A 144,179-nucleotide genomic window follows, 5' to 3' on the forward strand; every position below is an offset into this window, starting at 1 on the left:
GACCACAGTGCTGTCTGCTGACAACACTGTCTGTCTCAGGAACTGTCAAGAGTAGGATAAGTTAGCTATGGGGATTTGCTCCTGCTCTTGACAGTTAATGAGACAGACACAGGTGTCAGTAGAGAGCACTGTGGTCAGACAGAAAATAAATTTAAAATAACTTCCTGTGGAGCATACAGCAGCTGATAAGTACTAGAACGGTTAAACATTTTAAATAGAAGTAATTTACAAATCTGTTTAACGTTCTGGCACCAGTTGATTTAAAAAAATGTTTTTCACAGGAGTACCCCTTTAACCCCTTAAGGACCAAGCCTATATTGACCTTAACCCCTTAAGGACCAGGCCATTTTATACCTTAAGGATCGGAGCGTTTTTTGCAATTCTGACCACTGTCACTTTAAACATTAATAACTCTGGAATGCTTTTAGTTATCATTCTGATTCCGAGATTGTTTTTTCGTGACATATTCTACTTTAACTTAGTGGTAAAATTTTATGGTAACTTGCATCCTTTCTTGGTGAAAAATCCCAAAATTTGATGAAAAAAATAAAAATTTTGCATTTTTCTAACTTTGAAGCTCTCTGCTTGTAAGGAAAATGGATATTCAAAATATATTTTTTTTGGGTTCACATATACAATATGTCTACTTTATGTTTGCATCATAAAATGTATGAGTTTTTACTTTTGGAAGACACCATAGGGCTTCAAAGTTCAGCAGCAATTTTGAAATTTTTCACAAAATTTTCAAACTCACTATTTTTCAGGGACCAGTTCAGTTTTGAAGTGGATTTGAAGGGTCTTCATATTAGAAATACCCCATAAAAGACCCCATTATAAAAACTACACCCCCTAAAGTATTCAAAAAAACATTCAGTAAGTGTATTAACCCTTTAGGTGTTTCACAGGAATAGTAGCAAAGTGAAGGAGAAAATTCAAAATCTTCATTTTTTACACTCGCATGTTCTTGTAGACCCAATTTTTGAATTTTTGCAAGGGATAAAAAGGAGAAAATGTTTACTTGTATTTGAAACCCAATTTCTCTCGAGTAAGCACATACCTCATATGTCTATGTTAATTGTTCGGCGGGCGCAGTAGAGGGCTCAGAAGGGAAGGAGCGACAAATGGTTTTTGGGGGGCATGCCGCATTTAGGAAGCCCCTATGGTGCCAGGACAGCAGAAAAAAACACATGGCATACCATTTTGGAAACTAGACCCCTCAAGGAACGTAAAAAGGGGTAAAGTGAACCTTAATACCCTACAGGTGATTCACGACTTTTGCATATGTAAAAAAAATATATATTTTTTTTACCTAAAATGCTTGGTTTCCCAAAAATTTAACATTTTTAAAAAGGGTAATAGCAGAAAATACCCCCCAAAATTTGAAGCCCAATTTCTCCCGATACAGAAAACACCTCGCATGGGGGTGAAAAGTGCTCTGCTGGTGCACTACAGGTCTCAGAAGAGAAGGAGTCACATTTGGCTTTTTGAAAGCAAATTTTGCTCTGGGGGCATGCCGCATTTAGGAAGCCCCTATGGTGCCAGAACAGCAAAAAAGAAAAACACATGGCATACCATTTTGGAAACTAGACCCCTCGGGGAACGTAACAAGGGGTAACGTGAACCTTAATGCCCTACAGGTGTTTCACGACTTTTGCATATGTAAAAAAAAATAAAAAATTTTTGCCTAAAATGCTTGTTTTCCCAAAATGTTTACATTTTTAAAAAGGGTAATAGCGGAAAATACCTCCCAAAATTAGAAGCCCAATTTCTCCCGATTCAGAAAACACCCCATATGGGGGTGAAAAGTGCTCTGCTGGCGCACTACAGGTCTCAGAAGAGAAGAAGTAACATTTGGCTTTTTGAAAGCAAATTTTGCTCTGGGGGCATGCCGCATTTAGGAAGCCCCTATGGTGCCAGAACAGCAAAAAAAAAAACACATGGCATACCATTTTGGAAACTAGACCCCTCGGGGAACGTAACAAGGGGTAATGTGAACCTTAACACCCTACAGGTGTTTCACGACTTTTGCATATGTAAAAAAATATATATTTTTTTTTACCTAAAATGCTTGGTTTCCCAAAATTTTTACAATTTTAAAAAGGGTAATAGCAAAAAATACCCCCCAAAATTTGAAGCCCAATTTCTCCCGATTCAGAAAACACCCCATATGGGTGTGAAAAGTGCTCTGCTGGCTCACTACAGGTCTCAGAAGAGAAGGAGTCGCATTTGGCTTTTTGAAAGCGAATTTTACTCTGGGGGCATGCCGCATTTAGGAAGCCCCTATGGTGCCAGGACAGCAAAAAAAAAACACATGGCATACCATTTTGGAAACTAGACCCCTCGGGTAACGTAACAAGGGGTAATTTGAATCTTAATACCCTACAGGTGTTTCACGACTTTTGCATATGTAAAAAAATATATATTTTTTTTACCTAAAATGCTTGTTTTCCCAAAAATTTTACATTTTTTAAAAGGGTAATAGCAGAAAATACCCCACAAAATTTTAAGCCCAATTTCTCCCGAGTACGGCGATACCCCATATGTGGCCCTAAACTATTGCCTTGAAATACGACAGGGCTCCAAAGTGAGAGCGCCATGCGCATTTGAGGCCTAAATTAGGGGCTTGCATAGGGGTGGACATAGGGGTATTCTACGCCAGTGATTCCCAAACAGGGTGTCTCCAGCTGTTGTAAAACTCCCAGCATGCCTGGATAGTCAACGGCTATCTGGCAATACTGGGAGTAGTTGTTTTGCAACAGCTGGAGGCTCTGTTTTGGAAACAGTGGCGTACCAGACGTTTTTCATTTTTATTGGGGAGGGGGGTTGTATAGGGGTATGTGTATATGTAGTGTTTTTTACTTTTTATTTTATTTTGTGTTAGTGTAGTGTAGTGTTTTTAGGGTACAGTCGCACGGGCGGGGGTTCACAGTAGTTTCTCGCTGGCAGTTTGAGCTACGGCAGAAAATTTGACGCAGCTCAAACTTGCAGCCGGATACTTACTGTAATCCTCCGCCCATGTGAGTGTACCCTGTACGTTCACATTGGGGGGGGGGGGGGGGGGGGAATCCAGCAAACTTTTGCAAACTTTTTAACCAAATTAGTATGTTTAAAATCCTCCTATTTTGACGACCTATAACTTTTTCATTTTTCCATATAAGCGGTGGTATGAGGGCTAATTTTTTTGTGCTATGATCTGTACTTTTTATTGATACCACATTTGTTTATATAAAACTTTTATAATTTTTTTTTATATATCTTTTTTTAAATAAAATGTGACAACTAAGCAGCAATATTGCACCTTTCTTTTTTTAACGTTCACGCCGTTCACCGTACAGGATCAATAACATTATATTTTAATAGTTTAGACATTAACGCACGTGGCGATACCAAATATGTGTATTCATTTTTTGGGGGGGGAGGGGTTTTTTTTCACATTATTTTTACACTTTTATTTTTACACTTGAATAGTCCCCATAGGGGACTATTTATAGCAATCCTTTGATTGCTAATACTGTTCAGTGCTATGCATAGGGCATATCACTGATCAGTGTTATAAGTCATCTTCTGCTCTGGTCCGCTCAATCTCAGACCAGAGCAGAAGACTCGAGGAAGGCAGCGGAGGCAGGTGAGGGGACCTCCGTGCACTGTTCTGGATGATTGGATCGCTGCGGACGATCCGATCGTCCATATTTCTGACCGCACTCCTGCAGATGCCGTGATCTGTATTGATTACAGCATCTGAGGGGTTAATGGTGGACATCCGCGCGATCGCGAATGTCAGCCATTACCAGCGGGTCCCTGGATGCGATCATCAGCTGGGACCAGCCACGCATGATCCAAGCATCGCTCCGATGCTCGCGGTAATGTACAGGACGTAAATATACGTCCTGGTGAGCTAAGTACTGCAGCACCAGGACGCAAATTTACGTCCTTGGTCATTAAGGGGTTAAGGCAGCTGTGAGCCCGTATGAGCCAGTATAAAACTGGTTTGACCCTGTCCATATATCCGTCCTGTGCCGGCTCCCGCGATATGAAGCGGGATCGCGCCGCGATCCCGCATCATATCGCGTTGGTCCCGGCGCTCATCAACGGCCGGGACCCGCAGCTAATAGCACACATCGCCGATCATGGCGATGTGCGGTATTAACCCCTTAGAAGCGGCGGTCAAAGCTGACCACCGCTTCTAAAGTGAAAGTGAAAGTGACCCGGCTGCTCAGTCGGGCTGTTCGGGACCACCGCGATGAAATCGCGGTGTCCCGAACAGCTTGCAGGACAGCTGGAGGGCCCCTACCTGCCTCCTCGGTGTCCGATCGGCGAATGACTGCTCCATGCCTGAGATCCAGGCAGGAGCAGTCAAGCGCCGATAACACTGATCACAGGCGTGTTAATACACGCCTGTGATCAGGATGAGAGATCAGTGTGTGCAGTGTTATAGGTCCCTATGGGACCTATAACACTGCAAAAAAAAGTTTAAAAAAAGTGTTAATAAAGGTCATTTAACCCCTTCCCTAATAAAAGTTTGAATCACCCCCCTTTTCCCATAAAAAAAAATAAAACAGTGTAAAAAAAAAAATAAACATATGTGGTATTGCTGCATGCGTAAATGTCCGAACTATAAAAATATATCATTAATTAAACCGCACGGTCAATGGCGTACGCGCAAAAAAATTCCAAAGTCAAAAAAAGCGCATTTTTGGTCACTTTTCATACCATTAAAAAATGAATAAAAAGTGATCAAAAAGTTTGATCAAAACAAAAATCATACCGATAAAAACTTCAGATCACGGTGCAAAAAAATGAGTCCTCATACCGCCCTGTACGTGCAAAAATAAAAAAGTTATAGGGGTCAGAAGATGAAATTTTTAAACGTATAAATTTTCCTGCATGTAGTTATGATTTTTTCCAGAAGTGCGACAAAATCAAACCTATATAAGTAGGGTATAATTTTAACCGTATGGACCTACAGAATAATGATAAGGTGTAATTTTTACCGAAATATGCACTGCGTAGAAACGGAAGCCCCCAAAAGTTACAAAATGGTGTTTTTTCTTCGATTTTGTCGCACAATGATTTTTTTTCCCGTTTTGCCGTGCATTTTTGGGTAAAATGACTAATGTCACTGCAAAGTAGAATTGGCAACGCAAAAAATAAGATATAATATGGATTTTTAGGTGGAAAATTGAAAGGGTTATGATTTTTAAGGGGTAAGGAGGAAAAAACGAAAGTGCAAAAACTGAAAAACCCTGAGTCCTTAAGGGGTTAAGAGGTTAAATAGTCTGGGGCAAAAAGTTGTTGGTTAAGAAAGAAAAAATTCTGTACGCCTTTGCCAGGAGCAGGGCCGTTTGAAGGAATTTGGGGGCGCCAAGCAAAATGGACATGGAACTCCCCCCCCTTTGATGTTGACGCACGTCACGCTCTAGGGCCGGCGTCAGGACATAGTAACGCCGGCCCTTGAATTCTGGGAGAGCAACGTGAGCGAACGTCAATACGACGCACATTAGGTGCAGCAGTATTCCCCCCACATTAGGTGCAGCAGAGTTCCCCCACATTAGGTAGGCAGTGTTCCCCCCACATTAGGTAGGCAGTGTTCCCCACCCATACCCCCTGTCCAGACACCCCCCCAGGGCCATTTTTTTTGGTGGGGGTTTGACTGCTGAGACCCCCACCAAAAAAATGTGGTTCTCCAGCTGTTGGAAAGCTAAAACTCCCATCATTCTGGAGAGCCTCTTGCAATGAGAGTTGTAGTTTTGTAACAGCTGAAGAGACACAGATTGGACACAGTTTTACCCATCATCACTGCAGAACTTACAAGTGACTACAGTTCTGATGGGACAGTCAGGAGAATACACAATGATATCAGTGACCTGAGTGACGTCTTCTGACTTGAGTCCAGAGACCAGGTCTTCCTCCAGCTCCATCTTCTGCCACACACTGTACCCTGAATATAATGCTGCCACACACTGTACCCTGAATATAATGCTGCCTCACACTGTACCCTGAATATAATACTGCCACACACTGTACCCTGACTATAATGCTGCCACACACTGTACCCTGACTATAATGCTGCCACACACTGTACCCTGAATATAATACTGCCACACACTGTACCCTGAATATAATACTGCCACACACTGTACCTTGAATATAATGCTGCCACACAATGTACCCTGAATATAATGCTGCTTCACACTATATCCACTGAATACAATACTGCCACACATGCATACACATCATATATACATATACACCCCCTCTTATCCTCTGTGTCCTCATCATCCCCATAACCCCCCGCCAAACCTCTCCTCATCATTACTATAACTCCCCCCCACACCTCTCCTCATCACTATTATAACCGGGGGGGGGGGGGGGTTATGAGGAGAGGTGCAGGGGGGGGGGGGGGCACCTCTCATGTCCCCCATAACACCCCTCCTGCATCTCTCATGACCCCCATAACACCCCTCCTGCATCTCTCATGACCCCATAACACCCCCCTGCATCTCTCATGACCCCCATAACACCCCCTGCATCTCTCATGACCCCCATAACACCCCCCTGCATCTCTCATGACCCCCATAACACCCCCTGCATCTCTCATGACCCCAATAACACCCCCCTGCATCTCTTATGACCCCCATAACACCCCCCCTGCATCTCTCATGACCCCCATAACACCCCCCTGCATCTCTCATGACCCCCATAACACCCCCCCTACATCTCTCATGACCCCCATAACACCCCCCTGCATCTCTCATGACCCCCATAACACCCCCCCTGCATCTCTCATGACCCCCATAACACCCCCCCACACACACAGACCACACACATAGACCACACACACACACCTCTCATCACCATTGCAGTCCCCTGACAACCATACAATTCCCCCCCCCCCGGCCCCCCGCACCAGTTTACTTACCCTGCCGGGGATCGTTGCAGAGGCGGGAGTCTGCTGTTGCTCCGGTCACTGCACGTAGGATGCTGGAGGTTCCCGCGGGGATGCAAGCAGGGACAGGTCAGGTGATTGGCGTAGACATGCGTGCCTGCATGGGGTACGTGACGTCTCTACTCCAATCATCCCCTGACCTATCCAGTGCCGGCCCTGCTTTGTTTCTTAAGGGGTCCGCGCCCCCCCAAAAAATGTAATTTTGGTGAAATGTGCGGGCCCCCCGAAGTGCCCCGTCGCTACAGGACGGGCAAGCACCGGCTCTGCTCGGGGCCCCCCAGCCAGCTCGGGGCCCCAAGCAATTGCTTGGTTTGCCGGTCCGGTAGCGACGGGCCTGGCCAGGATACAGCGCAAGCACCTTCTATAGAGCAGAAGGGAGGGAGAAGATGGTGACAAGCAGGATGCCAGACAAGAGGGTCCAGAGCAGAAGGTCATCAAGGTCATCTTTGGGTGCCTTGTAGTGGCTCAGTACAACTGGAAGGCTGTACAGAACCATAATATGAATGTGTGAGTCCAAATCCTTATTATAGACATAAAACATACAGACATAAGACTTTTTATCATTCTTCATTCATACCTTTTTCTAGAATGTTTGTGTAATATCCAGTCTGACATGTAGACAATACTACTTCAAACATCTTCACTCAGACATAACACTGATTAATATCAGTTTGGTAGAAATCTAGGGAGCTGTAAGCAGTCTGGTGTCTTGTTAATATCTGCAATTATCTTTGAGGTTAAACAAATCAGAAGGTCAGATTGTCTATGTGTTTTTTTGAAATGCTAGACTTATGTGATACACTTAGTTGCCATAGTAACATGTCTTGGTGTTTCAAAATGAGACTGCTGTGCAAATTTTTTAAAGCTTTTTCTTTTAATAAAAGTTACCAATTCCAATAACTATTAGCTTCAAATAGAGAGTATGGCCAGCTGTTATTGATAGGTTCTGATCAAATTCAAGTGATAAAATGATTGCTTAAACAAGGAAACATGTATCCTTGCTTGCTTCTTAAAGGGGTTATCCAGGAATAGACAAGCAGTGTACAATTGTGTCATATTTTTAACAGTAACTGCTGTTTTAAAAATCTGGCACCACTGATGTGGTATAGTTAACACCTTAAGGCCCATTTTCATCTTAAAGGGGTACTCCGGTGAAAAACATTTATTTTATTATTATTATTTTTATTTTATTTTTTTCAAATCAACTGGTGCCAGAAAGTTAAACAGATTTGTAAATTACTTCTACTAAAATCTATCTTAATCCTTCCAGTGCTTTTTAGCAGCTGTATACTACAGAGGAAGTTCTTTTCTTTTTGGATTTATTTTCTGTCTGTACAAAGTGCTCTCTGCCGACACCTCTGGCAATGTCAGGAACTGTCCTGAGCAGGAGAAAATCCCTGTAGCAAACCTATGCTGCTTTGGACAGTTCCTGACACAGACAGAGGTGACAAAAAAGAAATAAAAAAATAATTTCCTTTGTACTATACAGCTGCTAATAAGTACTGGAAGGATTACGATTTTTTAATCAGATTTAAAAATCTGGCAACAGTTCATTAAACTTTCTGGCACCAGTTCATAAAAAAAAAAAAGTGAATTCAACTAGAGAAAAAAACAGACACGGCCGCACATCCACAACATGCACCTTTATCTAATGCTTCTCAGCAACATTTATTAAACTAACAGGTCATTAGTGTACTTTATGATCATGAAGTGCAAGCCTGATAGCCACGTCACAGCCACCTGTAAGTAACAGATCCCTAACATCCCTAGCATAAAATGGTGCAGCCGTAAGTGGCAATCACCACCGCCCCAGCACCAGTGCCCATAGGGGGAACGACCCACTGGCAGAGCAGCCTCAATGCCACTCAAACCAGTCCCTGGGCCACGCCTCCCCACAGACACCACACCAGAGTAAACAGATGTAAAAAGCTTACTCACCATGTGCTCCTAATGCAGCTTCCTGTTAGTTTATATAGGCCTGGGCTAAGTGGGAGGGGCAGAGTGACGACCAAGTGAAAACAAAAAAAGAGGGGGTTAGAAAACATAATGTGAATTCAACTACAGAAAAAAAAGACATGGCCGCACATCCACAACATGCACCTTAATCTAAGGCTTCTCAGCAACATTTATTAAACTAACAGGTCATTAGTGTACTTTATGATCATGAAGTGCAAGCCCGCTAGCCACGTCTCGGCCACCTATAAGTAGCTGGTCCCAACATCTGTAACATAAAATGGTGCAGAACTGAGTGGCGACCACCACCGTCCCAATACCAGTGCCCATAGGGGGAACAACCCACTGGCAGGGCAGCCCCAATGCCACTCAAACCAGTCCCTGGGCCACACCTCCCCACAGAAACAGTGCTGGGGCAGCAATGGACGCCACACAGCACCACATTAATTTTTTCTTCCTCTCCTATTAAAAATCATAAGGCTTTCAATTGAGTACCTACAGACCAGTATAAAGGCTTGTTTTTTGCATCACCAATTGTACTTTGCAATTACATCACTTATTTTCTAACATAATCTGCAGCGAAACAAAAAAACTATCTATGGAGTGAAATTTAAAAAAATTCCATTTTGTAACTTTTAAGGGCTTCCGTTTCTGTAAAAATGACACCTTATTCCTATGGTTATAAGGATACCTAATTTATGTAGGTTTTGTTTTATATTACTACTTTAACCTGTTAAGGACCAAGGGCGTAAACTTACTCCCCTAGTCCCGCTCCCGTGATATAACGCGGGGTAACCCCGCATCATATCATGGCGGGCCCGGTGTCATAGTGAAGCCGGGACCTGCCGCTAATAGCGTGCGGCACTGATCGCGGTGCCGCGTGCTATTAACCCTTTAGCCGTGCACTCAAAGCTGAGCCGCGCGACTAAAAGTGAAAGTAAAAGTGCCCGGCTAGCTCAGGGAGCTGTTCGGGATCGCCGCGGTATAATTGCGGCATCCCGAACAGCTGTAGCACAGGAGGAAGGCCTCTTACCTTCCTTCCTGCAGTCCGATCGCCAAATGTATGCTTCAAGCCTGAGATCCAGGCTTGAGCATTCAATCGCCGAAAACACTGATTGATGCATTCCTATGGAGATGCATCAATCACTGGTAAATATCAGTACATGCTCTTACTTTGTGCTCCCATGTTGCATATGTGATGCAGAGGATTCTGTCCTGTCTACTGCTGAGTTGAGTGACAGATTTACAGCCAAAGGCTGAATATGCTGAAGACTGTAGCAGACGTAACAATGTACTAATTTTATACACCTACAGCTGTTCAAACATACAAAGAAAACCTCCAGACATAGTAATATATAGAATGAATCAGTACATCTTTATTCATGTGCAAAAAAATATCAAAAACACATATAAGGGATCGCACAAAGTGGAAAAATACATATTTCCACAAGGATAATGGGATGGAAGTCCTGATAAGGTAGTAAAATGGATGTCTGTGAGATAATAATGATACAGAAGGAAAAAAGTTAATGGTCAAGTAGACAAGGTATATATATATATATATATATATATATATATATATATATATACATATATATATATATATATATATATATATATATACATATATATATATATATATATATATATATATATATATATATATATAGTGTTGAGCGGCATAGGCCATATTCGAATCCGCGATATTTCGCGAATATATGGACGAATATTCGTCATATATTCGCTAAATTCGCATATTCGTAATATTCACGTTTTATTTTCGCATATGCAAAAATTTGCATACACGATAATTTGCATTTGCGAAAATTAGCATATGCAAAAATTTGCATAAGCAAGAATTCGCACATGCAAAAATTAGCATATGCGAAAGACAGTAGTATTAGAGTCTTCTTTACACCACACAAGCTGGAAACAGAGAGGGATGATCACTGTGATGTGTACTGTGAAAAAAAAAAGAAAAAAAATATGAATATTTGTAATTGCGAATATATAGTGCTATATTCGCGAATATTAGCAAATTCGCGAATATGCGACATTCGCAAATAAAATTTGCGAGCAGCACTATATCTATCTATCTATCTATCTATCTATCTATCTATATATATATATATATATATATATATATATATATATATATATATATAAAACTCAACGTGTGTGTGTGTGTATGTATGTATGTGTGTATGTTCCAGCATCACGTCCAAACGGCTAAAGATATTAACATGAAACTTGGCACACATGTTACTTATATGTCTACAACAAACATAGGATAGGTGATTTAACCCTTACTCACCCCCATTTGCCAGGGGCGGGGTTTATGTTTAATGTCCCATACAAGTCAATGGGAAATAAATGTTACTGCATAACTTCCAAACGGCTGGAGATATTTCGATAATACTTGGTCATATGTTACTTACATGTCCACTTAAAATATAGGATAGTTAAATTAACCCTTAACTACCCCCATTTGTGAGGGTCGGGGTTTTTGTTTAAAGTCCCATGCAAATCAATGGGAAATGTATGTTCCCACATAACTTCCATACGGCTGAAGATATTTCAATAACTGGTACACATATTACGGGTCGGGATAGGAGGTCGACATAGGAGGTTGGGATAGGAGGTTGGGATAGGAGGACGGGATAGGAGGACCGGGATAGGAGGACCGGGATAGGAGGACCGGGATAGGAGGACTGGGATAGGAGGTCGGGATAGGAGGTCGGGATAGATGGATGAGATAGGAGGACAGGATAGGAGGACGGGAAAGGAGGACTGGAAAGGAGGACGGGAAAAGAGGATGGGATAGGAGGACGGGATAGGAGGACGGGATAGGAGGACGGGATAGGAGGTCGGGATAGGAGGTCGGGATATGATGACGGGATAGTAGGTCGGGATATGACAACAATATATGAGGATATGACAACAAAAGCTTCCTCCTTTGTTTATTTCCCCCCCCCCCCCCCAACAAGGATTAGGAAGGAAAAACGCCGGGTACTCAGGTAGTATATATATATATATATATATATATATATATATATAGAAAAAAGAAAAATAGCAGCACACAGGTACTTTGGTGAAAAAAAATTGTGGTCTTTATTCACCCATCATCAGAGGCGACGTTTCGGCTGCCTCTCGCAGCCATTGTCAAGCAGCAAATGATTGAAAGTGCTCAGTATAAATAGTGTGTGTCATGTGAACATTTACAGTACATTAATTGGACAATAAATAAAATAAAATACAGTCAACAAAAATAAACATCAACAACATTAGGGAGCCGGCATCATGCAAATATACAAAAGTGTAAAAAATCACATAACTTACAGTGAGTGCACTTAGATATAAAATGATTAGTCCTGTGTACTTCCGCACTCGAGAGGAGGCGGTTACGATGTTTGTGTCACCAGACTACCTCCGTGGAACGCTCAGTCAGGCATCTATTCCGGATCGGGCCAAGTTTCCGGTCTGTTACAGGAACTGGCGTGTTGCGTTGCTGTGGCAACCCGCGGCGTCTGTAAGCGCATGCGTACCGTGGGTGTCCAGTGGTTCTGTGCCATCTTGCTTGATGGTAAGTTTCCCTTGCTGTAGACATTTTAGGCATAGTGAAATATCAGGTAGATCTGAGTATCCCAGTGCAGCGTGGAAAGTGCGGACACTCACCCAGGATGAGCAGACCTTCCCGCGATGTGCCGGGGCAGAAGCAGTTACCGTCCCTGCATACCAGGAGACCTGGCTTGGCGTGACCCCGCCCCTACCTGACGGGGAACGCCTTCCTAGTGTGCTCGTCTCCATGGTGATGTCCATGCATCCTCTGTTCCACCTAAAGCGTTCATGTAGGTATATGCTGCAGCAGGGTTTTAATAGTGAGGGAGGTTCTTAAAAATGTATAATGGCCGTCTCGGATGTCAATGCCCGGTCGAGTCGCTCCAACAGAGTGTCATCTGGCTTCACACACCCCAATAATCCACCATCCTCTGAAAGACAGAAGAGACAGGTGTGAAGAAAATGACTAAATAAAAGTTAAACATTAAAATATATAAACCAACTTCCACATCAGTCTTGGATACAGAGTACAATCCTGAGCATTTTAACACAGACATTCACAAGTTACAGATCTTGTGATTGATTTTAAACTCCACATTCATTCCTTTAGGTTTTAGAGCTTGAAGGGTGTTAATCCAATTTATCTCCCTCCTCTTCAGGTGACTCACCCTGTCCCCTCCTTTTTTGAGGGGGGGACATGGTCAAGCAGCATGAAGCGGAGGTCCTTTTCCGTATGTCCCAGGTCGCTAAAATGTTTAGCCACAGGGAGATCTTGTTTTTTCTTCCTAATGGTGTAACGGTGGTGGTATATATATATATATATATATATATATATATATATATATATATATATATATATTTATTTATTTATAGGAAAGTTCTATAGTGCCAGTATATATATATATATATATATATATATATATATATATATATATATATATACATAAACAGCTAAACAGCTCCCCAATTGGGGTAACAGACAAACCAACAAGGCTCAGATTGAAATGAAGTGCAGTAGTGCAACCAGGTAATGGGTTTGCTAGTTTGCAAACAGCACCTGGAGAGAAGAAGTAAAATGAAATGTAGCAGCAGACTCATGCAGTGATCAGCACTCATCACAGCTCCACACCAAACCTCTGACGTGTTTCGCTGGGAGAGGCTTTATCCAGGAGTGGTGTGGGACTGGGGGAGCACAGCTAATATAATCAAGATTTCTCCCTTTGCATTCACTTCCAGGCAGTGGAAGAGAGAGGTGGTTTGTGATAAATATAAAAGCAAGTACACTAAGCGATTGTTTGAGCTAGCGATTGTGTGTCTGTATACAAGAGTGTGAAGTATACAAGTGAGTGGAAGTATAAAAGTGAGAGGGACTTATAAGTAAGGGTATTTAAATTCAGGGAGTTTGAAATGAAATATTTTATTGTTTTTTTACTGTTAATTTTTGCAATCCCCAAATCTAGTATGGCCTCCATGTTGGAAAATGCAGTCTAGTGTTCATCTTGCACAATGTATGCAATCCTTGAACAGCAGTTTGAGGGTGCATATTGTTGTGCAAGATGTGTGCGAGTTGTTCATTTGGAAGCCCAGATCCCAGACGCATTGACAACTTGGAGAGGAGTCTCCTGCTCACTGACCAAGTACTCTCTGGGGTAGAGGTGGGGTAGGATGGAAGGATGGAGGTGCATGACAGTCAGGCAGTTAGCTGGGTTACAGTTAGAAAATGGGGTAGAGGGAAAAGTGTCCGGAGGGCTAGTCCTGAACTGGCACACCCCAACAAGTTTGCCCGGTTGGCAGATGAGGGGGATGCCATTTCAGTACTGCAGCAGGACTCTGCCTCTGACCGCCAAGGGGGTGTCTGCTATAGTAAGAAGGGATGGAGGAGTGCAGGGTAGGCCAGACAGGTACTAGTAGTGGGGGACTGAATTATTAGGAGGACAGAAAGGGCGATCTGTCACAAAGAACGGGATTGCCAAACAGTGTATTGTTTTCCTGGTGCTCGAGTTCGGCACATCACGCATCGGGTTGACAGGTTGCTGGGTGGGGCTGGAGAGGACCCAGCAGTCATGGTACATATTGGCACCAATGACAAAGTAAGTGGTAGGTGGAGTGTCCTTAAAAATTATTTCAGGGACTAAGGCCGCAAGCTTAAAGTGTACCCGACAGATCCAACAAAAAAAAAAAAAAAAACATTTTTTAATAGATCACTCAGTACCTAATCCTGACCATGTACATCTAATTATGTTTCTAGCACCTTTATTTTTTTTTTATTACACTTTTAATTTAGATCACTAGTCTGAATTCCTCTCAAAGGGAGGAGGTGTGGCCTTACTGTGCAGGTCTCCGCCCCCTCCCTCAGTATGCTGTCTGCTCACATCTCCCCTAGCATTAGCAAAACTAGAACTCCCAGCTTGTCCTCACTGACAGTAGCGGGACGCAAGCTGACAGTGGGAGGATTTTTCCTCCAGCTGTGAGCCCTGCGCTCACAGCCGTCAATCAAGGAAGTGTGTCCATGACATAGTTGATGACGCATGGACACAGTAGGACTAGTATGTGTCCAAGCAGGCCAGGGGGCAGCTGTTTGACTGGCTTTTTCAGTATGAAATACTGAAATTTTTTTAATGAAAGAAATTGCAATACCCAATGGTTTTTCCTGCTTTACAACATATCAAACGTTTTTGTATCTGACAGTGCCCATTTAAGGCAAGGACCACCAAGGTAATATTTTCTGAAATATTACCTGTACCACGAGCCACACCAGAGAGGCAGCGGGAGATTAGGGATGTAAACAAGTAACTCAGAAGCTGGTGTAGGAAGGAGGGGTTTGGGTTCATGGAGAACTAGACCGACTTCGCTGTCGGATACCGGCTCTACCATAGGGATGGGCTGCACCTCAATGGGGAGGGTGCAGCTGTGCTTGGGGAGAAGATGGCTAGAAGGTTGGAGGAGTGTTTAAACTAGGGACTGGGAAGGGAGAGGTTAGAATAGTTAATAGGGATAGGCGTCATAGGAAGAAAAAAAAACATACGCCATTGAATTGCATGTTGACTAAGGCCAGAAGTATGACCAATAAAACTGATGAACTGGAGTTGAAAACGTGGAAATGAGGAGGATTATGACATAGTGGGTATAACAGAGACTTGGTTGGAGGATAGCTGTGACTGGGCAGTCAACATACAGGGTTATAGTCTATTCAGGAAGGATCGGACAAAACTGAAAGGGGGAAGAGTTTGTCTTTATGTTAAATGAAGTCTGAAGGCCGCACTACAGGAGGATATACGGGAGGGTAATGATAATGTGGAGTCATTATGGGTAGAAATATATGGAGATAAGGATAAAAAAATTCTGATAGGGGTTTGCTATAAGCCACCAAACATAATGGAAGAGACAGAAGATCAATTACTGAGGCAAATAAACAAGGCAGCAAATCAGATAATAATGGCACCAGTTCATTAACCCCTTAACGACGCAGGACGTATATTTACGTCCTGCGCCGGCTCCCGCGATATGAAGCGGGATCGCGCCGCGATCCCGCATCATATCGCGTCGGTCCCGGCGCTAATCAACGGCCGGGACCCGCGGCTAATACCACACATCGCCGATCGCGGCGATGTGCGGTATTAACCCTTTAGAAGCGGCGGTCAAAGCTGACCGCCGCTTCTAAAGTGAAAGTGAAAGTGACCCGGCTGCTCAGTCGGGCTGTTCGGGACCGCCGCGGTGAAATCGCGGCATCCCGAACAGCTGATCGGACACCGGGAGGGCTCTTACCTGCCTCCCCGGTGTCCGATCGACGAATGACTGCTCCGTGCCTGAGATCCAGGCAGGAGCAGTCAAGCGCCGATAATGCTGATCACAGGCGTGTTAATGCATGCCAGTGATCAGCATAGGAGATCAGTGTGTGCAGTGTTATAGGTCCCTATGGGACCTATAACACTGCAAAAAAAATGTAAAAAAAAAAGTGTTAATAAAGGTCATTTAACCCCTTCCCTAATAAAAGTTTGAATCACCCCCCTTTTCCCATAAAAAAAATAAAACAGTGTAAAAAAAATAAAAATAAACATATGTGGTATCGCCGCGTGCGTAAATGTCCGAACTATAAAAATATATCATTAATTAAGCCGTACGGTCAATGGCGTACGCGCAAAAAAATTCCAAAGTCCAAAAAAGCGTATTTTGGTCACTTTTTATACCATTAAAAAATGAATAAAAAGTGATCAAAAAGTCCGATCAAAACAAAAATCATACCGATAAAAACTTCAGATCACGGCGCAATAAATGAGTCCTCATACCACCCCATACGTGGAAAAATAAAAAAGTTATAGGGGTCAGAAGATGACATTTTTAAACGTATAAATTTTCCTGCATGTAGTTATGATTTTTTCCAGAAGTGCGACAAAATCAAACCTATATAAGTAGGGTATCATTTTAACCATATGGACCTACAGAATAATGATAAGGTGTAATTTTTACCGAAATTTGCCCTGCGTAGAAACAAAAGCCCCCAAAAGTTACAAAATGGCGTTTTTTTTTCGATTTTGTCGCACAATGATTTTTTTTCCCGTTTCGCCGTGCATTTTTGGGTAAAATGACTAATGTCACTGCAAAGTAGAATTGGCGACGCAAAAAATAAGCCATAATATGGATTTTTAGGTGGAAAATTGAAAGGATTATGATTTTTAAAAGGTAAGGAGGAAAAAACGAAAGTGCAAAAACGGAAAAACCCTGAGTCCTTAAGGGGTTAAAAAAAAAAAAAAAAGTTTTCCACCGGAGTACCTTTTTAACAATATAAAATGGGATAATGTCCTCAAAAACAAGAATACTGACACTAAATGGGAGACTTTTAAAAATATCTTAAATTCACTGTAAGATGTATATACCTTATGGGAATAAAAGGGTAAGAAATAAATGAAAACCAATATGGATGAATAAGAACGTTAAGGGGGCAATAAATGACAAAAATAAAGCATTTAAACTACTAAAACAGGACGGCAGTGAAGAAGCATTAAAAAGCTATAGAGAGAAATTTAAAATACATAAAAAAAGATAAAAGCCACAAAAATGTTCTTTAACTTTATAAATAGCAAAAAGGTTAAAAATGAAAGTGTAGGCCCTTTAAAAAATGATGAGGAAGGAATTGTAAATTGGGATCAGGAAAAAGCAAATATATTAAAAAAAATCATCTCCACTGTATTCACTGAGGAAAATGAAATGTCCGGTGAAATACAGCAAGATAAGGTAAATTCCACGGTTCAGGTCACCTGTCTAACCCAGGAAGAAGTGCAGGTCACCTGTCTAACCCAGGAAGAAGTACAGTGCCGCCTACAAAAAATCAAAATAGACAAATCACCAGGTCCAGATTGCATTCACCCCAGTGTTCTAAAGGAATTAAGTAGTGTAATAGACAGACTCTTATTTGTAATATTCATGGACTCTATAGTGACAGGGACTGTTCCCCAGGACTGGCACACGGCAAATGTGGTGCAAATATATTTAACCCCATAACGACCATGGACGTCTGTACTCGTCCAATGGCCGTTAACTTGGTATGACGCGGGCTCCCGACTCTAGCCCGCATTATACCGGCTGGCCCCCAGCTGATTCCTGTAGCTGGGCGCCGGCGTTAATAGCCGACATGTGACTGGCTATTAACCCTTTAGATCGCCGTTGTCAAAGTTGACAGCGGCATCTAAAGATGCCTGTTTCCAGTCCCTGGTGGTCAAGTGGGGTAGATCGCCCCCCCGCAGCGCGATCGTGGGGGGGCGATCCACTACGGAGGTAGCCTGAGGGCTTACCTCTCCTGCTGCGGTGGCTCCAGTTCTCAGAATGATAAAGCCTGGCAGGACCAGGCTTTGTCAGTCGAGCGGAGAGCACACAGATCAATGGGATTGTATGTAATCCCATTGATCTGTATGAGGTATCAAATGATTCCTCCTAAAAGTCCCCTGAGGGGACTAAAAGTGTAAAAAAAAAAAGTTAAAAAAAAGTTTTAAAACACACACATTAACCCCTTCCTTATTAAAAGTTTCAATCACCCCCCTTTTACCAAATTTGGCGTCCATCGCTGAGTCAGGGAAGGCACATGGAAGGAATGAGGGTGAGGAGGTAGACGTGGGCTCAGAGGTAAACACCAATGGTTTCATGCTAATTAGAACTCATCTGGCCTCTGTATTGCCTCCTGTGTAAATGTCCGAACTATAAAAACCGATCGTAAATTAAAACGCACGGTCAATCGCGTACACGCCCAAAAATTCCAAAGTCCAAAATAGTGTATTTTTGGTAATTTTTTATACCATAAAAAAAGGAATAAAATGGTACCGATTAAGACTTCACGGCACCAAAAATTAGCCCTCATGCCACCCCGTACACGAAAAAATTCAAAAGTTATAGGGGTCAGAAGAGGACAATTTTAAATGTATTAATTTTCGTGCATGTAGTTATGATTTTTTCTAAAAGTACGGCAAAATCAAACCTATATAAGTAGTGTATCATTTTAAACATATGGACCTACAGAATAAAGATAAAGTGTCATTTTTTACCAAAATTTACAAAATTGTGTTTTTTCTTCAATTTTGTCCCACAATGATTATTTTTTTTCCGTTTCGCCATAGATTTTTTGGTAAAATGACTAATGTCATTACAAAGTAGAAGTGGTGTCGCAAAAAAAATTATCCCTCATATGGATTTTTAGGTGCAAAATTTAAAGGGTTATGATTTTAAAAGGTAAGGAGGAAAAAACGAAAGTGCAAAAATAAAAAAATGCTTGGTCCTTAAGGGGTTAAAAAAGGGGTCAAATAGTGACCCCGGGAGTTATAGACCTGTTAGTTTAACCTCCATTGTATGCAAATTTTTTGAGGGTTTTCTAAGAGATGCTATTTAGGAGTATCTTGATAAAAATAAATGTATGACTCCATATCAGCATGGCTTTATGAGGGATTGGTCCTGTCAAACTAACCTGATCAGCTTTTATGAGAAGGTGAGCTCCAGAATGGACCAGGGGGAATCGCTGGATGTCATATATCTGGATTTTTCCAAAGTATTTGATATGGTGCCATATAAAACAGAGGGTGGTTATTAATGGTACTTATTCTCATTGGGTGACTGTTACTAATGGGGTACCACAGGGGTCCGTCTTGGGTCCTGTCCTATTTAATATATTCATTAACGACCTTGTAGAGGGGTTGAATAGTAAAGTAGCAATCTTTGCAGATGATACTAAACTCTGTAAATTGGTAAACGCAATAGAAGACAGTGCACTGTTACAAATGGATCTGGATAGGTTGGAGGTTTTGGCTGGGAAGTGGCAGATAACTGATAAATGTAAGGTTATGCACATGGAAAAGAAAAATCCAGGCTGGGATTATGTATTAAAGCCTCCAGCATTGCTTGAAGCCGTTGAGGTGGGTTCTGCAGCCGAGATCCTGGGGGTCCCTAGCAGCTGGACCCCCGCGATCTGACATCTTATCCCCTATCCTTTGGATAGGGGATAAGATGTCTAGGCGCGGAGTACCCCTTTTTGCATTTTCGCTTTTTCCTCATCACCTTCTAAAAATAACACTTTAAATTTTGCACCTAAAAGTCCATATGATGGCTTTTTTTTTTTTGCACCACCCATTCTACTTTGTAATGACATCAGGCATTTTACCCCAAAAGCTATGGCAAAACGTAAAAAGAAATCATTGTGCGACAAAATGGAAGAAAAAACGCCATTATGTAACTTTTGGGGGGGCCTTGGTTTCTACGCAGTACATTTTTCGGTAAAAATGACACATTATCTTTATTCTGTAGGTCCATACGGTTAAAATGATACCCTATTTATATAGGTTTGATTTTGTATTACTTCTGAAAAAAATCATAACTACATGCAGGAAAATGTATACGTTTAAATTGTCCTATTCAAACCCCTATAACTTTTTTATTTTTCCATGTACGGGGCAAATTTTTTGCACCGTGTTCTGAAGTTTTTATTGCTACCGTTTTTGTTTTGATCAGACTTTTTGATCGCTTTTTATTCATTTTTTATGGTATGAAAAGGGACCAAAAATATGCTATTTTGGACTTTGGAATTTTTTTGCGTGTACGCCATTGACTGTGCGGTTTAATTAATGATCTATTTTTATAGTTCGGACATTTACGCATGCGGTGATACCACATATGTTTATTTTTATTTGCACAGTTTTTTTTTAATTGAGAAAAGGGGGGTGATTCAAACTTTTATTAGGGAAGGGGTTAAATGATCTTTATTAACTTTTTTTTCCACTTTTTTTTGCAATGTTATAGCCCCCATAGGGGACTATAACATGCAGTACATTGATTCAATACACTGATCACTGTCATTGCATTCAATGGCAGGGATCATTGTTATCGGTGGTTGATTGCTCAAGCCTGGATTTTAGGCTTGGAGCAATAAATCACCACTCGGATGTGCAGGAGGCAGGTAAGGCACCCTTCTGCTGCGGCCTAGCCGGGAAGCTTTTACTTTCACTTTAGATGCGGCGATCAACTTTGATCGCTGCATCTAAAGAGTTAATGCAGGACATCAGCCCCATCGGGGATGTCCAACATTAGCCACGGGTTCTCGTTGCTTATAGCAACCAGGACCCACCGGGTATGATGCACGCTCACCTGCTGAGCGCGCGTCATACCTCAGGAGACGCTTATGGACGTTCATAAACGTCCATATTGTTACGATTCGGCTAGCAGGATGTGGATCCACTGTGTCAGCGAGGGATTGGCGTGGACTGTGTCGGAGGACCGGTTCTAGGGTTGCTACTGGTTTTAACCAGAGCGTGATGGTCTTGCTGCGGCGGTAGCAACCAGGTTGTATCCACCGGCAACGGCTAAACCTCGCTGACTGCTGAGAAGGCGTGGGACAGAAGGACTAGGCAGAGGCAAGGTCAGACGTAGCAGAAGGTCGGGGCAGGCGGCAAGGTTCGTAGTCAAAGAGGATAGCAGGAGATCTGGAACACAGGATTTGGACAACACTAAACGCTTTCACTGGCACAAGGCAACAAGATCCGGCAAGGAAGTGCAAGGGAAGTGAGGTAATATACACAGGGAGCAGGTGGAAGCTAATTTAGGCTGATTGGGCCAGGCACCAATCATTGATGCACTGGCCCTTTAAATCTCAGAGAGCTGGCGAGCGCGCGCCATAGAGAGCGGAGCCGCGCACGCCAGAACATGACAGCCGGGGACCGGGACGGGTAAGTGACTTGGGATGCGATTCGCGAGCGGGCGCGTCCCGCTATGCAAATCGCATCCCCGCCGGCAATGTCAGTGCAGCACTCCCGGTCAGCGGGTCTGACCGGGGCGCTGCAGAGAGAGAGACGCCATAAGCGCTCCGGGGAGGAGCAGGGACCCGGAGCGCTTGGCGTAACAGTACCCCCCCTTAGGTCTCCCCCTTTCTTTGTCTCCTTGTCCCTTCAAAAGAGACTAGAACATAGGGGACGCCTCTTGAGTCTCCTTCTGAAAAAAGAAGTCCTGGGTAGCTATACCAGCGGCAGGTAGTTCAGAAGAAGTGGGAATGGGGAGGGGGGGCAGAGGGTGAAGCTTGTCACGGGGCAGAGTGTCACCAGGACGGGGGCTATGAGGAGGCACGGCACAGTCCTGATAGGCCTTGGGGAGACCAGGCACAGGAGGAGACACTGAGGCCCGACAGACGGGACTGGGAGAAGACGTGAGGCATTTCTTCCGGCAAGCAGAACCCCAATCCCCGGTGGTCCAGTCAAGGGTGGGAGAATGATGCTGGAGCCATGGCAGACCGAGGAGGACTTCAGAGGTGCAGTTGGGAAGGACGAAAAATTCTATCTTTTCGTGATGGGGTCCAATGCACATTAAGAGGGGTTCTGTGCGGTAACGCACAGTACAGTCCAACTTCACTCCGTTGACCGAAGAAATGTAGAGCGGCTTGACGAGACGGGTCACCGGGATGCAGAACTTATTCACCAAAGAGTCCAGAATAAAATTTCCAGAAGCACCAGAGTCCAAGCAGGCCACGGCTGGGAGGGAGGAGTTGGCAGAAGGAGAAATCCGCACGGGCACAGTGAGACGTGGAGAAGCAGACTTCGTACCAAGAGACGCCACACCCACGTGAGCTGGGTGCGTGCGTGCGTTTCCTAGACGTGGAGGACGAATAGGGCAATCCACCAAGAAATGTTCGGTACTAGCGCAGTACAGACAAAGATTTTTTTCCCTACGGCGAGTCCTCTCTTCATGGGTAGGCGAGACCGATCCACTTGCATAGCCTCCTCGGCGGGAGGCACAGGGGTAGATTGCATAGGATACTGTGAGAGAGGTGCCCAGAGATCAAGGTCTTTTTCCTGGCGGAGCTCCTGGTGTCTTTCAGAAAACCGCATGTCAATGCGGGTGGCCAAATGGATAAGTTCTTGCAGGTTGGCAGGAATCTCTCGTGCAGCCAGCACATCCTTGATGTTACTGGATAGGCCTTTTTTAAAGGTCGCGCAGAGGGCCTCGTTATTCCAAGATAATTCGGAGGCGAGAGTACGAAATTGGATGGCGTACTCGCCTACTGAAGAATTACCCTGGACCAGGTTCAGCAGGGCAGTCTCGGCAGAAGAAGCTCGGGCTGGTTCCTCGAAGACACTACGGACTTCAGCGAAGAAGGACTGGACTGTAGTTGTGGCAGGATCATTGTGGTCCCAGAACGGTGTGGCCCAAGACAAGGCCTTTCCAGATAGAAGACTCACTACGAACGCCACCTTAGACCATTCTGTAGGAAATTGGTCTGACAACATCTCCATATGTAGGGAACATTGAGACAGAAAGCCACGGCAGAGTCTAGAGTCCCCATCAAATTTGTTTAGCAGGGACAAGCGGAGGTTAGGAGCGGCCAGTCGCTGCGGAGGAGGTGCAGGAGCTGGCGGAGGAGATGGTTGCTGCTGTAGCAGAAGTTGCTGTAACGTGGCGGTCAACTGCAACAGCTGCTGTCCTTGTTGGGCAATTTGTTGCGATTGCTGAGCGACCACCGTGGATAGGTCAGCGAGACTTGGCAGCGGCACCTCAGCAGGATCCATGGCTGGATCTACTGTTACGATTCGGCTAGCAGGATGTGGATCCACTGTGTCAGCGAGGGATTGGCGTGGACCGTGTCGGTGGACCGGTTCTAGGGTTGCTACTGGTTTTCACCAGAGCCCGCCGCAAAGCGGGATGGTCTTGCTGCGGCAGTAGCAACCAGGTCGTATCCACCGGCAATGGCTCAACCTCGCTGACTGCTGAGAAGGCGTGGGACAGAAGGACTAGGCAGAGGCAAGGTCAGACGTAGCAGAAGGTCGGGGCAGGCGGCAAGGTTCGTAGTCAAAGAGGATAGCAGGAGATCTGGAACACAGGCTTTGGACAACACTAAACGCTTTCACTGGCACAAGGCAACAAGATCCGGCAAGGAAGTGCAGGGGAAGTGAGGTAATATACACAGGGAGCAGGTGGAAGCTAATTTAGGCTGATTGGGCCAGGCACCAATCATTGGTGCACTGGCCCTTTAAATCTCAGAGAGCTGGCACGCGCGCGCCCTAGAGAGCGGAGCCACGCGCGTCAGAACATGACAGCCGGGGACCGGGACGGGTAAGTGACTTGGGATGCGATTCGCAAGCGGGCGCGTCCCGCTATGCGAATCGCATCTCCCCCGGCAATGTCAGTGCAGCGCTCCCGGTCAGCGGGTCTGACCGGGGCGCTGCAGAGAGAGAGACGACGCGAGCGCTCCGAGGAGGAGCAGGGTCTCAGAGCGCTCGGCGTAACACATATGCATTAAGGGGTTAAAAAAGCAAAGCACTGACTGTATACCCCAGACTAGAAACTATCTGCTAAGCTAACCTACTGTATCTAACACTATAAATTCCCTAGATGAATTGCTTTGTTTTTAAAAAAGCTAAGCTCTAACTCTATACCCTACACTAGTACCTATATGCTAAGCTAACCTACTCTCACACCATCTAATTACTGGATAATTTTCTTTTAAAAAAGAGCTTGAAAGAACACGGACAGTATTCTAGCTCCTATCACAATATCCACCACAAGAAACTACAGGGAGCTGCTGCTGGGAGGAATCTTATGAAGTGTAGGAGTGGAATGCTTTCCTATTGGTTGCTAGGGATGTTGCTAATGTCGGACAACTCTATCTGCATCATTCTCATTGGCCCATGAGCTAAAAGAAGGGAGGGATCAATATTCACGAATATTCGCATATGCGTATATCCTCGAGCTCGCCAGTCTAACACAGTAACTAGTATTGGAGCCATCTTTAGACCACAAGCTGGAAGCAGGGAGGGATGATTACCGTGGTGTGTACTGTGATGTGTACTGTGAAATTTTTTTTTTTTATATTTGTAATTTCAAATATATAGCGCTATATTCGCAATATTCGCGAATTCGCAAAGTTGCGATATTCACGATAAATATTTGCATTGCAAATATTCGTGCCCAACACTTCTATTTCGTACCTGTTAATCTGTCAAGGGCCTACATACTGTGAAAGGACAGCCGAAAGTAATCACCGACTGGTGTTTTACTCAAATAATTTTTGAAGCGTACAGTAGCGCATTTTTTCTGTCCTCATAAGTGTATACCACCTACCAATCTCTAAGTGGTGTACTATTTTGTACCTGTTAATCTGTCAAAGGTCTACATACTGTGAAAGTCAAGGCAAAAGTACTCACCGGCTGGTGTTGTACTCAGATACTTTTTGAAGTGTACCGTAGTGCATTTTCTGCCCTCAAAAGTGCATACCACATACATACATCTAAGTAGTGTACTATTTTGTATGTGTTAATCTCAATATCAAGGGCCTAGATATTGTGAAAGGACAGTCATGAGTTTTAAGCGTAGTGAAGCGTATTGTACTCCCCTCATATATGCACTAAGTATGTCAGACAGAGAAGTGCCAGGACGTGCACAGTGTAGTAGGAGTCGCAGCGAGAGGCTTGAGCTCCCGGTATCAGCTAGAGGTCGTGTCTCGACCAGCAACCCATCTGCCTTCATCAATTGGTTAACACGGTCATCCACTTCATCACAAGTGATATCTGATACCCCCAGTCAACAGTCGGTGGGTTCCTCAGACACAACCCTCAGTTGGCATGGCCTGGGAGCAGTCCCTGTCCTCCCATTGCCTCTGTCCTATGCTGTTCCCTCCCCTAAAAAAGTATCTTATGTTGTGGGTTCAGCTCCACTATTCAATGAGGACAATCTAATAGAGGACAGTCAGCAGCTACTGCACAGCCGAGAAGTGGAGGAGACATCTGCCGCTTACCCCACTAGGTGGTCAAGTAGTGATGAGGAGAGTGACGTGGGATTCGGCGTTGCCAGCATTCAGGGTCCTGAAGCAGAGACTGTTAAGGACATTGTGGAGGACATAAGTGACGTGCAGACACTTGTTTATGATGATTAAGCAGAAGGCAATTGGGAGCCGGGTGCAGAAGGGGCTTGATCATCATCAGGAGAAGAGAGTAGCAGGTTGCCCGTGAGGCAGCGACTGAGCCAGCAAGGTGGTAGCATGGTTGGCAGTCAGCCTGGTGGCAGAAGTGGAAATTCTGGAGCCAAACATGCTCGGAGGAGACCACCTGCTTTGCGGCAGCCTACCTTCCCGGGAGGTAGTGGAACAGGGGTTCCTGGACATGGCGGTAGTAGCAGTCAATTAGTGCAGACTGTTGGTGGGCAAATCAGCTCCGATGCTCATAAAGAAATCGGAGCATGGCTTACTACAAGAAAACTGGAAATGGGAACCATGGTGACTGACAATGGGAAGAACATCTTGCATGCGCTGTGACTGGGAAGGCTGAGCCATGCGCCCTGCTGGGCACACATGTTCAATCTGGTTGTGAAGTGGCTCCTGAAGTGTTCCCCCGATTTGCAAGACATCCTAACAATGAGAAGGAAACTTTGCATGCACTTCAGCCACTCATACACCGCAAAGCACACCCTCCTTGAGCGGCAGCATCAGAACGGTATCCCCCAACTTTGTCTGATTTGTGACTTTGCCACCTGATGGAATTCCACCCTCCATATTTTGGACCGACTGTACGGACAGAGAAAAGCCATCACCGATTTCTTGATGATCCAAGCAGATAGGGGTACTCCCCTGTGTAACTTCAATGTGAACAAGTGACAGCTCATATGTGACACCTGCCGTTTGCACAGTCCCTTTGAGGAAGCCACATTATTGGTAAGTCGCCAGGATTACGGGATGAACAACGTCATTCCACTGTTTCATTTCTTACAAAATGTGTTGGAAACAATGGCTGGAAAGGGGAATGGATACGTGGCACCTACATTTCACGGCCACATGAGCCCTGTGAGGGCTGAATGGGAGGAGGAGGGGTAGGGGCACAGTGGAGTACAGTTTTGGCTTCGCAAAATGGGCAGTTTGTCTAGTAATCTGACAGGAACGGAGGAGCAGGAGCAGCTAGAGGAGTTAGAGGGTTATGAGAAAGTCGAGACAGAGGACCCAGATACACCGTGGCAGTATGCAATGGAGATGAAGGCAGGCAATCCTTCCGACTCACTTGCACAAATGGCACGATGCATGCTCACTTGCTTGCGTAGTGACAGACTAAGTGACCTACTACAGAGGCATCCTATGTAGTCAGTTGACTGATGCCTATCGGTGCCATCGTCCATCCTCTCGCTGGTCTGACTCAGGGGGCCCCCTGCGCTCACCTTCCATTACCATGGCTGCTGGGGAGGGGTTGGGTGGCAGAAGCAGTACCAGTTCCATCAGCGGCAGCCTGAGTCTACAGTTGCTGATGAGTACCTTTCTTCATCTGCATAGGGAAGCAACTCATCAGCAGCAGATAGACCGGGAGCAGGAGGTGGCATGACCAGCAGGTGGTGGCATACCTTGACATGCCCATGCCAACACACCTTGATGATCTGCTGGACTTCTGGGCAGTCAAAATTGATTTGTGGCCACAACTAGCAGAGTATGCCCGGGAAAAGATGTCCTGCCCGGCCAGTAGTGTGCAATCAGAGCAGGTGTTTAATGAACCGATGGCCATAGTCACCCCAAAGGAGAACTTGTCTGTCCACGAAATATGTAGAGAGACTGACCTTTGTGAAGATGAATCAGGCATGGATCAGCCAGGATTTCTACCCACCAATGGCTGATGCATCAGAGTAGATTGACCATGGTGCTACACTAACACTTAACAAATATGGATAGTGCTAAACAGATTTAATGCGCTGCTCCCCAGTTACAAACATTCCTCTGCACCAAACCTTTTTTCACCCACCTTTGCCACGAATACTAATATTGCGACCCACCACACCACTCTGTCACCGGTTCACTTTCAGGACTCCTGATACTGCTGCTGCCACCTCCAGGCTGTCTCATTCAGCCACTATATGGTATCCTCATGCCTCAGCCACCTCCAGGCTGTGACAGACACTATATGGCATCCATATGCTTCAGCCAACTCCAGGCTGTGCCATTTAGACACTATATGGTCTCTTCTCATGCCTCAGCCACCATCAGACTGTGCCATTCAGCCACTATTTGGTTTCCTCATGCTTCAGCCAACTCCAGGCTGTGCCATTCAAACACTATATGGTCTCCTCATGCTTCAGCCAACTCCAGGCTGTGCCATTCAGACACTGTATGGTCTCCCCATGCCACAAACTCCAGACAGTCATTCAGCCAATATGTGGTCTCCTCATACTGATGCCACCTCCAGGCTCTATCATTGTGCTGCCATGTGACAAGTGACTCCTTATTAGACTTGGTCCCTTGTACGCACACACCAGGGCCCGGGACACTAAAACTTGGGAGTTAAAATTTCAATTTCAAAATCCTCAATTTCAATTTCAAAATCTTAAATATAAATGTAAAAATCTAAAATTTCAATGGTCTCCTCATGCTTCTGCCAACTCCAGGCTGTGCCATTCAGACACTATATGGTCTCCTCATGCTTCAGCCACCTCCAGGCTGTGTCATTCAGCCACTATATGGTCTCCTCATGCTTCAGTCACCTCCAGGCTGTGCCATTCTTCTACTATATAGTCTCCTCATGCTTCAGCCACCTCTAGGCTAAGACATTAAGCCACTATAGGGTCTCCTCATGATTCAGCCACCTCCGTTCAGCTAATATATGGTGTACTGATGCTACTGGGCCTAGACCTGGGCCTAAAAATTTTTTATGATAGCACCATACATCTTCAATTTAAATTTCAAAATTCATCTTTTAATCTTAGGGATTGTGAAGCCCTAGTGTCTACTGATGCTGTTTCCCGCTCCAGGCTGTGTCATTCAGCAACTATGTGGTTTCCTCATGCTGCCAACACCTCCATGCTGTGTTATTCAGCAACTATATGGTCTCCTCATGCTTCAGACACCTCCAGTCTGTGTCATTTAGCCACTATATAGTCTCCTCATGCTGCCAACACCTCCACGCTGTGTCATTCAGCCACTATATTGTCTGCTCATGCTGCCAACACCTCCACGCTGTGACATTCAGCCACTATATGGTCTCCTCATGCTTCAGCCACATCCAAGCTGTGTCATTCAGCCATTATATGGTCTCCTCATGCTGCCAACACCTCCATGCTGTGTCATTCAGCCACTATATGGTCTCCTCATGCTGCACACCTCCACACTGTGACATTCAGCCACTATATGGTCTCCTCATACTGATGCCACCTCCAGGCTCTGTCATAGTGCTGCTCTGCGGAAGTGATTCTAATAGCGATGCCTGTAATCTGCATGTCATACTGAATAACAGTATTATTTCACTATCCCAGAACACTCCATATGCGTGTTAGAACAAAGCAAAGGGTTCTACACCTCTATTGAGGCTCTCTGTAGATCAAAAATAGCCATTTTTAACATAGATTCGCAGCAAATAAATTCGACCCAAAACAAATTTTTTCGGAAAATTCTGTGAATCGGCCGAATCAAATTTTTCAAAAGTTCACTCATCTTTAATCAAGATGGCCAATAGGGAGACAGCATAGTGAGGGTACGCACCTGGCGACTATTAGGAGATTATGTCCGTGAGCATAATGGCCGTGGGCGAAACCACAAAGTAAGGCGGAGGTCGCGTGACCGTAATGAGTAAGGACTGTGGCTGCGCGCAAAGGTGTGCACAGTGCTAAGGGGAGCAGGTGGCTCCACGATAATGGCTGAACGAGGGACCTTTCGGCTACAATGTAATGGCTGCAGATATATCATAGGTTACGGATTTAGCCAGTACACTTACAGGGGTACATTTTAAGTGACAGTGTTTATATAGAAGAATTAGAGTGAAAAAGTACATGATGGAGATTAGTAGATACATGATTAGAATGTAAATTCAAGGCATATATACCTAGTGTGAGTATAGATATATATTTATACAACTGAATAAAGTAATGATGATTATTGAGGACACATTTTAGGTGAAAAAAATATATATAAAGTAATGATAATGAACATAGTAGAGTAGTAGAATAGAATTAAAAATGTATATGTGTAAAGGAAAAAAAAATATATATATATATACATACAGGGTGGGCCATTTATATGGATACACCTTAATAAAATGGGAATGGTTGGTGATATTAACTTCCTGTTTGTGGCACATTAGTATATGTGAGGGAGGAAACTTTTCAAGATGGGTGGTGACCATGGCGGCCATTTTGAAGTTGGCCATTTTGAATCCAACTTTTGCTTTTCCAATAGGAAGAGGGTCATGTAAAACATCAAAAGTATTGGGAATTTCACAAGAAAAACAACGATGTGCTTGGTTTTAATGTAACTTTATTCTTTCATGAGTTATTTACAAGTTTCTGGCCACTTATAAAATGTGTTTAATGCGCTGCCCATTGTGTTGGATTGTCAATGCAACCCTCTTCTCCCACTCTTCACACACTGATAGCAACACCGCAGGAGAAATGCTAGCACATGCTTCCACTATCTGTAGTTTCAGGTGCTGCAGAATGGGCCAAACAAAAATTGGAACAGGACCCTCAGTTTACGCAGAAGATTTTATTCAGTGATGAGGCAAACTTTTATGTGAATGGCGAAGTTAACAACTTAAACCAGCGCTATTGGTCTGACACTAACCCACATTGGATAGATCCCTCCAAAACTGTTGGAACACAACAATTTATGGTATGGTGTGGTATATGGGGTACAAAGATAGTGGGGCCATTCTTCATCAATGGAAACCTCAAGGCCACTGGATATGCGAAATTGCTACATGATGATGTGTTTCCCTCTTTATGCACAGAAGCTGGCACGTTCCCTGAGTTTTTCCAGCAAGATGGTGCACCACCACATTATGGGTGTCAGGTCCAAGCATTCCTAGATGAACAGTTTTCTGGAAAGTGGATTGATCGCCCTGGGCCAGTTGAATGGCCCCCAAGGTCTCCCGGTCTGACCCCTTAGATTTTTATCTATGGGGTAATCTGAAGGGAATTGTCTATGCTGTAAAGATACGAGATGTGCAGCACCTTAAACTACGGATACTGGTAGCCTCTGCTAGCATTTCTCCTGCGGTGTTGCTATCAGTGTGTGAAGAGTGGGAGAAGAGGGTTGCATTGACAATCCAACACAATGGGCAGCGCATTAAACACATTTTATAAGGGGTCAGAAACTTGTAAATAACTCATGAAAGAATAAAGTTATGTTAAAACCAAGCACATCATTGTTTTTCTTGTGAAATTCCCAATAAGTTTGATGTGTCACATGACCCTCTTCCTATTGAAAAAACTAAAGTTGGATTCAAAATGGCCGCCATGGTCACCACCCATCTTGAAAAGTTTCCCCCTTCACAAATACTAATGTGCCACAAACAGGAAGTTAATATCACCAACCATTCCCTTTTTATTAAGGTGTATCCATATAAAGGGCTCACCCCGTATATATATATATATATATATATATATACAGGATATATATATATATATATATATATATATATATATATATATATATATATATATATATTGTGGCAGTGTGGCAAGGAAGGGGTGTATTTCCCTTGCTAACTCTGCTGAATGCTCCACCTGTGGCCTGATTAATGAGGTATCAGGAAGGAAAAGTGTGTTTAAAAGGAAAAGAAACAGAATAGTTGGGGTTCTCCCTGGGTAACAGCATGTTGCTGTAGGGAGAGACACACGGACCCTGTTGAGGAAACACACAGCGAACTGTGAGCGGTCCAAGAAGTGAAGAAGTGGTGTGAACTGTGAGTAACAGGTTGCAGGGGCACATGTTTTATGCTGGCTGAGGGTAGCTCACCAGATAGTAGTCAGGGCATGCTGATATGTGTAGTCAGTGACCAGACGGTCTAGGACTTTGGTTTGTTCCTGAGTTATGTTTTGTTTTACCTGCAACCTGTCTAAATAAAGCTGGCAAGGTGCCAGGCTGGCATGAACAACCGTTGTCTGCGGGTTTATTGAGTGGAAAGGTGTCCCGTGGCAGTGTCCAGGACGATCCCGGAGCTAATCCCCAAGGAGGAATCCTTACAATATATATATATATATATATATATATATATATATATATATATATATATATATATATATATGTACAACCTAGTAATGAGCATTGCCCTACTGGTGTAAGAATGGGGTGATATAGTGTGAAAAAGATGAACAGATGAATAAATAATAATCATAATTAATAATAATAATAATAAACTAATACATTCATACACAGAATATCAAAGCTTGGGATCATAAACATGTGAATATATATAATATAGATGGTGTAAAATGCATGGGTGTGAAGGTAAACAATAACACAATAGTGTAAAACACAATACAAGTGATTAAAGTGACACATGCTAAATATCAGGGGGCCCGCTGGTGAACAATTTGTGAATGCATGTAGTCATTACAATGCTTTATAGAGGTAGCATAACCAGAATTGAGATGTAAAAATAAGCCATTAGTGTGGACATGAATGTGTAAGTGTGACTTTAACAATTGGAAAAAAGAGGGGGAAAAGGGAGGGGAGAAAGGAATGGGGTGAACAGAGGGTGGAAGGGAGAGAAAAAGGGAATCAAGGAGGAAGGAGAGAACAAAATAAGCAATGAATGCCTCATTGCCTCAATACTCATACTCAGAAGAGATGGGGTTACAATTTTTGGGGGGCATTTTCTCCTATTACCCCTTGTAAAAAACTAGCTTTTTAGTGAAAAAAAATAATAATTTACACATCCAACTTTAACAAAAAGTCTTCAAACACCTGTGGGGTGTTAATGCTCACTGTACCCCTTGTTACGTTCCTTTAGGGGTGTAGTTTCCAAAATAGTAGGCCATTTTTTTTAGGGGCTTCTTAAATGTGACATACCCCCCAAAAACCCCTAACACTGTATTGATCAGTTTTATCTATGCTCCACTGCTCTTGCCTGTATCTCAGGCATGGAGCAATCAAATGACGATCGGATGCTGAGAAGGAAGGTAGGGACCCTCCTCACATGCGCACAGCTGGTCGGGACACTGTGGTTTCTTGGCGGTGGTCCTGATCAGCCTGACTGAGCTGCCGGGAATGCTTTTTTTTTTTTTACTATAGACGTGGCAATCAACTTTGATTGCTGCGTCTAAAGGGTTAATACCGGCATCACCGTGATCTGTGATGTCCAGTATCAGCGACAGGTCCCAGCTACCGTTAGCCGTCGGGACCAACCCGATATGATGCAAATTTGATTTGATTTCCAGAATTTGATTTAAGCTTTGGTTTACAGAAGTAAGAATACCAATCTGGATTGTATATATGAACTAAAACACATTATAACTGGTATTTAATTTTTATTCATTTTATTAAATGTGGTTGTAAATGTTTTAGAAATACTTAAGCACCATCTGCATTTCCACGCTATTTGTCTAAGTGGTTAAAAAGAAAAGATGTTAAATGTTGAACAGATTATATAACCAGGAAATTATTCTGCTGAGCACAAACCTTAGAGCCTCAATGCAGAGGACAAAAATATCTACAGCAAACGAAAGAGCTGATGTAGTGCATGATCTCAAAGGCATTTTTTTTCAAGACCTTGAATGTCATTAGTTTCAAAATTCAGTTTTAAATTTTAAAGGCTTATAAAAACCATATCGTTCATGGTATAGTGTCACAGTTTCATAAAAACTTTCAAATGTAGGATATATTTTAAAAGTATTTGAATGTTTTATTCAAAATCATTTATCTTTTTTTTTCTTATTTATGTGATTATAAGTTTTCAAAACATGATATCTTACATATTAATATGATGAACAAACTGTGTTGACTTTAAGTTGTAAAATTTATATATAGATGACCTATGACCACTCCTTTTCCATTTAAATTCAGGGCTGTGTTGGCACATTGCATATGAATAGTATTGTTAATCTTGCACTATTGCTACATCATACTTTACATACAGGACAGTGAGAAGCCTTTATTAGCTAGTTTATATATTCTTGTCTCCCAATAAACGACTGAATGACTTAGAACCAGAACAGAACCCTATAGTACTCTTTATTATACTACATATAATAAATAATCATGGGATACCAATCAATTGGCATAACAGCCAGGGTCCTACTCAAGGCCGCCGTGACTGTCATTTAAATAGCCACTGTCTTATTGGCCAAAATACTATCTACCCTCCATTGTCAAATTCTGTCTCTAGCAAGAGGAAGACAGGACAGAATGCAGCAAGGAGAGACAGATGAAATGTACTTGTGCGCTAGCCTTTCACTCACAAATTAGTGAGATAAGTGTTGCACTCTTTCCTAACTTTGCAGCAGAGAAGAGCAGTGATCAAAAGACCCCCATACAGTGAACCAGAACAAGTCACCGATCAGAAAGTTTTTCTGTCTGATCAATAATATAAATAGAGTTCTAGAAGCAGATTACACAGTATTATAGCTTAGCATCATGGGTTCAACCCCCCCAAAAAATTCTGGAATACCCCTTAATTAAAAACATTCTTACACCCTACTTAGTGGAAAATACAATTTTCATTGTACGATTTCAGAATGAAATGCTAGAGGACACCATAATTTCTAAGGTTGTGCTCACACAGTGTGTTTAATTACCAAAAATATCACGCATATTTTCAAAATTAACAGAGTAGTCTCATGGAATAAAACTTATCCCCTGGATAGGGGATACGTTTTAGAATGTGGGGGATTCGAGCGCTGGGGCCCCCCGCATTCTCTTGAATGGAGCCCCGGCTCTCCCCTGAAGCGGCGCGTCACGACCCCGCCCGATATATCTACATGGAAGAGCCAAAGATTGCCTAACAGCTTTCCCATAGAGATATGTAGAGGGAGCGTGGCAGCCCCTGCTTCGGTCAGGGGTCATGATGCACAGCTCCAGGCGAGAGCCAGTGCTCCATACAGGAAATTGTGGGGGGCCCCAGCACTCTGACCCCTGGTGACCTAAAACTTATTGCCCATTCGGAGGTATATAAGTTTTATTTAATGTGCTCTGTAAGTTTATGGAAAAGAGATTGCCATCTTTTTTTTTTCCATTCAAGTTAATAAGTGAGACACAATATCCAATTATCACCTTTTGGTTCCTTTATGTTCCACTAATTGAATTATTGTACATCTTAAAAACAAAACAAAAAAAAAACTGTAAATGAAATTTTGCAAAAATTGTATTTTATTGTTGTTCAAATTCTACATTGACTATAGCAATCTTTTTGCAAAATTATTTAATACAGTGGGGCAAAAAGTATTTAGTCAGCCACCAATTGTGCAAGTTCTCCCACTTAAAGATGAGAGGCCTGCAATTTTCATCATAGGTATACCTCAACTATGAGAGACATAAAAAAAAAAAAAAATACATAAAATCACATTGTCTGATTTTTAAAGAATTTATTTGCAAATTATAGTGGAAAATAAGTGGTCAATAACAAAAGTTTATCTCAATACTTTCTTATATACTCTTTGTTGGCAATGACAGAGGTCAAACGTTTTCTCTAAGTCTTCACAAGGTTTTCACACACTGTTGCTGGTATTTTGGCCCATTCCTCCATGCAGACCTAATCAAAAGCAGTGATGTTATGGGGCTGTTGCTCGGCAACACAGACTCTCAATTCCCTCCAAAGATTTTCTATGGGTTGAGATCTGGAGACTGGCTAGGCCACTCCAGGATCTTGAAATGCTTCTTACAAAGCCACTTCTTCATTTCCCGGGCGGTATGTTTGGGATCATTGTCATGCTAAAAAACCCAGCCATGTTTCATCTTCAATACCATTGCTGTTGGAAGGAGGTTTTCACTCAAAATCTCACAATACATGGCCCCATTCATTCTTTCCTTTACACGGATCAGTCGTCCTAGTCCCTTAGCAGAAAAACAGCCCCAAAGCATGATGTTTCCACCCCCATGCTTCAACATTCTTTTTCCTCCAAACACGATGAGTTGAGTTTTTACCAAAAAGTTCTACTTTGTTTTTTTCTGACCATATGATATGACATATGTCTCCCAATACTCTTCTGGATCATCCAAATGCTCTCTAGCAAACTTCAGATGGGCCCGGACATGTACTGGCTTAAGCAGGTGGACACATCTGGCACTGCATGATTTGAGTCCCTGGCGGCATAGTGTGTTATTGATGGTAGCCTTTGTTACTTTGGTCCCAGCTCTCTGCAGGTAATTCACAAGGTCACCCCATGTGGTTCTGGGATTTTTGCTCACTGTTTTTGTGATCATTTTGACACCACGTTGTGAGCTCCAGAACTAGTGAGATTATCAGTGGTCTCATATGTTTCTTCACACCAAGTTGCTTGCTTATTGCAGATTCAGTCTTCCCAGCCTGGTGCAGGTCTACAATTTTGTTTCTGGTGTCCTTCAACAGCTCTTTGGTCTTGGCCATAGTGGAGTTTGGAGTGTGACTGTTTGAGGTTGTGGACAGGTGTCATTCATACTGATAACAAGTTAAAACAGGTGCCATTAATACAGATAACAAGTGGAGCACAGAGAAGACTCTTAAAGAAGAAGTTACAGGTCTCTTAGAGCCAGAAATCTCGCTTGTTTGTAGATGACTAAATACTTATTTTCCACCACAATTTGCAAATTAATTCTTAAAAAATCAGACAATGTAATTTTATGGATTTTTTTTTTCTCATTATGTGTCTCATAGTTGAGGTATACCTATGATGAAAATGACAGGCCTCTCTCATCTTTTTAAGTGGGAGAACTTGCACAATTATTGGATGACTAAAAGCTTTTTTGCCCCAATGTATATATAAAAAAAATGGAAATTTATTAGTGTCAGTGTTGTTTCAGGTCAATTTTCTTAACATAGATTGAAGATGTATGCTATGCTCTCCAGCTACACACGCTGGCCGTGAGCACATGGTCCCCTTAACTTCTGCGGCCGATGGGGCTGGGACTTGCATTGCGGGACGTGCCCGCATGTGAGCCCCAGTCCGTCACACCAAGTGTTTCTCCTGCCTCTGCCTCTCTGCTCTGGCTGGCATGTCTCCGTCCCCTAGGGCGCGCGTGTGCCGGCGCTTTAAGATTTAAAGGGCCAGTACGCTCATTAGTGTAATCCACCTGTGGCTCATTTATAAATTCCTCCACCCTCCTCAGTTCCCTGCTGGATCTTTGTTGCCTTGTGCCTTTGAGAAAGCGTTCCTCTGTATTGCCTTGCTGTGCATCAGATCTCTTGTGACTTGACCTTGCTCCTCTGCCGCCTGCCTACTGAACTCCTGCTTCGCTTTGACTATGCTACTGTGCCGCCTGCCCTGACCTTCTGTTATCCTGACTACGAGCTGCCTTATCCCTCCTGTGCCTCGCATCTCCTCAGCCGCCTGTGTGGTCGAGCCGTGCCAGGGGTAGCGACCTGGGTGCCACAGCCGCAGCAAGTCCCTCCCGCTTTGCGGCGTGCTCTGGTGAAAACCAGCAGCACCTTAGACTCCGCTCCCTGGTACAGTCTGAGTCATCTGCCACACAGGTCCAGCGGATCCACATCCACCGGGGTTCCTGTCTTCATTGTGTTACAATGTACGTGTATCCACCTTTACCTTTTCTATGGTTAAGTAAAGGGTTTCAATTTCTACACAATATTACATGCAATAAGAACCCCCAAAATGCTTTATTGACATAACTATGACTTAATGTACAAACAAAGCAAATAGATATCACCAGAGTAAAAACCTGCTCCCACCATCAATCTTGGGAAATGTTGACTCTAGAAAAGGACATAGTAACATAGTTCATAAGGTTGAAAAAAGACCAGAGTCCACCAAGTTCAGCCTATATTCCTACCAGTCCCTACTGAGTTGATCCAGAGGAAGGTAAAAAACCTTCATGCAAGAGGTAAAAATTCCTTCCCGACTCCAAATATGGCAGTCAGAATAAATCCCTAGATCAATGTTCTGTCACTATAAATCTAGTATCCATCACCAGCAATGTTATTACTCTCCAAAAATGCATCCAGACCCGTTTTGAACTCTTTTACAGAGTTCACCATGACCACCTCCTCTGGAAGAGAGTTCCATAGTCTCACTGCTCTGTTATAGATGCAGTCCTTGTCAGGGACCGACCAGGGGAAAGGGAGAGTGAGCCCTAAACTGACCCTAAAACATTGATGCACCCCATGATTTTATTTGCCTTGGCAGCAGCATTCCAACACTGGTCACTACAGCTAAATTTACTGTTAACTAAGACTCCTAAATCCTTTTCCATAAGAAAAAGGAAGAGAAACACAAAGTGCTCCTGTGTGCAGAACTGATTAATAGGCAAATAATATTGTGATGGTGCTTTTTACGCTAACCTTCTTTGTTTGTGCAGGACAAGGCACACACTTGTGTACGCAGATCACAATAAAGTAGATTCCGGCTGCTGCAGACTTCCCACACTGGCTTGGCGTGCAAAATGGTAGAGGATATCACACAATGGGTCTTGGAATTAGACGTCTGCGCTGCCAATAGGATGAAGAGTCCAAAGAGCTTGACCAGGGAAGGTAAGATTAACTGTTTTATTAACACACAAAACGTGTTGTGTGTACCTTTCCTGGTCAAGCTCTTTGGAATCTTCATCCTATTGGCAGCGCGGATGTCTAATTCCAAGACCCATTGTGTGATATCCTCTAGCAAGTCCTTTTCCATGTCAGTTGTCCCAACTATGCTCCCATTTAATACATAATCCCAGCCCTGATTTTTCCTCCCCATGTGCATTACCTTACATTTATCAGTGTTGAACCTCATCTTCCACTTCCCAGCCCAAACCTCCAACCTATCCAGATCCCTTTGTAACAGTGCACTGTCCTCTATTGTGTTGACCACTTCATAGAGTTTAGTATCATCTGCAAAGATTGCTACTTTACTATTCAACCCCTCTACAAGGTCATTAATGAATATATTAAATAGAATGGGACCCAAGACTGACCCCTGTGGTCCCCCACTAGTAACAGTCAACCAATCAGAATAAGTACCATTAATAACCACCCTCTGTTTCCTATCACTGAGCCAGTTACTTACCCACTTGCACACAACGGGGGTGAATGCCATCTGGGCCTGGTGATTTGTTTATTTTGAGTTTTTGTACTTTTGTACTGTACTTCTTCCTGGGTTAGACAGGTGACCTGTACTGGGGAGTTTACCTTATCTCGCTGTATTTCACCAGGCATTTAATTTTCCTCGGTGAAGAATTTGTTTAATATATTTGCTTTTTCCTGAACCCCGTTTATAATTTGTTCCTCATTATTTTTTAAAGGGACTTTCATTTTTGACCTTTTTGCTCTTTCTATAGTTAAAGAGCATTTTGGAGTTAATTTTACCCCAGCTGATATGTTCTCTCCCGTAAACAGCAACTGTAATATTTATTTCTGTGTTTTTGCATTTTTCTATTTTAGGTCCTGTTCAGACTTTGTTTTTATGTATGAACAGTTTTTGTGCTAATTCTTCCTTGGGATGGAAGAGTTAATGCTCTCAGCCTATGACAGCTTGGGTGTGGTTTTAAAACCCGAGCTCTGCTGGAACTCTTGGCTGGTCATTAGTTCTTACTCTGACTATGTCTGTTTTATGATTCACCTTTGCTATGTCTGTCTGTCTTAGTTTTTACCATAGCTGTTTCCTGTTATGAAATAAATTTGAGCCTGCTTGGTCCCTGTTATCTTAGTCTGTGTTCACAATGTTAGTCTTGTGCTTGTACCCGTGCTTAGTACTTAATATTCCTGTCTAGAGTCCTAAGCCGTATTCCTCCATGTTATGAAGTTTTTTTTTTTTATATTCCTGTTCGTTATCTTGCTCCATATTCCTGATTGCTATCTTGTTCCATATTCCTCCATGTTTTGAAGTTTTTTTTTGTTTTCTCTGGAGTCTGTTCAGACTCATCTGGTTCTCAGTCCAGTGTTCTGTGTATTATATTCCTGTTTCCTTCTAGGCCAGTTTCCTGATCACACAGTGGAGTGTGCCCTCTGGCTAGGAGTCTATTTGACTTTAGTATTGATGTCCCTCCATGTTTGGAGTGCAGAGTCTAGTGTATTATTTGTTTGGTGTTCAGTGTGAACAGTGTTCTATGTTTCCTGACCTGTTTAGTGTTTGATATTCAGTTCATCTTTTCATCCCCTACATTTCCTGTTTTTTGCTGTATACTTATTCCATATCTAGTCTTGTTAATTTTTTCATATCTGCCGTTAACCTTGATTCCGATTTCTGAACTGTATGTTAGTACACTATATCCTGCCCTGTTTGTATAATTATGTCCTGCTTGGTTTATGTTTCTGACCTGTCCCCGACTATGTACTGTATTATTTCTATACCTTTATGCCCATTGCAGGAAGGGACCGGCTCCAAGTTGTCGATCCGCCGCTTAGGGCGGATGGGCAAGTAGGCAGGGAGAGTGTTTCTAGGGACAGCTTAGGGCTCACTACCAATCATGACAGCAACATAGCAAATAGGACATTATACCTAAATGGGCACTGTCAGATACAAAAACTTTTTTAATATATTGAAGATCCTGGCAAAATATTACCATTCTATGATACTTTATAAGAAAATGTTATTTCCTTTTTATAATAATCATGGCATGGAATTGGGCACTCGTTTTCCTAGGGGTCTCAATAGAAGACTGGATGTGGCTCTCCATTATTGACAAAATGTTAACCTCTGTTTTTTGATATGCATGATGTACCATTATTATTATCATAACATCTTCTCTTGTTACTGTTACGCCGAGCGCTCCGGGTCCCCGCTCCTCCCCGGAGCGCTCGCTTCACTCTCCCCGCGGCAGCGCTCCGGTCACGTCCTCTGACCCGGGGCGCTGCGATTCCGCTGCCAGCCGGGATGCGATTCGCGATGCGGGTAGCGCCCGCTCGCGATGCGCACCCCGGCTCCCCTACCTGACTCGCTCTCCGTCTGTTCTGTCCCGGCGCGCGCGGCCCCGCTCCCTAGGGCGCGCGCGCGCCGGGTCTCTGCGATTTAAAGGGCCACTGCGCCGCTGATTGGCGCAGTGGTTCCAATTAGTGTGTTCACCTGTGCACTTCCCTATATCACCTCACTTCCCCTGCACTCCCTTGCCGGATCTTGTTGCCTTAGTGCCAGTGAAAGCGTTCCTTGTGTGTTCCTTGCCTGTGTTTCCAGACCTTCTGCCGTTGCCCCTGACTACGATCCTTGCTGCCTGCCCCGACCTTCTGCTACGTCCGACCTTGCTTTTGCCTACTCCCTTGTACCGCGCCTATCTTCAGCAGCCAGAGAGGTGAGCCGTTGCTAGTGGATACGACCTGGTCACTACCGCCGCAGCAAGACCATCCCGCTTTGCGGCGGGCTCTGGTGAAAACCAGTAGTGGCTTAGAACCGGTCCACTAGCACGGTCCACGCCAATCCCTCTCTGGCACAGAGGATCCACTACCTGCCAGCCGGCACCGTGACAGTAGATCCGGCCATGGATCCCGCTGAAGTTCCTCTGCCAGTTGTCGCTGACCTCACCACGGTGGTCGCCCAGCAGTCACAACAGATAGCGCAACAAGGCCAACAGCTGTCTCAACTGACCGTTATGCTACAACAGTTACTACCACAGCTTCAGCAGTCATCTCCTTCGCCAGCTCCTGCACCTCCTCCGCAGCGAGTGGCCGCTCCTGGGATACGCTTATCCTTGCCGGATAAATTTGATGGGGACTCTAAGTTTTGCCGTGGCTTTCTTTCCCAATGTTCCCTGCATCTGGAGATGATGTCGGACCTGTTTCCCACTGAAAGGTCTAAGGTGGCTTTCGTAGTCAGCCTTCTGTCCGGAAAAGCCCTGTCATGGGCCACACCGCTCTGGGACCGCAATGACCCCGTCACTGCCTCTGTACACTCCTTCTTCTCGGAAATCCGAAGTGTCTTTGAGGAACCTGCCCGAGCCTCTTCTGCTGAGACTGCCCTGTTGAACCTGGTCCAGGGTAATTCTTCCGTTGGCGAGTATGCCGTACAATTCCGTACTCTTGCTTCAGAATTGTCCTGGAATAATGAGGCCCTCTGCGCGACCTTCAAAAAAGGCCTATCCAGCAACATTAAAGATGTTCTGGCCGCACGAGAAATTCCTGCTAATCTACATGAACTTATTCACCTAGCCACTCGCATTGACATGCGTTTTTCCGAAAGGCGTCAGGAACTCCGCCAAGATATGGACTCTGTTCGCACGAGGCGTTTCTTCTCCTCGGCTCCTCTCTCCTCTGGTCCCCTGCAATCTGTTCCTGTGCCTCCCGCCGTGGAGGCTATGCAGGTCGACCGGTCTCGCCTGACACCTCAAGAGAAGACACGACGCCGTATGGAGAACCTCTGCCTGTACTGTGCTAGTACCGAACACTTCCTGAGAGATTGTCCTATCCGTCCTCCCCGCCTGGAAAGACGTACGCTGACTCCGCACAAAAGTGAGACAGTCCTTGATGTCTACTCTGCTTCTCCACGTCTTACTGTGCCTGTGCGGATGTCTGCCTCTGCCTTCTCCTTCTCTACAGTGGCCTTCTTGGACTCTGGATCTGCAGGAAATTTTATTTTGGCCTCTCTCGTCAACAGGTTCAACATCCCGGTGACCAGTCTCGCCAGACCCCTCTACATCAATTGTGTAAATAATGGAAGATTGGACTGTACCATACGTTTCCGCACGGAGCCCCTTCTTATGAGCATCGGATCTCATCATGAGAGGATTGAACTTTTGGTCCTCCCCAATTGCACCTCGGAAATTCTCCTTGGACTTCCCTGGCTTCAACTTCATTCCCCTACCCTGGATTGGTCCACTGGGGAGATCAAGAGTTGGGGGTCCTCTTGTTCCAAGAACTGTCTAAAACCGGTTCCCAGTAACCCTTGCCGTAACTCTGTGGTTCCTCCAGTAACCGGTCTCCCTAAGGCCTATATGGACTTCGCGGATGTTTTCTGCAAAAAACAAGCTGAGACTCTACCTCCTCACAGGCCTTACGATTGCCCTATCGACCTCCTCCCGGGCACTACTCCACCCCGGGGCAGAATTTATCCTCTCTCTGCCCCAGAGACTCTTGCCATGTCCGAATACGTCCAGGAGAATCTAAAAAAGGGCTTTATCCGTAAATCCTCCTCTCCTGCCGGAGCCGGATTTTTCTTTGTGTCCAAAAAAGATGGCTCCCTACGTCCTTGCATTGACTACCGCGGTCTTAATAAAATCACGGTTAAGAACCGCTACCCCTTACCCCTCATCTCTGAACTCTTTGATCGCCTCCAAGGTGCCCACATCTTCACTAAATTGGACTTAAGAGGCGCCTATAACCTCATCCGCATCAGAGAGGGGGACGAGTGGAAAACGGCATTTAACACCAGAGATGGACACTTTGAGTATCTGGTCATGCCCTTTGGACTGTGCAACGCCCCTGCCGTCTTCCAAGACTTTGTCAATGAAATTTTTCGTGATCTGTTATACTCCTGTGTTGTTGTATATCTGGACGATATCCTAATTTTTTCTGCCAATCTAGAAGAACACCGCCAGCATGTCCGTATGGTTCTTCAGAGACTTCGTGACAACCAACTCTATGCCAAAATTGAGAAATGTCTGTTTGAATGCCAATCTCTTCCTTTTCTAGGATATTTGGTCTCTGGCCAGGGACTACAGATGGATCCAGACAAACTCTCTGCCGTCTTAGATTGGCCACGCCCCTCCGGACTCCGTGCTATCCAACGCTTTTTGGGGTTCGCCAATTATTACAGGCAATTTATTCCACATTTTTCTACCATTGTGGCTCCTATCGTGGCTTTAACCAAAAAAAATGCTGATCCCAAGTCCTGGCCTCCTCAAGCAGAAGACGCCTTTAAACGACTCAAGTCTGCCTTTTCTTCGGCTCCCGTCCTCTCCAGACCTGACCCTTCCAAACCCTTCCTATTGGAGGTTGATGCCTCCTCAGTGGGAGCTGGAGCTGTTCTTCTACAAAAAAATTCTTCCGGGCATGCTGTCACTTGTGGTTTTTTCTCTAGGACCTTCTCTCCAGCGGAGAGGAACTACTCCATCGGGGATCGAGAGCTTCTAGCCATTAAATTAGCACTTGAGGAATGGAGGCATCTGCTGGAGGGATCAAGTTCTCCTGTTATTATCTACACCGACCACAAGAACCTCTCCTACCTCCAGTCTGCCCAACGGCTGAATCCTCGCCAGGCCCGGTGGTCTCTGTTCTTTGCCCGATTTAATTTTGAGATTCACTTTCGTCCTGCCGATAAGAACATTAGGGCCGATGCTCTCTCTCGTTCCTCGGATGCCTCAGAAGTTGAACTCTCTCCGCAACACATCATTCCACCTGACTGCCTGATCTCCACTTCTCCTGCCTCCATCAGGCAGACTCCTCCAGGAAAGACCTTTGTTTCTCCTCGCCAACGCCTCGGAATCCTCAAATGGGGTCACTCCTCCCATCTCGCAGGTCATGCGGGTATCAAGAAATCTGTGCAACTCATCTCCCGCTTCTATTGGTGGCCGACTCTGGAGACGGATGTTGTGGACTTTGTGCGAGCCTGCACTATCTGTGCCCGGGATAAGACTCCTCGCCAGAAGCCCGCTGGTTTTCTTCATCCTCTGCCTGTCCCCGAACAGCCTTGGTCTCTGATTGGTATGGATTTTATTACTGATTTACCCCCTTCCCGTGGCAACACTGTTATTTGGGTGGTCGTTGATCGATTCTCCAAAATGGCACATTTCATCCCTCTTCCTGGTCTTCCTTCTGCGCCTCAGTTGGCTAAACAATTTTTTGTACACATTTTTCGTCTTCACGGGTTGCCTACGCAGATTGTCTCGGATAGAGGCGTCCAATTCGTGTCTAAATTCTGGAGGGCTCTCTGTAAACAACTCAAGATTAAATTAAATTTTTCTTCTGCATATCATCCCCAGTCCAATGGACAAGTAGAAAGGATTAACCAGATCTTGGGTGATTATTTGCGACATTTTGTTTCCTCCCGCCAGGATGACTGGGCAGATCTCCTCCCATGGGCCGAATTCTCGTATAACTTCAGGGTCTCTGAGTCTTCCTCCAAATCCCCATTTTTCGTGGTGTACGGCCGTCACCCTCTTCCCCCCCTCCCTACTCCCTTGCCCTCTGGTCTGCCCGCTGTGGATGAAATTTCTCGTGACCTTTCCATCATATGGAGAGAGACCCAAAATTCTCTCTTACAGGCTTCATCACGCATGAAGAAGTTCGCGGATAAGAAAAGAAGAGCTCCCCCCGTTTTTTCCCCTGGAGACAAGGTATGGCTCTCCGCTAAATATGTCCGCTTCCGTGTCCCTAGCTACAAGTTGGGACCACGCTATCTTGGTCCTTTCAAAATTTTGTGTCAAATTAATCCTGTCTCTTATAAACTTCTTCTTCCTCCCTCTCTTCGTATCCCTAATGCCTTTCACGTCTCTCTTCTCAAACCACTCATCCTCAACCGTTTTTCTCCCAAATCTGTTCCTCCCACTCCTGTTTCCGGCTCCTCGGACATCTTCTCGGTCAAAGAAATTTTAGCTGCCAAAAAGGTCAGAGGGAAAAATTTTTTTTTAGTGGACTGGGAGGGTTGTGGTCCTGAAGAGAGATCCTGGGAACCTGAGGACAACATCCTAGACAAAAGTCTGCTCCTCAGGTTCTCAGGCTCTAAGAAGAGGGGGAGACCCAAGGGGGGGGGTACTGTTACGCCGAGCGCTCCGGGTCCCCGCTCCTCCCCGGAGCGCTCGCTTCACTCTCCCCGCGGCAGCGCTCCGGTCACGTCCTCTGACCCGGGGCGCTGCGATTCCGCTGCCAGCCGGGATGCGATTCGCGATGCGGGTAGCGCCCGCTCGCGATGCGCACCCCGGCTCCCCTACCTGACTCGCTCTCCGTCTGTTCTGTCCCGGCGCGCGCGGCCCCGCTCCCTAGGGCGCGCGCGCGCCGGGTCTCTGCGATTTAAAGGGCCACTGCGCCGCTGATTGGCGCAGTGGTTCCAATTAGTGTGTTCACCTGTGCACTTCCCTATATCACCTCACTTCCCCTGCACTCCCTTGCCGGATCTTGTTGCCTTAGTGCCAGTGAAAGCGTTCCTTGTGTGTTCCTTGCCTGTGTTTCCAGACCTTCTGCCGTTGCCCCTGACTACGATCCTTGCTGCCTGCCCCGACCTTCTGCTACGTCCGACCTTGCTTTTGCCTACTCCCTTGTACCGCGCCTATCTTCAGCAGCCAGAGAGGTGAGCCGTTGCTAGTGGATACGACCTGGTCACTACCGCCGCAGCAAGACCATCCCGCTTTGCGGCGGGCTCTGGTGAAAACCAGTAGTGGCTTAGAACCGGTCCACTAGCACGGTCCACGCCAATCCCTCTCTGGCACAGAGGATCCACTACCTGCCAGCCGGCACCGTGACAGTTACACATTTCTATATTCTTATATTTATAGTTTTCCAGCTATAACACAAATACCTGATATTGAGCAAACTGTCATAATTTTATATCATTGATATCATTAATTATTTTGGTTATATTCTACTTTTTATATATACATCCTGCATGATTTGGCTCCTATTAGGCTCTTGTGTTGTCTATTGGTTTGATGTAGTTATTCCTGTACAAATGTGCTTGTGCTACATTTGGTAGGGCTCTGGCAGTGCTCCTCCTGTTCCTCCTTGCACAAAAGCAGAGGTAGCGGTCCTGCTGCTGGGTTGTTGCCCTCCTATGGCCTCCTCCACGTCTCCTGATGTTCTGGCCTGTGTACTGGCAGCGCCTCCATGCTCTGGACACTACGCTGACGGACACATGAAACCTTCTTGACACAGCTCGCATTGATGTGCCATCTTGGATGAACTGCACTACCTGAGCCACTTGTGTAGGTTGTAGGCTCCGTTTCATGCTACCACTAGAGTGAAAGCACCGCCAGTATTCAAAAGTGACCAAAACATCAACCTTGAAGCATGGGAACTGAGAAGTGGTCTGTGGTCACTACCTGCAGAACCACTCCTTTATTGGGGGTGTCTTGCTAATTGCCTATAATTTCCACCTTTGTCTGTTCCATTTGCACAACAGCATGTGAAATTGATTGTCAATCAGTGTTGCTTCCTGAGTGGACAGTGTGATTTCACAGAAGTGTGATTGACTTGGAGTTACATTGTGTTGTTTAAGTGTTCCCTTTATTTTTTTGAACAGTGTATTAAATATCACAATAATTCAGTCTGCAAAAAAAGTATTCATTTAATATCTCCAAAGTAGTTTTTGAATTACACACAATGTGCTAGTGTCAATAATAGAGGTTCGAGGATAGAGCATTGGTCTCATTATCTATTAAATCTGAAAAGGCATTTTGAGTTCATCTGATCAGTTTTTTCTGGGAATTGTTCCAAAAGATTTGCAGTAACCGGGTCCTCCAGATTTGCTATTTTAAACTATAACTTTTATGATCTGTTTGATAAAAAGTTATGGCGGTGAGAAGGGTAGTGTGGCAGACAAGAGGACAATTTTTTGGCACCTAATGTATTTATAGTGCATCTCTTTACCTTGTGTTGTGGCATCTGTTTTAGAACTCATGCACAGTGCACCATGGAATTTATTATCCGCTTGTGAGTTATTTTACTTTCCTCATAAATTTATTACCCATGTATAGATTACATAACACAGTGCCATCAAATAAACATGCAGATCAGCGGCAACATTTCAGGTCAAGAAGACACTTCCTCAGGCTGAAAACCAAATGGACACTGAAGTAACAGCTTTTTTCATTATTAATATATGTATATTCTCCTGGAGCCACTAAGCAAGACTGCTAAGCCTTTGGCTAGAAAGACTAGAAAGCAAATAGACACTGGGGTATGGCTAAAGGTAATGATGCCTAAAAGTCTGGCTCTGTGGCTCCAAGAAAATAGGCATATATATGGAAAAAGACAAAGGGCACAGCATCAGGCACAGTAATGTTATGACGTTAGTTTTTATCCATATATGCTTATATGCCTTTTCTCCTAGAGCATCTGAGCCAAACATTTAGGCATCCATTACTGTTGACAATACTCCAGTGTCTATTACTTTTCTAGCCTGAGGAAAGATCTTTTTGACCTGAAACTTGCTACTGATCTTCTAGTTTATTTCTTGGCAGAGTGTTATGTATCATACACATTATTAATGAACTTATGAGCACGTACAATAAATTGTTAGTAGTTAGACAACTAAAATTCCATTGTCTACTGTATTTGTTGTGGCCTAAAGACAAGTTACTTTAATCTGTCACCCCAAAAATATATACCAGAAGGATTTGTGCTGGCTAAAATCTACATTCATGCACACAGTGCTTTATTTTTGAGGCACCAATAGAGGAGAAGAGGTCTTCACCTCTATATGCCACTGATTTCTAATGTTGCATGCAGATTTCATATTATAAAACAAGCCATTTTTAAATAATAGATGACATAACAAGTATGATTATGCCCTTTACCTTATATAGCTGCACTACAGATCACTTTAGTGTGACTGCACTAGTGAGTCCAGCCATAGAAAGATTTCACACTGTTTACAACTAGTGTTGAGCATGAATATTTGAAATGCAAATTTTTACCACTAATACTGGCACTTCGCTATTTCGCAAATATTTTTAATATAGCACTATATGTTCATAATGTTTAATATTTGTCTCTTTTTTCTTCACAGTAAACATCACAAAAAGGATGTGTACTGTGTAAAAAAAAGAAAGTGATCAACCCTCTCTGCTTCCAGCTTGTGGTCCAAAGAAGGCTCCAATATTATTTACTGTGTGAGTCGGTGTGGAGCGCGAATATTTTGTATATGCAAATATGCACATATTTGCGAATATCGACACTTCCAGAGCACATTGATCTCTCCCCTCTTTTAGTTTTAGATAGGGTAGGTTAGTTTAGCAGAAAGGTTCTAGTGTAGGGTATATATAATGTTAATTAGTTGAAAGATATAATCGCGCATGCACACTATACAAATGTCATTACGATTTTTGCATGGAAAAAAAAGTAAGCAAAATTGCGAATTTTGCAAACATAGGAAGAATATTCATCCGTATATTTGCCAAATATCGCAAATTCGAATATGGCCCCTGCCACTCATCATTATTTACAACACAAATCAAAGCATCGTTCAATTGTTCGGTAAGTGTATTTTACCTGTATATATAGATGTGAGAGTAAAAGTTGACTGGGCCTATTGTGCAGCTTTACCTGTATAATCTGGGTTTAACAAAGAAACAGAGTATTTCTAGCCATGAAAGTAAAAATGTACTGGGCCTTTTGCACTACTTCACTTGCATTTTCTGGGTTTAACAAAAACAGAGCATTTATAGCTGTGAGAGTGAAAGGTGACTAACAGTTTCACCACCAGTTGACTAGTTGGTAAGTGATAAATCATCCCAGAAAAAAAATTCTGGAAAAGAAATGGTTGTATGAGGAGAGGAAAGAGCACCCCTCCCATGTCCTCTGCCAGTAAGCATGTTGGTGGTAGTACAGGCACTGTGGGCACCACCTATTTGCCTAGGGCCAGTACAAGAGGACAGGTAGCAGCAATAGCAGCAGCATCAGTAAGAAAATGTGTCCATGTCTTCCTAGGATAGTGTAGTTTTGGAGGATAATACTGCCACTGCGGACTGGTTCGCTCACACTTGGTCATTAGTGTTCGCGAATATTCGCAAAGCGAATTTTATTCGCGAATTCGCAAATATAGCACTATATATTCGTAATTACAAATTTTTTTATTTTTTTCCCCTCACAGTACACATCACTGTGATCACCCCTCTCTGCTTCCAGCTTGTGTGGTGTAAAGAAGGCTCTAATACTACTGTGTGAGACTGGCGTGCAAATTTTCGCATATGCGAACATTTGCATACGCGAATTTTCGCATACGCAAATTTTTGCATATGCGAAAATAAAACGAGAATATTACGAATATATGCGAATATTCACGAATATATGACGAATATTCGTCCATATATTCGCGAATTCGAATATGGCCTATGCCGCTCAACACTATTGGTCATCTCACAAGGAGGAAGAGTTTGCCTATGTGACACATATCAGTGGATTCCTCATCATCTTCAGTTACATGGTGCAATGGAAATTTTCTGTCTAGATGGTCAGTTCTATCATCTATGTCTTCGCTTTCCCTCCTAGCGCTGAGCAGAAGTTAAGCAATAGCCATGAGGAGGAGTTACTGTATGTCACAGTCAGCCTTTAGAGTGTGTTGCAGAGTGAGTGGAGGTGGAAGCAGTGGCCAAGAATAGATCTAGTAGGACTGGTGGTAAGCATGGTGTTAGATTGTAAGGAATCATAATGGATCAGAAATCAGAAGTTCATACTGAGTGGTGGGGACAATGAGGGAGAGTTTGATAATAATTATAAGAAAAATAAAGATTTGGGTAGCTCTAAAACCAAAATAATGACTTATGGATGCCAGACGAGTACTAATAATATTGGATCATTAAGGCCATACACCAACAGGAAAAATTTACCATTTGCAACAGCTGGAGGTTCGCTAGCTGAGACCCACTGCTGCATGTCTGCTAATACAGGAGCACGCCGGCAGCCACTCCCGCAAGTTCCTATCCCCCTTCAGCTTCTACACATCTCTCCAGATCCCTGACATTCACCAACTATAGGCAGGATGCCAGCCGTGCCAGTCAGAGTATCGGGAACAGCGGAGCGCTACGTACAGTTCCCCCGAGACAGGCCTTTTTCCCCAGGGCCGGTGCTTCTGTGCCAGCTCCGTCTACAAGCTATCGGGACCTCACAGGAACAGGGCGGTGAGTGGTGCTGTGCACCTACAATACACAAGACTATTTTACAATTTTGGAAAACGTTTTCCCTACATGCATAAAGGATGCAGAAACTACCACTGTATCCCCAACGAGTGTCTAAGGAACTTTTTTGCTTTATACTAACTATATACTTTGTTGCATTATATACTAACTGTATATCGATACACTATTGTACTAAGAAGATACCAGTACCAAGTTGGTAGTTTTGGCCTATTCTTTTAATTGTTATCTCATTATTTTATTTTATTTTACTTTATTTTATAAATTGCCTATACTGCCCCGAGCAAGGGCCCTGCAGAGGGTGCAGCACGCTAATAACCAATATTTTTATATTATATATATATTTTTTTTATAAATAAAAACTAATTAATATATACAGACCGAATCCTATTGTATTATTATCATTTTTCATTTTTCACATATACATATTGTACATATATATATATACACATTTCTTTAATATTTATTTTTGATATACAAGCTTTTATAAAATATACTATAATCAAGCCCAGCCTTGAGGAATACGTATTCTATATATATACATGATTGTGTATATACCTACCTTGATGAAAATTATGAAGTTTTGGACAGGACATGGGAAACAGGTGACAAGGAGGTGACATTTTCAGAGCAGAAGGGTAGTGGTACTGTCTGTGATGTGGCACAATGTCGTCTTGAAGAAGTGCCGGAACAAGAGATGAACGAATTCGCCGATTTTTCAGAAAAAAATGGTTTGGTTTGAATTTATTCGGGGTGAATCTGTATAAAAAATGGCTATTTTTGACCTACAGAGAGCCTCACTAGGGGTGAAGAACACTTTGCCTTGCTGTAACACGCATAGGGTGTGTGCTGTGTTAGTGAAATAATACTGTTATTCAGTATGACATGCGGATTACAGGCATCACTATTAGAATCACTGTCGCAGAGCGGCACAATGACAGAGCCTGGAGGTGGCATCAGTATGAGGGAATCATATAGTGGCTGAATGACACAGCATGAAGGTGGCAGCAGCATGAGGAGACCATATTGTGCCTGAGTGACACAGCCTGGACATGGCAACAGCCTGACGAGACCATAAGGCCTCACAATTGAAAATATTAAAGATATTTTTTAACATTTAAATTGAAGATTTCAAATAGACGGACCTAAAAGTTTTATTTAATGTGCAAGCAGCATGAGGAGACCACATGGTAGTACAGTGACACAGCCTGGAGGTGGCTGAAGCATGAGGAGACCATATAGTGGCTGAATAACACAGCCTGGAGTTGGCGACAGAAAGAGTAGACCATATAATGGCTGAAAGACACAGCCTGGAGTTGGTGGCAGCATGAGGAGACCATATAGTGACTGAATGACACAGCCTGGAGTTGACTGCAGCATGAGAAGACCATATAGTGGCTGAATGACACAGCCTGGACGTGGCAACAGCCTGAAAAGACCATAGGGTCTCACAATTGAAAAGATTAAAGATATTTTTTTACATTTAAATTGAAGATTTCAAATAGATGAACCTAAAAAGTTTTATTTAATATGCCAGCAGAATGAGGAGACCACATGGCGTTACAGTGACACAGTTTGTAGGTGGCGTAAGCATGAGGAGACCATATAGTGGCTAAATGAACAGCCTGTAGTTGGCAGTAGTATGAGGAGCCCATATAGTGGCTGAAAGACACAGCCTGGAGTTGGCGGCAGTAAGAGCAGACCATATAGAGGCTCAATGACACAGCCTGGAGTTGGCAGCAGCATGAGGAGAACGTATAGTGGCTGAATGACAGCCTGGAGTTGGCGGCAGCATGAGGAGACCATGTCGTTGCAGAATGAGACAGCCTGGAGGTGGTGGCAGCATGAGGAGACCATATAGTTCCAGAAAGAGACAGCCTTGAGGTGGCAGCAGCATGAAGTGAAAATATGGTTGCAGAATAAGACAGCCTGGAGCTGGCATCAGCATGAGGAGAACATATCGTGACAGTATGAGACAGCCTGGAGGTTGCATCAGCCGCATCAGGAGTCTTGAAAGTGACCCGGTGACATAGCGGGGCAAAAAAGAAGAACTTGGCATCAGATGTTTGGCATCAGGCGGGTGGCAGGATCAGAATAGTAGCTGAGGCAGGTAGGCAGAAGAAAATGGTTTCTTTTGTAAAAGTGTTAGTGTGCACAAGTGAGTATTGAGGATATGCATTACATAAAACTTAACTTTTAAAAATTTTCTTAGAATAAAATATATGTACCCAAGATGTTTTTGAAATCAAACAAAAGGAAAGGTGTGCAAAAAGCACCATGTGCCACTTGCACCACCAAGTATTGATGTGATGCAAAGACCTCTAAAAGGTGGAAGGGAACAACGTATGGTTCATTTTAACCGGTGGGGGTAAAAAACTTCCCCTGTAAGGTCCAACTCTTGCATTAGTGTTGCTCGTGAATATTCGCAATTCGAATTTTATTCGCGAATATTGCTAATATAGCACTATAGATTCGTAATTACGAATATTTTTTTATCGCATATGCAAAATTATATGCATATATGCAAAAATATATGCGCATACGCGCATATTTGCGAATATTGAGTCCTCCCTTATTTAATGGTATAGGGAACTGTGAGTAGTGCATTAACTGTAATTTTTTGCCCATTGAAAGCAACAGGCCAATTGTTTTCTATGGGGATCTCACGGCATGTAAAACAGAAAGATAAGCAGGACTGTCTTGGCAGCACAGTGGATGGGAGACCACCATCGGTTCGAGTCCCGGGGTGGGACAGAGTTTTATAGTGTTGTGGTTTAACTTTACTTTCCTGGAAAAGCTGAGTTGCCCATAGCAACCAGATTGCTTCCTTCATTTTTCAGAGGCCTTTTCAAAAATGAAGGAAGCTATCTGATTGGTTGCTATGGGCAACTGCACAACTCTTCCTCTACACTGGTTTTGATGAATCTCCCCATAGAGGGAGATTAATCAAAACCTGTCAGAGGAAAAGTTTCTGAGTTGCCCATAGCAACCAATCAGATTGCTTCTTTCATTTTTCACAAGGCCTCTGCAAAATGAAAGAAGCGATCTGATTGGTTGCTATGGGCAACTCAGCAGCTTTTCCCAGAAGTTTCTGAGTTGCCCGTAGCAACCAGATTGCTTCCTTCATTTTTCAGAGGCCTTTTCAAAAATGAAAGAAGCAATCTGATTGGTTGCTATGGGCAAGTGCACAACTCTTCCTCTACACTGGTTTTGATGAATCTCCCCCATAGAGGGAGATTTATCAAAACCTGTCCAGAGGAAAAGTTTCTGAGTTGCCCATAGCAACCAATCAGATCGCTTCTTTCATTTTGCAGAGGCCTTATGAAAAATGAAAGAAGCGATCTGATTGGTTGCTATGGGCAACTTTTCCAGGAAAGTAAAGTTAAACCACAACACTGTAACACTCTCTCCCACCCCGGGACTCGAACCTGTGGTGGTCTCCCAAGCACTGTGCTGCCGAGACAGTCCTGCTTAGCTTACTGTTTTACATGCCATGAGATCCCTATAGACCACAATGGGCCTATTGATTTCAGTGGGAAAAAAAATCACAGAGTTAAGGCACCAGTCATAGTTCCCTATACCATTAAAGAAGGGAGGGCTCAATATTCGCGAATATGCGGAAAACCAATGTATAGAAAGAGTTGTGCAGTTGCCCATAGCAACCGATCAGATTGCTTACTTCATTTTTGGAGAGGCCTCTGAAAAATGAAAGAAGTGATCTGATTGATTGCTATGGGCAACTCAGAAACTTTTCCTCTGGACAGGTTTTGATAAATCTCCCTCTATGGGGGAGATTCATCAAAACCAGTGTAGAGGAAGAGTTGTGCAGTTGCCCATAGCAACCAACCAGACTGCTTCCTTCGTTTTTGAAAAGGCCTCTGAAAAATGAAGGAAGCAATCTGGTTGCTATGGGCAACTCAGAAACTTTTCCAGGAAAAGTTTCTGAGTTGCCCATAGCAACCAATCAGATCGCTTCTTTCATTTTGCAGAGGCCTTGTGAAAAATGAAAGAAGCTATCTGGTTGGTTGCTATGGGCAACTCAGCAGCGTTTCCAGGAAAGTAAAGTTAAACCACAACACTGGAAAACTCTGTCCCCATGGTGGTCTCCCATCCACTGTAAGTCCTGCTTAGCTTACTGTTTCAATGCTGTGAGATCCCCATAGACCACAATGGGCCTATTGGTTTCAATGGGAGAAAAATCACAGAATTAATGCACTAGTCACAGTTCCCTATCCCTATACCATTAACCTGTTGGGGATGAAGGGCGTATGCATACACCCTTGTGTCCTGGTACTTAAGGACGAAGGGCGTATCCATATGCCCGTGAGAATTTCGGTCCCCACCGCGCGCCGGGTGTGGACCGGACTGGGGTGACTGCTGATATCTATCTGCAGGCAGTCCGTGCAAATGCCCAGAGAGGTCATTAGGCCCCCCCATGTCGGCGATCGGCGCAAATCGCAAGTGAATTCACACTTGCGATTTGCCCCGATTCCGGGTCATTATAGGTCTATGGTGACCCGGTGACCCGGAATATAAGGGGGATCGCGGGTGTCTAAGACACCCACAATCCCCCTGAAGCGATAGGAGTGAGGTGGCACGGGTGCCACACCTCCTATCCCTGCTATTGGTGGTCTAGACGCGACCACCAATAGCAGATCAGGGGCCGGGGGGGGGGGGTTACTTTTGTTTTCCTCGTCCTGCCCACCCACAATAGGCGGGCCAGAACGGGGAAAACGAAGAGGAGCGGCGCCGAAGATCCACTTACCCGTCCGGATGTAGCGGAGCGACGGCGATCGGCGGGCGGTGACGGAGATCTGTGGGCGGCAGGAGAGGACGGCTCCCTCGATGCGACGGAAGCCGGTGATTTGCCTAGCAACATCTAGAGGGCTACAGTCTAGAGACCACTATATTGGTCTCAGATGTTGCAAAACTACAACTCCCAGCATGCCCAGACAGCTGTTTGCTGTGTGGGCATGCTGGAATTTGTAGTTTTGCAACAGCTGGAGGTCTACAGTTTAGAGACCATTGCACAGTGATCTCTATACTGCCCTCTAGATCTTGCAAAACTACAACTCCTAGCATGCCAACACAGCTGTTTGCTGTCTGGGCATGCTGGGAGTTGTAATTTTGCAACATCTGGAGGTCCACAGTTTGGAGATCACTGTTCAGTGGTCTCTAAATTGTAGCACTCCAGATGTTGCAAAACTACAAATTCCAGCATGCCCACACAGCAGACAGCTGTCTCGGCATGCTGGGAGTTGTAGTTGCATACCTCCAGCTGTTGCATAACTAAATCTCCCAGCATGCCCTTCTGTGATCAGTACATGCTGGGAATTGTAGTTTTGCAACAGCTGGAGGCACAGTGGTTGGAAAATACTGAGTTAGGTAACAGAACCTAACTGAAGGTTTTCCAACCAGTGTACCTCCAGCTGTTGCAAAACTACAACTCCCAGCATGCACGGACTGTCAGTACATGCTGGGAGTTGTAGTTTTGCAACAGCTGGTGGCACACTGGTTGAAAAATACTGAGTTAGGTAACAGAACCTAACTGAAGGTTTTCCAACCAGTGTGCCTCCAGCTGTTGCAAAACTACAACTCCCAGCATGCACGGTCTGTAAGCACATGCTGGGAGTTGTAGTTTTGAAACAGCTGGAGGTTTGCCCCCCCCCCCCCCCACGTGAACATACAGGGTACATTCACACGGGCGGGTTTACAGTAAGTTTCCTGCTTCAAGTATGAGCTGCAGCAAATTTTTTGCCGCAGCGCAAATTCCTACCGGGAAACTCACCATAACCCGCCAGTGTGAATGTACCCTAAAAACACTACCACTACACTAACACCTAATAAAGGGTAAAACACACTACATATACACCCCCTTACACTGTCCCCCCCAATAAAAATGAAAAATGTATTGTACGGCAGTGTTTCCAAAACAGAGCCTCCAGCTCTTGCAAAACAACAACTCCCAGCATTTCCGGACAGCCACTGACTGTCCAGGCATGCTGGGAGTTTAGCAACAGCTGGAGGCACCCTGTTTGGGAATCACTGGCGTAGAATACCCCTATGTCCACCCCTATGCAATCCCTAATTTAGTCCTCAAATGCGCATGGTGCTCTCTCACTTCGGAGCCCTGTCGTATTTCAAGGAAACAGTTTAGGGCCACACATGGGGTATTTCCGTACTCGGGAGAAATTGCACTACAAATGTGGGGGGGCTTTTTCTCCTTTTATCCCCTTATGAAAAGGAAAAGTTGGGGTCTACACCAGCCTGTTAGTGTAAAAAAAATTTTTTTACACTAACATGCTGGTGTTGCCCTTTACTTTTTATTTTCACAAGAGGTAAAAGGAAAAAAAGACCCCCAAAATTTGTAATGCAATTTCTTCTGAGTACGGAGATACCCCATATATGGGCGTAAAATACTCTGCAGGCGCACAACAAGGCTCAGGCGTGAGAGCGCACTATGTACATTTGAGGCCTAAATTGGTGATTTGCGCAGGGGTGGCTGATTTTACAGCGGTTCTGACATAAACCCAAAAAAATAAATACCCACATGTGACCCCATTTTGGAAACTACACCCCTCACGGAATGTAACAAGGGGTACAGTGAGCATTTACACCCCAAAAGTGTCTGACAGATTTTTGGAACAGTGATCAGTGAAAATGAAAAATTTAATTTTTTTGTTTGCACAGCCCACTGTTCCAAAGATCTGTCAAACGCCAGTAGGGTGTAAATGCTCACTGTACCCCTTATTACATTCCGTGAGGGGTCTAGTTTCCAAAATGGGGTCACATGTTGTTACGTTCCTTGAGGGGTGTAGTTTCCATAATAGTGTGCAATGTGGGGGGGTTTTGCTGTCCTGGCACCATAGGGGCTTCCTAAATGGGACATGCCCCCCAAAAACCATTTCAGAAAAACTCACTCTCCTAAATCCCATTGTTGCTCCTTCGCTTCTGAGCCCTCTAGTGCACCAGCCGAACACCTGATATACACATATGAGGTATTTCCTTACTCGAGAGAAATTGGGTTACAAGTTTTGAGAGGATTTTTTTCCTTTTACCCCTTGTAAAAATTCAAAAACTGGGTCTACAAGAACATGCGAGTGTAAAAAATGAAGATTTTGAATTTTCTCCTTCACTTTGCTGCTATTCCTGAGAAACACCTAAAGGGTTAAAACACTTACTGAATGTCATTTTGAATACTTTGAGGGGTGCAGTTTTTATAATGGGGTCATTTATGGGGAATTTCTAACCAGAAGACTCTTCAAATCCACTTCAAACCTGAACTGGTCCCTAAAAAATTCCGATTTTGGAAATTTTGCGAAAAATTGGAAAAATGCTGCTGAACTTTGAAGACCTCTGATGTTTTACAAAAGTAAAAACATGTCAATTTTATGATGCAGATATAAAGTAGACATATTGTATATGTGAATCAATATATAATTTATTTGGAATATCCATATTCCTTATAAGCAGAGAGCTTCAAATTTAGAAAAATGCAACATTTTCAAATTTTTCATGAAATTTTTGAATTTTTCACAAAGAAATGATGCAAGTATAAACGAAAATTTACCACTAGCATAAAGTAGAATATGTCACGAAAAAACAATCACGGAATCAAATTTATAAGTAAAAGCATCCCAGAGTTATTAATGCTTAAAGTGACAGTGGTCAGATTTGCAAAAAATGCTCCCGTCCTTAGGGTCATAATGGGCTCCGTCCCCAAGGGGTTAAAGAAGGGAGGGCTCAATATTCGTGAATACGCGCATATATTTTCGCATATGCGAAAAAAACTAATATAACGATTATGCGATTTTCGCGAATATATGACGAATATTCGTCCATATATTCGCGAAATATTGTAAATTCGAATATGGCCTATGCCGCTCATCACTAATTATTAATTCCCTTCTTGGCAATTGTTACTCGCCCTAAGAGGGTGGCCCAACACAGGAACCTCACCCTATTTCCACCTGCAAACACTGCCATTTCCCAGGGTTTTTAGGTGGAAATAGGGAGAGGTTCCCTTGTGGGGCCGCCCTTTTTAGGACGAGTGACACTTTACTCGAAAAGGTGGAAGGGAACAAAGTATTGTCCATTGTAGCAGGTGGGGGTAAAAAAATTCCCCTGTAAGGTCCCAATCTCGCCCTATTAATTCCCTTCTTGCCAAGTGTTACTCACCCTAAAAAGGGCGGCCCCACACAGGAAACTCTCCCTATTTCCATCTAAAACCCTGAGATATGGCAATGTTTGTAGGTGATAATAGGGAGAAGTTCCCGTGTGGGGCTGCCCTTTTTAGGGCGATGAACACTTTCCAAGAAGGGAATTAATAATGCGAGAGTAGGGCCATACAGGGGAAGTTGTTACCCCCACTGGTTGCAATGGACCATACGTTTTTCCCTTCCACCTTTTAGAGGTCTTTGCATCACATCAATACTTGGTGGTGTAGGTGGCACATGGTGTTTTTTGCACACCTTTCCTTTTCTTTGATTTAAAAAAAAAAAATGGGTACATATATTTTATCCTAAGAAATGTTAAGTTTTAGCTAATGCATATCCTCAATACTAACTTGTGGTCTGATGAGGCGGAATATCTGTAACTGGGGAGCAGCACCTTAAATATGTTTTGCACTATCCATGTTTGTGAAGTGTTGGTGTGGCACCATGGTCAATCTACTCTGATGCATCAGGCATTGGTGGGTGGAAATCCTGGCTGATCCATGCCTGATTCATCTTCACAAAGGTCAGTCTCTCCACATTTTTCGTGGACAGACGATTTCTTTGTGGGGTTACTATCGCCCCAGCCGCATTAAACACCTGCTCTAATGGCACACTACTGGCCAGGCAGGACAGCTTTTCAAGGGCAAACTCTGCTAGTTGTGGCCACAAATCTAGTTTGGCTGCCCAGAAGTCCAGCGGATCTTCAAGGAGTGTTGGCATGGTCATGTCAAGGTATGCCACCACCTGCTGGTTCAGGTCCTGCTCCAGGTCTACCTGCTGGAGAGGGTCCAATAAGCTGGAGAGCCAGAAGTCATCCCTGGCTCTCCATCCCTGGCTCCCACCTAACAGCCATTTGTGCAAGTGATTCGTATGGACTCCCTGCCTCCATCTCCACTTCATACTGCCACGGTTTGTCTGGGTCCTCTGTCTCGCCATCCTCATAACCCACTAGCTCCTCTAGCTGCTCCTGCTCCTCCTCTCTAGTCAGATGACTAAAGAAAAACTCCCATCTCGCAAAACCTAAACTGTGCATCACTTTACCCCTCCCCCTCCTCCTCCTCCAGTTCAGCCCCCCACAGGGCTCATGTGGCCATGAGATGTGGGTGCCAAGTCTCCAATGCCCTGACCAGCCATTGTTTCCAACAGATGTTGTAGTAAATTAAGCAGTGGAATGACGTTGTTTATCCTGTAATCCTGGTGACTGACTAATAAAGTGGCTTCCTCAAAGGGCCTGAGCCTGGTCGGCATTGAAGTTACACAGGGGAGTCCCCCTATCTCCTTGGATCATCAATAAATCGGTGATGGCTTTTCTCTGTTCATATAGTCGATCCAACATATAGAGGATGGAATTCCAACGTGTGGAAACGTTGCAAATCAGACTATTTTGGGGGATACTGTTCTGATGCTGCAGCTCAAGGAGGGTGTGCTTTGCGGTGTACTAGTGGCTGAAGTGCATGCAAAGTTTCCTTCCCATAGTTAGGATGTCTTGCAGATGGGGGAAACACTTCAGGAACCGCTTGACAACAAGATTGAACACGTGTGCCATGCAGGACGCATGTCTCAGGCTTCCTTGTCGCAGCACAGACAAGATGTTCTTCCCGTTGTCGGTCACCATGGTTCCTATTTCCAGTTTTCGATTAGTAAGCCATGATTCGATTTCTTGATGAATGACTTTTAGCAGTTCCTCCCCTGTGTGATTCCGTTCGGCAAGGCAAAGCATGCAATGAATAGTGTGACACCGATGTGCCCTGCACACATGGTATGCTGGAGGGGCACTGAGACTTGTCCGTGTAGTGGAGGCTAAGGACACGGTGGAGGTTGAGGAGGCGTAGTCGCACACTGTCACAGGACCAACGGCCTGATAGTGTGGAAGCGGAAGCGGTGGGACCTGTTCACGTTGCTGTTGTGGCTGTGTAGGAACCACATTCACCCAGTGGGCCGTAAAAGACATGTATTGTCCCTGACCGTAGTTACAGCTCCACAAGTCAGCATTGACGTGCACTTTGGTACAAACTGACAGACTCAAAGACTCTCCCACCTTCTGTTCCACAAAATTGTGTAGGGCTGGTACTGACCTCTTCGCAAAGAAATGATGGCTTGAGACCCTTCACCTCAGCTCGGCACATGCCATCAGTTCCCTGAAAGCTGTCAAGTCCACCACTTGAAAATGTAGGGACTGCAGCAGCAGCAACTTGGACAGGAGCACATTCAGTTTCTGCGCCATTGGATGATTGGGCGCATACTTTTGTCTCTTGTACATGGCTTCGCCGATGGATTGCTGGCGGAATGACTGACACGAAGTAGGAGGAGCAGGAGCATCTGGAGCGACAGAAGATGGTTATGACACACAGCTCCCTTTGACTGTGGTGGAGCCTTGGCTGGCTGAAATAGGGAGCAACGTGCCACTTGATGATGCAGCAAGCTGGACCACCACATCGGAGCCATGGTTCTCCTAAGCTACTTTATTGTGATGCTGCATATGTTCACAAAGGGCCATGGTGCCAACATTGGGACCCTGGCCACGCTTCACATTCTGCCGACACATCTTGCATGTGGCTAGGTTAGAAAACTGCCACACCACTGAGTAGTTGATTGACTGCTACTGCTGCCGTCCTCCTCAGGTTCCTCAAAAGTGTAAGCTTCCTAGCGGAGGAAGCAGCAGATGTCTCCACCATTTCTTGGCTGGGCAGTAGCTGCTGACTGTCCTCTAGTAGATCTTCCTCACTAAATAGTGGAGCTGAACCCACAGAATAAGATATTTCTGTGGGGAGGGAACAGCATAGGTGCAGAGGCAATGGGAGGACAGGGACTGCTCCCGGGCCATGCCAACTGAGGGTTGTCTCTGTGGAACCCACCAACTGCTGACTGGGGGTGTCAGATGTCACTTGTGATGAAGTTGATGTCCGTGTTCACCAATCGACAATGACAGATGGGTTGCTGGTCAAGACACGACCACAAGCTGATAATGGGAGCTCAGGTCTGTTGCATGTTCAGGCCTTTCAAAGAGGCAACAATATTTGTCAGCAGGGACAATATTGGAATTAGTGATGTTATGTCGCTGATATTCTTTCTGAAGCAAATGCTTGCAGTGATGTTTGTGCAAGGGATAGAGGATGGTTCACATCTGGCTGGAAGTAGTGATGAGCGGCAGGGGCCATATTTGAACTTGAGATATTTTGCGAATATATGGACGAATATTCATCCTATGTTCCCAAAATTTGCATATTCGCCGTGTTCATTAACTTTTTTCCATGCGAAAATCGTTATTAAATTCGTATAATGTGCATATTCGATTATATCTTTCAACTAACTAACACTATACACTCTACACTAGAACCTATCTGCTAAACTAACCTACCTTATCTAAAGCTAAAAGAAAGGAGGGATCAGTGTCCTCTGGATGTGCCGATATTCGCGAATAGTTGCATATTCGCATATGCAAGGTATTCGCGCTCCACACTGACACAGTAAATAATATTAAAGGGGTACTCCGGTGGAAAACTTTTTTTTTTTTAATGAACTGGTGCCAGAAAGTTAAACAGATTTGTAAATTACTTCTATTAAAAATATTTACCCTTCCAGTACTTTTAGCAGCTGTATGCTACAGAGGAAATTCTGTTCTTTTTTTATTTCTTTTTTGTCTTGTCCACAGTGCTCTTTGCTGACACCTGATGTCTGTATCAGGAACTGTCCAGAGCAGGAGAAAATCCCCATAGCAAACCCATGTTGCTCTGGACAGTTCCTGACACGGACAGAGGTGTCAGTAGGGAGCACTGTGGACAAGACAAAAAAGAAATTCAAAAGGAAAAGAATTTCCTCTGTAGCATACAGGTACTGAAAAGTACAGGAAGGGTAAAGATTTTTTAATAGAAGTAATTTACAAATCTGTTTAACTTTCTGGCACAGTTGACTTATAAAGACCTAACAAAAAATGTTTTCCACCGAAGTACCCCTTTAACCCATTAACCCCTTAAGGACCAAGGACGTACAGGTATGTCCTTGGTCCTGCTCCCGTGATATAACGCGGGGTTACACGGTAACCCCGTATCATATCACTACGGGCCCGGCATCATAGTGAAGCCGGGACCGGCCGCTAATAGCGTGCAGAACCGATCGCGGCGCCGCGCTATTAACCCTTTATCCGCACGCTCAGAGCTGAGCCACGCGGCTAAAAGCGAAAGTAAAAAGTGTCGGTTAACTCAGTGGGCTGTTCGGGATAGCCGTGGCGAAATCGCGGCATCCCGAACAGCTTACAGGACAGCGGGAGGGTCCCTACCTGCCTCCTCCCTGTCCGATCGCCGAATGACTGCTCACTGCCTGAGATCCAGGCATGAGCAGTCAAGCGGCAGAATCATCGATCACTGGTTTCCTATGAGAAACCAGTGATCAATGATAAAGATCAGTGTGTGCAGTGTTATAGGTCCCTATGGGAGCTATAACACTGCAAAAAAAAAGTGGAAAAAAAGTGAATGAATATCATTTAACCCCTCCCCTATTAAAAGTTTGAATCACCCCCCTTTTCCCATAAAAAAAAAAAACACAGTGTAAATAAAAATAATCATATATGGTATCACCGCGTGCGGAAATGTCCGAATTATAAAAATATATCGTTAATTAAACCGCTCGGTCAATGGCGTACGCGCAAAAAAATTCCATAGTCCAAAATAGTGCATTTTTGGTAACTTTTTATATCATTTAAAAATGAATAAAAAGCGATCAATAAGTCCTATAAATGCAATGGTACCGTTAACAACTTCAGATCACGGCACAAAAAATTAGCCCTCATACCGCCCCATACAAGGAAAAATAAAAAATTTATAGGGGTCAGAAGATGACAATTTTAAACGTAATAATTTTCCTGCATGTAGTTATGATTTTTTCCAGAAGTACGACAAAATCAAACCTATATAAGTAGGGTATCATTTTAATCGTATGGACCTACAGAATAAAGATAAGGTGTGATTTTTACCGAAAAATGTACTACGTAGAAACGGAAGCCCCCAAAAGTTACAAAACTGCGTTTTTTTTCAATTTTGTCGCACAATGATTTTTTTTCCGTTTCACTGTAGATTTTTGGGCAAAATGACTGACGTCATTACAAAGTAGAATCGGTGGCGCAAAAAATAAGCAATCATATGGATTTTTAGGTGCAAAATTGAAAGAGTAAAAAACGAAAATGCAAAAACGGAAAAAACCCCGATCCTTAAGGGATTAAGGACCCAGCCAATTTTCACTGTAGGACATGGCCATTTTTTGCACATCTGACCACTGTCACTTTAAGCATTAATAACTCTGGGATGCTTTTACCTTTCATTCTGATTCCAAGATTGTTTTTTCATGACATATTCTACTTTATGTTAGTGGTAAAATTTTGTCGATAATTGCATAATTTCTTGGTGAAAAATTCCAAAATTTGATGAAAAAATTTAAAATTTAGCATTTTTTTTACTTTGAAGCTCTCTGCTTATAAGGAAAATTTATATCCCAAATAAATTATATATTGCTTCACATATACAATATGTCTACTTTATGTTTCCATCATAAAGTTGACATGTTTTTACTTTTGGAAGACATCAGAGGGCTTCAAAGTTCAGCAGCAATTTTCCAATTTTTCAAACAATTTTCAAAATCTACATTTTTCAGGGACCAGTTCTTTTTTTAAGTGGATTTGAAGGGCCTTCTTATTAGAAATACCCTACAAATGACCCCATTTTAAAAACGGCACCCCTCAAAGTATTCAAAATTACATTCAAAAGGTTTGTAAACCCTTTAGGTGTTTCACAGGAATAGCAGCAAATTGAAGGAGAAAATTCAAAATCTTCATTTTTTACACTGGCATGTTCTTTTAGACCCAGTTATTGAATTTTTACAAGGGGTAAAAGGAGAGAAATCTTCCTAAAATGTGTAACCCAATTTCTCTCGAGTAAGAAAATACCTCATATGTGTATGTCAAGTGTTCTGCGGGCGCAGTAGAGGGCTCAAAAGGGAAGGGGATTTGGGGATTTTGGAGAGTGAGTTTTTCTGAAATGGTTTTTGGGGGGCATGTCACATTTCGGAAGCCCCTATGGTGCCAGAACTGCAAAAAAACAACAACATGGCATACTATTTTGGAAACTACACCCCTCAAGGCACGTAACAAGGGGTCCAGTGAGCCTTAACACCCCACAGGTGTTTGAAGACTTTTCGTTAAAGTTGGAAGTGAAAATGATTATTTATTTTTTTCACTAAAATGTTAGTTTTCCCTCAAAGTTATAATTTTTACAAGGGATAATAGGACAAAATGACCCCCAAAATGTGTAACCCCATCTCTTCTGAGTATGGAAATACCCCATGTTAGGACGTAAAATGCTTTGCAGGCAAACTACAATTCTCAGAAGAGAAGGAGTCACATTTAGCTTTTGAAAAGCAAAATTTGCTGAAATGGTTTTTGGGGGGCATGTCCCATTTAGGAAGCCACTATGGTTCCAGGACAGCAAAAAAAAACAAACCCACATGGCATACTATTTTGAAAACTACACCCCTCAAGGCACGTAACAAGGGGTCCAGAGAGCCTTAACACCCCACAGGTGTTTGACGACTTTTCGTGAAAGTTGGATGTGTTAATGATTTTTTTTTTTTTCCACTAAAATGCTAGTTTTCCCTCAAATGTAAAATTTTTACAAGGGGTAATAGGACAAAATGCCCCAAAATGCTAAATTTGAAACCCCATCTCTTCCGAGTATAGAAATTCCCCATGTAAGGACGTCAAGCGCTCTGCTGGCGCACTACAATGCTCGGAAGAGAAGGAGCGCCATTGAGCTTTTGGGAAAAAAATTGTTTGGAATGGAAGTCAGAGGCCATGTGCGTTTACAAAGCCCCCCGTGGTGCCAGAACAGTGGACCCCCCCCCACATGTGAGCCTATTTTGGAAACTACACCCCTCACAGAATTTAATGAGGGGTGCAGTGAGTATTTATTTTTTTGCGTTTATGTCAGAACCGCTGTAAAATCGTCCACCCCTGTGCAAATCACCAATTTAGGCCTCAAATGTACATGGTGCGCTCTCACTCCTGAGCCTTGTTGTGCGCCCGCAGAGCATTTTACGCTCACATATGGGGTATTTCTGTACTCAGGAGAAATTGCGTTACAAATTTCGGGGGTCTTTTTTTCCTTTTAACGCTTGTGAAAATAAAAAGTATGGGGCAGCATGTTAGTGTAAAATGTTTTATTTTTTTGCACTAATAAGCTGGTGTAGCCCCCAACTTTTCCTTTTCATAAGGGGTAAGAGGAGAAAAAGTCCCCCAAAATTTGTAGTGCAATTTCTTCTGAGTACGGAAATACCCCATATGTGGCCCTAAACTGTTTCCTTGAAATACGACAGGGCTCCAAAGTGAGAGAGCTCCATGCGCATTTGAGGAATAAATTAGGGAACGCATAGGGGTGGCCATAGGGTTATTCTACGCCAGTGATTCCCAAACAGGGTGCATCCAGCTGTTGCTAAATTCCCAGCATGCCTGGACAGTCAGTGGCTGTCCGGAAATGCTGGGAGTTGTTGTTTTGCAACAGCTGGAGGCTTTGTTTTGGAAACACTGCCATACAATACGTTTTTCATTTTTATTGGGGGGGACAGTATAAGGGGGTGTATATGTAGTGTTTTACTCTTTATTATGTGTTAGTGTAGTGTTTTTAGGGTACATTCGCACTGGCGTGTTACGGTGAGTTTCCCGCTAGGAGTTTGCGCTGCAGCGAAAAATTTGCCGCAGCCCAAACTTGAAGCAGGAAACTTACTGTAAACCTGCCTGTGTGAATGTACCCTGGGGGGCGGGGGCAAACCTCAAGCTGTTTCAAAATTACAACTTCCAGCATGTACTGACAGACCGTGCATGCTGGGAGTTGTACTTTTGCAACAGCTGGAGGCACACTGGTTGGAAAATCTTCAGTTAGGTTCTGTTACCTAACTCAGTATTTTCCAACCAGTGTGCCTCCAGCTGTTGCAAAACTACAACTCCCAGCATGCACTGATCGCCGAAGGGCATGCTGGGAGATGTAGTTATGCAATAGCTGGAGGTACGCAACTACAACTCTCAGCATGCAGATGTTTGCTGTCTGTGCATGCTGGGATTTGCAGTTTTGCAACATCTGGAGGGCTTCAGTTTTAGAGAACACTGCAATGTGATCTCCAAACTGTGGTCTTCCAGCTGTTGCAAAACTACAAATTCCAGCATGCCCAGACAGCAAACAGTTGTTTGGGCATGCTAGGAGTTGTAGTTTTGCAAGATCTGGAGGGCTACAGTTTAGGGACCACTATATAATGGTCTCAAACTGTAGCCCTCCAGCTGTTGCAAAACTACAACTCCCAGCATGCTCAGGCAGCTGTCTGGGCATGCTGGGAGTTGTAGTTTTGCAACATCTGGAGGGCTACAGTTAGAGACCACTGTATAATGGTTTCAAACTGTACCCTCCAGATGTTGCTAGGCAACTCACCGGCTTCCGTCGGATCCAGCCGCACGTCATCGCCGCCCGCCGATCTCCGTCGCCCGCAGCCTCCGTCACCCCCCCAGATCGGTAAGTGGCTCTTCGGCGCCGGTCTCCTTTCGTTCCCCGTTCTGCCCCGCCTATTGTGGGTGGGCAGGACGGGGAAAACGAAAGTTAACCCCCCCGCCCCTGATCTGCTATTGGTGGTCGCGTCTAGATCACCAATAGCAGGGATAGGTGGGGTGGCACCCCTGCCACCTCACTCCTATGCCTTCAGGGGAATCGTGGGTGTCTTAGACAACCGCGATCCCCTTATATTCTGGGTAACCGGGTCACTATAGACCCGTAATAACCCGGAATCGCGCAAATCGCAAGTGTGAATTCACTTTTGATTTGCCGCGAACGCCGACATGGGGGGGTCTGATGCCTGCATGAGATGCCTGCTGAACAATTTCAGCAGGCCTCCCGATCCGATCCCCACCCGGCGCATGGCAGGGGCCGGAATTCTCCATGACGTACGCGTACTCCATCGGTCCTTAAGTACCAGGTTGTCATGAAGTACGCGTACGTCAAGGGTCCTTAAGGGGTTAAAGCCTTCTTTGGACCACAAGCTGGAAGCAGGGAGGGATGATCACTCTTCATTTTACGCAGTACACATCATTGTTGTGATGTGTACTGAGAAGAAAAAAAATGAATATTCGTGATTACAAATATATAGCGCTATATTCTAAATATTCACTAAATTGCGAAGTGCCGATATTTGCGGTAAGCATTTGCATTATGAATATTCGCTCTCAACACTAGCTGGAAGCATTATGCATGTTCTTCTTGAGGAGGAATTGGATGAGAAGGATGAGAAAGTGGGGCCTGAGGAGGACTTGGGGATAGAATCTGTTAAAGGGATAGAGGACAAGGAACCTAAACAAGGTGACAGTGATGATAATGACTATGATTATCAACATGGCAGTATGAGACAGAAAATGAACCAGTCGGGCCCTCAGAAATGCTAGCAAGGATGGCGAGCAGTATGCTTTCTTGCTTGCGAGCAGACAGGAGTGTTGTGCATATGATAGAAAAAGATGAGAACTGGATAACCATACTCTTAGACCCTTATTATTTATGTAGTTACTTATCTTTAATGTGCATTCTTTGCAAACTGTATGTCAAAACACATCATCCGGTTTAGTCCGTTTTGCGTCTTATGCGTCTTGTCCGTTTTTTTACCCATATCCAAAACTGAAGTCTACCACGTTTTTTGGTCCGGGTGAAAAACTGTATTAAGCCGTATACGATTTTTTTTTACATGGGAGTCAATGGGAACTGTACTGAACTGTATATGCTTACGGTTCCATCCGGTTTTCACCATACGGTTTTGCACAGTGTTTTCTCTTGGAATTTCAATCAAGCAAGTGAAACTTTATTCAAAATGGAGTGAAAAGTAAAAGTCGTATACGTTTTTTTCTTAAAAAACAGATGCAACCGGACATCATTTTTCAAACTGTACACGGTTTTCAACCGTATATGGATTAAAATTTGTTCACACGTTTTGATACAGTTTAGTCCATTTGGAGGAATCCGTTTTTCATCAAAAACCTGATACGGGAACTGCATGCAGCCTTTAACTGTTTATTTTTATTCTTGTCACACTGTGATGTACAATCCAAATTTACTTTCAGAAAATAGATTTCATACACATTTGTAATATCTGCCATATTGTTCACAAAATATTTTATATAAATATCTGGAAACATTATAACTTATTATAAAGATGCTTAACTAAGCTTCTTTATATTTTGTCATTAATCATGATATAGTCATGATTTATTTTTCTTCTGTCTCTACAGTGACAAAATCTGTTCATTTTCAAAACAGTAGGATCCTTTAGAGATCAAAAGTCAAGCTGCATTATTTACTTACAGATTTAAGTATGAAATACTAATATTAGGATCATTAATGTAGAAATGTATACAATATGTTCATGTAGTGCAACACAAGTACAAATAAGATTTTCAATTAAACACTATAAAGAATTTTTATTCTCAAAAACTAGTTCCGAAAAAATATTAAGGAAGTTTTACCTGGGGATAAGATACTTAACCCATAAACATTTTTCATTTAATGGGGTTAATTACAGTAATGGACATGCCTAGGAAGGATATGGACATGCAGATATATACAGTGTATATATATATATATATATATATATATATATATATATATATATATATATATAGTATTTATCTTCCTCTGTGTACATAAAGTGAATACTCTGTACAAAAATAAACCATAAGATTGTTGTATACATGAAGCCTCATAATGTATGGAAACATGTAATATGGAAAAAAAATTCCATTAGTGATTGCTTTGAGTTTGAAAAGTTTTACTAAGTGGTTTGATCTCTATAGTTTAACATTTTCAGACGTGGCTTTTATTAGCTCTCATGTATCAGCAGAGGTTATTTCTATACTGTTATAACCTTTTACAGCCAATAAAGGATCTCTTTTACCTTGTGCTGATGAGTTTGTGATTTTCCCATCCCTCTCCTTGCAGAGTCTGCTGTGTATTCATTTTCATACAGTGATACAGTACACCTTGTGTGATCTGCCATCCCTGAAGAGTTGGATGCTGTTCATGTTGGATAAATGTCAAAGCAGCACCACCATTAGCTATGCACTGAAGTTGTACAGACTCTACAGCAGCAAAATGGTAGAGCTTTTTTATTATATACTTTTGAGAAAGTTGTCTAATTTAACATCTAGGTTTTGAGGATATTATGCGACAGCAGCTACAGTTTGGTGGTAAAATTTTGTCATGGTAAGGGCTTTTCAAATAAAAAGTATGACAGTGTTTTTCAATAACAGTTATTCACTGAATGCTGAATTATTCAGTCAATGACAAGTTTAATTGTCATGAGAAGTGTGAAGGTTCATTTACATGTTACAGGTGTTGCTAAAATTTACTAAAAATTAGTTTCATTTCAATATGATGGGGAGCACATGGATTTCTGCTAGCCCCATTGAAATGAATGAGATAATTTCAAACTATTCTGCAAATAAATCTATCAAGATATTATGTGCAAAAAGGGTCTTGTTTGTAAATAAAATAAAGACTTAAAGGGGTACCCCCGTGGAAAACTCTTTTATTTATTTAAATCAACTGGTGCCAGAAAGTTAAACAGATTTTTAAATTGCTTCTATTAAAAAATCTTAATCCTTCCAGTACTTTTTAGGGTCTATATACTACAGAGGAAATATTTTACTTTTTAGATTTCTCTGATGTCACGAGCACATTGCTCTCTGCTGACTGTTACGCCGAGCGCTCCGGGTCCCCGCTCCTCCCCGGAGCGCTCGCTTCACTCTCCCCGCGGCAGCGCTCCGGTCACGTCCTCTGACCCGGGGCGCTGCGATTCCGCTGCCAGCCGGGATGCGATTCGCGATGCGGGTAGCGCCCGCTCGCGATGCGCACCCCGGCTCCCCTACCTGACTCGCTCTCCGTCTGTTCTGTCCCGGCGCGCGCGGCCCCGCTCCCTAGGGCGCGCGCGCGCCGGGTCTCTGCGATTTAAAGGGCCACTGCGCCGCTGATTGGCGCAGTGGTTCCAATTAGTGTGTTCACCTGTGCACTTCCCTATATCACCTCACTTCCCCTGCACTCCCTTGCCGGATCTTGTTGCCTTAGTGCCAGTGAAAGCGTTCCTTGTGTGTTCCTTGCTTGTGTTTCCAGACCTTCTGCCGTTGCCCCTGACTACGATCCTTGCTGCCTGCCCCGACCTTCTGCTACGTCCGACCTTGCTTTTGCCTACTCCCTTGTACCGCGCCTATCTTCAGCAGCCAGAGAGGTGAGCCGTTGCTAGTGGATACGACCTGGTCACTACCGCCGCAGCAAGACCATCCCGCTTTGCGGCGGGCTCTGGTGAAAACCAGTAGTGGCTTAGAACCGGTCCACTAGCACGGTCCACGCCAATCCCTCTCTGGCACAGAGGATCCACTACCTGCCAGCCGGCATCGTGACAGTAGATCCGGCCATGGATCCCGCTGAAGTTCCTCTGCCAGTTGTCGCTGACCTCACCACGGTGGTCGCCCAGCAGTCACAACAGATAGCGCAACAAGGCCAACAGCTGTCTCAACTGACCGTTATGCTACAACAGTTACTACCACAGCTTCAGCAGTCATCTCCTCCGCCAGCTCCTGCACCTCCTCCGCAGCGAGTGGCCGCTCCTGGGATACGCTTATCCTTGCCGGATAAATTTGATGGGGACTCTAAGTTTTGCCGTGGCTTTCTTTCCCAATGTTCCCTGCATCTGGAGATGATGTCGGACCTGTTTCCCACTGAAAGGTCTAAGGTGGCTTTCGTAGTCAGCCTTCTGTCCGGAAAAGCCCTGTCATGGGCCACACCGCTCTGGGACCGCAATGACCCCGTCACTGCCTCTGTACACTCCTTCTTCTCGGAAATCCGAAGTGTCTTTGAGGAACCTGCCCGAGCCTCTTCTGCTGAGACTGCCCTGTTGAACCTGGTCCAGGGTAATTCTTCCGTTGGCGAGTATGCCGTACAATTCCGTACTCTTGCTTCAGAATTGTCCTGGAATAATGAGGCCCTCTGCGCGACCTTCAAAAAAGGCCTATCCAGCAACATTAAAGATGTTCTGGCCGCACGAGAAATTCCTGCTAATCTACATGAACTTATTCACCTAGCCACTCGCATTGACATGCGTTTTTCCGAAAGGCGTCAGGAACTCCGCCAAGATATGGACTCTGTTCGCACGAGGCGTTTCTTCTCCTCGGCTCCTCTCTCCTCTGGTCCCCTGCAATCTGTTCCTGTGCCTCCCGCCATGGAGGCTATGCAGGTCGACCGGTCTCGCCTGACACCTCAAGAGAGGACACGACGCCGTATGGAGAACCTCTGCCTGTACTGTGCTAGTACCGAACACTTCCTGAGAGATTGTCCTATCCGTCCTCCCCGCCTGGAGAGACGTACGCTGACTCCGCACAAAAGTGAGACAGTCCTTGATGTCTACTCTGCTTCTCCACGTCTTACTGTGCCTGTGCGGATGTCTGCCTCTGCCTTCTCCTTCTCTACAGTGGCCTTCTTGGACTCTGGATCTGCAGGAAATTTTATTTTGGCCTCTCTCGTCAACAGGTTCAACATCCCGGTGACCAGTCTCGCCAGACCCCTCTACATCAATTGTGTAAATAATGAAAGATTGGACTGTACCATACGTTTCCGCACGGAGCCCCTTCTTATGAGCATCGGATCTCATCATGAGAGGATTGAACTTTTGGTCCTCCCCAATTGCACCTCGGAAATTCTCCTTGGACTTCCCTGGCTTCAACTTCATTCCCCTACCCTGGATTGGTCCACTGGGGAGATCAAGAGTTGGGGGTCCTCTTGTTCCAAGAACTGTCTAAAACCGGTTCCCAGTAACCCTTGCCGTAACTCTGTGGTTCCTCCAGTAACCGGTCTCCCTAAGGCCTATATGGACTTCGCGGATGTTTTCTGCAAAAAACAAGCTGAGACTCTACCTCCTCACAGGCCTTACGATTGCCCTATCGACCTCCTCCCGGGCACTACTCCACCCCGGGGCAGAATTTATCCTCTCTCTGCCCCAGAGACTCTTGCCATGTCCGAATACGTCCAGGAGAATCTAAAAAAGGGCTTTATCCGTAAATCCTCCTCTCCTGCCGGAGCCGGATTTTTCTTTGTGTCCAAAAAAGATGGCTCCCTACGTCCTTGCATTGACTACCGCGGTCTTAATAAAATCACGGTTAAGAACCGCTACCCCTTACCCCTCATCTCTGAACTCTTTGATCGCCTCCAAGGTGCCCACATCTTCACTAAATTGGACTTAAGAGGCGCCTATAACCTCATCCGCATCAGAGAGGGGGACGAGTGGAAAACGGCATTTAACACCAGAGATGGACACTTTGAGTATCTGGTCATGCCCTTTGGACTGTGCAACGCCCCTGCCGTCTTCCAAGACTTTGTCAATGAAATTTTTCGTGATCTGTTATACTCCTGTGTTGTTGTATATCTGGACGATATCCTAATTTTTTCTGCCAATCTAGAAGAACACCGCCAGCATGTCCGTATGGTTCTTCAGAGACTTCGTGACAACCAACTCTATGCCAAAATTGAGAAATGTCTGTTTGAATGCCAATCTCTTCCTTTTCTAGGATATTTGGTCTCTGGCCAGGGACTACAGATGGATCCAGACAAACTCTCTGCCGTCTTAGATTGGCCACGCCCCTCCGGACTCCGTGCTATCCAACGCTTTTTGGGGTTCGCCAATTATTACAGGCAATTTATTCCACATTTTTCTACCATTGTGGCTCCTATCGTGGCTTTAACCAAAAAAAATGCTGATCCCAAGTCCTGGCCTCCTCAAGCAGAAGACGCCTTTAAACGACTCAAGTCTGCCTTTTCTTCGGCTCCCGTCCTCTCCAGACCTGACCCTTCCAAACCCTTCCTATTGGAGGTTGATGCCTCCTCAGTGGGAGCTGGAGCTGTTCTTCTACAAAAAAATTCTTCCGGGCATGCTGTCACTTGTGGTTTTTTCTCTAGGACCTTCTCTCCAGCGGAGAGGAACTACTCCATCGGGGATCGAGAGCTTCTAGCCATTAAATTAGCACTTGAGGAATGGAGGCATCTGCTGGAGGGATCAAGTTCTCCTGTTATTATCTACACCGACCACAAGAACCTCTCCTACCTCCAGTCTGCCCAACGGCTGAATCCTCGCCAGGCCCGGTGGTCTCTGTTCTTTGCCCGATTTAATTTTGAGATTCACTTTCGTCCTGCCGATAAGAACATTAGGGCCGATGCTCTCTCTCGTTCCTCGGATGCCTCAGAAGTTGAACTCTCTCCGCAACACATCATTCCACCTGACTGCCTGATCTCCACTTCTCCTGCCTCCATCAGGCAGACTCCTCCAGGAAAGACCTTTGTTTCTCCTCGCCAACGCCTCGGAATCCTCAAATGGGGTCACTCCTCCCATCTCGCAGGTCATGCGGGTATCAAGAAATCTGTGCAACTCATCTCCCGCTTCTATTGGTGGCCGACTCTGGAGACGGATGTTGTGGACTTTGTGCGAGCCTGCACTATCTGTGCCCGGGATAAGACTCCTCGCCAGAAGCCCGCTGGTTTTCTTCATCCTCTGCCTGTCCCCGAACAGCCTTGGTCTCTGATTGGTATGGATTTTATTACTGATTTACCCCCTTCCCGTGGCAACACTGTTATTTGGGTGGTCGTTGATCGATTCTCCAAAATGGCACATTTCATCCCTCTTCCTGGTCTTCCTTCTGCGCCTCAGTTGGCTAAACAATTTTTTGTACACATTTTTCGTCTTCACGGGTTGCCTACGCAGATTGTCTCGGATAGAGGCGTCCAATTCGTGTCTAAATTCTGGAGGGCTCTCTGTAAACAACTCAAGATTAAATTAAATTTTTCTTCTGCATATCATCCCCAGTCCAATGGACAAGTAGAAAGGATTAACCAGATCTTGGGTGATTATTTGCGACATTTTGTTTCCTCCCGCCAGGATGACTGGGCAGATCTCCTCCCATGGGCCGAGTTCTCGTATAACTTCAGGGTCTCTGAGTCTTCCTCCAAATCCCCATTTTTCGTGGTGTACGGCCGTCACCCTCTTCCCCCCCTCCCTACTCCCTTGCCCTCTGGTCTGCCCGCTGTGGATGAAATTTCTCGTGACCTTTCCATCATATGGAGAGAGACCCAAAATTCTCTCTTACAGGCTTCATCACGCATGAAGAAGTTCGCGGATAAGAAAAGAAGAGCTCCCCCCGTTTTTTCCCCTGGAGACAAGGTATGGCTCTCCGCTAAATATGTCCGCTTCCGTGTCCCTAGCTACAAGTTGGGACCACGCTATCTTGGTCCTTTCAAAATTTTGTGTCAAATTAATCCTGTCTCTTATAAACTTCTTCTTCCTCCCTCTCTTCGTATCCCTAATGCCTTTCACGTCTCTCTTCTCAAACCACTCATCCTCAACCGTTTTTCTCCCAAATCTGTTCCTCCCACTCCTGTTTCCGGCTCCTCGGACATCTTCTCGGTCAAAGAAATTTTAGCTGCCAAAAAGGTCAGAGGGAAAAATTTTTTTTTAGTGGACTGGGAGGGTTGTGGTCCTGAAGAGAGATCCTGGGAACCTGAGGACAACATCCTAGACAAAAGTCTGCTCCTCAGGTTCTCAGGCTCTAAGAAGAGGGGGAGACCCAAGGGGGGGGTACTGTTACGCCGAGCGCTCCGGGTCCCCGCTCCTCCCCGGAGCGCTCGCTTCACTCTCCCCGCGGCAGCGCTCCGGTCACGTCCTCTGACCCGGGGCGCTGCGATTCCGCTGCCAGCCGGGATGCGATTCGCGATGCGGGTAGCGCCCGCTCGCGATGCGCACCCCGGCTCCCCTACCTGACTCGCTCTCCGTCTGTTCTGTCCCGGCGCGCGCGGCCCCGCTCCCTAGGGCGCGCGCGCGCCGGGTCTCTGCGATTTAAAGGGCCACTGCGCCGCTGATTGGCGCAGTGGTTCCAATTAGTGTGTTCACCTGTGCACTTCCCTATATCACCTCACTTCCCCTGCACTCCCTTGCCGGATCTTGTTGCCTTAGTGCCAGTGAAAGCGTTCCTTGTGTGTTCCTTGCCTGTGTTTCCAGACCTTCTGCCGTTGCCCCTGACTACGATCCTTGCTGCCTGCCCCGACCTTCTGCTACGTCCGACCTTGCTTTTGCCTACTCCCTTGTACCGCGCCTATCTTCAGCAGCCAGAGAGGTGAGCCGTTGCTAGTGGATACGACCTGGTCACTACCGCCGCAGCAAGACCATCCCGCTTTGCGGCGGGCTCTGGTGAAAACCAGTAGTGGCTTAGAACCGGTCCACTAGCACGGTCCACGCCAATCCCTCTCTGGCACAGAGGATCCACTACCTGCCAGCCGGCATCGTGACACTGACCTCTGCTGTCCATTTAAGGAACTGTCCAGAGCAGCATATGTTTGCTATGGGGATTTTCTCCTGCTCTTGACAGTTCCTAAAATGGACAAAGAGGTCAGCAGAGAGCACTGTGGTCATGACATCAGAGAAATCAAAAAAGTAAAACATTTCCTTTGTAGTATATAGCCCCTAAAAAGTACTGGAAGGATTAAGATTTTTTAATAGAAGTAATTTACAAATCTGTTTAACTTTCTGGCACCAGTTGATTTAAAAAAAAAAAGTTTTCCACGGGAGTACACCTTTAAGGAGCTGTCAAACTGTCTCACTTTCTTGATGTAGAAGAAATTAGTGATTCAGACATATACCATCTTGAATGTAATAGTTGTTACCTGATCCTAAAGGCTTGTTTTAAAGAATTGCTTTAGAGACCCCACTCACCCTCTTTTAGGAAAATGAAGATGGGAGTTAAACGGAAATGCTATATTTAAACACTATTGCTTTCTAATACAACATGTATCAAATATTACAAAAATCTAAATATTCTGTATATTTTTAAGTTATATTTAAGTTAAGGAGACAAAATTCCAGCAATGAAAGGATCAATAGGAAGAATTTATTTACATATAAAGTATTAAGAATAAAGAATCTAAATAACACATGTTATATTACTAAATAAAGGTTCATCTGGAATGATAAATGGAATATCTTTTGTTGCTTTTCCATCCAAGATAGAAGCCACGACATTGATAATTGAGTGACGTACTTCTGTATTGCTGTTTATGCAGTATGCTGCATCACTTTTGTCTGAAAATAGCTATAGTTGTGCATGAGCCATGAGTCACTTTCTATTAATAAAGTAAATAGCAACATAACAGTTGAATGACTAACATACACTTGGTGCATAGGTTGCTGTTATTTTTTCCTTTTAATAACTTAGCTTTCATTGCTAGATGCACTTTGTACAAGCAGAAAGTATACTACTCCTTAGGGCTTTTTATTGCTAATGTAACTAGGTCACATTCAAATCTTTTTCTGGCTTAAACAACACTTTCTAACCAATGTTTGAAAATGATAAAAAGGGTTATCAAATACAGTACTGCTCAAACATGCTGGAAGTTGTACATAAAAGGTATGATAAAAAGTACATATCCCGTAATCTTGTGCCCCTGTTACACACAGTGTGGAGGAGATTTATCAAAACCTGTGCAGAGGAAAAGTTGTCCAGTTGCCCATAGAAACCAATCAGATCGCTTCTTTCATTATTCACAGGCCTTCTTGAAAATGAAAGAAGCGAGCTGATTGGTTGCTATGGGCAACTGGGCAAGTTTTCCTCTGCACAGGTTTTGATAAATCTCCCCCCATATCTTTAGCATTATCCCTTGTTTTTCTTTTTCTTGTTTTTCTTTAATCTTTTTTTTTTTTTTTTTGTAGTTTAAGCAGATTTTTTATTCTGGATACATTTTAAGTTAAATTTTGGATTTTAGTAGTATTTGGCTATTGGTGTGGCTTATGCCTCCCAAAGATGATATAAGTAACCATTTATCTGCCCGTAATCTTCATTCAGTTTGGTTGGTGTACACATACGTAACAAGATTTTGGCACTAACTGTAGTACATTGTTTCGCAACGTTTCAGGCCAGGCCTTTCCTCAAGCTGCCGCACTAAGCCACCGGGCTCTGGGTCACACTACCCTAAAGGTACGCTACGACAACAATAAAGGCTTCTGCAAAACACTGCCATATTTAGATAAGGAACCCACTTCAAAGAGGTGGTTGAGTTTGCAAATGGGTTCATACCACAACATTTATACTAAAATCCTTGTGTTACTTTTGCCATTTTTGCAAAGAAGCAGTGGAACACTGTATATCATGTGTGTATGGGCATGTTTTTATTTGGTTTTGGTTTTTTTTCCCCATAAATTTGTGGTAAAGTATTTTTATGATCTACTTACTGTCAAAGCATACACCAATGATAATGTTAACATAAGCTATATATGTGTGGGGGGGTGGGGGGGCTAATTTTAATACTACCACATCTATGTCAAAGAATGATACTGTCACGATTCGGCTAGCTGGAGGTGGATCCTCTGTGCCAGAGAGGGATTGGCGTGGACCGTGTCGGTGGACCGGTTCTAAGTTGCTACTGGTATTCACCAGAGCCCGCCGCAAAGCGGGATGGTCTTGCAGCGGTGGTAGCAACCAGGTCGTATCCACCGGCAACGGCTCAACCTCTCTGACTGCTGAGATAAGCGCGGTACAAGGGAGTAGACAAGAGCAAGGTCGGACGTAGCAGAAGGTCAGGGCAGGCAGCAAGGATCGTAGTCAGGGGCAACGGCAGGAGGTCTGGAACACAGGCTAGGAACACACAAGGAAACGCTTTCACTGGCACAATGGCAACAAGATCCGGCGAGGGAGTGCAGGGGAAGTGAGGTATAAGTAGGGAGTGTACAGGTGAGGATACTGATTAGGCCTGCTGTGCCAATCAGTGGCGCAGTGGCCCTTTAAATCGCAGAGACCCGGCGCGCGCGCCCTAAGGAGCGGGGCCGCGCGCGCCAGGACAACACAGACAGGGAAAGGGTCAGGTACGGGAGCCGAGATGCGCATCGCGAGCGGGCGCATCCCGCATCGCAAATCGCATCCCGGCTGGGAGTAATATCGCAGCGCACCCGGTCAGCAGGTCTGACCGGGGCGCTGCGAATGAGAGAACGCTGCGAGCGCTCCGGGGAGGAGCGGGACCCGGAGCGCTCAGCGTAACAGTACCCCCCCCTTGGGTCTCCCCCTCTTCTTGGAGCCTGAGAACCTGAGGATAAGGCTTTTGTCCAGGATGTTGTCCTCAGGTTCCCAAGATTTCACCTCTGGGCCACAATTCTCCCAGTCAACCAAGAAGAATCTTTTACCTCTGACCGTCTTGGATGCTAGAATCTCCTTCACCGATAGTGGAAAAGTGTGGAACCCAAAAAAACATTGGATAGCACGGAGTCCGGAGGGGCGTGGCCAATCCAATACGGCAGATAGTTTATCTGGGTCCATTTGTAGTCCCTGGCCAGAGACTAAGTATCCTAGGAAAGGAAGAGACTGACATTCAAAGAGACATTTTTCCATTTTGGCATATAGTTGATTGTCCCGAAGTCTCTGAAGAACCATGCGGACATGCTGGCGGTGTTATTCTAAGTTGGCAGAAAAAATCAGAATATCGTCCAGGTAAACCACAACACAGGTATATAGAAGATCACGAAAAATTTCATTTACAAAGTCCTGGAAGATGGCAGGGGCGTTGCAAAGGCCAAAGGGCATAACCAGATACTCAAAGTGTCCATCTCTGGTGTTAAATGCAGTCTTCCATTCGTCCCCCTCCCTGATGCGGATGAGATTATAAGCACCTCTTAAGTCCAGCTTGGTAAAGATGTGGGCGCCTCGTAGGCGGTCAAAGAGTTCCGAGGTAAGAGGTAGGGGGTAGCGGTTTTTTACAGTGATTTTATTAAGTCCGCTGTAATCAATGCAAGGGCGTAGGGAGCCGTCTTTTTTGGAGACAAAAAAAATCCAGCTCCGGCAGGAGAGGAGGACTTGCGGACAAACCCCTTTTTTAAGTTCTCCTGGATGTATTCCGACATGGCTTGAGTTTCTGGAGCAGACAGAGGATAGATTCTGCCCCGGGGTGGAGTAGTGCCCGGGAGGAGGTCAATAGGACAGTCATAAGGCCTGTGAGGAGGCAAAGTCTCTGCTTGTTTTTTGCAAAAAACATCAGCATAATCCAGATAGGCCTTGGGAAGACCAGATACCGGGGGAACTACAGGGTCTTGACTGTGAGTACTGGGAGCCGGTTTAAGACAGTCCTTGTGGCAAGAAGTAACCCACTTCTTGATTTCCCCTGTGGTCCAATAAAGGGTTGGGGAATGGCGTTGAAGCCACGGTAATCCAAGAAGAATTTCTGAAGTGCAGTTAGAGAGGACCAAAAATTTAATTTTTTCGTGATGGGGTCCGATGCACATTAAGAGAGGTTCTGTGCGGTAACGCACGGTACAGTCCAATCTTTCATTATTAACAGAGTTGATGTAGAGGGGTCTGGCGAGACTGGTCACCGGGATGTTGAACCTGTTGATGAGAGAGGCCAAAATAAATTTTCCTGCAGATCCGGAATCCAAGAAGGCCATAGCAGAGAAGGAGAAGGTAGAAGAAGACATTCGCACAGGCAAAGTAAGACGTGGAGAAGCAGAGTTCACATCAAGAGCTGTCTCCCCTTTGTGCGGAGTCAGCGTGCGTCTTTCCTGGCGAGGAGGATGGATAGGACAATCCTTCAAGAAATTTTCGGTACCGGCACAGTACAGGCAAAGGTTCTCCATGTGGCGTCGTGTCCTCTCTTGAGGTGTCAAGCGAGACCGGTCAACTTGCATAGCCTCCACGGCGGAAGGCACAGGAACGGATTGCAAAGGACTAGAGGAGAGAGGAGCCGGGGAGAGAAACCGCCTCGTGCGAACAAAGTCCATATCCTGGCGGAGCTCCTGACGCCTTTCGGAAAAACGCATGTCAATGCGGGTGGCAAGAAGAATAAGTTCATGCAGGTTAGCAGGAATTTCTCGTGCGGCCAGCACATCTTTAATGTTACTGGATAGGCCTTTTTTAAAGGTCGCGCAGAGGGCCTCGTTATTCCAGGATAATTTGGAGGCAAGAGTACGGAATTGGATGGCATACTCGCCAACAGAAGAATTACCCTGGACCAGGTTCAGCAGGGCAGTCTCGGCAGAAGAGGCTCGGGCAGGTTCCTCAAAGACACTTTGAATCTCCGTGAAGAAGGAGTGTACAGAGGCAGTGACAGGATCATTGCGGTCCCAGAGCGGTGTGGCCCATGACAGGGCTTTCCCAGACAGAAGGCTGACTACGAAAGCCACCTTAGACCTTTCAGTTGGAAACTGGCAACGGCTCAACCTCTCTGACTGCTGAGATAAGCGCGGTACAAGGGAGTAGACAAGAGCAAGGTCGGACGTAGCAGAAGGTCAGGGCAGGCAGCAAGGATCGTAGTCAGGGGCAACGGCAGGAGGTCTGGAACACAGGCTAGGAACACACAAGGAAACGCTTTCACTGGCACAATGGCAACAAGATCCGGCGAGGGAGTGCAGGGGAAGTGAGGTATAAGTAGGGAGTGCACAGGTGAGGATACTAATTAGGCCTGCTGCGCCAATCAGTGGCGCAGTGGCCCTTTAAATCGCAGAGACCCGGCGCGCGCGCGCCCTAACACACACAGACGGGGAACGGGTCAGGTACGGGAGCCGAGATGCGCATCGCGAGCGGGTGCGACCCGCATTGCGAATTGCATCCCGGCTGGAGTAATATCGCAGCGCACCCGGTCAGCAGGTCTGACCGGGGCGCTGCGAATGAGAGAACGCTGCGAGCGCTCCGGGGAGGAGCGGGGACCCGGAGCGCTCGGCGTAACAGATACCTTTAGTATTAATGTTTCTCCTTTTATTTTGGACATTTTGTCAGCATTATATAAAGCTGCAGAGGCTTTGGGGGTGCCAAAATATTTTTAGGATACAAATGGACATTGCTATTGCTACCATTCTGGGGTACATGTGACAATTTGATCACTTTTTTATTTTGTTTTTTATGTGGTGCTGTTTTTTTTTTTTTTTTTAATTGTTCTCCATGCATTATAAATTACTGAACTTCACTCTGCAGGTCAGTATGATTATGGTGATACCAAATTTATATGTGTTTATTACATTAACACTCATGTTTACATTAATAATTGTGTTTGTGTCACCATATGCTGAGAGACAAAACTTTTTTTTTTTTTGATGGAGCTGTGTTAGGGCTTGCTTTTTGTAGGATGAGCTGACATTTTCATTACCATTTTGGGGTAAATATCACTTTTTATTTTTGTTTAAGTGGGGTAGGTTTAATGAAAAATATTTATAGTATAATTTATACATGAGTTGACGTGATGTGATGAGAGGTCTAGGTTAAAAGTGGGATATTATATATATTTTCTTTCTCAGCACAATGCCAACCAAGCAGCAACAGCCTGACATTACCAGGGTGGATTAGGACCATTGTTACTGGCCCTACCCAGCCTAAATAATGCCAGTCTGTTACCGCCTAGGCCCAGGAGTGCCATTTTTTATGCTCCGGGCCTGTTGGTACCAGCTCTTCCCGGAGCCCCTTTTGAGTTGCGTACCAGGGTAATAATTGGGGGTTAGCGCTAGCTGTTTTTGTGGCTAACCCTAAGCCCCGGCTTAGTAATCGATTCTGTCTATTAGACAGCTTCCACTACTAAGCCTGTTAAGAAAAATAAAAATAAGAATAAAAAAAACACGCGTTTAAAAAAATGTTATTCCAAAAAATACTCCCCCATAAGCCCTTGTAAACCATTTTATTAATATTAACCCCTTTTTCACCTTAAGGACTGAGCCCTTTTTCGCAAATCTGACCACCGTTGCTTTACGAATTAATAACGCAAAAACACTTTTACCGAATATTCTGATTCTGAGATCGTTTATTCGTGACATATTCTACTTTATTTTGGTGGTAAATTTTCAGCGTTACTTGCATCCTTTTTTGGTGAAAAATCCCAAAATTTCATGAAAGCTCTCTACTTGTAAGCAAAATGGATATTCACAATAAATTTTATTTTTATTCACAAATACAATATGTCCACTTTATGTTGGCATCATAAAATGGACATATTTTAACTTTTTGAAAAAATTTGAGGGCTTCAAAGTAGAGCAGCAATTTTCAAAAAATTCATGAAAATTGCTAAATCTGAAGGGACAGATGTTACAGAACTACAACTCCCAGCATGCCTGGGCAGTCCAGGCATGCTGAGAGTTGTAGTTTGGCAACATCTGGAGGGCCACTGATTGGACACCACTGTAACAGTGGTCACCAAACTTTGACCCTCCAGATGTTGCAAAACTACAACTCCCAGCATGCCCAGATAGCCTTTGGCTGTCTGAGCATGCTGGGAGTTGCAGTCCGGCCTTCCTAGTGGTTGCCACAGTAAAGATCGCATTACTTTCACTTTCATTCCCCCCCCCCCACTGTCTATTCCCTACCTGAACCGTGATCTCCGCTGGATGTCTGCAATGATCGCCGGGCCCCACACATCTTCTCCTCAGGTACAGGACTCCATCTTCTCCCCCCCGTTCTGCCCGGCATCCAGGGGTGGACAGAACAGGGGGTTTCCATGGCAACCCCCTGTCCTGCGCTGCCATTGGTCAGAACTCAGTTCTGACTAATGGCAGGGGATAGGAGGAGATTGCATCACTGCGACCTCACTCCTATCCCTTAGGCTGATCGGGGTTGTCACTGCCAACTCCGATCATCCCTATTTTCCGGGTGATCGGGTTTCCAGAGACCCGATCAGCCCAGAAATGGAGAAAATTGCATGTCTGAGGTGTGCCGGGGTGCCTGCTGAATGATTTCAGCAGGCATCCCGATCCGGTCCCCAACGGCTAGTGGCGGGGACCGGAATTCCCACGGGCGTATCCATACGCCCTCAGTTCTTAAGGACTCGGGATGCAGGGCGTATGGATACGCCCTGCGTCCTGAACAGGTTAAACCAAACCAGGTTAAACAGCAAGCCTCCAGTTTAGCAACATCTGGAAGCACCCTGTTCCTAAACTACAACTCCCATCATGGGAGTTGTAGTTTAGCAACAGCTGGAGGCACACTGTTCCTAAACTACAACTCCCATCATGGGAGTTGTAGTTTAGCAACAGCCAGTGAAGCCCGCTTATCTACCACCACCTATGTCACGTGACTACAGCTCCCAGCATGTTCTCATTGTAAAGGCATGCTGGGAGTTGTGTGGTGTGAGGGCGGTGGGTAATAGATGCGGGCAGGTGGTGGGGAGCGGAGCCAGCATGGAAACATGAATATAATACTATGGTATTGTCATTTCATATTCCCCGCCTAGAGCTGTGATGCTGGGATTTCTCAAGGAACATTTAAATCGGTGGTCTGGCCCTTAGATAGGGGCTCAAAGCCTCAGGAGCCGCCACAGATGTTTATCTGCCCCTGATGGTAAATGCCTTATTGATGCCTGTTAACAGAAATATACATATGGATAAGTAACTCAATCCCACCAATGCTCCCCAATAGTTGGTATAGCTGAATGGATGAATTCTTAACCCATAGATGTTCACATTTGGACTAATAGGTCCATCCCACAGTGGTCCAACCACCACACTGTTTGTGGCTGGAACCGCTCTTTAAATGAGCTGCCGGCATGCATCACTCTGGCGCTGTTTCCGGCTGTCAAATGACGTATATCCGGCTTATCTGTACATGCCATGAATAAACATGGCGTACCATGCATCATGCGCATCTCTGCGCATGCGCCAGGGTGCATGAACGCGATCCCACTGGCGTCCTCCGCGCATATGTACGTGCGCCCCAGGATATGTGTGGATACGGGTCATACAGCCTGCGTATGCACCAGAGTGCATGAACACAATCCCGCCGATGTCCTCCGCATTGATGCGCGTGCGCCCCAGGATATGCAGGGATACACGTCATACAACCTGTCATGTGGGACCTCCATCATGTGACCATGATTATTTACATCACCATGCCTACCATTGATCACATGACTGGAGCCCATGCAGTAATGCTGGTCACTTCATGAAAGTGACGGAGATGGTCACAGTATATACGGCAATCTGATATGATAATAACGGTACCGGTACCAGCATTTTTATGTAAAGGGGTAAGGAAAATTAATTATATAGATATAGCTGTGAATGATGAAATGGTGGAATTAGATTTATTAAGGCAAAATAAAATAAGGCAAAATATGGGTGGGATCAGCAAAAAGTGGTTACCCCCGCATTTAGTTACCTCAACATAGATAAATTAAAATTAATTTACCCCATGACTTTCTCTATACTTAGTCCTATTTTCATGACACCAATGCAAGCAAAGGTAACTATTGCTTGCTGTGAATGACAGAAGATATAACAGGCACAGTGACACCAGAATTCCTTTTGATAAGTGCATGGTTTAGGCAGAGACACGGTTATGCAATGAAGGTGCACCTGTGTCTGGATAGTGGACAAGGAAACTGTAGTAGCTGCTCATGCAAGTTAACATATCAAAGAATCCTTTCTACTGATGTTCTTTCTGGGCCCCTGAAGCCCTCAAATAGTAGCTGCTCCAAACACCTTCTTGGTCAGAGTTGGCAATTTGTTACCATGACAATCCTGTTTCTCTGAGTTCAATTTTGTTCCCTCCTAAAGTCTTCAAACTGGGCAAAATGTCTTCTAATGCATCATAGAGATATATCTAGCAATCAACAATCTTTCACCACATGGTACACTACCCAAAAGTAGACTATATATATATAGTAAAGACCAAAAGTTTGGACACACCTTCTCATTCTGAGTTTTCTTTATTTTCATGACTATGAAAATTGTAGATTCACACTGAAGGCATCAAAACTATGAATTAACACATGTGGAATTATAGACATAACAAAAAAAGTGTGAAAATATGTTATATTCTAGGTTCTAGCCACCTTTTGCTTTGATTACTGCTTTGCACACTCTTGGCATTCTCTTGATGAACTTCAAGAGGTAGTCACCTAAAATTGTCTTCCAACAGTCTTGAAGGAGTTCCCAGAGATGCTTAGCACTTGTTGGCCCTTTTTGCCTTCACTCTGCGGTCCAGCTCACCCCAAACCATCTCGATTGGGTTCAGGTCCGGTGACTGTGGAGGCCAGGTCATCTGGCACAGCACCCCATCACTCTCCTTCTCTGTCAAATAGCCCTTACACAGCCTGGAGGTGTGTTTGAGGTCATTGTCCTTTTGAAAAATAAATGTCCAACTAAACGGAAACCGGATGGAATAGCATGCCGCTGCAAGATGCTGTGGTAGCCACGCTGGTTTAGTATGCCTTCAATTTTGAATAAATCCCCAACAGTGTCACCAGCAAAGCACCCCCACACCATTACACCTCCTCCTCCACACCAGCACACCTGTGAAGTGAAAACCATTTCAGGTGACTACCTCTTGAATCTCAACAAGAGAATGCCAAGAGTGTGCAAAGCAGTAATCAAAGCAAAAGGTGGCTACTTTGAAGAACCTAGAATATGACATTTTTTCAGTTGATTCACACTTTTTTGTTATGTCTATAATTCCACATGTGTTAATTCATAGTTTTGATGCCTTCAGTGTGAATTTACAATTTTCATAGTCATGAAAATAAAGAAAACTCTGAATGAGAAGGTTTGTCCAAACTGAATATATATATTCACATTTTACCATAGCATTGATTGATAAATGTATTAGTAAATGTATTTACAACCAGCTAAATATAATCCTCTGTATTAAGATGCTACAGTCAGCTCAGCACAGTCCATATTCTTAAATTAAGTACACAATCAATTAAACACATACATGTCTATAATTTTAAAAATAAGGCCTGAGGTTTCTATTTGTGAGTATATCCACAGCTGAGCACATAAAATATTCATGTTAGAATTCTCACTTCTGTCTATTTGTGGTCAAACTGGCACCTGGGTAACACTGCAAGCACACATTAAATTAAAAAGAACATTTGCATTTCAAATGTTGCATATTTATTGTTGACAGTTCTAATATTTGATTGATTTAACAAATGTATTTCTTTGCTAAGTATGTTGCTGATTATATGACAAAAACATAAAAATGAAAACATTATGATATTATGTTTTACTAGCTGAATACCTGGCGTTGCCTGTTTTTTCCTACCTAATCCTTGTGGGGGAGGAAAAGCAACAAAGGAGGAAGCTTTGGTCCTCATATCCCATCCTCATATCCTGACCCCAAATCCCATACTCATATTCCGACCTCATATCCTGTCCTCATATTCTGTCCTCATATCTTGATCTCACATTCCATCCTCATATTTTGTCCTCATAGCCTGACCTCATTTTCCATCCTTATATTTTGTCTTTATATCCTGTGGCGCTGGGTACCGGGGTAATAATTGGGGGTTAGCGCTAGCTGTTTTTGGGGCTAACGCTAAGCCCCGGCTTAGTCATGGATTCTGTCTATTAGACAGCCTCCATAACTAAGCCTGAATATTCAATAAAAAAAGAAAACACAACATATTGGAAAAATTATTTTATTTTAAAAAACACTCCCCCACAGCCCTCGTTAACCATTTTATTAAAATATTAAAAAAAATCCTGTTCATCCGTCGTAATCCATCGAATCCGCAGTAATCCTCTGCATACACGGATCTGAAACGAGAAGAAAGGAAAAAACACAAAAAAATAGGTTAGGACATTTTTTGTGCTCTCTGCAGGTGAGAACGCCCATAATGCAATGTCTACCTAAACAGTGAGCCTCCAATTGGTGCAAAACTACAACTCCCAGCATGCCCAGACAGCCTGCCAGAAGGGTCTGTTCACATTATCCAATACGGACAATGTTAACAGAGCCTTATACCCTTGCCAGCCTGGATCGTGTATGTAGCTCCGCCCCTAATGACGTCATCACTAGGGGCGGAGCTACGCGGACCCGCGGGGACAGGACGGAGGTAAGGGGACTTCTCCATCTTCTGTATACACTATATACAGCTATCTATAGATAGCTGTATATAGTGTATACCACCCAAAGAGTTAACCTACACTGTCTAGCAGTGTAAGTTAACTCTTTCCTTGCTGGGCTGGTGCATAGCGCACAGCTCAGCAAGGGGTTAAGTGAGCCAGCAATGTGTATAGTGTATACACATTGCAGGCTCACTGTAAGTTCTTGCTGGGCAGTAGATATACGATGTATATCTACTGCTCAGGATCAGCTGATCTCCCGGCTCTGTAGCCTTGAGAACAGCTGATCCCGACAGTCACTTTGATCGCAGCGGGTGTCAGGAGAAGTGACATCCCTGGGATCTGTCCCTTACTGCAGGTACTAATACTCCCAACATGGAGAACACTCTGCTCCATGCTGGGAGCTGTAGTACCTGCATGAATAGACAGATCGCAGCGAGTGTCACTCCTCCTGACACCCGTTGCGATCCTCCTGTATAATGTATAGATGCAGCAGCCGATGGTCCCCTGCACTGCCGTATATATGCACATATTCCTATTTCCCACAGAGTTGTGATTGGCTGGAACCATCTGACCAATCACAGCTCTGTGGGAAATATGAATATGTGTATATATACGGCAGTGCAGGGGACCATAGAAGAGCGACTGCGGCATCTATACATTATACAGGAGGATCGCAAGGGACCCCAGCGATCTGTCAATTAGTACAGGTAACTACTACTCCTATCATGGAACAGTGTGTTCCATGCTGGGAGTAGTAGTACTACCTAAAAAATGTAAAAAAAAGTGAAACACACACACACACTACATTTTTATTATTGTCGGTTATATTTTTAGTGCCCTACCCGCGCACATAAATTGATCCCTGTTTAAAAATTTATAAAAATGTTGTTATAAAAAATATATATTTAGTTAAATACAATTTTTTCCATCACTACTGTATCTTTTTTATAATTTTTTTTTAATGGTACCCTACTAAATTTTAATAAAAATATCTTCAACACTTTTCTGGATCTCTAAAGTCCAAAAGAGAATAAAAACCGCCTGAAAAAACGCCAAATTTAAAACCCACATGGCATTTTTCTTGGCGTTTTTTTTTACTCCCATAGACTTCTATGGGAGAAAAACGCCAAGATTTTCCCGAAAAAACGCCAAAGTCTCGACAAGAGGCCGTTTTTTAAAAACTGCCAAGGAGACCAAAAACGCCAAAAGGATTAAAAAAACGCCAAACTGAAAAACGCCAAGTGGATTTGGCATTTTGCAGTTTACTATTGACTTGCAGCTAACATCTGGCCAAAGCGTTTTTTCACAAAAAAAACGCCATGCGGCAGAATGGGCGTTTTTATTGGTGTTTTTGTCAAAAAAAAAAAACAAGTGGAAACTTAGCCTTATAGATGATGTTTACAATTTGGTTTATAAATACCATCAGTGCAAAAGATAAATCCCACCAGGCCCGCTTAAAGCAGCCCTCCTATTATTAGTGATAGTAGTGCCACTCTAAGGGTGGGTTCACACTACGTTTTCTCCCATACGGGAGCGCATACGGCAGGGGGGAGCTAAAAGCTCGCGCTCCCGTATGTCACCGTATGCGCTCCCGTATGTCATTCATTTCAATGAGCCGGCCGGATTGAAACGTTCGGTCCGGTCGGCTCATTTTTGCGCCGTATGCGCTTTTACAACCGGACCTAAAACCGTGGTTGACCACAGTTTTAGGTCCGGTTGTAAAAGCGCATACGGCGCAAAAATGAGCCGACCGGACCGAACGTTTCACTCCGGCCGGCTCATTGAAATGAATGACATACGGGAGTGCATACGGTGACATACGGGAGCGCAAGGTTTTAGCTCCCCCCTGCCGTATGCGCTCCCGTATGGGAGAAAACGTAGTGTGAACCCAGCCTTATACAGTATACAGCAGAATATTTTGTATACTTTGCGGCTGGGGGAAAGATGTAAAGCATCACTACTTACCTCCAGTATATGTGCTAGATGCAAAGAATCCAACACATGCATGAAGGTTTGCTGTGCCAGCATATTTCAAAAGCCCTGATGCGCAAATCTGAGCTTTCAAAAGTTGTGAGTAAGTATATACTGACATTTATCAAGAGGGGCACCACAAATGTGGCAGGAGCACATAATGAAAAAGTGTTTCTTCTACCCTTGAAACAGACATTTCACCCATTAATTGGCTTTACACAAATCTTATAATATAATACAGTGGTCCCTCAAGTTACAATATTAATTGGTTCCGGGACAACCATTGTATGTTAAAACCATTGTATGTTGAGACCATAACTCTATGGAAACCTGGTAATTGGTTCTGAAGCCCCCAAAATGTCATCCAAAAATAGGAAAAAGGTGAGGATTAAACAAAAAAAAGGTAGATAACTAATATAGATGAAGCAAGTGCTTACATATAAAAGTAAGAAATAACTGCTGGGAGCTGTAATCGCGGTCTATGTCAGTGTTTCCCAGCCAGGGTGCCTCCAGCTGTTGCAAAACAAAAACTTCCAGCATGCCCGGACAGCCAACGGCTGTCCGGGCATGCTGGAAGTTGTCGTTTTGCAACAGCTGGAGGCACCCTGGTTGGGAAACAATGGCTTATGTAGTGGACAGGAACTTCTTCAGGGTTCTGTACAGTACACACAGTGTCCTAAATGGAGCCACCCTTACTTGGTGTCCAAAAGAGCAGCTAACCCTGGCACAGGTAAGGAGTAGTACAGAACTTGTAGTTCCTTCCTGTACTGTAGGGGGTGCTACCAGACAGCCAGTCAGTGCAGGCACTAAAGTAATATAGGTAAAGAGTACAGAACATGTAATACCTCCCTGTACTGTAGGGGGCGCTACCAGACAGCCAGTCAGTGCATGTACTTCAGTAATACAGGGGGTTTACCAGTAAAATGCACGTTCTGATTGGTCGGTTCTTCCAGTTGTGACACGTTTCACAGATGTGGACTGTCTGTAGCATTGTATGTTGAGTCTGGTTTCAAGTTACGATGGTCCAGAAAAAAACATTGTATGTTGAAATTATTGTATGTTGAGGCCATTGTAAGTTGAGGGATCACTGTATATCTTATAATATAAGAGGTTAGGCTAATTGTTCATATTATGCATTTTCGATTCTGGTGGTATTACTGCCTAGTTTCCCAACAGAGTATACCTGACGAAACACTCTTGCAAAGTGGGGGGTCTTGCAAAGTGGGGGGTCTTGCAAAGTGGGGGGTCTTGCAAAGTGATTCTTTACGATCTGCTAATGTTGAAGAGACCCTTCTTATAAGGTGGCAATAGCTTTATTTAGGGATATACAGATAAATACAGGCACAGTATGGCAGCCTAGCCTTCTTAAAAGGTGGGATTGTTGAAAAACTCTTTTAGGATTTTCAAATCCCTTTGATATGTAGAAAGACAAAGGAAAAATTATTTTATACTTGCACATTGTTTAAAAATAGCAGGAAAAATACAATATGGCTGCTATAGAAAGTATAGAGAGGAATTAAGCCATAAGGGGGAAATGTGTTATGCCTATAGAAACAATTTGACCTTAAGACAGCTTTTGAGTGGCAACATTATTTTTCATTAAGAAATTGTTGAAATCCTTGACTATGAATATTAAATAATTATTTCCTTCTGAATTCAATTACTGCATAATACTTCAAAGACCACAAGGGAGTTAACATTATTTTTGGATTAACAGCCTTGCTGAGGTTTAAAGAGCAAAATTGCTATTAAATGTAATATTAGAATATGATTTCTACAATTCAAACACATAGAGAAGCTAACATCAGCTTGATTACTTTGGAATAGCTTCTTGCAGCCTCTCAGTAGGTAAATGAGTAATTAGGATAATCAGAGCAATGAATCAAATACATTATCCATTCAGGGCTCAAGTTGCAATCTCAACTTTTGGAATAATTAAAACATTTTCTGTAATGTATTAGAAATAATTTGTAACATTTATCTTTCCAAATGTAAGCTTTTTCTACATCAAGGTTATAAAAAGGACATGGTACTGTTCATAAGCACCTACTGTGCTTCGAAGCATCACAGCGATAGAATGAAAGCTCTTATCTCTAGCACAAACATGCAGATGGGAACACTCTCTGACAGCAAAAAAAATATATAAAAAAATAAAGTCTAACTGTGACCCAATCTGCTGCTGAGTTTATACAAGGTGACCCATGGGAGGCCAAGAAAGAAGGCAGTAACAATACATTCTTCATAGACAAGAGGGGATGAATTCCTCAAAATTATTTTACTAAATCATGAATTTAAGTCTACTTCTTCACAAATAGAAGTCCTATTTGAAGGAAAAGAAAAAAGGAAAAATAATAATAATAATAAAAAAATTAACAAAAATAAATAAATAAATAAATAAAAACATTGTGCTCAAGTAATCAATCCAAGGCTTCATAGGCTTGGCAGTTGGGTGCATGGAGCTTGTATAGTGGCACACAGGGTCACTGTGTCTCTGTTCAACGGAGCTGTTGGGATTCCATGTCCGTTGAGTGGTGCTTCTGTAATGCACCATGTTATTAGGATACTTCTACACTTCTAAGGAATTGTGGGGGGGGGAAATTAACTCCTTAAAGGGGTACTCCGTTGCTGGAGTAGTTTTTGGCCCATGCTTCCTACAGTACAGATATACTTTAATACCTTTTTTGGTGTCCGTGACCTCTATGGTTGTGTTTTAAAGATTACCTTTCTTTGCATCCGGAAGTCGTTCAGTTTTCTGTATCCTGCTGTGCTGGCGACCACCTTTTCCCATTCAGTCTGGGTGCCATGTTGTGTTCGGGAGCTCCTTTTTTTTAGGTGTGTCTTTTTACTTTCGTCATCCTCCCCAGCTTGTGATCCTCCACTCCTCCTTGATGTTTATTCAAAAAGTATTTATATACTCCGCCTATTTGGGTTGTAGCCATCTCCTGAAGCCATGTCAATAGGCTGCCGCAGGTGCAATCCAAGAGAGGCGCAGACGCAGGCACACATCTTGTCTGACTTCTATTGGTTGGCTATGTAGTTAGGTTGGCTTGTGTTGCTTCGGCAACATAATTGGCTGCATTACATTAAAGAATTACCATATCAACACACAAACTTTGACAGAACCGCAGTTTGTTGCCTCTCTGATGCTCCACTACACGACAACAAACAGAGAGATGACGGGGCAAGGGGGTGCGGACACACAGTCTCCTCAATGGCCAAACAGCAAGGGTAGCAAGATAGGCTGCACACTAAAAGAGCCAGGCCCCGTATTCCCAAACAAGGGTTGTACCATTAAGGAAAATTAGCATGTGAAGCGAGGTTTACCTAAGAAAGAAGGTAGGGTAAGAGGCGGTGTGGAAAGATCAAATGGGAGGAACAAACGTAGAGAGGGGCGGACAAAACAAGCAAGACATGGTGGGAAATGTAGTTTACAATGAGCAGAAGGAAAGGAAGTGCTCTGAATAAGTGTTACACAAACACTTCACTATAAGGCAGCAAAAGACCCGTGGGTACAGCACTGTGCACAACGGAGGATAAGGTAAGCAACAGAAGAGTACCCCTTTAAGGACCATTTTGGCCTTAAAGGGGTACTCTGCCCCTAGCATCTTATCCCCTATGCAAAGGATAGGGGATAAGATGTCAGATTGTGGGGGTTCCCGCCGCTGGGGACCCCCGGGGATCTCTGCTGCAGCACCCCGCTATCATTACTGCATAGAGCAAACTCTCTGTGCGTAATGACTGGCAATACAGGGGCCGGAGCATCATGACGTCACGGCTCTACCCCCTCATGACATTATGACCCGCCCCCTCAATACAAGTCTATGGGAGGGGGCGTGAGGGCCGCCACGCCACCTCCCATAGACTTGTATTGCGGGGCGGGCCTTGACGTCACGAGGGGGCAGAGCCGTGACGTAATGATGCTTCTGCCCCTGTTTTGCCGATCATTACGCACAGAGCCTTTTTTCTCTGTGCAGTAATGATGGCAGGGTGCTGCAGCGGAGATCCCGGGGGTTCCCAGTGGCGGGACCCCCGCGATCTGACATCTTCTCCCCTATCCTTTGGATAGGGGATAAGATGCTAGGGGTAGAGTACCCCTGTAGGGACCAGGCCAAAAAATCTCAAACTATTTTAACAAAATTAGTATCTTTGAAATTGCCCTATTTTGACCACCTATAACTTTCAAATTTTTCCCTATACAGGGCGTTATGAGGACAAATTTTTTGTGCCGTGATCTGTAGTTTTTATTGGTACCTCTTTTGCTTAGGTTTAACTTTTTATTAATTTTTTATAAAAATGTTTTGAAATAAAATGTTACAAAAATGCAGCAATTTTGTACTTAATTTTTTTTTTACGTTTACGCCATTCACGGTAAGGGAATTAACAATAAATTTAGATAGTTCAGACCATTATGGATGATTGGATCCCTGATCATGTATTGATCTGTATTGATCATGCCATTTGAGGGGTTAATGGCGGACACCCGCACGTTCGCGGATGTCCGCCATTACTGGCGGGTCCCTGGCTGCTGATAGCTGCCGGGACCTGCCGTGCATGACGCGATCACCGGTTTGGTGCTCGCGGTCATGGTGGAGCGTAAATGTACTTTATGGTGCATTAAGTACCACAGCACCATGACGTACATTTACATACATTGTCGTTAAGGGGTTAATCATTGTAGGTTTACGTAAAGCATTTTTGTACCCTTGTTTTGTGTGCTGGTAATGTGTAGGTGTATCAAATTTTTTACATGGTCGCAGGGCATTTGATACATTTTGTGCAGGTACACGTTTTCTAAAATGTCACTCTAAACTGTACACCAAAGAGCTAAGCTAAGTCTGGGCTGGTATACTTTTGCAACTTTTTGCTACATTTAAAAAATGTCTCAGGTGATAAATTCATTACCCCTGCAAAAGACTAACCTTAACAGCTGATCTTGACACTTAAAAAAAGAAGCGTAAACCAAAAAGTCGCAAAAAGTGTCTGAAGCGCTGCACAGCACCAACTGTGAGACAAATATACACACAAAACAACTCTAAAGACAATGATAAATTCCCCCCAGTTTTCTTATCTAAACATATTGCATTTGATGCGCCTGTATTAAAAATAAATAACAATGTATTACTCCATACTCTTATCTTTATAGCCCAATAAAAATATATATATAGTGTATTTCTCTAACATGAGCATCAACATATTTCTTTATATTCCCTTGTTGTGGATATCAAACTTTTACATTTAGAATGTGACAGCAACAGCAAAGCCACTGTCAGTATGTAAAACATTTTAGAGAACAGGACCTGTGTAAGCTGTGGCAGTTATGGTTGATGTTATTAGGGGTGACAATTGCAGTTGTTTGTGGTATTTGAAGTAGCCTTGGGGTGCTTAGTTGAATGTATATGGTAAAGACAACTGAATTGTGTTACATATGTATGGACAATTATCAACGGGTTTAGTCAGGTTTTCTTTACTATAATTGTCGCAAAATTGTCGCAACTGCGACTACGCGCTTTTTCGTGCGACATTTTGACTGGAAAGCGAGAAAAGCAAGTTTTCCAAAAATTTACTATGTAGTAATAATTTTAAAATGGACTACGAGTAGTTAGGTATTTATTAACTGCGACAGTCGCAACTGCGCAAAAAAAGTCGCAACAGGGTTAAAAATTTAATAAATTTACTCAGCTCAAACATGGAGCAGAAAAAGCTACTACCAAAGTAAAAGAGGAAAAATTGCTTACGTGAAAGAAAATTATCAACAGGCTGAAAGCAGTTGATAAATAAGTCACACATAAGCAAAAAAAAGTAAGGAAAAAATTACTAAAGAAAAGAATACATAAGCAAACATTGATAAATGTCCCTAAAGGTGAGAGGCAAATTTAGTTTTTTGTAAAAGCAATACTATTACACTAGGTTCACAATAGATGCAATGGATAAAAAAAAAGGATTTTTTTTCTGCGGTGCTGGACCAAGTAGGTTAAAAGAGACTAAGCTCTTAATAGTTGAATAAAAATATTATTTATCGGTAGCATGTACAACGCATATCTGGCCCGAAATGGGCCCTTCATCAGGACAAGGTGCTGATACAAAGGTTATAAAGCACTGACATTATATACACACAGAGAGATAATTTACACACAAAACTTCCTTCAATCAAGGTTAGAGTATTCGCAAACAGCTATTGGGTAAGTGACGTAGCCACACTGAGATTAAAAGGCACTCGCTGCCACTATCATCAGCCCCAAGTAATGGCCATAAATACACCAGCGCTTACATTTTGAGTCATACCACATAATACATTTTCTGGTTCATTTACTAGTTTACTTGTAGCTCCGCCCTATAGAGCTCACTACACCGGAACCTGCCGGCACTTACATGACTTTTCTTAACACACAAGGAGTTAAGCTCCTCCAGTATTAAAATCTTTTATTATATTTAATAATTTAATTTTGAATTGCATGTCACTTATTGTTACTATATACATATATTAATTCTTGCTTCATAGCAAAGTATGTGATTTTAACCCCTTAAGGACTCAGCGTTTTTCCATTTTTGCACTTTCGTTTTTTACCTCCTTACCTTTAAAAAATCACAACCCTTTCAATTTTGCACCTAAAAATCCTTATGATCGCTTATTTTTTGCGCCAGTCATTTTACCCAAAAATCTACGTCAAAATGGAAAAAAAAAATCATTGTGCGTCAAAATTGAAGAAAAAACGCCATTTTGTAATTTTGGGGGCTTCCGTTTCTATGCAGTTAATTTTTCAGTAAAAATGACACCTTAACTGTATTTTGTAAGTCCATATGATTAAAATTATACCCTACTTATATAGGTTTGATTTTGTTGTACTTCTGGAAAATATCATAACTACATGCAGAAAAATGTATACGTTTAAAATTGTCATCTTCTGACCCCTATAAAAAAAAAAAATCTGCGTATGGGGTGGTTTGAGGGCTGATTTTTTGCATTGTGATCTGAATTTTTTAGCGGTACCATTTTTGTATTGATCGGACTTTTGATCGCTTTTTATACATTTTTTCATGATATAAAAAGTGACCAAAAATACGCTATTTTGGACTATGGAAATTTTTTGCGTGTATGCCATTGACCATGCGGTTTAATTAGCAATATATTTTTACAAGTCAGACATTTCAACATGCGGCGATGCCACATATGTTTATTTTTTATTTTTATTTACACTGTTTTTTTTTTTAAATGGGAAAAGGGGGGTGATTCAAACTTTTATTACGGAAGGGGTTAAATTATCTTTATTCACTTTTTTTTTTGCAGTGTTATAGCTCCCCCTAGTGGCTATTAAACTGCATGCCCTGATCTCTTACATTGATCAATGGTTTCTCATTGATCAATGATTCTCAATGAGTAGTCATTCGGCAATCGGACACCAGGAGGCAAGGTAATGGACCCTCCTCGTGTCTTACAGCGGTTAAGGATGCCGCGATTTCGCCGCAGTGATCCTAAACAGCCCCCTGAGCTAACTGGCAATATTTTACTTTCACTTTAGACGCGGCGTTCAACTTTGAACTCTGCATCTAAAGGTTTAATAGTGCATGGTGCCGCGCACTATTAGCCACGGGTCCCCGCCGTTGTTGTGGCCTGGTGTTATAGAACGGGACGTACAGGTATGCCCTGAGTCCTTAAGGGGTTAAACATGTGCAGTGGCAATTTTTGCCTTTTAATCTCAGTGTGGCTACGTCACTTACCTAATAGCTGTTTGTGAATACTCTAATCTTGATTGAAGGAAGTTTTGTGTGTAAATTATCTCTGTGTGTATATAATGTCAGTGCTTGATAATCTTTGTATCAGTACCTTGTCCTCACGAAGGGTCCATTTGTGGCTAGAAACGCATTGCATGTGCTACCAATAAATGCCATTTTTGTTCAACTACTAAGAGCTAAGTATCTTTTAACCTACTTGGTCCAGCACTGCAGAAAAAAGTCAGTTTTTTTATCCATTGCATCTATTCACCACCGATGACTGAAGATCGGAAGGATTGTGAGCTGCAGGACCATTGATATCACTCTACATGAGAACATAGGTGTTGTGCTCTCAACGCAACATTATGTGGTGAGTGGGATTCATATCTTTCTTTAACCCCTTAACGACGCAGGACGTATATTTACATCCTGCGCCGGCTCCCGCGATATGAAGCGGGGTCACGCTGCGACCACTCATCACATCACGTCGGTCCCGGCGCTCATCAACGGCCGGGACCCGCGGCTAATACCACACATTGCCGATCGCTGACCTCCGCTTCTAAAACGAAAGTGAAAGTATCCCGGCTAGTCAGTCGGGCTGTTCGGGACCGCCACGGTGAAATTGCGGCGTCCCGAACAGCTTACAGGACACCGGGAGGGCCCTTACCTGCCTCCTCGGTGTCCGATCGACGAATGACTGCTCCGTGCCCGAGATCCAGGCAGGAGCAGTCAAGCGCCAATAACACTGATTACAGGCGTGTTAATACATGCCAGTGATCAGCATAGGAGATCAGTGTGTGCAGTGTTATAGGTCCCTATGGGACCTATAACACTGCAAAAAAAAAGTAAAAAAAAAGTGTTAATAAAGGTAATTTAACCCCTTTCCTAATAAAAGTTTGAATCACCCCCCTTTTCCCATAAAAAAAATAAAACAGTGTAAATACAAAAAAAAAACAACATATGTGGTATCGCCGCATGTGTAAATGTCCGAACTATAAAAATGTATCAATAATTAAACCGCATGGTCAATGGCGTACGCGCAAAAAAATTCCAAAGTACAAAAAAGCGTATTTTGGTCACTTTTTATACCATTAAAAAATTAATAAAAAGTGATCAAAAAGTCTGATCAAAACAAAAATCATACAGTTAAAAACTTAAGTTCACGGCGCAAAAAATGAGCCCTCATACCGCCCTGTACGTGGAAAAATAAAAAAGTTAGAGGGGTCAGAAGATGATATTTTTAAACGTGTACATTTTCCTGCATGTAGTTATGATTTTTTCCAGAAGTACGACAAAATCAAACCTATATAAGTAGGGTATCATTTTAACCTTATGGACCTACAGAATAATGATAAGGTGTAATGTTTACCGAAATATGCACTGTGTAGAAACGGAAGCCCCCAAAAGTTACAAAATGGCGTTTTTTCTTAGATTTTGTCTCACAATTATTTTTTTTTCCATTTTGCCGTGAATTTTTGGGTAAAATGACTAATGTCACTGGAAAGTAGAATTGGTGACGCAAAAAATAAGCCATAATATGGATTTTTAGGTGGAAAATTGAGAGGGTTATGATTTTTAAAAGGTAAGGAGAAAAAAACGAAAGTGCAAAAACGAAAAAACCCTGAGTCCTTAAGGGGTTAAATGCAACTGTTTAACTATACTTCACTAGGGTTGGGTGTCTTTTCTTTTTCTCTTCCCCTTTCATCACAAGGTTCACAATGACATTGAGGCTCTGTTTAGTTTTCTGTTAATCTCCTCTGTCTGGGAGCAAAAGACTGATTCAATGACAAATCCATCAAATAAGGGACACCAACAGAGCCTACATACTGTATCCCATTGACTTTAATGGAGGGTCCATCTTGTTTCTGCGCAATGTCAGCCATTTTGCTCAATTTCAACTGAACTAGAGATGGGATTTCATGAAAAATTCGATACAGAACGAATCCGAATTTCCTTGCGCTTCATGATAACGAATTGCTTCATTCCCTACATTTTGTTCGGGCTGGGGGGCTAAAATGGCGGCTACATGAGTGAGGACATGGAGTAAGGAAGTCTGGGAAGCCGGGTAGGCGGGATCACCCTGAATCACATGGCGGCATGCAGCCTATCAGCAGCCAGCCCTGTGATATCACAGCCCTATGTATTCGCCAGCCATTGCCAAAGATGGGCATTTCCTGTTTTGCTGAGAGAGCAGAAACTGTGTGTGCACACTAATCACCGTTATTGAGAATGCATATCTTTACAGCGGCAAATCCATTCACATCAAGCCTGCATTTGTTCTGGCTAGAGAGAGAGCAGACACTGTGTGGTCACTATTCAGCATTACTGACAATACAGATCAGCTAATTGAGTTCAGAACTGGGAGCAATCCCCATTCAAAGATTGCAAGCAACAATAGTGCAGGCAGGGACAGTTCAGAGGGAGAGAGAGTACGTTTTTTTCTGTTGCAACCGCACTAGGGTGTATTACTGTAAAAAAGTGAAAAATATACGGACTCCGCAGTTCTATGCTTTTTTTTCATGGTTAAAGCTTATAGGTGGCAGTAAGTGTAAAAGCACTAATAGACTTACGCACTAGATTGTTATGCTTATTTCTGGTGCAACCATAAAAGCAGGGATATATATATATATATATATATATATATATATATATATATATATCTATATATATCTATATATATATATATATATATATATAGATATAGATATATATATATATATAAATACACACATTGGCCCTCATTTACTATTGCAAACTCGACATGTTTTATCGGGTTGTTCACCAGATTCTGTCGCATTGCGCCAGAAATTGTGTCTGCGCCTGATTTTGCGCCAGAATTTGTGCCAGAATTGAAAAAACCCTGACTAACTGTCACGATTCGGCTTACAGGTTGTGGATCCACTGTGTCATTGGCGTGGACCGTGCCGGTGGACCGGTTCTAAGAGGCTACTGGTGTTCACCAGAGCCCGCCGCAAAGCGGGATGGTCTTTCTGCGGCGGTAGCAACCAGGTCATATCCACTAGCAACGGCTCAACCTCGCTGACTGCTGAGAAGGCGTGGGACAGAAGGACTAGGCAGAGGCAAGGTCAGACGTAGCAGAAGGTCAAGGCAGACGGCAAGGTTCGTAGTCAAAATGGATAGCAGGAGATCAGGTAACACAGGCTTGGACAACACTAATGCTTTCACTGGCACAAGGCAACAAGATCCGGCAAGGGAGTGCAGGGGAAGTGAGGTGATATAGCCAGGGAGCAGGTGGAAGCTAATTAGGCTAATTGGGCCAGGCACCAATCATTGGTGCACTGGCCCTTTAAGTCTCAGAGAGCCGGCGCGCGCGCGCCCTAGAGAGCGGAGCCGCGCGCGCCAGCACATGACAGCCGGGGACCGGGAAGGGTAAGTGACTTTCGATGCGATTCGCGAGCTGGCGCGTCCCGCTATGCGAATCGCATCTCCGCTGGCAATGTCAGTGCAGCGCTCCCGGTCAGCGGATCTGACCGGGGCGCTGCAGGGAGAGAGACGCCGTGAGCGCTCCGGGGAGGAGCAGGGACCCGGAGCGTTCGGCATAACACTAACTCTCCATTTTGCTAAGAAAACTCGAAAAAGGGGCGTGGTCACCGAGGAAAGGGGGCATGGTCTCCAATAAGGGGCGTGTTCCTGATATTTTCAGAAAAACCCAACATATTTACTAAGGTTTCTACATAAAACGTGATGGATTTGAGCCGAGGAAAACCCGACAGATCAGAGCAGGTGTAAAAAAAGCAAAGTGTAGGGAAAGTGGAAAATGTAGGGAAAGTGGAAAATGTAGGGAAACCTTAGTAAATACCGTGGGAAATAAACTGTAGGGAATTAAAACCTACAAAGAAACCTACACAACACTCTTAGTAAATAAGGGCCATTGAGTGTTCTGCAAGATTCTGTTGCAGCCGAACTTCTCTATGAAAAGTAAAAAATAGACACACTCCGTTGTTGTACGTGTTTACTGTTTAATGCGTATAGTGGCCTGTTAGTGTAAAGGCAGGGATATATACACACAATGGGGGAGATTTATCAAAACCTGTGCAAAGGAAAAGTTGCCCTGTTGCCCATAGTAACCAATTAGATCACTTCTTTCAGTTGGCAGAGGCCTTGCTAAAAATGGAAGAAGCGATCTGATTGGTTGCTATGGGCAACTTTTGGGTTTTGATAAATCTCCCCGATTGAATGAATGTTTCGCAAGTTTCTGTTGCAGCTGTATAGGTGCGTATTTCTCTTTAAAAAGTGAAATATTTCCGCACTCCGCATTTCCGGTTTTTTTCTGGTTAAAGCTAAAAGGGGGCAGTAAGTGTAAAAGTACTAAAAGACTTACGCACTAGATTGTTACACTTATTTCTGGTGCAACCACACTGGAGCATATTACTCTAAAAAAAAAAGTGAAACGTAGGTACTCCGCAGTTCTAAGTTTTTTCTGGTTAACGCTAATCGGGGGCAGTAAGTGTAAAAGCACTAAAAGACTTATGCACTAGATTGTGCAGTTAAAATACACGCTCTGCCCACCCCTGGATGTCGAGCAGAGCGGGGGGAAAGATGGTGGCTTGTACCGGAGTCACGAAGAGGCCAGAGTCTACGGGATCGGCGGCAGTGAGAAAGCGGCAGTGAAGATCAGTGGTAAGTAACCTTCACTGCTGCCTTCTAGGAGTTGCCAAACTACAACTCCCAGCATGCCCAGACAACAAAAGCCTGTCTGGGTATTCTGGGAGTTGTAGTTTTGCAACATCTAGAGAGCCACAGTTTGGAGACCACTATACAGTGGTGCCCAAGCTGTAGCCCTCCAGATGTTGCAAAACTATAACTCCAAGCATGCCCAGACTACCCAGGCATGCTGGGAGTTGTAGTTCTGTAACATCTGGCCCTTCAGATGTTGCAGAACTACAACTCCCAGCATGCCTGGACAGTCTCAACATGCTGTGAGTTGTAGTTTTTCAACATCTGGAAGAGCACAGTTTGGACACGACTTTACAGTGGTGTCCAAACTGTAGCACTTCAGATGTTGCAAAACTACAACTCCAAGCATGCCCAAACTGCCCAAGCATGCTGGGAATTGTAGTTTGGCAACATGTGGCCCTTCAGATGTTGCTGAACTACAACTCCCAGCATGCCTGGGCAGTCTGGGCATGCTTGGAGTTGTAGTTTTGCAACATCTGGGGGGCTACGGTTTGGATACCACTACACACCTCCAGTTGTTGCATAACTACAACTCCCAGCATTCCTTTCGGCTGTCTGGGCATGCTGTTTTGCAACAACTGGAGGCACACTGGTTGGGAAATATTGTCTGTTTCCTAACTCAGTGTATCCCAACCCGTGTGCCTCCAGCTGTTGCAAAACTACAACTCTTAGCATGCACTGACAGACCATGCATGCTTGGAGTTGTACTTTTGCAACAGCTGGAGACACGCAGGTTGGGAAACACTGAGTTAACTAACAAACTCTTAGTGTTTTGCAACCAGTGTGCCTCCAGCTGTTGCATAACTACAACCTCCAGCATGCGCGGACAGCCAAAGGGCATGCTGGAAGTTGTAGTAGTATGCCTTCAGCTGTTGCATAACTACAAGTGCCAGCATGCCCTTCTGCTGTCCATGCATGCTGGGGGATGCAGTTTTTGCAACAGCTGAAGGCACACTGGTTGCGATACACTGAGAATTTGTTACCTAACTCAGTGTTTTGCAACCACTGTGCATCCAGCTGTTGCATAACTGCAACCCTAAGCATGCACAGACAGTCAAAGGGCATGCTGGGAGTTGTAGCTTTGCAACAGCTGGAGGTTTGCCCCCCCCCCCCCCCCCCCCATGTGAATGTGACATAGTAACATAGTTGAAGGTTGAAAAAAGAACAGAGTCAATCAAGTTCAACCTATAACCCTAATGAGTCTTTACTGAGTTGATCCAAAGGAAGGCAAAAAACCCTCATACTAGAGGTAAAAATTCCTTCCTGACTTCAAATATGGCAGTCAGAATAAATCCCTGGATGAATGTTCTGTCCCTATAAATCTAGAATCCATAACCAGCAATGTTATTATTCTCCAAAAAGCGCATCCAGACCGCTTTTGAACTCTTTTACAGAGTTCCCTATGACCACCTCCTCAGGCAGAGAATTCCACAGTCTCACTGCTCTTACAGTAAAGAACCCCCGTCTGTGCTGGTGTGGAAACCTTCTTTCCTCTAAACGTAGAGGATGCTCCCTTGTTATAGATACAGTCCTGGGTATAAATAGATCATTGGAGAGATCTCTGTACGGTCCCCTGATATATTTATACATAGTTATTAGGTCTCCCCTAAGCCTTCTTTTTTCTAAACTATATAACCCTAATTCTGCTAATCTTTCTGGGTACTGTAGTCCTCCCATTCCCTGTATTACCCTGGTTGCCCGTTTTTGTCGTGGGCATCTATTCCCCTGTTGATGTACCCCATGATTTTATTTGCCTTGGCAGCAGCTGCCGGACACTGGTCACTACAGCTGAATTTACTGTTAACAAAGACTCCTAAGTACTTTTCCACGTCAGTCGTCCCAAGTGTGCTCCCATTTAATACATAATCCCAGCCCGGATTTTTCTTCCCCATGTGCATTACCTTACATCTATCAGTGTTGAACCTCATCTGCCACTTCTCAGCCCAAACCTCCAACCTATCCAGATCCATTTGTAGCAGTGCACTGTCCTCTATAGTGTTTACCGCTGTACAGAGTTTAGTATCATCTGTAAAGATTGCTATTTTACTACTCAACCCCTGTTCAAGACGGACCCCTGTGGTACCCCACTAGTAACAGTCACCCAATCAGAATAAGTACCTTAAACAACTACCCTCTGTTTCCTATCACTGAGCCTGTTACTTACCCACTTACACACATTCTCCCCCAGCCCAATCCTTCTCTTTTATGCACAATCCTTTTATGTGGAACTGTATCAAATTATTTGGAAAAATACAGATAAACAACATCCAGTGATTCCGCCTGGTCCAGTATGGAGCGTACCTCATCATTAAAGCTGATCAGATTAGCTTGACAGGACAAATCCCTTATAAAGCCATGCTGATATGGAGTCATACATTTATTTTTGTCAAGATACTCCAAAATAGCATCCCTTAGAAAACCCTCAAACAATTTACATACAACAGAGGGAAAACTAACAGGTCTATAATTCCAGGGGTCACCTTGTGACCCCTTTTTAAATATTGGCACCACATTTGCCATGCGCCAGTCCTGAAGAACAGTCCCTGTTACTATAGAGTCTTTGAATATTAAATATAGGGGTCTGTCTATTACATTACTTAATTCCTTTAGAACACGGGGGTAAATGCCATATGGACCTAGTGATTTGTCTATTTAGATTTTTTGTAGGCCGGCACTGTGCTTCTTCCTGGGATAGACAGGTGACCTGTTCTAGGGAGTTTACCTTATCTCACTGTATTTAACCTACCATTTCATTTTCCTCTGTGAATATAGTGGAGAAGAATTTTTTTTTATCTATTTGCTTTTTCCTGATCCCCCGTTTATATTTTCTTCCTCACACATTCACACGGGAGGAGGTTTACAGTGAGTTTCTCTGCAAGTTTGAGATGCAGAGAATTTTCAGTGGGAAACTCTCTGTGAACCCCAGGGCTGTGGAGTCGAGGAGTGGGAGTCGGACAAAATTTTGGGTACCTGGAGTCTGAGTGGGCAAACAATGCACCGACTCCTACTAAATTTAGATTGGAGTAAAATTTTAAAAAAACAAGTTTAAATGTCCCATTTCACAAAAAGTTATAATTAATGACTTCTCCACTGTAAGAATAAAGACCAATGCATGCAGTGCCTCACGTAACCGCAAAACAAACACGTTAAGTGACCGGGAAGAACCATGCCTTTCATGTGCTTCACTATATGGCAGCACACAATTAGGAGCGGCAATACTTATACTTTCCATAGTTTTGTGTTCTTCTGTTACAGGGAACCCATGGGTAACCTAGCCTCTCATTGATAAGGGATTAAGTAAATATGTTTTTTGCAGGACTAGAGACACCTGTATACATGAAGGGAATGAAGTCAATAGTTCAAGACTGAAGCTATAAACCACTGGAAAAACTGCTGCCATTCAACTAAGGCTAAGGCTGCCATTCAGCTAAGGCTATAAAAACTTGTAAACTGCGATTGTTAGCTTAAACTTTAAACATGACTATGGGATTCTACTAGGGAAATCATGTTTTTTAATAAATGCCCTTCTTGGATCCTCCCATTGCCCTATCTTCAGCAGCAGATCAGCACACAAAAAGAAGAAGGCAGCAGCTTCTGCCCAACTACCTCTCTCTGCTGGAAGAGCTTAGAAGAACTTGGTGGAACAGCTTCTTTGATTCAACTGTAAGTGTTTATAAATACATTTGTATATTAATACAGAGGAGTCAGAGTCGGGGAGTCGGAGTTGGAAGTACAAAAAACTGTGGAGTCGGAACATTTATCTACTGACTCCACAGCCCTGGTGAATCCCTGGCAGTGTGATTGTACCCTAAAAACACTACACTACACCTACACAAAATAAAGGGTAAAACACTAAATATACACAGTTACCCCCCTCCCCCAATTTGGTATGCTACGGTTTCTAAAATGGAACCTCCAGCTGTTGTAAAACAACAACTCCAAGTGTTGCCGGACAGCCATTGACTGTCCAAGCATGCTGGGATTTGTGCAACAGCTGGATGCACCCTGTTTGGCAAACGTAGCGTAATTTTGGTATCGGAGGGAAGTGTAATTCTTGCATCCGGGTCCGTCCCTATGCAAATCCCTAATTTAGGCCTCAAATGCACATGGTGCTCTCTCACTTCAGAGCCCTGTCATATTTCAAGGGCCACATTTAGGGTATTTCTGTACACGGTAGAAATTGTCTAACAAATTTTGGGAGGCTTTTTCTCCTTTTACCCCTTATGAAAAGGTAAAGTTGGGGTCTACACCAGCATGTTATTGTAAAAAAATAATTTTTTACACTAACATGCTGGTGTTGCCCCATACTTTTCATTTTCACAAGAAGTAAAAGGAAAAAAAGACCCCCAAAATTAGTGTATGGAAATACCCCATATGTGGACGTAAAATGCTCTGCAGACGCACAACAAGGCTCAAGAGTGAGAGCGCCATATACATTTGAGGGGATTTGCACAGGGGTGGCTGATCGTTACAGCGGTTGTGACGTAAATGCAAAAAAAAAAAACACCCACATGTGACCCCATTTTGGAAACTACACCCCTCACGGAATGTAACAAGGGGTATAGTGAGCCTTAACACCCCACAGCTGTTTGAAGAATTGTCGTTAAAGTTGGACGTGAAAATGAATTTTTTTTTTCACAAAAATGCTGGTGCTATCCCAAATTTTTTCTTTTCACAAGAGGTAATAGGAAAAAAGCCCCATAAATTTATAACCCCATTTCTTCTGAGTATGGAAATGCCCCATTTGTGGATGTAAAGTGCTCTGCGGGCGCACTACAATGCTCAGAAGAGAAGGAACGCCATTGGGCTTTTGGAGATAGACTGTGTCTGAAATTGAAGACCATGTGTGTTTACAAAGCCCCCCATACTGCCAGAACAGTGAACCTCCTTACATGTGACCCCATTTTGGAAACTACACCCCTCACAGAATGTAATTAGGGGTACAGTGAGTATTTACACCCCACAGGTGTCTTCATTTATTATTAGATTATTCAGTTCTGTGAGAGATGTATTTTCCAAAATGGGGTCACATGTGGGGGGTTTCTGCTGTTCTGGCACTATGGGAGGTTTGTAAATGCACATGGCCCCCGACTTCAATTTCAGCAAAATTCTCTCTCCAAAAGTCCAATGTCGCTTCTTCTGTTCTGAGACCTGTAGTTCGCCAGCAGAGCACTTAACGTCCAAACATGGGGAATTTTCTTAATCGGGAGAAATTGGGCTTAAAATTTTGGGGTCCATTTTCTTCTATTACCCCTTGTGAAAAAGAAAAATTTGGGGTAACACCATAATTTTTGGGTTAAAAATCTAATTTTCCATTTTCACGTCCAACTTCAACGCAAAGTCGTCAAACACCTGTGAGGTGTTAAGGCTCACTATACCCCTTGTTATGTTCCTTGAGGGGTGTAGTATTCCATGTGTTTTTTTTTTTTTTTTTTGCTGTTCTGGCACCATGGAGGCTTCCTAAATGCAACATGGTCCCCAAAAACCATGACAGCAAAGTTTGTTTAAAAAAATCCCACAGTTTCTTTTTCCCTCTTGAGCCTTGTTGTGAGCCCGAAGAGCACTTTATGTCAACATATGAGGTGTTTCCATACTCAAGAGAAATTGGGCTACAAATTAGTGTAAAAAAATGCAGATTTCCATTTTTCTCCTCCACTTTGCTGCTATTCTTGTGAAACACCTAAAGGGTTAACAAACTTTCTGAATGTCATTTTGAATACTTTGAGGGGTTTAGTTTCTATAATGGGGTCATTTATGGGGTATTTCTCACCGAAAGGCCCCTCAAATCCACTACAAACTTAACTGGTCCCTGAAAAATTCAGATTTGGAAATTTCCGTGAAAATTTGGAAAATTGCTGCTATACTTTGAAGCCCTGTAATGTCTTCAAAAAAGTAAAAACATGTCAACTTTCTGATGCCAACTGAAAGTAGACATATTGTTTTTGTGAATCAATATAAAATGTATTTGGAATATCCATTTTCCTTACAAGCAGAGAGTTTCAAAGTTAGAAAAATACTAAATTTTCTAACTTTTCATGAAATTTTGGGATTTTTCACCAAGAAAGGATGCAAGTAATGACGAAAATTTACCACTATGTTAAAGTAGAAAATGTCATGAAAAAAACTATCTCAGAGTCAGAATAAACGGTAAAAGCATCCCAGAGTTGTTAATGCATAAAGTCTCAGTGTTTAGAATTGCAAAAAAAGTCCTTAAAGCGTACCCGTCAGATCCAACAAAAAAACTTTTTTTTAAATATATCCCTCGGTACCTAATCCTGACCATGTTCATCTAATTTTTATGTGTCTAGCACCTTTATTTATTTTTTAATTTCACTTTAAATTTAGCTCACTATTCTGAATTTCTCTCAAAGGGAGGGGGCGTGGCCTCACTGTGCAGGTCTCCTCCCCCTCCCTCAGTATGCTGTCTACTCACATCTCCCCTAGCATTAGCAAAACTACAACTCCCAGCTTGTCCTCACTGATAAAATGGGACACAAGCTAACAGTGGGAGGATTTTTCCTCCAGCTGTGAGCCCTGTGCTCACAGCCGTCAATCAAGGAAGTGTGTCCATGATGCATGGACACAGCAGGACTAGTATGTATCCAAGCAGGCAAGGGGGGCAGTTGTTTGACTGGCTTTTTCAGTATGAAATACTGAAAAATTTCAAATGAAAGCAATTGCAAAACCTATTTTTTGCATGCTTTACAACATATCAAAAGTTTTTGTATCTGACATTGCCCATTTAAGGGGAAAATGGGCTGAGTCCTTAAGGGGTTAAAGCGTACAGTGGGGATCAAAAGTTTGGCACCCCAGGTATAAATTTGTATTAATGTGCATAAAGATGCCAAGGAAAGATGGAAAAATCTTCAAAAGGCATCAAATTACAGATTAGACATTCTTATAATATGTCAACAAAAGTAAGATTTTATTTCCATCATTTACATTTTCAAAATAACAGAAAAAAATGGTGTCTGCAAAAGTTTGGGCACCCTGCAGAGTTAATATCTTGTACTGCCCCCTTTGGCAAGTATTACAGCTTGTAGACGCTTTTAGTAGCCAGCCAGTGTCTTTCAATTCTTGTTTGAGGTATCTTTGGCCATTCTTCCTTAAAAAATTCTTCCAGTTCTATGATATTTCTGTGCTGTCTGTCACGCACTGCTCTTTTACGGTCTATCCACAGATTTTCAATTATGTTTAGGTCAGGAAATTATGAAGGCCATGGTAAAACCTTCAGTTTACGCCTCTTGATGTAATCCCCCGTGGATTTCGAGGTGTATTTAGGATCATTATCCATTTGTAGAAGCCATCCTCTCTTTAACTTCAGCTTTTTCACAGATGGCATCAAGTTAGCATCCAAAATTTGCTGAAATTTTATTGAATCCATTTTTCCTTCTACTCGTGAGATGTTCCCTGTGCCACTGGCTGCAATACAACCCCAAAGCATGATTGATCCAACCCCATGCTTAACAGTTGGACAGAGGTTCTTTTCATTAAATTCTGTTCCCCTTCTTCTCCAAACATACCTATGCTCATTCCGGGCAAAAAGTTAAATTTTAACCTCATCGGTCCACAGAACTTGTTTCCAAAATGCATCAGGCTTGTCTAAATGTTCATTTGCAAAGTTCAAATGCGAATTTTTGTGGTGAGGACGTAGAAGAGGTTTTCTTCTGATGACTCTTGCATGAAGACCATATTTGTACAAGTGTCTCTTTATAGTGGAATAGTGTATCACAACTGCAGTGTCTGCCAGATCTTTCTGGAGGGATTGTGCAGTCAAATGTGGGTTTTGAATAGTTTTTCTCACAATCCTGTGAGTTGTTCTGTCTGATATTTTTCTTGGTCTTCCAGATCTTGCTTTAACATCCACTGTTCCTGATGACTGCCATTCTTAATTATATTCCGAACAGAGGATATTGACATCTGAAAACATTTTGCTATCTTCTTATAGCCTTCTCCAGCTTTGTGAGCATCAACTATTTTCAGTTTCAGATTTCTAGACAACTGCTTAGAAGAACCCATGGTGCTGATTGCTAGGGCAAGGTCAGATGAGTCTGGGCATTAAAAAACTTTGAGATTGACATAACCTGGTCTTCCCAGATGATGATTGAAAACAATCCATGACACTGGCAGGTCTCAACTTTGCAAAGGGGGCAGTGCATGCTATAAATTCTGCAGGGTGCCCAAACTTTTGCAGGCGCCATTTTTTAGTTTTCTATTATTTTGAAAGTGTAAATGATGGAAATAAAATCTAACTTTTGTTCACATATTATAAGAATGTCTAATCTGTAATTTGATGCCTATTGGAGATTTTTCCATCCTTCCTTGGCTTCTTTATGCACATTAATACAAATTTTTACCTGGGCTGCCCAAACTTTTGATCCCCACTGTACATGTTTAACCCCTTAAGGACCAAGCCCATTTTAACCTTAAGGACCAGGCCAATTTTATTTTTGCATTTTAGTTTTTTCCTCCTCGCCTTCTAAAATCAATAACTCCTTTATATTTCCATCTATAGACCCATATCAGGGCTTGTTTTCTGCGTGACCAATTGTACTTTGTAATGAAACCCTCATTTTACCATAAAATGTACAGCAAACCCAAACAATTTTTTTTAGGGAGGAAATTTAAATGAAAACCACAATTTTTGGAGAGTTTTGTTTTCACACTATACACTTTATGGTAAAAACGACATGTGTTTTTTATTCTGTGGGTCAATACGATTTAAATGATACCCGCTTTATGGTGACGCTGCATATGTTGACGCAGGGCTGTGGTGCCAACATTGGGACCCTGGCCACTCTTCACCTTCTGCCGACACATTTTGCATTTGGCCAGGTTAACATCCTCCGGATGCTTGATGAAAAACTGCCACACTGCTGAAAAGCTGATTTTCCCACCAACAGTCCGCACTGATTGACCCCTACTGCCGCTGACTCTAGGAACCCCTGATCCACTACCTCCCGGCAAGGTATGCTGCCGCAAAGCAGGTGGTCTACCCCGGTACGTTTGGCTCCAGGCTTTCCACTTCTGCCACCATGCTGACTGCCAACCATGCTACCACCTTGCTGGCTCAGCTGTGGCCTCACGGGCTGCCTGCAACCCTTTTCTTCTGTTGATGATGAAGCCCCTTCTGCACCTAGTTCCCAAGTGTGATTGGCTTCATCATCATTGACTTGTGTCTACACATCACTGATTTCTCCCTCAGGTTCTTGAAAGAGTCTGCTGCAGGAGCCTGAACGCTCGCAACACATCCTCCCATGTCACTCTCCTCATCACTGCTTGCCGGACTAGGGGAGGATGCGGCGGATGACTAATACACTTCTTGGCTGGTGAGTAGAGACTGTCCTCCAGTAGATCTTCCTCACTAAATAGTAGTGGAACTGAACCGACAGCATAAGATACTTCTGTGGGGGGGGGGGGGGGGAGGGAAGAACAGCATAGGACAGAGGCAATGGGAGGACAGGGACTGCTCCTGGGCCATGTCAACTGAGGGTTGTGTCTGAGGATCCCACCGACTGTTGACTGGGGGTGTCATATTTCACTTGTGATAAAGTGGATGACCATGTTAACCAATCGATGATGGCAGATACCTCTAGCTAATACCGGGAGCTCAGGCCTCTCTGCGATTTCTGCTGCCACTTGCCCCTAGTCTGCTGCAACCTCTGACTGATGAATTAAGGCCTCTGCCACTCCTCTGTGCATGTCCTGGCACTTCTCTGCCGGACATACTTAGTGCATATATGAGGGAAGTACAATACGCTCCACTACGCTTAAAACAGTATTTGTCTACAACACCAGCAGGTGTGTACTTTTGGCTGGCCTTTCACAGTATCTAGGCCCAGTCACAAAATAGTACACCACTTAGATGTACGCAAAGATTACACTTAATAGAAGACAATATGCTTTTAGTGCTCTGCTCACCCTAACTGGCTGACTACTATTAGCTTTTCAGTTGTTGTACACCCCAGTGCTGCAGCACACAGTTGCTGTGTACTACACCCAAAATTGCAATCTCACTCCCTTCCCTATAAGTGCTTCTTGGCTGGATTTGGGCTTGAGCAACACACACTGCTATCTGACCCTCTCTCTCTGCAACAGAATGCTGATGGGACTGGGAGTTGAATCGCTTCTGTAAAATTGCTTCTCTATATTGGTGAAATCCAGGAAATTACGTCATTGTGGAACACATACTGCTTTCCATACCCCTGGAAGTGACGCACCATCTCTACTCTATATTCCTAGGCATTGACGCAACCCAGGAAGTGACGTCACGGTGGAACGCTTCTATCCGGCGTCCCGGCGCATTTAAATAGATGGGCGCCATGATCATGGACAATGGCGTCCTCGTGGCAAAGGCTTGATTACTATGTCCATTGGAATCATGGCAAGTATATTTCTAAATCCAGATTCTCTCCTCCAATCTCTCCACCCTATCTCTTTTATCATCTACAATGGGCTATTTAGGGACATCTACCCTCCACTATCAGGTTACGGAATTTCCATGGTCTTAATGCCTGCCACTTCCTGCCTGTATATCTTCAGGTATTATATATTTTTTAGGTTAGCAGTGTTTTTTTTAAATTCATTTTCTTTTTGCCACTTTCCACCACTATAATGTGTTGTATAATTTGAGGGACTCCTTATGATGTGTTTTGTATATTTTGTCTAGGAGTCTGTAGTTCTCTGTACCTTAACATTCATCTGCACAACCAAAAGGGTCTCACCCAATAGATTTACTCAATAGAGATAAGTGGCATGTGTATGTATTGGAGCAAAAAGATTAAACAAACTGTATTTCTTTTTGTAGTTGTGTCCTACCATCCGGCATTACCTTATTGAAATCCTACTGAAATTCCATGTTTATTTACGGATTCAAGCATGTCTGCTTTGTGACCTTATGCATTTTATGTGGTTACATTATCTTAAATATTAACAATCTGTATTAGCATGAGAGTGTATCTAACTCTGTGCAGTCATACTAATATATATGACATGAATATATTGTTTTGCCTATGTTGCTTGCTCTGTGTGACGGACTACTGACCCTAGGCTGACACAGACTTCTAAAACTAAGTCTAACCTTTGATGGGCACCTATTGATCTGTTCTTCTATTATTAAGTTTTTGTTTTCATCTCCATAAGTGCATCTTTGGAACCACTGTGTTCATGTTGCTCACTATCATGCTGTATTAGTAATTAGCAAGTTTTGCTGTATACTATACTGTCTCCTTTTATCCCTGATGAGCCCTCTAAACTTGGGGGTGAAACGTATTGTCAAGAGAGGTTTTGCCACTTACACTGTACATTATTATTTTTGTACATTATGTTATATCATATTATATGTTAGCCCATTGCAGCTGGCAGTAGCCCTATTTTTTTGTACTGGAATCTAACTTTAATCCCATTTTCAATTATTGGCGTCTGTTTACATTGTTTTTTAAATTGTATTAATAAAATCATGATTTTAATTAAGGAATTGTTTGAACTCGATTTTCTTCTGTGTACACATTATTATTTTTGTATTCCCTTACCCCTTCTCCACACATAGTAATTAGGAGATTGTTATTTTGTTAGGGATGTAAGGTTAAGGACTCACCTGTACCCCTTTCCCTCCCCACCCTATTGGTGTTTATGCATTCATGTTATTTTTACTGTCAATCAAGTAAAAGTTATGTTTTATGATTGAGCCTCATTGGTGATTTCTTGTAGGATATTTTTTCAACACACACTGCTGTCTGTCCCTCTCTCTCTCTGTAATAGAATGTTGATGTGACTGGCAGCAAGATGGCTGCCGATAATATACGGCTGTGACATCACAGGGGTGGCTGGCTGCTGATAGGCTGCATGCTGCATGTGATTAAGGGTCATCCTGCCTACCCGCCTTCCCAGGATTCCTTGCCCCATGTCCTCACATGTGGATCCCCCATTTTAAATGCCCTGGAGCCTGGACCGCACTAAATGGAGTTTAATTAAGCAATTTGTGCTATCAAATCACTGCAATATTCGCATTAGTTGCAAATCTAATTTTTCCTGAAATTCTTAACAAATTCAGATTTGTCAGATTCGATTCGCTCATCCCTACTTGTTAGCTTAGTCTGTGTACACACTGTGAGTCTTGCTTGTACCCGTGCTCTGTATTTGGCATTCCTGTTTAGAGTCCTGACCCGAATTCCTCTATGTTATGGAGTTTGTCTTTGTATTTTCCTGTTTTTTATTCTGTCCTATATTCCTACAATGTTTAGGAGTTTGGATTTTGTGGAGTCTCATCCATTTCTCAGTCCTGTGTTCCATGTATTATATTTCTGTTTCCTACTAGGCAGTATCCTGAACACACGGTGGAGAGTGCCAGCTGGCTAGCAGTCTATTTTGCTTTAGTATTGATGTCCCTCCATGTTTGGAGTGGGGAGTCTAGAGAGTTCATGATTTCTGATCTTTTGTGTTTTCAGTACAGGCACTGATCATAGTGTATAAGATTACTTTGTAGAGTGTCCTCTGTACATTGCCATTGGTCTATAGTATCCTCTAAACTGCATCACTGATCTTTGACCTGTCCCCGACTATGTACAGTATTATTTGTTATGCTCAATGCACTTTAGCGCAGGAAGGGACAGGCACTTTGGTTGTCAATCTGCCGTTTAGGACGGATGGGCAAGTAGGCAGGGAGTGTGTTTCTAGGGACAGCTTAGGGCTCACTCTCCCTATCCATCTATTAAACTATTAAAATCAACTATTAAAATTAAGCACATATATTTTAGTTGAGCTTTCAGTAAACTTTACATTTTTTAAATGGTTTAAAAAATATAATCTCTTGTAGTTGCTTTTCTTAATTAGGTTTACTATCCAAATTTTATAACCACAACTGTTGAGTATAGTATTATAAACTAATTGTGAATGTGTGACAGTGTCTACTAACAGCAAATATAAAGGTCTTTTCTTTATTTGCTTCATAAATCTAATGTAACAAGTACCTTTGTAAACGATTTAAAGTTTAAAACTGGTTATGCATAGGTTATCTTTAGTGACATTCCTGTATGATCTACTCAAGTATTCAAGTCATGTCCTTTTAGGTGGTGAAATTTGGGTTTATAGCACACTATCCATGAAAGCAAATTGTGATTTTTGCTTTTTATTTTTTTATATACTGTAAGCATACTGAAGGCATCATATGATAGAAAGAGACAACACAAATAGAGAAACATAGCCGCACATCCACCATAAGTGGATCAAATGTATACTAACAACCTGTTAGTTTTTTAAATTATGCTGAGAAGCAAGTAGATCAAAACCCAAAAAGGTGGATGTGCGGCTATGTTTCTCTATTTGTACATTTGTAGTCTCTCCCTTCTTCCATAGCCAGAACTTCACTCGACCCATTCTGCCCAGGTGTTTTTATTTAGCAGGAGGCTGCATAGCGGTTTCTTCCTTGCATTCTCCCAGCCCTCTGGTAGGGAGCACATGGTAAGTGTTCACACTGGTGTGGTTCTCTGTGGCGGCTATTGTTTCTGTGATGCTTCGTCTGTGGGGTGGTGTGGCCCAAAGTCAGGGGCTTGGTCGGGCAGCAGTGGGGATGCCTGGCCACTGCGCCGTTCCCTCTGTGGGCATGGTGTCTCGGAGCTAGTGGTTGCCGCCCGGTACAATGCCAGTGTTAGGTTAGGGACCCACTCTGACTAGGTGGCCTTTATGTGGTGAGTGGGCTTGTACTTTTTGATCAAAATGTATTCTAACATCCTGTTAGTTTTTTTAAATTATGCTGAGAAGCAAGGAGATCAAAATTAAAATGGTGGATGTGTGGCTATGTTTCTCTATTGGTGTTGTACGTGTTAGAAAGAGAAATTGTGGGTAGTATGCATCCATGTCATATTGGTGCTTTTGAATTATGCTTTCTAAAACATATGATAGTTTCAACTAAATAGTTCAGGCTTTTCCTGTTACTTCCAATAAAAAAAGATGTAAATCTAAAGAGAATAGAATAAAGAATATGTGATACAGTCCTAACATGAGTATCCAAAGAAAGGAATTTACGGGTCATTATTTCAGAAGACTTACAGGTAGGCAACCAATGTAATGGAGCAGGAAAGAAACCGAAAAAAACAGAGGACAGTCCCTTATGTAATTTAGGGTGCTCCTGCGAGATCCCTACACATCGAGACTCTCATCTGGAGTACATGTTGGGTTAGCCTCTCCCCTAAAAAATTGAAATATCCATTTTTTTTTTTTTTTTAAGTGTAAAAAAAAAAATAATAAACTTATTTGATATCACTACATGTATAAATGTCCATACTTTTTAAAATATAATGTTCAGTGTCCAAATTTGCTGATTTTGTTCACAACACATCCCAGAAAAAATTGAATACAGAGTAATCAAAAAGTTGCATGTATTCAAAAAAGGTACAGATAAAAACTACAGATCACAGAACCCTCATATAGCCCCATATGTAGAAAAAAATTAAAACAATTAGGGGTCAGAATAGGGCAATTTTAAATAAAAGTTTCTTAAAGCAGTACAAAAATAATAAAAAAAACATGTAAACACAAGTATCATTTTAATAAAGATTACATGTAATTTTTACCATAAAGTGAACTCCATAGAAAATAAAACCCCTCAAAAGTTAAAAATAGCAGTCTTTTCAATTCCTCTCTCCCCCCACAGATAATATTTTTTTTGTTTCATCATACATTTTATGATACAATTAAATGTATCTTTACAAAGTACAATTGGTAGCGCAAAGAAACAAGCCCTCATATGACTTTGGAAATTGAAAAATAAAAGAGTTATGACTCTTAATATGTGAGGAGGAAAAACCAAAAATGCAAAAAAGGTAATTGGCTGTGTCATTGGGGCAAAATGGGTTGTGTCCTTAAGGGGTTAAAGACTACATTATATGACAAGTTAAATATGTTAGCAAATTATATTTCATTTATATTAATAAGAGCTTTGGTTTTGATAATGGCATTTTGTAATAACTCTGGGTGTACAGTACATTATGTTCCAACACTTCAGGACTTTAGGTTTGCATCTCACAGCAACAGAAAACAATATTAACATTCACATTCTTGGAATGTGGAGCCTAATTAATCAACATGCAAATTTCCCAGTGGAGCTCAATTACTAAACTGTGAATTTTAATGTTTTTTAATTAATGATAAGATTTTATGTAGCGTGTTGCTGTGTTTTTTTTTTTTTGCATATGATTTTATTTTCATTTTCAACCATATTATTGTCACAGAAAAAAAGAAACATTAACTTCATCATGGACAATGTTTAGCAATAGTCTGTAAATGAAGGACAAACATATTACATTCATTAAATAAAATTATTATAAAACTTTAGTAATTAAAGCAAAGATGTTAATGATGTTTTCACTCAACGTTACTCTGTTTCAGAAGTGCATTCATTCTGCCAATAAATCCACATGAGTGTAAAGTCAGACCAGCTATATGTGTTCTCTCTTTTTAATTATTACTGTTCTTTATTTTCTGTCTTAACTGCTTACAATGTTAAAAGTTCAAACTGTGCTTTGTGTGAAAGTTGAAAGTATATGATCAGGTGGTAATGTTTAGAATAGTATAAAAAAAAGATCTTCTTGTTTTCAGATTCTATTATTTTCTATAGTCCATTTACTTGTGCTTCAGAGATCAGTTATTTTAACCCCTTAAGGACCCGGGGTTTTTCAATTTTTGCACTTTTGTTTAAAAAAAATAAAAAATCTTAATTCTTTCAATTTTGCACCTAAAAATCCATATGATAGCTTATATTTTGCACCACCAATTCTACTTTGTAATGACATTGGTTATTTTAACAAAAAATATACAGCAAAATGTATAAAAAAAATTGTGCAACAAAATTGAAGAGAAATTCATCATTTTTTCATGATATAAAAAGTGACCAAAAATAAGCTATTTTGGACTTTGGAATTTTTTTGCGCGTATGCCATTGACCTTGTGGTTTAATTAAACAATATATTTTTATAATTTGGACATGTCTGTATGCTGTGATACCACAAACGTTTATTTAAAGTTTTATTTACACAGTTTTTTTTAAATGGGAAAAGGGGGGCTATTCAAACTTTTATTAGGGAAAGGGTTAAATGATCTTTATTCTTTTTTTTCCCTTTTTTTTGCAATTTTATAGCTCCCATTGGGGACTAAGATATTGCACACACTTATCAATTGATCAATGGTTTCTAATAGGAAACCATTGATCGATGATTCTGCCTCTTGACTGCTCATGCCTGGATCTAAGGCACTGAGCAGTTATTCGGCGATCGGAAACCAGGAGGCAGTAAAGGGGACCCTCCTTGTGTCCTACAGCTGTTATAGAACAGGAGCGGACTCAGGGCGTACAGGTACACCCTGGGTCTTTAAGAGGTTAATGTAAAAAAGATCATCATTTATAAAGTAGCCTGAAAATATTAAACGGAACCTCTCAGGCACAGATTTAGCCCCAACATGTTTGGTGACTATTTATTTTTCTTCTGGCATACCTTTATGCTGATTGATAAATGGTTGAAAATGTGCACACTGTATACTTACCCAGAAGTAGTTATGCAAACCTCTGTCCAAATTGTCACACATTCTCCTCTGTAAATATACACATTTATACACATATTTATGTTCTGAAAAGAATTTATGCATTCTGTCTTCTTACACATGTTCAGTGTGTAGGTGAAGCTGCCACAAAAACACCTAACTTCACTGTGCATTAACTGAAGGTGAAATACAAAGTGATGTCAATTATACCTCATTGACTGTGTTGACAGCAATTACACTATGAATAGAAATTGCTTGTTTTTTTATAAAATATTTTTTGACAATCTAAATATTATTGTTTGTCTGTGTCACATAACCTTACAGTCTGTTAACAAGCTTACAATAGGTCTTAGCAAAAGAGACAGGAAGAATAGGAATGTTTGCCGAGGCGTGGCTTTGAAGTTGAGTCACTTGAGTCACTTCTATGGTGGCTGAATGTTGGCTTGTATCTTGCACTTGAACTTTACTTGTAATGTCTGGGCAATAATGCTATTTTTTAAATGTATACTTAGTGCATTAGTAGAAAAGTAAAGACTAGAGATGAGTGAATCAAAGCAGACAAACCCAAATTCATTACGAATTTTAGGGTTTATTCGATTTGCAACGAATGCGAATATCACCATCATTCTATCGCGCAAATGGCTTAATTAAACTCCATTTTACAGTGTTCCAGGATCCAGGACACCTAAAATGGCATATCCACATGTCAGTACATGGGGCAGGGGATGCTGTGAAGGCGGAAAGGCAAGGCAGGAAGGGAGGTAGGTAGGCGGAATGACCCTGAATCACATGCAGGATGCAGCCCATCAGCATTCATTGACCCCTGTGATGTCACAGCCCTAAATAATTGGCAGCCATTTTGCGGCTGCTCATTTCATGCCATTCACTGCAGAGAGGACAGCTGTGTGTCTCTGTGTGTTACACAGACACGCTGAATTGATCATACCGCAACGTTCCACTTCCAACTGCTAGTCACATCAGCGCTGTGGACAGAGAGCTGTGCAGTGCTTTGCTTGTTGTCACTGAGAAGGATTTTTACTCTAGCCATAAACCTCCCAGTAACTTTATTCAGCATTTTATCAGAGGGGGCAGATAGCTTTTTGTTGCTTCATACATATCAACAAGCTGCCTTAACTTCATGAACCATATCACAGGAGGCAGGAATGATTTTTCAACGCAATTCTGTGTATTTTTTCCACAAGAAATCATCGGCTGCTTATACTAGTCTGTAGATGGTATAATAACCAGCAGTTCACACCATTCTTAATACCGCACATCGCCGATCTGACCCGGCTGCTCAGTCGGGCTGTTCGGGACCACCGCGATGAAATCGCGGTGTCCCAAACAGCTTTCAGGACACCGGGAGGGCCCTTACCTGCCTCCTCGGTGTCCAATCGGCGAATGACTGCTCCGTGCCTGAGATCCAGGCAGGAGCAGTCAAGCGCCGATAACACTGATCACAGGCGTGTTAATACACGCCTGTGATCAGGATGAGAGATTAGTGTGTGCAGTGTTATAGGTCCCTATGGGACCTATAACACTGCAAAAAAAAGTAAAAAAAAAGTGTTAATAAAGGTCATTTAACCCCTTCCCTAATAAAAGTTTGAATCACCCCCCTTTTCCCATAAAAAAAATAAAACAGTGTAAAAAAAAAATAAAATAAACATATGTGGTATCGCTGCGTGCGTAAATGTCCGAACTATAAAAATATATCATTAATTAAACCGCATGGTCAATGGCGTACGCGCAAAAAAATTCCAAAGTCAAAAAAAGCGCATTTTTGGTCACTTTTTATACCATTAAAAAATTATTAAAATGTGATCAAAAAGTCCGATAAAAACAAAAATCATACTGATAAAAACTTCAGATCAGGGTGCAAAAAATTTGTCCTCATACCGCCCTCTACGTGGAAAAATAAAAAAGTTATAGGGGATGACATTTTTAAACGTATACATTTTCCTGCATGTAGCTATGATTTTTTCCAGAAGTGCGACAAAATCAAACCTATATAAGTAGGGTATCATTTTAACCGTATGGACCTACAGAATAATGATAAGGTGTAATTTTTACCGAAATATGCACTGCGTAGAAACGGAAGCCCCCAAAAGTTACAAAATTGCATTTTTTCTTCGATTTTGTCGCACAATGATTTTTTTTTCCGTTTCGCTGAGCATTTTTGGGTAAAATGACTAATGTCACTGCAAAGTAGTATTGTCGATGCAAAAAATAAGCCATAATATTAGGTGGAAAATTGAAAGGTTTATGATTTTTAAAAGGTAAGGAGGAAAAAATGAAAGTGCAAAAACTGAAAAACCCTGAGTCCTTAAGGGGTTAAAGGGGTATTCCAGGCCAAAACTTTTTTTTTATATAATAACTGGCTCTGGAAAGTTAAAAAAATCTTAATCCTTCCAATAGTTATTAGCTTCTGAAGTTGAGTTGTTGTTTTCTGTCTAACTGCTCAATGATGATGTCACGTCCCGGGAGCTGTGCAGTTCCTATGGGGATATTCTCCCATCATGCACAGCTCCCGGGATGTGACATCATCATTGAGCAGTTAGACAGAAAACTTCAGAGGCTAATTACTATTGGAAGGATTAAGATTTTTTAATAGTGCACGAGCACCCGTTATCCTGTCTGTCTACCAGCTTGCAGAGATTGAAACATGACATTTCTTGAATAAAGAACAGAGCCGTTTCTGACAAGCTACTGTTCCAGTGTGGTGAGTGCATTCATTTTTTCTACCATACAAGGACTTTGCCATTAGGACTTGCTGTCAGTGAACAGCACCTCACACCACACCTGTATTTTCCTGATTGCTCCTTGACTAAGGCTGGGTCCACACTACGTTTTGTCCCATACGGGAGCGCATACGGCAGGGGGGAGCTAAAATCTCGCGCTCCCGTATGTCACCGTATGCGCTCCCGTATGTCATTCATTTCAATGAGCCGACCGGAGTGAAACGTTCGGTCCGGTCGGCTCATTTTTGCGCCGTATGCGCTTTTACAACCGGACCTAAAACCGTGGTTGACCACAGTTTTAGGTCCGGTTGTAAAAGCGCATACGGTGCAAAAATGAGCCGACCGGACCGAACGTTTCACTCCGGTCGGCTCATTGAAATGAATGACATACGGGAGCGCATACGGTGACATACGGGAGCGCGAGATTTTAGCTCCCCCCTGCCGTATGCGCTCCCGTATGGGAGAAAACGTAGTGTGGACCCAGCCTAAGCAGGTTAGCAGTGCCTAGTGCATTCTTTTCTCCAATTACTGACACTAACAAGTCATTGACATGGAAAGAACATCCTACAGTCACATGTATTACCCCTCATGGCATTGCTTCCCTGACGCCACTTGGCATAGGTCACCAAGTGACTGTAACAATAAGAGTCCATTACAGTTGTTGAGGAGTATCATAAGTGAATAGTTGTTAAAAAAATAAATAGCAACACAATCCTTCTATCTCTGGTAGGAGATTTTTTTACAGATATTAAAATATTAAATCTATTTTCTGTTATATAAAATGCATTTTCCATAACCCATCGAGCCCTTGAGAGACCATAATTATAAATTTTCTATTCTTCATTTAGATGTCCCTAAGACTTCATTGTGTAAAGAGAAAACTTCTCCTAGTCCAACACATGCAAAATCCATGTATTTGTTTTTCTTCCACATTGTAGGTAATTGTAGTGAATAATTATGAAACAAATCAAAAAAGCTTGTCCCAATGTTCCCTATCAGATATGTGACCTTTGTCAATTAATAATTCAAAGATATTTTCATGAAGCACCCTAAAGATTATGCTTAAATTCCCCTTGTAATAGCAATACCATGAGCCTGAGTTTAGTGGTTGAACAATACCCATATTCTAGGGAAGTATCACAGTTTGGATATATATTTATTTATTATTATTATTATTTTTTTACATTATATAAAGTATGCATAAAAGTTTAATGTGCTAAAATGGAGGACTTTAATCTATTAGCAGAATATTTTACACACTGAAAAAATACCTTTAAATATTCTTCTTTAGAAACTGTAATAATGGAATCTGATGCCTCTGAAATTAATGCTCATAATAACTATAGTGAACTTCATATCTTGAAAAGTGAGAAAACGCAGAGTGGCAGCTAAATGCTGCTTCACAGGTATTGATATTCTCCTAACTGTGCCCTTTTATTCAATAAACAGTTTAAGAGCCAGCTATTTTTTTTTATATGATAGCTCAGACATCCCTAAATAATTACGTAAATCTTTTGAGCAATTTTCTTGTCTCAGATATAAGTCCCATGAGAGACTGAGTTTCCCTTTCCTTTATGCTACTGCTGTTTCTCATGCTGCTTATTCAGTTCAGACTGAACTCTGAGGCATAATCTTACAGGTATTCTAGTAGGTGATACAAAGGGAATTTTAACATACATATTGCATACATTGCTACCTATTTGTGCCACGTTCTATTATCGGTGTGAAGGCTGGATTCACATGTGGAATATTTTCGTTACATAAAATTCTCTGGACAGAGAAAAATCTGCATCTCAAACATGTGATTAAATTCTGGTTATGTTTCATTCTACAAGGTAATTTATTTTGCAGTGTAACCGTAATATGTTACAGATTGTTTGTTACAAATTTAATAAACTAGAATTTTGTATTTATTTGCATATCATGGCATTTTTGTTTTGCTAACCCATGGAAAACAAGCTATCGAGGAAAAGCTTTATGTGTAACCATTATCTAAACTTACTGGCAACTTTATTAGGTACACCTGTGAAATTTCTTGTTAACAGAAATAGCTAATCACATGACAGCAACTTAATGCGTTTAGGCAGGAAGACGTGGTCAAGACAAAATTTTGAAGTTCAAACCAATCATCTGAATGGGAAAGAAGGGTAGTGTAAGTGACTTTAAATGTGGCATAGTTGTTGATGTCAGACGGGCTTGTCTTAGTATTTCTAAAACTGTTGATCTACTGGGATTTTTCAGGCACAACAATCTCTAGGGTTAACAGACAATGTTCCAAAAAACATATCCAGTAAGTCGCAGTTGAGTGGACGAAAATCCCTTGTTAATGTTAGAGGAGAATTGGCAGACTGGATTGAGATGACAGAAAGATAACAGTAACTCAAATAACTATGTGTTACAACCAAGGTATGAAGAATATCATTAGGGATAAGTGAATCAAATCTGAAGAATCAAAATTCCTTATGAATTTCAGGAAAAATTAGATTCACAACAAATGCGAATATCTTCGCTATTCTATCGCTCAAATCACTTAATTAAACTCCATTTAGTGCGGTCCAGGCTCTAGGGCATCTAAAATGGCAGATCCACATGTGAGGACATGGGGCAAGCAATCCTGGGAAAGCGGTAACAAGGGTAGACCCTGAATCACATGCAGCATGCAGCATATCAGCAGCCAGTCACCCCTGTGATGTGACAGTCCTATATATCAGCAGCCATATTGCGGCCAGTCACTTCAGCCTTTCACTGCAGAGAGATAGATAGGGGCAGATAGCGCTGTGTGTTGCACAGAAAATCTTTTTTTCGAGCAACGATTCACCTCCTATTCAAGTCAGCGTACTGTTGCACAGAGAGAGGAACAAAGAGCAGTGTGTGTTTCACAGAAAAGCATTCTTACTGCAGTGATTCACCTTCAAGTCACTGTCTACAATGTTCTATTACAGAGAGAGGGACAGAGAACAGTGTGATGCACAGTGTGTTGCACAGAACAGCAGCAATTCACCTCAAGTACAAATCCTGCCTAGGAGCAATGATAGGGAAGGGAGTGAGATTCAGAGAGAATCTTGCAATTTTGGGTGTAGTACACAGCGACTGTGTGCTACAGCTCTGGTGTGTACTGCTGGTGCTGTGCACAAATACTTTTTTAAGTGTACTGTAGCACATTTTTCTCCCCTCATAGGTGCATACCACATACTTACATCTAAGTGGTGTACTATTTTGTACCTGTTAAAGTCTCAAGGGCCTACATACTGGGAAAGGCCAGGCAAAACTACTCACTGGCTGGTATTGTAAACAAATACTTTTTTAAGAGTACTGTGGCATATTCTTCTCCCCTCATAAGTGCATACCACATACGTATATCTAAGGGATATACTATTTTGTTCCTGTTAAAGTCTCAAGGGCCTAGATACTGTGAAAGGCCAGGCAAAATAACTTATCTCATATACGCACTAAGTATGTCAGGCAGAGAAGTGCCAGGACATGCACAGAGGAGTGGCAGAGGCCTAAATTCTTCAGGCAGAGGTTTCAGCAGACTAGGGGTTAGTGGCAGCAGGAGTCACAGCGAGAGGCCTGAGCTCCCGGTATCAGCTAGTGGTCATATCTCAACCAGCAACCCAGTTGCCGTGATAGATTAGTTAACACGGTCATCCACTTCATCGCAAGTGACATCTGACACCCCCAGTCAACAGTGAAAGGGTTCCTCAGACACAACCCTCAGTCGGCATGGCCCGGGAGTAGTCCCTGTCCTCTCATTGCCTCTGTCCTATGGTGATCCTTCCCCCACAGAAATATCTTATGCTGTGGATTGAGCTCCACTACTTAGTAAGGATGATCTAAAGGACAGTCATCAGTTACTGCCGAGCCAAGAAGTGAAGGAGAAATCCGCCACTTCCTATGCTAGGCGGGCAAGCAGTGATGATGAGAATGGCATGTGAGGTGGTGTTGCGAGCATTCAGCAACTGTTGAGTGCTGAGGAGGACATAAGTGACATGCAGAAACAACTCGATGATGATGATGAAGCCGATTGCACTTGGGATCCGGGTACAGAAGGGGCTTCATCATCATCAGGAGAAGAGGGTTGCAGGATGCCTGTGAGGCAGAAGCTGAGCCAGCAAGGTGGTAGCATGGTTGGCAGTCAGCAGGGTGGCAGAAGTGGAAAGTCTGGAGCCAAACGTGCCTGGGGTAGATCACCTGCTTTGCGGTAGCCTACCTTCCTGGGAGGTAGTGAAAAAGGGTTTCCTGGAGTCAACGTCAGTAGCAGTCAATCAGTACGGAATGTTGGTGGGAAGATCAACTACTCAGCGGTGTGTCAGTTTTTCATCAAGCATCCAGAGGAGGTTAATGATGGCTGGGCACGATGGCACTGGAGACGTGGGGCCTACATCTCTGGACCTGGAACTGGAGGGGGAGGGGCAGAGTGGAGCACAGTTTAGGTTTCGTGAGATGGACAGTTTTTCTTGTCATCTTACAGGAGAGGAGGAGATGGAGCAGCTAGAGGAGCTAGAGGGTTATGAGGAAGACGAGACACAGGACCCAGACACACCGTGGCAGTATGCAGTGGAGATGGAGGCAGGGAGTCCCTCCGAGTTACTTGAACAAATGTCCCAATGCATGCTCACTTGCTTACTTAGTGACCGCAGAATTGTAACCACTTGGCAGCGGGATGACTTCTGGCTCTCCACCTTATTGGACCCTCGCTACCAGCACAAAATGGGGGCCTTTTTTTACACCCAATGAGAGGGAGGACAAAATGACCTACTACAGAGACATCCTACGTAGTCAGCTGGCCGATGCCTACCTGCGCCATCATCCATCCTCTCGCAGGTCTGACTCGGGGGGCCCTCTGCGCTTACCTTACACTGCCATGGCTGCTGGGGAGGGGTGGCAGGAGCAGTACCAGCTCCTTCAGCAGCAGTGTCTAAGGTCACTGATGAGTACCTTTCTTCACCAGCATAGTGAAGCAACTCATCAGCAGCAGGTAGAGCTGGAGCAGGAGCTGAACCAGCAGGTGGTGGAAAACCTTGAAATGACCATGTCAACACACTTTGAAAATCCGCTGGACTTCTGGGTAGCCAAAGATGACTTGTGGCCACAACTAGCAGAGTTTGCCCTGGAAAAGCTGTCCTGCCTGGCCAGTAGTGTGCCATCAGAGCGCGTATTTAGTGCGGCGGGGGCCATAGTAACCCCAAGGAGAACTCATCTGTCCATGAAAAATGGGGAGAGACTGACCTTTGTGAAGATTAATCAGGCATGGGTCAGCCAGGATTTCCACCCACCAATGCCTGATGCCTCAGAGTAGATTGACCATGGTCCCACACCAACATTTCACAAATATGGATAGTGCGAAACATATTTAAGGTACCGCTCCCCAGTTACAGACATTGCTCACCATCAGACCACAAGTAAGTATTGAGGATATGCATTTGCTAAAACTTATATTTTATCCTAAGAAAAGTTATGTACTCAATTTTTTTTTTAATCATGCAAAAGGAAAGGTGTGCAAAAAACACTATGTGCAACCTTCACCACCAAGTATTGATGTGACGCAAAGACCTCTAAAAGTGGAAGGGAAAAACGTATGGTCCATTGTAACCGGTGTGTGTAAAAACTTCCCCTTTAAGGCCCTACTTTCACATTATTAATTCCCTTCTTTGCATGTTACTTGTCCTAAAAAAGGGCGGCCTCACACAAGAATCTCTCCCTATTTTCCCCCTACAAACACTGCCATTTCCCAGGGTTTTTTCATAGAAATAGAGTTTCCTGTGATGGGCCGCCCTTTTTGGGCGAGTAACACTTGCCAAGAAGGGAATTAGTAGAGCGAGAGCATGGCCTTACAGGGGAAGTTTTTACCTCCACCTGCTACAATGGACAATACGTTGTTCCCTTCCACTTTTTCGAGGAAAGGGTTACTCATCTTAAAAAGGGGGGTCCCACACAGGAACCAATCTCTATTTCGACCTCAAAACCCTTGGAAATGGCAGTATTTGTAGGTGGAAATAGGGAGAGGTTCCTGTCTGAGGCCACCCTTTTTAGGGCGAGTAACACTTGCTAAGAAGGGAATTAATAATGCAAGAGTAGGGCCTTACAGGGGAAGTGTTTCATCCCACCGGTTACAATGGACCATACATTGTTACCTTACACCTTTTAGAGGTCTTTGCATCACATCAATACTTGGTGGTGTAGGTGGCACATGGTGTTTTTAGCACACCTTTCCTTTGGTTTGATAAAAAAAAAAATATATGGTGGCCATATATTTTATCCTAAGCATATAATTAAAAGTTATGTTTTACGTAATGCATATCCTCAATACTTACTTGTGCACACTAACACTTTTACAAAAGAGACAGTTTTCTTCTGCCTACCTGCCTCAGCTAATATTCTGATCCTGCCACTCGCCTGATGCCAAACAACTGATGCCAAGTTCTTCTTTTTCACCCACCTTCTTCACCAGGTACTGTCACCGGGTCACTTTCAGGACTCCTGATGCTGCCACCTTCAGGCTATCTCATTCTGCCACCACTTGTTCTCCTCATGCTGCCGCCACCTCTACACTGTTTCATTCAGTCACTGTATGGTCTCCTCATGCTGCCGCAAACTCCAGGCTGTTTCATTCAGCCACTTTATGCTGCCGCCAACTCCAAGCTGTGTCATTCAGCCACTATATGTTCTCCTCATGATTTCGCCACCTCCACGCTGTGTCATTTAGCCACTATATGGTCTTCTCATGCTGCCACAAACTCCAGGCTGTGTCATTCAGCCACTATATGGTCTCCTCATACTGCCACTACCACCACGCTGTGTAATTCAGCCATTATAAGGTCTCCTCATGCATCTGCCACCTCCAGGCTGTGTCATTCAGCCACTATATGTTCTTCTCATGCTGCCCCCACCTCCACTCTGTGTCATTCAGCCATGGTCTCATCATGCTGCCTCAAACTCCAGGCTGTGTCATTCAGCCACTTTATGCTGCTGCCACCTCCATGCTGTGTCATTTAGCCACTATATGTTCTCCTCATACTTTTGCAAACTCCAGGCTGTGTCATTCAGCCACTTTATGCTGCCACCAACTCCAGGCTGTGTCAATCAGCCACTGTATGGTCTCCTCATGCTTATGCTTCCACCACCTCCAGGCTGTGTCATTCAGCCACTATATGGTCTCCTCATGCTTCTGCAAACTCCAGGCTGTGTCATTCAGCCACTTTATGCTGCCACCAACTCCAGGCTTTGTCATTCAGCCACTCTATGGTCTCCTCATGCTTCCACCACCTCCAGGCTGTGTCATTCAGCCACTATATGGTCTCCTCATACTGATGCCACCTCCAGACTCTGATTCTAATAGTGACGCCTCTGATCTGAATGTCATACTGAATAACATTATTATTTCCCTAACCCAGCACACACCCTACATGTGTTACAGCAAGGACAAGTGTCCTAAACCTCTACTGAGGATCTCTGTAGGCCAGAAATAGCCATTTTTAATAGTGATTTGCAGCGGAAAAATTCATACTGAACAACATTTTTCTAAAATTTGCTCATCTCTAAATTTCATCTCTGAATGCACAACATGTAAATCATTGAAGCAGTTGGGCTACAGCAGCAGAAGAACTGGTGCCTCTCCTGTCTGCTAAGAGCAGGCTACAATTTATCCAGCTCACTAAAATTGATCAATGGAAGACTGTAAAATGTTACCATGTCTCATAATTCTGGATAAAAGTGTGGATTCATTCTGCCCAGTATTAACAGTACAGACTGGTGCTGGTGGTGTAATCGTGTGGGGAACATTATCTTTGCACACTTTGGGCCCCTTAATATCAGTTGAGCATTGTTTAATTGTTACAGCCTACCTGAGTATTGTTGCTGACAATGTCCATCTCTTTATGACCACATTTATAACTGAACATGACACCCTAAATGACACTCATAATTTTTAAAAAAATTACTCCCATGGCCATCTTCAACTGAAATTTGCACCTCCAACTGTCATTTACACATATAAACACACAGTAATTTAACCTCTTCAGGACATAGGGTGTATGGATACGCCCTGCATCCCGAGTCCTTAAGGACCGAGGGCGTATCCATACGCCCGTGGGAATTCCGGCCCCCACCGCTAGCCGGTTGGGGACCGGAGCCGGATGCCTGCTGAAATCGTTCAGCAGGCATCCCGGCATATCGCCCAGGGGGGTCATTATGCCCCCCAATGTCGGCGATTGCCGCAGATCGCTGGACAATTCAGTCCAGCGATCTGCGGCGATTCCGGGTCAATCGGGTCTCCAGTGACCCGGTGACCCGGAATTACTGGCTGTTCGGGGCCGTCTCTGATGGCCCCGAACAGCCAGAGCCTGCAGGGGTGAGGTGGCACTGGTTCCACCTCACGATCGCCCTGATTCGTCGGCCGGATTACCGGCCGACCAATCAGGGCGCCTGCTGCGGGTGTCACTCCCGCACCCGCTCCGCCCCTCTTCTGGAGGACGTGAGCGGGTGCGGGACGTGCACCCCGGGTGCTGGGGACCCCGATCCCCGGCGTTAATGTTGGGATCGGGGCCTCAGGAGCAGCGGCGGTGGCGGGACTGACCTGCATCGTCTGGATCGTTGGAGGTGAGTGACAGCCTCCTGCTGTTGCTTAGCAACAGCTCCCAGCATGCAAAAAGGGCATGCTGGGAGCTGTAGTTATGCAACAGCAGGAGGCAGACCACCACAACTCCCAGCATTCCCTTATGGGCATGCTGGGACTTATGGTTTTGCAACAGCTGGAGGCACATTCTTTCTATGGAAAAGTGTACCTTCAGCTGTTGTATAACTACAACTCCCAGCTTGAACAAACAGCTAAAGTGCATGCTGGGAGTTGTAGTGGTGCATCTGCTGGTTGCATAACTACAACTCCCAGCATGCCCGTTGGCAGTCGGTGACTGCTGAGAGTTGTAGTTTTGCAACTGCGGAAGGCACACTGGTTGTGAAACTTAGATTTTTTTTTTTTTACATAACTCAGTGTTTTACGACCGGTGTGCCTCCAGCTGTTGCAAACTACAACTCTCAGCAGTCACCGTACACCATGCATCGTACATGCTGGGAGTTGTAGTTTTGCAACAGCTGGAGGCACACTGGATGTGAAACACTGAATTAGGTCACAAACTCAGTGATACATAACCAGTGTGACTACAGTTGTTGCAAAACTGCAACTCTCAGCAGTCACCGACAGCCAACGGGCATGCTGGGAGTTGTAGTTATGCAACAGCTGGATGTCCCCCCCAATGTGAACGTACAGGGTACACTCACATGGGCAGAGGATTACAGTAAGTATCTGGCTGCAAATTTGAGCTGCCGCAAACTTTCTGCTGCAGCTCAAATTGCCAGCGAGAAACTACTGTGAACCCCCGCCCGTGTGACTGTACCCTAAAAACACTACACTACACTAACACAAAAAATAAAATAAAAAGTAAAAAACACTACGTATACACATACCCCTATACAGCCCCCCTCCCCTCCCCAATAAAAATGAAAAACGTCTGGTACGCCACTGTTTCCAGAACGGAGCCTCCAGCTGTTGCAAAATAACTCCCAGTATTGTCGGACAGCCGTTGACTGTCCAGGCATGCTGGGAGTTTTACAACAGCTGGAGGCACCCTGTTTGGGAATCACTGGCGTAGAATACCCCTATGTCCACCCCTATGCAAGTCCCTAATTTAGGCCTCAAATGCGCATGGCGCTCTCACTTTGGAGCCCTGTCGTATTTCAAGGCAACAGTTTAGGGTCACATATGGGGTATCGCCGTACTCGGGAGAAATTGGGTTACAAATTTTTGGGGGTATTTTCTGCTTTTACCCTTTTTTAAAAATGTAAAATTTTTGGGAAAACAAGCATTTTAGGTAAAAAAATAATTTTTTTTTTACATATGCAAAAGTCGTGAAACACCTGTGGGGTATAAAGGTTCACTTAACCCCTTGTTACGTTCCCCCAGGGGTCTAGTTTCCAAAATGGTATGCCATGTGGTTTTTTTTTTGCTGTCCTGGCACCATAGGGGCTTCCTAAATGCGGCATGCCCCGAGAGCAAAATTTGCTTTCAAAACGCCAAATGTGACTCCTTCTCTTCCAAGACCTGTTGTGCACCAGCAGAGCACTTTTCACCCCCATATGGGGTGTTTTCTGAATCGGGAGAAATTGGGCTTCAAATTTTTAGGGGTATTTTCTGCTATTACCCTTTTTAAAAATAAAAAAATTTTGGGAAAACAAGCATTTTAGGTAAAATTTTTTTATTTTTTTTTACATTTGCAAAAGTCTTGAAACACCTGTGGGGTATTAAGGTTCACTTTATCCCATGTTACATTCCCCGAGGGGTCTAGTTTCCAAAATGGTATGCCATGTGTTTTTTTTTTGCTGTTCTGGCACCATAAGGGCTTCCTAAAGGTAACATGCCCCCCAAAAACCATTTCAGAAAAACGTACTCTCTAAAATCCCCTTGTCGCTCCTTCCCTTCTGAGCCCTCTACTGCGCCCGCCGAACACTTTACATAGACATATGAGGTATGAGCTTACTCGAGAGAAATTGGGCTACAAGTACAAGTAAAAATGTTGTCCTTTTACCCCTTGTAAAAATTCAAAAATTGGGTCTACAAGAACATGTAAGTGTAAAAAATGAAGATTGTGAATTTTCTCCTTCACTTTGCTGCTATTCGTGTGAAACACCTAAAGGGTTAAAACGCTGACTGAATGTCATTTTGAATACTTTGGGGGGTGTAGTTTTTATAATGGGGTCATTTATGGGGTATTTCTAATATGAAGACCCTTCAAATCCACTTCAAACCTGAACTGGTCCCTGAAAAATACTGAGTTTGAAAATTTTGTGAAAAATTGGAAAATTGCTGCTGACCGTTGAAGCCCTCTGGTGTCTTCCAAAAGTAAAAACACGTCAATTTTATGATGCAAACATAAAGTAGACATATTGTATATGTGAACCAAAAAAAATGTATTCGTAATACCCATTTTCCTTACAAGCAGAGAGCTTCAAAGTTAGAAAAATGCAAAATTTTCAAATTTTTCATCAAATTTACGGATTTTTCACCAAGAAAGGATGCAAGTATCGACAAAAATTTACCACTATGTTAAAGTAGAATAAGTCACGAAAAAACAATCTTGGAATCAGAATGATAACTAAAAGCATTCCAGAGTTATTAATGTTTAAAGTGACAGTGGTCAGATGTGCAAAAAATGCTCCGGTCCTTAAGGCCAAAATGGGCTCCGTCCTGAAGGGGTTAAATAAATAATAAAAAATAAAAAACGCATAGGGTTCCCCGTATTTTCATTCTCAGCACAATACCAACCAAACAGCAACAGCCTGACATTACCAGGGTGGGCGAGGACCATTGTTACTGGCCCTCCCCAGCCTAAATAACGCCAGCCTGTTACCGCCTAGGCCCAGGAGCGCCATTTTTGAAGCTCCGGGCCTGCTGGTACCGGCTCTTCCCGACACTCCTGTGGCGGTGGGTACCGGGGTAATAATTGGGGGTTAGCGCTAGCTGTTTTTGGGGCTAGCACTAAGCCCTGGCTTGGTAATGGATTCAGTCAATAAGACTAGCTTCCACTACTAAGCCTGAAAATTCAGTAAAAAAAAAAAAAAAACACAACACATTGGAAAAATTATGTTATTTAAAAAAACACTCCCCCACAACCATTTTATTAAAAGAAAAAAAAATAATCCGCCGTAATCCATCGAATCCGCATTAATCCTCTGCATACACGGATCTGAAACGAGAAGAAAAAAAACAAAAAAATTGGTTATGACATTTTTGGCGCTGTCCGCTGGGGAGAGCACCCATGATGCAATGTCTACCGAAACAGGGAGCCACCAATTGGTGCAAAACTACAACTCCCAGCATGCCCAGACAGCCTTTGGCTGTCTGGGCATGCTGGGAGTTGTAGTTTAGAAACAGCTGGAGTCTCCCTGTCTGGGTAGACACTGCCCGAAGGGTCTGTTCACATTATACAAAACGGACAATGTAAACAGAGCTTCAGATTAACTAGCCTAGTTCCCTTCTGTAGCTCCGCCCCTACTGACGTCATCACTAGGGGGCGGAGCTACACTGACCTGCCCGGTACTCGAGGGAAGTAAGCGGACTTCGTCTTCTGTATACACTATATACAGCTATCTATAGATAGCTGTATATAGTGAATACCGCCCAAAGGGTTAACCTACACTGTCCAGCATTGTAAGTTAACTCTTTCCTTGCTGGGCTTGCCCATAGTACACAGCTCAGCAAGGGGTTAAGTGAGTCAGCAATGTGAATACTGTATACACATTGCAGGCTCACTGTAAGTTCTTGCTGGGCAGTAGATATACGATGTATACCTACGGCTCAGCATCAGCTGTTCTCCTGGCTCTGTAGCCCTGAGAACAGCTGATCCCGACATTCACATAAGGACAATCGCAGCGGGTGTCAGGAGGAGTGACATCCGCTGAGATCTGTCCCTTACTGCAAGTATTAATACTCCCAACATGGAGCACAGTCTGCTCCATGCTGGGAGCTGCAGTACCTGCATTAATAGACATATTGCAGCGAGTGTAACTTCTGACACCCGCTGTGATCTGTCTATTAATGCGGGTACTACAGCTCCCAGCATGGAGCAGAGTGTATTCCATGTTGGGAGTAGTAGTACTTGTAGTAAAGGAAAGATCACTGCGGGTATCACTCCTCACGCCCGCTGTGATGCTCCTGTATAATGTATGGATGCGGCGGCCGCTCACTTATGGTCCCCTGCACGGCCGTATTTATACACATATTCCTATTTCTCACAGAGAGCTGTGATTGGCTGGAACCATCTGGCCAATCACAGCTCTGCTGGACCATAGAAGAGCTGCTTCTGCATCTATACATTATACAAGAGGATCGCAAGGGACCTCGGCGATCTGTCAATTAGTACAGGTAACTACTACTCCCATCATGGAACAGCGTGTTCCATGCTGGGAGTAGTAGTACTACCTAAAAAAAAAAATTCAAGTGAAAAACATGCACACACTACATTTTTATTATTGTCGGCTACATTTTTAGTGCTTTACCCGCTCACATAAATTGATCCCTGTTTAAAAAACAAATAAAGATTTCATAATAAAAAAAGTTACATTTCGTTAGATACAATTTTTTCCATCACTACTGTATCTTTTTTATTATTTTTTTGTTATTAGAATGAATTCTGTACGGTCGTTTACGGATAACGAATGCATTCGTTATTTACCGCATGCATTCGATAAATAACGAATGCATTCGTTATTTTACTTTTCGTATTATCGTGGCTATTCGGGAATGTTCAAAATATGTTTTTGCGCATTCGGATCGGTCCCAATGCCCGAAAACAGTAAAATTCGTTCAATTAGACATTCGTGCCGAACCGAATTGCACATGTCTACAAATTAGTTATGAGTTGAGTTTCATCTACAGTTCAAGCTAAAAGTTAAATTTCTTCATGGTTACAAGTTGTAATGTTGGATCCCATTGTGTTATCAGTTGTTTGGAAAAGTTAAGAAAGTGAACAGCTTAACAGCACCATCAAACAGGTTAGTGGTCTGTCAATTTTCCCCTTAGCCTCCTAGCATTAAATTTATAATGCTAATAATTTCTATTTAATTTATATATTTCCGTCCTTCTTTTAGGATTTAGTGGACATTTAGTGGACATTGACATTTTTGAGGATAAAACAAGGACGTCCATTTATGTGGTAAAGGAGTTCAGCAAATCAGTGGTAAGTAAATGACAATTTTTTTTTCTTAAAGGGGTAGTCCAGGAAACTTTTTTTTATATATATATCAACTGGCTCCAGAAAGTTAAACAGGTTTGTAAATTACTTCTATAAAAAAAAATCTTAATCCTTTCAGTACTTATGAGCTTCTGAAGTTAAGGTTGTTCTTTTCTGTCTAAATCCTCTATGATGACACCTGTCTTGGGAAACGCCCAGTTTAGAAGCAAATCTCCATAGCAAACCTCTAAACTGGGCGTTTCCCGAGACAGGTGTCAACAGAGAGGATTTAGACAGAAAAGAACAATCTTAACTTCAGAAGCTCATAAGTACTGAAAGGATTAAGATTTTTTAATAGAAGTAATTTGCAAATCTGTTTAACTTTCTGGAGCCAGTTGATATATATAAAAACGTTTTTTCCTGGAATACACCTTTAACCCCTTAAGGACCCAGCCAGTTTACACCTTAGGACCCGGCCATTTTTTGCACATCTGACCACTGTCGCTTTAAACATTAATAACTCTGGAATGCTTTTAGTTATCATTCTGATTCCGAGATTGTTTTTTCGTGACATATTCTACTTTAACATAGTGGTAAAATTTTGTGGTACCTTGCATCCTTTCTTGGTGAAAAATCCCAAAATTTGATGAAAAATTTGAAAATGTTGCATTTTTCTAACTTTGAAGCTCTCTGCTTGTAAGGAAAATGGATATTCCAAACAATTTTTTTTTTATTCACATATACAATATGTCCACTTTATGTTTGCATTATAAAATGTACGTGTTTTTACTTTTGGAAGACACCAGAGGGCTTCAAAGTTCAGCATCAAATTTCCAATTTTTCACAAAATTTCCAAACTCACTATTTTTCAGGGACCAGTTCCGGATTGAAGTGGATTTGAAGGGTCTCCATATTAGAAATACCCCACAAATGACCCCATTATAAAAACTGCAACCCCCAAAATATTCAAAATGATATTCAGTCAGCGTTTTAACCCTTTAGGTGTTTCACAGGAATAGCAGCAAAGTGAAGGAGAAAATTCACAATCTCCATTTTTTTCACTCACATGTTCTTGTAGACCCAATTTTTTAATTTTTAAAAGGGGTAAAAGGAGAAAATGTATTGTTATTTTTGTAGCTCAATATCTCTCGAGTAAGCAGATACCTCATATGTCTATGTAAAGTGTTCGGCGGGCGCGGTAGAGGGCTCAGAAGCGAAGGAGCGACAAGGTGATTTTGGAGAGTACGTTTTTTTTAAATGGTTTTTGGGGGGCATGTTGCATTTAGGAAGCCACTATGGTGCCAGAACAGCAAAAAAAAAAAAAAAACACATGGCATACCATTTTGGAAACTAGACCCCTTGAGGTACGTAAAAAAGGAATAAAGTAAGCCTTAATACCCCACAGGGGTTTCACGACTTTTGCATATGTAACAAAATAAAAATTTAATTTCACTAAAATGTGTGTTTCCCCCCAAATTTCACATTTTTGCAAGGGTTAATAGCAGAAAATACCCCCCAAAATTTGTAACCCCATCTCTTCTGAGTATGGAGGTACCCCATAAGTTGACCTGAAGTGCACTACGGGCGAACTACAATGCTCAGAAGAGAAGGAGTCATATTTGGCTTTTTGAGAGCAAATTTTGCTCGGGGGGGCATGTCGCATTTCGGAAGCCCCTATGGTGCCAGGACAGCAAAATAACCCCCACATGGCTTAGTATTTTGGAAACAAAACCCATTGAGGAACGTAACAAGGCGTAAAGTGAGCATTTGCCCCCCACTGGTGTCTCTCAGATCTTTGGAACAGTGGGCTGTACAAAATTTTTTATTTGCACAGCCCACTGTTCCAAAGATCTGTCAGACACCTGTGGGGTGTAAATTCTCACTGCACCCCTCATTACATTCCGTGAGGGGTGTAGTTTCCGAAATGGGGTCACATGTGTTTTTTTTTTTTTTTTTTTTGCGTTTAGCAAAACCGCTGTAACAATCAGCCACCCCTGTGCAAATCACCTCAAATGTACATGGCGCACTCTCCCTTCTGGGCCTTGTTGTGCGCCCCCAGAGCACTTTGCGCCCACATATGGGGTATCTCCGTAGTCGGGAGAAATTGCATTAAAAATTTGGGGGGGCTTTTTTCCCCTTTACCTCTTGTCAAAATGAAAAGTATAGGGCAACACCAGCATGTTAGTGTAAAAAATTTCTTTTTTTACACTAACATGCTGGTGTAGACCCCAACTTCACCTTTTTATAAGGGTTGAAAGGAGCAAAAGACCCCCAAAATTTGTTAGGCAATTTCTGCCGAGTACGGCGATACCCCATATGTGGCCCTAAACTGTTGCCTTGAAATACAACAGGGCTCCAAAGTGAGAGCGCCATGTGCATTTGAGGCCTGAATTAGGGATTTGTATAGGGGTGGACATAGGGGTATTCTACGCCAATGATTACCAAACAGGGTGCCTCCAGCTGTTGCAAAACTCCCAGCATGCTTGGACAGTCAACGGCTGTCCGGCAATACTGGGAGTTGTTGTTTTGCAACAGCTGGAGGCTCCATTTTGGAAACAGTGGCGTACCAGATGTTTTTCATTTTTATTGGGGAGGGGAGGGGGGCTGTGTTGGGGTATGTGTATCTGTAGTGTTTTTTACTTTTTATTTTATTTTGTGTTAGTGTAGTGTAGTGTAGTGTTTTTAGGGTACAGTCACACGGGCGGGGGATTACAACGAGTTTCCCGCTGCGAGTTTGAGCTGCCGCGCAAAATTTGCTGCATCGCAAACTTGCAGCCTGATACTCACTGTAAGCCCCCTGCCCATGTGAATGTACCCTCCAGCTGTTGCAAAACTACAACTCCCAGCATGCACAGTCTATCAGTGCATGCTGGTAGTTATAGTTTTGCAACAGCTGGAGGCACACAGGTTGGGAAACACTGAGATAGGAAACAGACAATGTTTCCCAACCAGTGTGCCTCCAGCTGTTGCAAAACCACAACTCCCAAACATTCTCAGGCATGCTGGGTGTAGTAGTTCGACAACATCTTTAGAGCCAGATGTTGCCGAACTACAACTCCCAGCATTCTTGGAGTTGTAGTTTTGCAACATCTGGAGGAGTACAGTTTGCAGACCACTAATACAGTGGTTCCCAATCTGTGCCCTTCCAGATGTTGCAAAACTACAACTCCCTGTATGCCAAAACTGTCCAGGCATGCTGGAAGTTGTAGTTCTGCAACATCTGAAGGGCCAGATGTTACAGAACTACAGCTCCCAGCATGCCTGGACAGTAAGGGCATGCTGAGGATGTGTAGTTTTGCAACATCTGGAAGGGCACAGTGGTCCCAAAACTGTGGACCTCCAGAAGTTGCAAAACTGCAACTCCCAGCATGCCCAGATGCCAAGGGCTGTCTGGGCATGCTGGGAGTTGTAGTATACAGGGTCCCAATACAGCAATGCATGCCGCTTTACGGCGACGTGTATTGCTGTAAAGGGCCCGACCGCGGCTGAAAATCTACTCACCCGTCGCCGCCATCTTCACGCCGGGATCCGGGTCTTCAGGGACGAGGTAAGTACCGGGGCCGGTCCCCAGCACTCTCCCGTCCCCCGCGCATCCTCTGGTCTTCCTCCCGTCCTCTCCGGACTTCAAGGGGCCGGGCAGGGCGGGAGGAAATAACCGCCCCCCCCTGCGATTGGTCGGTTAGTTAACCGAAGAATTACAGGGGATCGGAGGAGGTGGCAGGCTTGCCACCTTGTTCCTATTCTTTAGCATGGTCCTGGCTGCCGGGATCATGCAAAATTACCGAGCAGTCGGGTCCCAGAGACAAGATCAGCCCGGTATCGCTGCAGATCACAAGGGCGATTTCCCTTGCGATTTTCGGCCCCCCTCGGCGCGCGGCAGGGACCGAAAAACGCCAGGACGTACAGGGACGTCCTGGGTCCTTAAAGACCAGGGTGTGGGGACGTCCCCGTACGTCCTGGGTCCTTAAGAGGTTAATGACAGTAGTGCTTTGCAATGCATCTGACACTAAAGTGACCCCCTATTAAATGGAGCACAGATTTCAGCAGCATATTAAAAGTCACAGTGTAATAAATGTATCTGATCGCGGGGGCCCTCCGCTGGGACCCCCCGCAATCTCCCTAGAATGCGGGGCTGAGTCACCAGTTTCGGAAACCTCCAGGTTTCCGGTACTGGGGAGGTACGTGACGTCACATCACGCCCCCTACATTCATGTCTATGGGAGCTGGCATAGTGGTCGTTATGCCCCCTCACATAGACTTGAATTGAGGGGGAGTGGCATGACATCACGTCCCCAGTACCGGAAACCCGGAGTTTTCAGAAGATGGTGATGCAGCCCCGCATTCTATGCGGGCTGCTGCAGGGAGATCGCAGGGGTGGGCCCCCTGCAATCAGACATCTTATCCCCTATCCTTTGGATAGGGGATAAAACATTGGTGGCCGGAATACCCCTTTAACTTTAATTTCCAGGTGTCGATTACACTTAAAAAGACAATATGGCCCTGGCTCAACATTTGGAAAAGCGGGGCCCAGGTTCACAATGCCTCAGGACCCCACCTCTCCAACTGTTGAGTCAGAGACTCATAAAATCTTTTTTTAATGTCATGGTCTGCCTGTGGAATAAATTAAAGGAGATACTATTGCAATACACATTTCATGCACTGTTGGAATCTGTACTCTGTTATCAAAGTTATCATGAATCATGTAGACACCACAACAGGATATCAATTTTTTATTACCTAAAATGTTTTTATTATTTTGATGGCAAAGGCCTTGAATGCAAATGTAGCAATAACTAACAACTGTAATCATCATCTTTTGCCTTGTATGCCTGCTGTCTAGAATCAGCCAACATACCAATTGCCTGTTTATCTTGCAGGCAGGATTTGGCACCATTTTGTATAAGGTTACAATATGCAAGTCAATATGAAACTTTGGTAATAGAATACAGAGGTAATACAATAAACCTGAACATTGCCAACATTTCTAACATAACAAAACCGTCAACCAGCCTAAAAGGTTTGTGAAGGTGCCCCGTTGTTGCTGCTGCTTAGGGGGTCAGCCAATAGAGGTGCTTGCCTGTTTCAGGAAATCGCTGTCAGGAGGTCCACCCTTAACTGTGCTGTTGCCTGAAGGTGCTGCTGGCTGACCCGGGCCAACAGAACTTGAAAGTCGTCAGTCTGCAGACGGTAAAGTCAGTACATGGTCCGAGTCAACCTTCGCATCTCCCTCGCAAGGTTCCTGTTCTCCCTGGACAACCTGTCCCTTTCATGGACTACCCTAAGGTACATGTCCATTGGGACAGATGGGGGTGCTGGGGTTGGAGAGAGTGGTGGACTGGGGATAGGTGGTGAACAGCCAGCTGAGTTGGCCCATGTCCTCCTCAGGCACTGGTGCGAAGGCTGAATGTGTGACATTTTATTCTGCCTCAATGTCCCTCCGGCTCTCAGATTGTGACAGGACAGGTGAGTGTGGGGGACTGTCACGGTGACTCCTCAATGAAGCCTGGCCTTGTTGATCTAAAAAAAAAAAAAAAAAAAAAAAGGTATTTTATAATAGAATTCAAGTGACTGAAAGCAGTTGTGTTGTTGATCATTACATGATACACAACACACTCTCCCTAAGGCTATCTTAAGTAATAAGGTAAGGGGTGGCCATAGATCACTCTAATTCCAGGCTTTCAATCATGTGACCATTTCTCAACATAAGTTTAGGTAGACAAATTGTCAGCTCAAGCTCCTGGATTATGATGCATGATGATGCAAGACTGACTGACAACTGGTGGAAAGGAAAATTTTTACATGTCTGTGTAGAGGAATATATGCTGTTCAGCCATTTTGTCTGCTGTGCTCTATGTTAATTATTTAATTAATCTCTATGGGGGCCTGCTCTACTTCGTTATTTGATCTTATAGTATAGGACAACAACGGGGTAGACTAGATTCCCTGATATCTGCATGTCCCAACATTACAAATGGCATAAATGCTTGAAGAATCAGTATTGAGCTAGGGGGGGGGGGGGGGGGGAAATACTACAAATATATAGTAATAGTGTTATTCTATAATAATGTATAATAAAAAGAGGAGTTGGGGGGCTCACACTAATATTTTGAGTGAAGTGTATGCTGAGGTTTCTGCGTTACACGTAACCCAACGTGTAAAAAGTGATTACAATAAAAGAAAAAGGGTTGCATACCTCAAGGTATATACTTACTATATGTGGAATGTATCACTGGTTTTTAATAAAAGTATATAGTGGTTAAAATGGGATATATGTGTAATGGAATAGAGTGTGCAGACTAGTTGTAAAGATAACCAAAACATTTTTATTGATTAATTAGTTACATAAATGGTCTCAGCAGGGCCCTTGCTAGAGACCAGTATTAAAAAAAAAAACTAAATAATATTATTAAAACAATGATGTCAGATAAATTTAAATAAAATAATAGTTGGATTATATTTGGTCAGATCCAGCCGTTTCTGTTATCTGATTTGCATTATCGACAGTCTTAGAATAACAGTAGCAATTATCGTCAGTCTTAGAAAAACAGTAGCGATAGGTGTTGTAAAATAATAGTTGGATTATATTTGGTCAGATCCAGCCGTTTCTGTTATCTGATTTGCATTATCGACAGTCTTAGAATAACAGTAGCAATTATCGTCAGTCTTAGAAAAACAGTAGCGATAGGTGTTGTAATCCAGGAAATATTGTAATAAGAATGGATCCAGAGATACTGTAGCAAGTAATGATTGTTGGTGCTACTGCACCACTCACCGCTCCATTTTGGTTGGGATGGTAGCCCCTGGTATGCTGGGCTCCTCGTCACAGGCTGGCTCGGCTGGGCAGCCGGCACAATAGATGTGTCTGCGCGGTGTGTCCCGAACCTCCTCCGATGGGGCACAGATGCTCGGTCTTACGGATGGAATCACGGCAAATAGGCAGGTTGGTGAGTGGATGCAGGTGATGCTTGTATGCGCAGGAGCGTGCGCACGTCCTGAACAGTGATCCCAGCAATGGGGGGTTCCAGCTGTTTCCAATGTTGGTAGTGGGTAATAGTTCCAGAGGTGGTCTGTGTGAAGTAGGAACAGGGCTAGATGCGTTTTGGGGAGACCCCTTTTTCAATAGCTGATGTACCCCAAATGGATTAAATAGAAGGGATAATATAAGTTCATCTATTTACAACTGGTCTGAGTATAATTAATGGGTGATTGATGTATAATAAAGTGATATGTGACCTATGATATGTACTGAGTTTTAGTGTTGCTCGCGAATATTCGCAATTCGAATATTATTCGCGAATATCGCATATTCGCGAATTCGCGAATTTCGCGAATATAGCGCTATATATTCGTAATTACGAATATTCGTTTTTTTTTTGTTTTGTTTTTTCACAGTACACATCACAGTGATCACCCCTCTCTGCTTCCAGCTTGTGTGGTGTAAAGAAGGCTGTAATACTACTGTGTGAGACTGGCGCGCGAAAATTCTCATATACGAAAATTAGCATATGCTAATTTTCGCATATGCGAATTTTCGCGCATATGCGAATTTTCGCGTATGTTAATTTTGTATATGCTAGTTTTCACATATGTTAATTTTCGCATACGCGAATGTTCGCATATGCGAAAATAAAACGGGAATATAAGGAATATGCGAATATTCGCGAATATATGACGAATATTCGTCCATATATTCGCGAATATTCGCGAATTCGAATATGGCCTATGCCGCTCAACACTACTGAGTTTTCTTTGGATATTGTGTAAAATTGTTTGGATGTGATAGGGGTGCGTTATAAATAGAATAAAAATGTGTAAAAATATGAATTTATATGAATGTGTATAGAAAATATATAGAAATATAAAAAATATTTTAGAAAATGTTTTAAAAAATATATTAAAAAAATATGTTTATTTTGAAAAATATCCTAAAAAAAATAATAATAATATATCTCAAAAAATATTTAAAAAATTTAAAAATATAATAAAAATGTATATATAAAAGAAAATAAAAAAATAAAAAAATGATATAACAAAATTTAGAAAAATAGATGAATTACAAAAAATTGAAAAATTTTAAAAATTAGAAAATGGACATCACATTGCATCTGCAGAAATTGGTTAGATGGTTTTCATGGTACAGATGGTGGAACCATGTGAACAAAATATTATTTTTTTTTATATTTTTTAAAACATTTTCTAAAATATTTTTTATATTTCTATATATTTTATACACATTTTCTATATACATTCATATAAATTCATATTTTTACACATTTGTATTCTATTTATAACACACCCCTATCACATCCAAACAATCTTACACAATATCCAAAGAAAACTCAGTACATATCATAGGTCACATATCACTTTATTATACATCAATCACCCATTCATTATACTAAGACCAGTTGTAAATAGATTAACTTATATTATCCCTTCAAATTAATCCATTTCATGTTTTAAAACAAGCAAGCAATCCAGTCTGCGGCTTCCAGCAAACTCCGGCCAAATTCAAAGTACACAGACTATATAAATGTCCACAGAACATGGGGTACATCAGCTATTGAAAAAGGGGTCTCCCCGAAACGCGTTTAGCCCTGTGCCTACTTCACACAGACCACCTCTGGAACTATTACCCACTACCAACATTGGAAACAGCTGGAACCCCCCATTGGTGGGATCACTGTTCAGGACGTGCGCACACTCCTGCGCATACAAGCATCACCTGCATCCAGTCACCAACCTTCCATACGTAAGACCGAGCATCTGTGCCCCACCGGAGGAGGTTCGGGACACACCACGCAGACACATCTATTGTGCTGGCTGCCCAGCCGAGCCAGCCTGTGACGAGGAGCCCAACACACCAGGGGCTACCATCCCAACCGAAACGGAGCGGTGAGTGGTGCAGTAGCACCAACAATCATTACTTGCTACAGTATCTCTGGATCCATACTTGTTACAATATTTCCTGGATTACAACACCTATCGCTACTGTTTTTCTAAGACGCTGATAATACTAATCAGATAACAGAAACGGCTGGATTTGACCAAATATAATCCAACTATTATTTTATTAAATTTTATCTTACATCATTGTTTTAATAATATTATTTAGTTTTTTTAATACTGGTCTCTAGCAAG

The 144,179-nt window shown here is 43.2% G+C and overlaps 1 long non-coding RNA gene across 1 annotated transcript; it reads left to right on the forward strand.

Moving 5' to 3' along the window:
* The first annotated feature begins 54,587 nt into the window (after nucleotides 1–54,587).
* Nucleotides 54,588–112,424, forward strand: LOC130362355 (uncharacterized). Its single transcript, XR_008891376.1, has 5 exons — nucleotides 54,588–54,668; nucleotides 69,772–69,927; nucleotides 77,773–77,834; nucleotides 111,252–111,375; nucleotides 112,289–112,424. It is a non-coding gene; the product is annotated as an uncharacterized LOC130362355 (long non-coding RNA).
* Nucleotides 112,425–144,179: the final 31,755 nt, after the last annotated feature.

The sequence above is a fragment of the Hyla sarda genome, chromosome 3 (genome assembly GCF_029499605.1).
Source record: "Hyla sarda isolate aHylSar1 chromosome 3, aHylSar1.hap1, whole genome shotgun sequence".
Lineage (NCBI taxonomy): Eukaryota > Metazoa > Chordata > Amphibia > Anura > Hylidae > Hyla > Hyla sarda.